The sequence below is a fragment of the Lichenostomus cassidix genome, chromosome 11 (assembly GCF_008360975.1).
Source record: "Lichenostomus cassidix isolate B80296 chromosome 11, HeHo_3.0, whole genome shotgun sequence".
NCBI classification, from domain to species: Eukaryota; Metazoa; Chordata; class Aves; order Passeriformes; family Meliphagidae; genus Lichenostomus; species Lichenostomus cassidix.
Window position 1 is genome coordinate 16,781,067 of NC_139492.1, and position 144,179 is coordinate 16,925,245.

General features: G+C 41.1%; 1 long non-coding RNA gene across 3 annotated transcripts; it reads right to left on the reverse strand.

Annotated features, from left to right (window-relative positions):
- Positions 1 to 26,910: 26,910 nt before the first annotated feature.
- Positions 26,911 to 103,790, reverse strand: LOC146432391 (uncharacterized). 3 transcript variants are annotated; one of them, XR_014854428.1, is made up of 6 exons: positions 103,682 to 103,790; positions 101,644 to 101,678; positions 61,125 to 61,344; positions 60,920 to 60,985; positions 27,839 to 27,925; positions 26,911 to 27,330 (listed from the first exon to the last, which is right to left on the reverse strand). It is a non-coding gene; the product is annotated as an uncharacterized LOC146432391 (long non-coding RNA). The 3 variants fall into 3 exon arrangements; XR_014854426.1 differs by having other exon boundaries at positions 103,630 to 103,783; XR_014854427.1 differs by lacking the exons at positions 26,911 to 27,330; positions 27,839 to 27,925 and adding an exon at positions 57,705 to 58,340 and having other exon boundaries at positions 103,630 to 103,783.
- Positions 103,791 to 144,179: the final 40,389 nt, after the last annotated feature.

The window sequence follows — 144,179 nt, forward strand, 5'->3', positions numbered from 1 at the left end:
ATAATGCCTGATGCATTGTGTGACAGAACAGCCTAAATATCATCCCGCATTTGGGCCCCAGTCTGATTCTTTATGTAATAAAGATGAATTTCAAGTACCATAAAGTTTATTAAACCAGACTGTAAGAAGTTTAGCAGACATAATCCTCTTTTTTTTTTTTTTCCCCCAAGTTTTAACAAGCATGTTTTTCATGCACAAATTCAGGAGCAAGCAGTTAACTCCCACTGGTTTCAAAGCCATGGGAATTAAGCAGGTGCTTAAAGTTAATGAGGTACTTAATTGCTTTGTAGAACCAAGATGGACTGTTGCATTGCAGGTACAATGAGAAATTGCCCCTGATTTCCTTCCCGAGAAGGAGTTTTTTAAGGATCAAGATCTCAGTTGCAGGCCATCTTTCACCATTTATGCATAATTTGATGGTGGAAAATTGTAATGTTCTGTCGCAATCTGGGTGGGGTCAGTTGCAGCATCATTAAAACCATTCAGGCTCGATACAAAGATTTTATAAATTTTCTAAATAGCATGACTGGAACCACAGAGAGCTGAGTAATGCCTGAGCATTTTGTGCTACCACTGTTTTAGCAAAATACAGTCCATGCCAAATCACACAGATCAGAAAGTCTACAGCAGTGAGGTGAATGGAATGTAGGAAAAGACTTTCATCCTGACAGATGGGGCATGTTGTCCCGGGGGAGTGCGCTGGGGAGGAGGAAAAACACTGATGGCTTGAAACATGAGTATATTTTTGTTGGAAGGAGGCATTTTTATCACAGGAGATAACTTTGCCTATGGAAATGTTACACCAGATTTTAGTTCTCAGTTGCACTGGTGAAAATCTGGTGTATTTCTGGGTAGCTCGGGGCACACTGAGCCACACTCTGGCTGGCCATGGCTCTTCCAGGTGAGACAGGATTCAAGGAACCTCACCAGCCATTTTTTAAGAGGAAATATGATCAGATAAAAAGCAGGGCGAGTGTTTATTTCTGCCAGAGAACAACGTGGCTGCAGTTGTGTGTGGTCACTGTGAAACAGCACAGCACTGAGAGGTAGTACAGAAATTCACCTTGGGTCATTCGTGTTGCATTTCTGCACTCAGTCTTACCTAATGGAAATCATTTACTCTCCTGTGCTGGGATTGGCTGGGATCGAGGTAGTTTTCTTCACAGTAGCTGTTCCAGAGCTGTGATTTGGATTCAGGATCCAAATTTTGGTAGCACAGGGAGGTGTTGGCTGCTGTTAGGCAGGGTTTACACAGGATTTTCAGCTCCTTATCCCACCAGCGAGGGGCCTGGGGGGTACAGGGAGTCAGAGGAGACACAGCCAGGACAGGTGACCCCAACTGACCCAGGGCATGTGCCACAAAATGTGACAGCATGCTCAGTATATAAACTGGGGGGGGGGAAAGGGGGAAGAGACAGATGTTTGGAGTGACTGTGTTTGTCACCCCAGGTAACCATTCCATGGGCTGTTCCCTGCTCTCCTGGAGCTGCTGACCTCCTGCCTGCGCATGGGAGTTCATTCCTTGCTCTACTCTGCTTGTGAGCACAGATTTTGCTTTACTATTAAACTGTCTTTATCTCAACCCACGAATTTTCTCACTTTGCCTCCCGTGCCTGTCTCCCCCATGCCAGTGTGGGGGAAGTGAGTGTGGCAGCAGCAGCAGGGATTTGGGTGCTGGCGAGGTTAAACCAGGACACTGCAACCACAAATGCTCTGTAATTAACATGGCCAACATCTGCTACATTTCCCCATCTCTAAAGCACAGAGTAATACTTTACCCCTGCGTGCTAATGCTTCTTGTGGCAACAAAGACCCTGCTTCAAGAGGAAAGGAAATTTTTGCTTTTGTGTCTCAGAGTAACTTTAAACCGTTTATGGTATTTCTGTTTAGAATAATTCCAGAGGTGTGTCTATTTATCTTCTGCATTAAAATTCAAGAAAAAGGTTTAGCTTTTGGCTTGCCTTGGGGGCTAAGCTGTGCAGCAGACATGCTTCTCTGAGATAATTTGTTTTCTAATTGCCATTCGTTTGCTGAAATACAATTAAAGTTATTGCTCTAATATTAACATCAACATCTTGATTGCCTTATCAGAATATGAATATGTATTTTTCTTACTCTGCTTGGAGACATCTTTCACTAACTTTCTCTGAACATGTAGCTCTTAATTAAAGAGAATTTTTAATTCAGCTCTAACAGTACTTTTCCAGCAACTGTTGCCAGTTTGTTGGAGGGTCACACCTTGAACTGGAGTCCAGACTTTCCTCAGGTATGTCATTACACCAGGGCACATCTGAGCCTTTGAATCAGCTCACACAAACCATCTCATCTTTGTGCAATTGCCAAAATTTGGTTTGCAAGCAGGCAAATGCAAGCCAAACAGAGATTTCATTAAGAGCTGCAATATGGAGAGGAGCTGGGAAGGCACTGAGCAGCCAGGTTGTCTGAAGGGAAAAGGAGCACTCAGGCCACAGGAGGAGAAGCAGAATTCTCACTCAGCTCAGGGAGCAGCAGTGTGTTCTGAGTGTTCCTGAGCAGCACAGCTCTGTTCTCCTTGCTGTGCTTCTGATCTAGAGAACCACTTAGTGCCAGAGTCAAAACAGAATCATCAAAGGGAATAAGCACAGTTTTATTTTTAAAATGGTCTTTATACAATTCTTTACCTTGGATTTTTTTTTTTTTTTACTTCTTTACAAAGATGTTTAATGAACAGGATTCTTTCAATCAGTAAAAGCAGGAGAATGTTCCAAAATAGTTACATAAATGAACAGGCCACTTGGGATGACAAAAACCAGAGATATAGTGAAGAAGCAGCCCCATTTGGTGATGAAATTGTTCTTTTTCACTCTAAGACATCCTTTTTAAAATCTTTTTTTCTCATTTAGTAATTTTCCTTTTATGATAGCATATCTATTTCCCATACCTCATTAGCTTCTGAGCACATATGAATATCCCACTGAGTTACATTGAAAATTATTTTTTTGAATATGATAGAAATGCAAAATTGAATCCTAGTTTTAAAAAAATAATAATGAAATTGACATTTATGCTCTAGCGAGTTGTTCTCGAAAATGAATTAAGTGTATAATAATCAGGAAAAAATTAATTTGTAATTTGCATTGTGTGGGGGGTAATTGATCCATGCTATAGAACTGGGTGTTTCAGAACTGAAGGGTGACCTTTAGTGGCCTTCCACAAGACCTCAGGTGGCAGACATCAGGCGTGGGTTTGATTTTTCTGGGGAAAATGTTGCTGGAATTTGTCACACTAAATGTGTCTGGCAAGGAGGGTGACCAGTTGAGTAGAACCAGTGAGTTGGTTTTCCCCAGATTCAAATTTCCTTTTTGATTTCAGACCTACACATAGGTTTGAATTCCATTTCCCACTGCCTTTTATAGCTTCATGAGCCATTAATTCAGGTCAGAGCAGAGTCACTCTGCAGATTAGGGTGTCCAGAAATTAGGAATCTGTTAAATACACCAACACAGGTTTATATGGGAGTTTATTCCACAGATAGGAAATTATCAGAATTACTATAAGTTCAATAGCTGGATCAATGATTTTGCTTTTTGGTGAGGAGTGGCTTCAATTGACAAAGAAGAATTAACCTAAAAATAAGAACATGATGTGTAAAAGATGTGCTGCCACATTAGCAGTGTGGTATGAGTTTGGATTTTCAAGATCAAAATATTGAGATCTTATATTAATAATATAAGCCTATCATAGTAGGCTTCAGCTGAGCTCTTATGAAAACAAGTCCATTTAGCAGTGATTGTTGTCTTGGAAAAAAATCCCCATGCTGATAGTCCTTGGAGAGATTTTTCAATTAAAAAACCACCAAACTGCTAGAAATATTCTGTTGTGCTGAAACTCTTAGGATCACTACATCTCCTTGTCTGTGCAGCAATTGTGGATATTTTTGATGAGTCCCACTCTGATAAAACACATTACACTTGTTTAGAAGTGCACAGAGAAGTGACTTCAAGCCTTGTGGAGCACACAAGCTCTTTCATGTTTCAAGGCTCTCTCAGTGTTTCCTGCTATGCTGTCTCATGTTTGGAATTGCCTAAAGTGCCTTTTTAGTGCAGAGATGCTGCATAAAAATCAACTTGCCTCATTGCTTTCAATGAGCAGATCCAAGGTCAAATGTTATTCAGCTGTAAAATTATCTATTAAATTTTTTTACTAAGGGAAAGCATCTGAGTATTGAAGGACAAGATAATAGTCCATTTACTGAATGCAAAGGAATGCATTTTGTTTGTTCAGCACATCGTAACAACAGGGATGTGCCTTGTTTCCCAGCTTCTATTTATAGCTTTACAAACCTTTGGATGATCACCAGTTGTGAACAACACATTGTTAGAAACACAGGGCTGTGGAAACTGAGTTCTTGATATATCACAAGGGTTTGCAGAATAATTAGAACTAGGAAATGGGAGGAGAGCTTAAGATTTCCTGAAAATTACCTAAAACAAGAAATAAAACCAACCAACCAAAAAAGAGCCATTAAAACTAATGTGGGGCCAGGAGATAAGGTTATAAGTTGTTTTTCAGAGCGTTGTCAATGCATGTGGGGGAGAGACAGTGAACTAAACTCCTTTGATTCTACCTAGAAATAACTGACATTTTCCAACAGATCCTCTGTTTCAGGGGGATGTCTGAGCTGTTGCACTTTTATTTTTGAAAGTATATTGCTTCAGAGAAGAAAGATTTTTTTTTCAAAATGCTTTAGCAAAAAGAAAGTTTTGTTTGATTTTTTCTTTAGTTGTAGCTTTATATAGGAATATTTTCCCTAGGAAAATTCAGACAGTCTTACAAGTAAAGCTGTGATCCTCCATGCCCGGGAGTTGAGGCAGTAAACCTTGGGCAGAGCATGCTCCCTCTTGAAACCAAGCACTAACAGTGTGTGTGTGCATGAAATGTTAGCAGGAGTAATGTAAGAAAGGAGTAAGTCCTTCTCCTGCTTCCTAGCTGGGAGCCATGAGAAGACTGTGCAGTTCAGAGAGTGAGACTGAGAGAGCAAAACCCCACTAGGCAGATCAGCAGGGGGGAGAGGAAGCTCCTCAAAGTCTAAAAGTATTTGCCTGTAATGTACTCCCCACTTCTTCCCGAGGCAGGAATGAGATCTTGCTTTCAGCAGGAAAAGCTCTTTGGTTTCCTGCTCTCCTGCCTTCCCTCATTAGGGGATACTTGGTTTGCCTCAGTCTCTCATTAAATCCCAGTCTTGGGCAGAAGATTATGGTAATTTAGGTTATGACTTTGAGGAATGCTGTTGGATTGGAGGTGTCCCAGCTCTGCAGTTGGTGTAGCCAGGCTCCAGCAGTCTGGCTGAGCCAGGGCTGGGCTGAAATCGCTTCAGCCTCCCCTGAGAACAGAGTGGTCAGCGCTGGATAACACAACTGAACCGCTCAGATTCAGCTGCTCACAGCATCCTTTCCTCGGGAAAACTCCCCAGCTCACTTCTGACAGCAACCTCCCTTTCCATTCCATAATTCCCTTAGTTATCCAGCTAGACTGGCCACAGATATTCAATAGCAGCTCACTTCTAACAGGAACCTCCCTTTCCATTCCTTATTTCCCTTAGTTATCCAGCCAGACTGGCCACAAAAATTCAACAGCAGCTACTGATGCTCTGTGCACACAGAGCCATCCCCCTCTTTGAGATAATGCACCGAGGTTCCCATTTTCATGTGAGCAATTACTCGCTCACCTGGTGACTGTAAAAATGCTTCCAAACAAATTGTAACATATTCCCTGCTATTGCACCACTATTTCCCACAGGACCCCACAGATAACACAGATGTGTCAGGATAACTGGCATTCTTTTATAATGTAGTAAAATAAATTGTGTTTTTATAGGATGGCCTTAATGTACAGTAACACAAAATTCTTCAGAGAGGCATGAACAGTAAACTGGAGTTAAAAGGAAAATTTTACAGAGGAGTTGCTGAGGGTGTTGAGTTTTCAGATGATGAGGTGTGTGACTGAACTACCAATACGAGTTAAGACAAGTCAAAGAGTAACTGAAAATTATGAAGCATCTTAGCTAAACTGAATGATTTTCATGCCCTTATTTCTGTGATTAAGATTTTATCCATTAGCATACAATTTGTCAGCCTAGGCAGACCTAATAGAAGAATAGTTACAGCTCTGTATGCTCAGTAAGATGTGGAGAATGGATTATATAATTTATCTAGCTCTTTCTTGACAACAGTTTAACATTTATTACAGTGGTCTGCACCACAATATTTCTGTCTTGACATTAAAGTTATGACTTCCGTAATTTTATCATAATTGTTCTTAACTCTTTCTCTGAGAAGTAATCAGCAGTACCCAATCACAGCAGAGGTGAGGTAGGGGGAGAAAGAACTTTTATCAGCTTATGTGATCATCAGCATTAGTAATTTTTTCTTTCTTTTTGTGACTTTACCACGTTCACATCCTTTGTGCATCAACTGCAGTGAGCAGGAGAGCAGCAGTGGGACAGGCAGACAGGTGAGCAGGCTGTGCACCCCTGGGCTCAGAGCTTCCCTTGGAGGCAGCTTTATTCAGGGAGGTACTTTTGTACTTTTTTTCTGGCTGAGTGTCACGGTGACACTGCCTGAGAACTGGGGTTTGAAAGGACACGAGCTGTGTCCTTGGTGCTGTTCCTCTTGTGGCTGTCTCTATAAATCTGAGAGTTTTATGCACAGAAAATCTCAGGTAATTAAAAAGTGAAGTTATTTACAAAATTTTGGTGCAATGAAGAGCGTAATTAGGCTTTTAATACAACTGTGTTACCTGCTATGCTACATGCAGTGTGTCACCTCAGCCAGAGGAAGACATCCTCTAACAGACTGAGTACTGGAAAGGCCACAGTAATTTTGCTCAGATTCCTAACCTAAAAGAATATCAGATTATAATTGTACAAAGAGAATATTTCTTAGGTTTCAGTGGAAAAGGAACTGAAAATTTGGAAGTATTTGGAAATGCTGCTCTTGATTAGTTATATAATGTTCTTACCTGCTTCTAATAGTGCTTCTTTGGAGACACCAGAGCTCTGGAGTTCCCCATTTACCTACAAGGTGTTTATTCTCATTATTAATGCCACTGTCAGGGCTGGCCCAGCACAAGGAGCAGGTGGATACCACCAGAAGGAACAACTAAATTCCTAGATAGGTAAAGGCCAGTTTGAAATGGGCTTCTGGGAGAAAGAATCTGATTTTCATAGTGGCTTACTCTTGTTTGTTCAGAGGCCTTCTGGTTTTTGATTGGTTATTTTATTCCTTTCAAGAAACCTTTTCAAGTAGTTGAGGTCTTTAGATGAAGAGCTGTCCTTCATAACTTTCAGTTAATAACTTTACTATTATCATTTGAAGAAAGGATTGTTTTTACAGTTAAATCAATATGCCAGGAAGATCAGAACATAGTGAGGACCTTAATGACTGCAAAGATTTGGAAGTGGTTTTAATGAACACTCAGCAGGCAAAGAAATGCTCTTTTATGTTCACTCCAAACAAAAATATACAAGCAGAGGAGAAAAAACAGGCTGTGGCCAACCTTATTAAATGAGAAGTGGCTGTGAAATTATTTATTTCATCTAAACTAAATAAGGCCAATTATTGGCTCTTCATATAAAACACAAGGGATGTTTTCAGAGGGCTTATGAAACAAGAACCTAGTTTGATGGAGAATTACACACAGTCAGCTTACAATTAAATCACAGAAAATTCCAAGTTGGAAGGGACCCACAAGGATCATCCAAGTCCAGCTCCTGTCCCTGCACAGGACACCCCAGCAATCCCACCCTGTTCTTAGTCATGCTTTAAAAAAGAAGCTATTCTTTTCCTCAGATATAAAGTACAAGCTGTACTCACAACCCGAGGGGCTGAGATCCTTTTCTGTGTTGGTATTTGTATTTCTATAGTGTCATATAATGCATACACATGATGTGTAATATACCTTAATACTATAGTGATCATAGAGTAGCATATTTACAGATATTTAGCCCAGTTTAGAACATTAGGAAGTGCCTTTACACTGAAAAAATGTCTCCAGCTGCCATAGTGAATCAGGTGAAAACAGAGCTGGAAACATCCACCATATTCCCAGGAATCCTTTGTTTAGCCCTGTGAAGAGTCCAAAAAGTGTGGAAAACCATCTCTGTGACACTTCTGAAATCCATTTCTGGAATTTCAGGGTTTATTTTTTCTATCCCACTCCCATGCGCCCCCCTGAGAGGCTGGTGTGTCAGGGGTGGCTCTGCTCAGAACTTGCCTCCTTCCATTTCATTTTCTGAGAAGTCCCAGATGGTTTAAATGATTTAGTGGCCTCACACACAGAGGGAGATGATCTGGAGGTCATGATGGAGCAAAGCCTGTGCTGGGCAGCTGGCTGTGGGGAGAGGCAGAGGGAAGTAAGGACTGGGAAGTACTGACTGCAGACAGAAGTTCAAGCCCTGTGATTCAAAAGGCGATTTCAAATCCCTGCTCTGCCACACACTGTGTGCTGCAGCTCTCTGCCTGTAAACTGGCTACAATAGCATTTCCCTTCCCGGGGGCTTACTGGGAAAACAGCTTCATTAAAAAGCACCAGCAACTCTCAAATATTGCAATAGGTGCACAAAGACCTGCAGCAGAAAACTGGCATCACCTCTAGGCTCGGCAAAACAAACACACAAGGGTTTCAGGTGGGATCTTGAGGTTGGTTTTCTTTTTCCCTAGCAGAAATGTGAAACTTCTCAACAAAAACAAACACATGAACACGGAAAAGAAGTTCTCAAACTAGAGTAAAAAAAAAAAAATCAGACTATTTTGCAAAGCCTAAACAAACACTGTAACATCTGTTTCCTGAGTTATTGATGGAGTCTGTCCTCAGGCTCGTGTCTGCTTTTCAACATCTTCCAAAACTTTCTGTCTTCTGTGTGATTTCAAAAGTCAGAAAACAACTGGCTTGTTGTTCGTCAGGAAAAATAAAAGTAAACTTCTTAACCTGAAGCTTGTTTGTGACTTAACTGTAAAGCAGCCAGTGAGGAAGGTGTTTGATAATATTCAAACTCTGCTAACCTAGTGGTAAAATTATTAGTCTTATTTGTTAGCACTGTAAGAACCTTCCCATACCTCCATTCTCTACAGCACAAGGAAGATTTCAAACTACTCTTATTCTAAATGGCAGAGATTGAAACTGAGCATTTAATGGTGGAGAAATAAGTGTTCAATGCTTTCAGCATTATTGCCTGTGAATAAGCAGGCAGCAAGACTTACTGCTTGTGGTCTGCTATGAACACATTCATTAAGTAATTACGCTTCTAACGTAAAGAAAATTTTATTTACAGTGATTTTTGTAATGTCTGCCTATCACTTTCTAATGTGTTTATCTCTGCCTGACAGCAGCTTGAGAGCAGCATCTTACCCACAATATTCTGCCTTGCCCAGGTGAGACCAACCTGCAGAGCTGCCCCAGGCCTGGGCAGCACAGCAAGGACAGGAGCTGCTGGAGAGAGTGCAGAGGAGGCAGCAGGATGAGCAGAGGGATGGAGCAGCTCTGCTGGGAGGAAAGGCTGGCAGAGCTGGGATTGTTCAGCCTGGAGAGGAGAAGCTTTGGGGTGACCTCAGTGTGGCCTTTTGGTGCCTGAAGGAGCTGCAGGAAAGCTGGAGAGAGACAATTGCCAAGGGCTGCAGGGCCAGGAGACAGGGAATGGCTTCCCAGTGCCAGAGGGCAGGGCTGGATGGAATCTTGGGCAGGAATTGTTCCCTGGCAGGGTGGGCAGGCCCTGGCACAGGGTGCCCAGAGAAGCTGTGGCTGCCCCTGGATCCCTGGCAGTGTCCAAGGGCAGCTTGGCCATTGGGGCTTGGAGCAGCCTGGGACAGTGCAAGGTGTCCCTGCTATGGAATGAGATGATCTTTAAGATTCCTTCCACCTCAAGTCATTCTATGATTCTGTAATTCTAATGATCTGGGTGTATTGCTGGCCCATTGCTGGATCCAGACATGGAGTTCCCCAAAGAGCAGAAAGGAGAAATGTGACCCTCAGCTTTCCTTCTCTCCAGAATCTGAGGAATTTGGATGGGAGAAGTGGATGAAGCTTGCAGAGGTGTGGATTCTTGGTCTTCCAGCCTTTCCATAGGAGACCAGACAAATCAGGCCTAAATTCAATACAGTCCAAAATTTAGACACTCAAAATTCTTAGCTAAGCTCTATGTCTGGAAGCATCTGACATCCAGTCTGTCAGGTGACGTTCTCTAGGGACATTTACATTTCTAAAATATTTAGTAAGCAAGGTTTTCAACAAACACAGTTCAGAATCTGGAAACACTTCCAAAAGGCTAATTTTGATCAGGACTGAAGTTCTGGAAAAGGTCAGAAACACCTTTTTTTCTACCCCCCAATAAAAGATGGAATTCCACGATATGTTCTAGTGTTTCCTTGTGTCTCCCAATGGCTCCTTGTATCGGATGCACAGCCCAATCTGATTATATTGAATGCTACTTATGTTATCTGTCAGCTGCTTCATGCTTCTGAGTGCACTGAGCTCGGTGACAGGATAAAAATATTTTCCTATAATGGCAAAAGAGAGAATTGCAGTCATTTGGAAGCTGCAGACTGTTCCTTCAGCAAAAGATTGGATGCTCAATTTAATTGGTTGTGCTTCACTAGAAAAAACATAGTGCACTCATTAAAACATCAAAACTCGAAGTTCCAAGATATCTGCTCCTTTTTTGAATTACAGCATGAGTAGAATATGAAATTTGATAATATTTCATCGTGATTATACTTTTGTAACCACCATTTATAATTTGCAGACAATCTGTGGGGGACAGGAAAGCTCTGGGTATTATTGATTTACACTGTTGAGATCAATGTTATAAGCATATTTGCATTTATAAAATAGATGGAATAGCTTTATTCTTCTCCCTGAAGTCCTAAATCAATGTGAAGCTTGTTTTCTCCTTTGAGTCTTTTTTTTTTTTGCTCTTTATTACAAAAATGGGGAAAAAAAAATCAAAATAAAATATTAAGAAATGCACAAAGCCTCATCTGCCACTGCTCCAGTGGTTCTGTGGGCAAGGAACACCACACAGGTATTTCATTTCATTTCATTTCAGCAGTGTAGTCACATCCTCTGTAGGACAATATCCCAGAGCGTTATATGACAAGCCATAAAATATTACAAAGACAATGACTGCAGTGGGGGAGGGAAGATTATTTCGAGAAGCAAAAGCTTCATTTTGTTTTCCAAAGCATTCTGTCATGCAGTAAATTAAATATCAGAGGTGAGAATTTCCAGTGGCAGTGCCCTCACACCCCACAGAAGGGACAAGTGCTTTTATGACAGGGACACCAGCCAAGGAGCCATTGCTGTAACGAGCATACAGAGCTTTTTCCCATTCCTTTTTCATTGTGAATATAACCCAATTTGAGTATTATGGTATCTCTGTTTGCTCTCTCTCCTTAGACTTTACAATCAACACCAAGGGGCACTGTTTGTGTGCAAAGAGCTTGGCTTTACCAAAGAGCTTGGCTTTGTCCTCCCAGGGCCCTGCTGAGGAGCTGGGAGGGCACAGAAGTTGTACCTAAGCTGCCTTTGGATAATTGTGGGTTTGGAACACTGAATATCTCCCCCCATGTCAGATTTTTTGGCTCCCAAGTACTTTATCTTCTCCATTTTTGAACCTGGACTGGAAGGTCTCTTGTGTAATTACAGATTTGGTGCAGCTCTGGGAGTTGCCATGGCTTACTGTTCTCTCTGCTTTTTGTGATTTTCCTGATTTAGTTCCTCACACCTGAGGAGTTCTCAGTTCTGAGGAATTCTTCATTGTTCAGAGAATGAAGAATAAGAAATCAGTGAGATGGTTTATCTGCCCAGATCTTTTGTTTTACTCCATCACCTTCTCCTCTTCCCATTTTCCATGCTTTTTAGCATTTAGCTGGATACAAAGTTCATCTGACCATGTATTATTAATCTCATTACAAACTAATTTGGTAAGGGAGACTGGCAATAATCACAAATACATGCACACACATGCACCACATGTCTTTACAGCTCATCTCTCTCAATGTGCAGCAATTTAGAGAAATTGTAGAATCGTTCTCTCTTCTTTGTAATAAGGTTCCATTGAAGAGCCCAAAATTAATGAGATTCTTTTTTTGCTCTTTATTGCAAGAAGTTCATTTAGAACTTAGCAATGAATAGAAGATGCTTAAGTGATTCTTCCCAGCTCTGTGTCATTTAATGTTGTGTTGTGTGATGTGACTTCATTCAGCTTCGAGTAATCATGCTCCCAGCAATTGTCCTGTCGCCTTGGATATCCTAAGAAATTGTGTCATCTCTGCAAATTTTATCTCCTTCATAGTATTTATCAGTTCTTCTAAGTTGTATTATGGGAGTTTGGGAACTCTAATTGCTAAACTTGAAATCTAAACGCTGCCAGGGCCTTACAAAGATCCTCCACACAGCAGTGAATTTCACCAGACTCTCTCCTAGAATATTGATGTTGGGCTCCTTATAATTATTTCCTCAAGTGGTTTCATCTGTGCAGCTCTCTGGGAGTCTTACCTGACCTAGTGCCATTTTATTTGGAATTCTGGGACAGCTCTCAGCTCACTCTAAAGCTGTGTCAATCTTCAGGTACTGTTATTTCTTGATCCTCTTTTATATGAAACTGATTCCCTTTGATACCTCTCTGGCATTTTTTTATACAATTTTATTTTCTTTTAGTGTCATTCCGTGGCAAAAAAAAATATTTTGTGTTCTATATCTCTTTTCCCTACTACAGTACCCCTTCCAGCACTTGTAAACCTCTTTTCTTTTCTTATACATATTCTAAAACCCATTTCAAATACAATTTCAGCCTGTTCCCTTTTCTTTCATCATTGTTACAGCCTTTTAAATTCATTTACTCTTATGTACCCCTGTGTTTGTGAGTGTTTTAGCTCCTTAACCTTTGATTGCTTTTTGCATTTAGACATTTTATTACAGTGCTTTCTGCTGGAAAGTACATAGTCCTGCTATGCACTACCCTCTAGGACATAGCATTAATGATCAGAAACAATTTGTCTTCTGCAGCTTCTTCCTTAATTTCTTTATTCCATTTCCTTTCATCCAACGCTTACATGGCTTTCTAAATCTCCAGCTCGATATCCTCACTTAGAAATCTTCCACTTTTAAGATAAAAAATGAAAATAATGGGGCCATTTTTTAGCCAGCAGCTTCATCACGTCTGGCTTTCTGCCAAATTTCATTGATTCCCTTTTAATTTTTCTTCTTTATTACATTGTGTGCAAACTGTGCTTCTACTGCTGTGCCATACTTTAGTGATTCCTTCCTCTTCAGAATTTATATCAAAGTGACTGAAAAGCAAGATCATTAACTGTACTTTCACATTTGGTCCAATCTCTTTTACAAATCATTGGTTCTTCCTGCCGATTTCCTTTCTTCATTACTTTTAATTCCGTATTGTGTTTGTATTCCCACAAAAATGCACAAAATGCTGGACATTTCCTGGTGTACATTTCCAAAAGAAACCTTCTCCCTTGCATTTAATATCTGATTTGGCAGATATTGGCATTTAAGATCTGATTTGTACAACACTGTTACCTGCAGAACACAGCACTGGACTCTTCTTTCCAGGGATGAAGACAACACTAAGGTGCATTTTTGGCTGGATCACTGTAAATAATAGATTTTTTTAGGGTCAGTAAAAGAAAAAATGCCGAAAAAAATTGACCCAGCATCTTGAAAACTTATTGATAAAAGTGTGTCATCCAGCTAAATGCATGTGCACTCAGTGCATGGCTAAATGTGCAGCCATGCAGGGATGAAATTGTGCATGTTGACTCTCTGGTCATTTTTGGATAATTTAAAGCCTTCAAGTGGTGATGTCGAGACTAAACTGTATTTCTTATGTGTTTTATAACAATTTTTGTCACCTCTGAATGCTGAATCTTGCCTTAACGTCTTTGGTCAAGGCGGATTAAAAATCGAGGAAGGATTCTCTTGGGAACCACTCTAAACAACAGTAAATCTGTACCATTGTAACAGAGCTTTGATGGCAGCTCAGAGGGGTGGAAGTGAAGGTGTTCAGGGAGAGGTTGGAGAGGCTTTGGAGCAACCTGGGATAGTGCAAGGTGTCCCTGACCACAGCAGGGAGAGATTTAAGGTCTCTCCCAATCCAACCCAACCCAACCCAACCCAAACCTACCCAATCCAACCCAACCCAGGGGTTCTGGGATTCAATCATCTAATAAACACTTCTGTATTTTGCATTTGCTCAGGGCTGCCTGCCGTCTCTCCTGCTGAACTGTTGCTCTTATTTTAGAATGTTTTTCGCCACCACTTTGAAGAGCAAATAGGCCAAGAGAATAAGCTCAATTTGCAGAGTTTTAAGAGATTACACAAGGTATGTACCTGCCTGTTCTGCAAACTGACCCCCAGGGAACTGGAGATTTACTTAACCCCTTGCCTTATAGGAAGCTTTCCAAACACAGCAGGTTATTCTAGGAGAGACACTTATATTCCATCATTATATAAAGTCTGTTCAGGAGATTACAAATTCTAAAACAAAGCCTCTTCATTAAAAAAAAATTCTCTGTGGGAAACTAATAGGGAGTAAAGAACATTTTGTAAGAAAGGAAAATAAAGGCAAATTTAAATTTGTCTGTTGTCCTAATTAAAAGTGGGTTCTGATACAATTTAGAAAAATGTTATCTTTCAAAATAAAATACTTTTGAAAAGTAAAATGACGTTAATAGGCTGGCAATACATGAAAATAAAATACCAGACATCTACCTGCATTTTGGGTTTAGGTGACATGATGCCCCATTAAAACCATAAGCAAATCATGCCTTCATTTCAAATTCTCAAGGTTAATAAATATTTCAGCAGTATAATATTCCTGCTGACTTAGGACATAAAAATTTACCTTTTATACATTAACTACTCTCAATTTCATTGACAAATTGATGAAACTCTTCAGTGAAGTTGAAGTTACAGGAATTCTGATTCCAAAAGTCAACACCTGTAAGGCATGGCAGTCTGTTACTAGTTAAATCCTGCTTTTAAATTACAGGGGGGAAATCATCTGCCTTGTTTCTTAGCTGCTGTGGAGTAATTGCTGTTAGAACACGAGAATTTGAGAGGATGGTAATTGCTCCTGCATACAGAATACATCTCCCTGCACTCTTCATCTTGCAGAAGAATGTAGGAAAGTAAAATGGGCATTTTAGTGATACCTGCAAAGGCAGTGAGATATGCTCTTGTCTGGGGAAATAATGTTTTTCAGGTGGTTGCTCACATAGAGAGGAATTGCAGCAGGATGCCACCATTCTGTGTCCTGGACTGAGCCCATGTTCAGATCTGGGTGGAAGGCCAAACTAGGGTCACAGTAGAATAATTTCTGCAAATTTGAATAGGGTCAACCCAAAGGGCTTTTTAGATTTTAATTTTTTTCTTCTTGATTTGTTTTTTTTTTCCCTTAGGATCCCATGAATGGCTGACTGGATACCTGAGACAATCAGGGACTAGCACTGCCACTGAAGAGTGACCAAATAACTCTTCCAACACTTGTCCCAAAAAGGTTTATTTTCATGGCTGTGAATTATTTTGCTCTTGATCCCAAGCTTGTTCACAGCACACCTGGCATGCAAACTTTACTTTCATGGTAGCCATATCCTGATGGAAGCACACACAATTAGCAATAATTATCAATTTCCCATGATCATCTGGGTCTAGCAGTTGAGGGGCAGATTATTAAACTGCCCATGTGCTCCTCCTCAGGACAGGCATCAAGCAACCCCTGCAAGAGAGGGAGGAAGGAGAAGAAGAAAGATCTTAACGACTGAGGAAGCTGAAGGAGCTGAGCCCTCGTGGTGGAGATGGGGAAGCTGAAGGAGAAGGGATCCCCTGGCTGGCAGAGGAGCAGCCCAAGGTGGAGGTGGGGAAGCTGAAGGAGAAGGGATCCCCTGGCTGGCAGAGGAGCAGCCCAAGGCTGGAGCTCTCCTCAGGCTGCTGCTGAAAGCAGAAAGAGCCAGCAATGTCCAATATCCCTGATCCAGGAGGTGTTGCCATAGTAATGTGCTGGAGGAAGGCTGATATGCAGATTGGAGATTTGCTGTAGGATAGAATCTATCAGTGGAGAGCCATGCAAACAAACAGACTGACAGGCCAGCCTGTGGATGCTCAGGGGCTGCTCTGGTTGTGTTTCTGGTACCCTTTGTCCACAGCAGCAGAGCAGAGGTGAGGAAGGAGGGACACAGACCCAGCTGTGGGGAATTTGCATTTCTCACATTTTCTAATTTCATTTCTCCTACTGATTGACTCCTTCTTTCCTCTCCAACTAATCTTGTTTCATTTTTTTTCCTTCTCTGTGAGGAAGACATTGCCAAAATGTCACCTCTAATCTTGTTTCCCATTTCTAGCATGTAATTTATTAATCCTCTCTCTCACTTCTTTTCCCTTTTATTGAGCAGTCTACATGCTAATACAGCTCAAGTTTTATTTTCAGATTGTCAAATAAATAATTTCCCAAGTCTTAAAAGTAGGGGGAAAAATAAGAGCTTTGAAATAATGATCAACCCTGTCTTTTGCCGAGGCATTTGCTTTTAGATCTATACAAATCACTTTATTCAGGGATAATATAGCTGTCCCATATCAGTTAAATTAATTATTGGATGGGGTAGTTAGAAGCTAAGGTGAAAATCCAGCTTTTGTCTGATTGATAAAGACCCACTATATAAAATCTTCATGTTGATATAACTCTGGTTTCCTCAATATAATATTCCTCCCCCTGTTCCTTAAATCTGTATTGTTGGGTGGCACTGGGAGAGGCGTCCCCCCTCCCCTTTCTTACTTTTATTTTGATAAGATTTTTCAGTGGCATCTTGCATTGTTACACTGGTAACCTGGTTTTGGCTCTTGTGATCACTTTCACTGGATCTGGAAGTCAAAAGGAAGGAGAGAATTGTCAGTCCTTTTTTCAGCAGAGTTGAACGACCATGAAACAGAAGCATAGCTTGGTTTTGCTGTCAGGCCTGTTTTAAAGTGCAATATTATATTTACTGATAGATTTTTTTGCCATTGATGTTCATTGGGAAAAGGCTGTTTACTCCTCAATTTATCCACCATGCTGTCCTCTCAGACACTGTGGATGCTCTTCTCACTTCCTGGGCTGCATCTTGGGACTCTCAGTCTTTTCATGGGAGGTGCTAACTTGGCTACAGGAGATCACTGTGGCTGCAGGAGATTCTGGACCCCCACAGTCCCAGGGTGGGTGAGGCTGGCATGCCCCCAGGGCTGCTCTGGTGCCACCTCCCTGCTCCAGCAGGGCAGCCCAGAGCACAGGGACAGCAGTGTCCATGTGGCTCTGCAATATCCCCAGGGAGGAGACTGCAGAGCTCTGTGCACAGTGTGCTCAGGGCTGGCACTGCCCAGGGGTTTTGCTCCTGTTTAACCCTGTTCACAGTTGGCATTTCCCGATGTACCTCACTTATATGAGCTTCACTGGACAGTGAACCTTGAGCATCAATGTATTGGCCTGACCCAGAAGATCCAAGCTGGCTGATCCCTTGCCATCCAGCCTAGACCAAGCATTGTTTTGGAGACAGTTTCTCGGATTAGGATTGAGATTGGAGGAGTGTTACCTGCCAGATTGCCTGAAACAGCAAGTATAAAACATTTTGGGGCAGAACTTCACCCCAAGCTGGTTAAACTATACTAACATGCTTGCCTTATTGCACTTACACAAGCCATAAAACCTTATTATTTAAAAATAATGGAGACAGCAAATGTGAGCTAACATTTCCCTTACTCACTAGAACCAGTCACTTAGCTGTGTTCCTTCCACTGATTCAGTGGCCAGGTAAGTACAGAACAAAGCAGCTGTGACAGGAGCCACAGAGGTGCACTTTGGTGCTCCCAGCACTCAGGAGCAGAGCAGGGGGAGCAGGGGAAGCTTTGTGTTTTGTGAACAACCTGGTAAGAGCAGAAAAGGGCTTTGAATGATGCCTCCCCTGGCTGTGCATGGGAGAGGTGAAATACCCAAATTCACCTCCCAGCTCACAGAGTTTTGTGCCTCTTTGCTTGGTGTTCACAATATTTGGGCAAACATTCTCAAAAACAGTCTGCTAAGGACTGGTTGAAAATCTACATGATTTAGATCTTCCTGATGAATGCAGGTTTTAGATTACAATTGTGTGGCTAAAATGCCAAGGTCTTTCCATGGCTCAGCTGCAGGTGTCTAACAAGGTACAGTTCGGGCCACATTTCACTCTTTGGGATTTCCAGGTGGCAGTTCCAGTTCACACCCAGGTCTGGTGGCTTAGAGCTGTCAGATCTTTGTCCTTCCAGTGGGCTGGGAGCCTCAGTGCTGCAGCTTGCACTAGACAGCAGGGCACTCGGGAATTAAGCACTAATTATTGAAGTCTTTCTGCTTTCCCAAAGTAATTTGTGTTTTTCATCCCACATGTGGGTAGAGATGCTGTGTGAAATTTGCAGACTCAACAGATTCTGCAGTAATTCCTGCTGGAGTAGGACAGCACACATGGATCTGGGAATTGACTGCAGATCATAGATATGTGATGTGCTCAGATATGAGCAGTCAGGAATTTATGAGCACTGCTGGGGATGTTCTGCTTTTGGGAACAACAGCTCTAAGGAATACTGCTACTCAAAGGAAACTGAAGCTTTCTCCAGTGCCAGAAAAACAAAAAAAACTCCCGAAAACAAAAACCACCACCAACAACAAAAAAAACCTAAACAAAACAAACAAAAAAACCCAAACATCCCCCCACAGACAAAACAAAAACCCCACAAAAACCAACAAAAAAACCCCAAAATCAAACATCCCAACCTGGTACATCTCTCTGCTGCACTACTGACATGTACAAATAACCAAGAGCTCAAAAGATCACTGCCAATATCTGTTACCTCCTTGCAAGCGAGACAGTGTTCTCTGCCAGTGTTTGTCAAGCTAACACGAGCTACGATCATATTCCATATGGATATGTGTTTTTTCTTTGTTTTCTTTTGACATTAATGCTCTGGCAGAGCTTTCTAAGTAGTAAAGCAAGGAAATTAACTTACATTTTCTAGCTTGCTAAAGTAAATTAGCTACACTTTTGACTTTCTGTGGTTTCACTCTGAATGGGAGAAGCAATAAAAATGAAATAAGGCTAATCACTGTTGTTCTATGGTTTTCTCTGTGGTGTGTTAAGAGGAGAAGAACCCATAACAAAAACTCATGAGTTCATATCTGCTTAAAACAGGTCTCTAATTAGCTTCCATAATCGATCTCCCAGCTCTAGCAGGTGAACCAGGTAATTATCTTGTTTATACTGTAGGTGAGTCACAAAATGTTAGACAGCTTTCTCTGAATCTTTAAAAGATAATGCATTGTAACAAGTGTTCCCAATATGAATGAACCACTGTCATAACCCAAACCATCTGTCTCACACACAGCTATGCAAGATCTCATTTTATTCTTTGCTGCAAAGAGCTGCAGACATCAAAGAACTGTCCCTTTGACCGCTGTCTCAATCAAAGGATTTTACTTAGACAAGTCTTTGCTTCCCATTAGGATTTCAGTGCTGTGGAATATCAGGTGTTTCCTGGCATGAAGAGGAGGAATCCAGCCACTGGTGCTTCTTTTAAAGGGCCAAATCTTGTCACTGTTCACTTCCCATGGGCCCTTTGAGTAGCACAGAGACTCCAAACTCAACAGTTAATTAGGGTTAGTTACTTAGGGCCTGAGGCTTGAGAGACAGACTGTGGTGCACTACACAATGCATGGCTTTCATTCAGTATAATGTGTCTATCTGTTCCCCTCCAGAAGGTGAAGTACAGATACGTTGGCTCAATGCATGGTTAGGATTAAGTTGATGTATAGAGAGCACTGGCTCAGTGTGTTTAATTGCTCACAGAAAAATCCCTGTCTGACACACTTTTGAGCCTTCTTTATTCTCCTGTTATTCAATCTGGGCTTTATTTACATAATACAGATATTTCTCTTTCTTGCAGGTCGTTTCATAGGAAGCTCTACAAAGGAATAATCCTTTTTGAGAACCTTTAAAGGGTCACAGTCACATTTAAAGCCCATGACCAGTAGCACTATTAACGGTGTATTTGCAAAGAGAGGACACACAGAGCAGTTCTTCCCGGGATAATGTGGAAGTGTTTCATCTCTTTTGTACTACAGAAGAGGCTTCTTGCTTGTAGTGAATGGCTGAAATATGAGACTACATGTTTTCCATAATCATTGAAACAATAATGTACCAGCTTCTCCCCAAGCTAAAAATAATCCTGTCATGGGCATGCCCCTTTTCCTCTTTGCCTTGATAACCAAATTCAAATTCCCATAAATAAGGTTCCTTTTTTTTTCATTTTTCATAGACTTGTCCCTAGCAAATTTAGTTTCAAGGTCTTTTATTTCTGTTTCTAAAGTAATTATCCTCTGGGCCTCTTCCTTTCTTCCTGGTATGATGCTAGACTAATTATTCTTCTCCTAATGAATGCCTGAAATGTATCCCATATGGTGGCATATGTGCCTTCAGATGGAAGCTTCGTTTGAATAAAATAAGAAAATTCTTCTCTTGGGGCTTTCTTAAATTTTTCATTCTGTAACAATGATGAGTGAAATCTCTGTCTTGGGGATAGATGCAGCCAACTTGCTTTCTATTACACTCCAAGCTTTCTCTGAACTGGAGATTTCCATGTCTTTCTCTCTTGCTGTGGCCATCACAGCTCTTCCTCCCCACTGTCAAAAAGACTCCTCGAATGAGGCACAGCATTGGCACATCTAAGCTGAAAAAATACTGTGTATATCCTAATTTCTCTCAGAGTTCTTTGTCACCTTTCTCTACACCTATCCCATGCAGTTCCCATTGTTTATTGCCTGTGGAAAACTGCAGACTTTCGAGGTCCTGCTCATGGAAATGTACAGGGATTTGTACAAGTCCTGCTCATGGATGTGTAAAAGCTTCTGTTGAGGGCTGTGCAATGGAGAGGATTTTCACCACCTCTGGTAAAATTAGGGTCCTGGAAGCTTTACTTATTTTCTGCAAGCTTCTGTAAGTAAAACAAGTCACACTGATACATTGGGCTCGCATCAAACAAATTAAAATAAGTGAGACATTCCAACTCTCCCATCCAAACTGTTGGCAAATTCAGGCTTTCTGTTGCCTAAAATCCATAGTTTTTCTATAGATTTAATGCTAATTCTGTCATGTTTTGTGTGTAACTTTTAGTCTTTTGTTTATGGAAGTGCTGGAGCACTGTGTCTGGACTCCTCAGCATGAAACATGGAGCTCCTGGAGACTGCAGAGATGCTGCAGGGACTGGAGCATCTCTCTGAGGAGGAATGGCTGAGGGAGCTGGGGCTGTTCAGCCTCCAGAGGAGACACAGCATGAGAGAAGCCCTCATCCCTGTCCATCAAGGCTAGAAGAGACCTCCATGACTGTCCAGTCCAGCCCGAACCCTGCAGTGAGTAAGAGTGCACCCTCCAGCTCTGGAGGTGATGCCAATGGCCTGGAGCAGCCTGGCACAGGACTTTTGATACAGCTGCAGGAAGAATGTGCCAAAATGGAAATATTTATAGACAAATGAAATTGAAATGCTCTTTTAAAAATCACTGATTCTGCATAAAGTTATTTTAGGAGTGTATCAGTTGAATCATGCTAATGGCTTGGGAAACCATAATCTTTTTATCTGCTGCAGGTATTTGTTCTTGCTTTCAGAAATGCAGTGGGGAAACAGGCCATTGATTTTTGTTGGAACATTTGATCCCAAGCTGATAAAGAAAAGGACAGTAACTAACTCTGCCACTATTGAGCTGTACTTGGATTTCAAAAACACCTTCAGCAACGTGTGAATCTGCAGTCAGGGAGAACGGTAGAATAAGCAAAAATGCCTGATTTTAGGATGTGCTGGGAGGCCTCAGTTTGTGTTTTACTGGAGAGATTGTTTGGCTCTGGGTGGTCTCAGCCTGAGAGTATCAACCCAACAGCCTTGCAAAATATATACTGTACTTTTGTGAATAAGCTTATTTCTTGCTGGCTGTTTCTTGGTTTATTTTCTCTTCTATGATAAGTAATTGCAAGCATTGCAATAACCCTACTCAAATAACAAGCCACCAGATTTTAGCTCCTCTAACAATCTCTAAACTCACATTCTTGTAAAGAGTAATCCTTGATTTGGACTTGTTCTGTTTTGCTCTATTTTGTCCTATTCTGCAGAGAATTTTCTGATGCAGTTGTGAAGATTTTTAGCAGCCCAAACCAGGGAGAGTCCCCAGTGATCTGTTCAATAGCTTGTGTCCTCTACCTGACTTTCAATCACTCACTACAAATAACCAAGGGAACATAAACCATTTTAGGGCATAATAATTTATCCTTTGCAGAACACTTGGTTTCTTTTCTTTGCTGACTCAATGCAGTGACCATCCAGAATGCCTAATTCAGCAGCTGCTTCCTGTTCAGCCTCCTTATTAAAATCACAGAGCCATTTTCTGGCAGGGCAGTATTTGTATAGATAAACTTGATGAAAGGCTAGAGGCCAGCAGGGCAAGGGGAAGGGGTCATTTCTTATTCCCATCTCAGTGCTGGTTGTTTTCCTGCTGGAAAGTGGTTCTGGACACCCTCTCTAATAAGATGTGCTGCTGAAGGTAATAAATAACTAGGAAGCTGGGCAGCACTGAAGCTTTTCTTAGAAAACCAAAGCATTCAGTGTTGGCTACTTAAAGTTAGGTCCCTCCATTCATTGCTAAGTACCAAAACAAATTGCTGCGATGATGAAAAATTCCACTTAGCCACAAATCTAATTCTGCCGACGTGAGCTGTGAGTTCTCAGAGCTTTGCAGCAGCAGAGCACTTTGATCTCTGTAATCAGATCTGGCATTCTGTCTCCTCTTACATCTCTCCAGGAGCGACGTTGCAGGACTCTCGCTCAGGCAATAGCAAGTGCAGGACTCTGGCATTTCTTGACGAGGCTAAAAACTTTCTGTTCTCTTCCCAAGTCTTTTTTTTTCTTTTTAACTCACTGAGCCCCAGGAATGGGAATTTCAGGAGTTTGCTGGATCTAGAGGACAGCTGCAAGCCCAGCAATACTAACACCCTTCACAACATCAGCTGTGACCAACATTTTTGGGCCCAGAATGAGGGAACTGGGATGGCATTCCAAGCCCATGGAGATGTCTGGTGGGATCTGTAGGATTACTGGAGTAGAATGTAAGCTGGGGAGCAGAATTCCACTCCTCAGGAACAAATCACCTCACCTGCTCTATCCATTCTGAAAATGCTGTGGGGGGAAAGAACCAGAACCTGATATTTACCCCTTTGAATGTGATGTTGCAGGAGTAATTTTCAAAAACCAACCAAGTTCTCTTGACAACCAGTTTATCCACTCACAGGAACACATGTTAGTTACTTAAATTTCTTCCTGTGGAATTGGCATGATCTTGCTGCTGGATAGAAACTTTCTACCATCCAACCTATATTTATTTCTTAGCACTTGAACAGGATCTATCTGCATCACCATGTACCTAAATCCCTTTAGGAATCTTGATTTTTGTGTTTTCTGTCATTAAAAAATAAAACCAACAGGCTGCATCCTAGGGTTTCTTTACCTGCTACAGGTGTGGCTGGAATCTGAGGGACAATTTAATCACCTGCCTCAAATAAAACTCTGACACAAGATGATAAAGAGAAAAGAAAAAATTATCATGTGTTGGGTGTTACAAACCCAGGGAGAGAATGAAAGGAAGAGGCTCCTCCTGTTGACCAATCCCACTTCTTCTAACAACAATCTAAGGCAGTGACATCCTTAATGATTGGACTGGATGGTCCTAAAGGTCTTCTCCAACCTAAATAATTCTGTGATTCTATAATTAGACCACACTAATAAGTCTGCAATGACATGAGCTTTTTCACAGCTCTGTACCTACAGTAGAGCTCTCTAAATTTTACTGCTTCTTTCCTGAACTGGTTATCTGCTGTGTGTTGGCACCTGGTAAGGAGCATAACAAGACAATAAATCCCAAAAACCAAAGGAATTTAGAAAGCTCCAAGTAATACTCTCAAGCACCCCTGAAGATTTTCTTTGTCTGACACTTTATATTTAAAAATTATCCCAGAGCACCCCCTAAAAAAATCTATTTTACTTGTTTAACAAAATGGAGTATTGATTTGCCAAAGCCTAAACAAAGCAGCCTACATGATTCATTGATCATGAATTTGGGCTCAGTCCATATGATCATTAACTTCTTTGTCAGATGCAATAATTTATTCATAAGCTTTGTTTATGGCAGGCCCTTTTCACTGGCTGATTTCAAAATAACAAAACCCAAATGCCTTCTTTACCTTCCATGTCCCTGGATACAGAAGACAAAACAGACTGTGCTATCAGCTTCAAAGATTTAATGAGCCTTGTGAAGAATCCAGGAACATTGGAGGCTTTCATATAAATCCAAGCTCCAGTACTATTTTGGAACTGTGCTTCATGAGCACAAAATTCCCCAAAGGAAGCAACCCCTTGTGCTGCCATGAGGGAACAAGGCATCTGAGATCATCAGTGGCCAAACTATGAGGAGCTCCATATGCTTTTGTAGGATTGTCAGGAAATGCTGGTTTTGGGACATAAAGCTACTTTCTGGATGACAATTGTGGCAATAAAATATACTGGTTGGGAAGTTCTGATGCACAAGTTAAAGGATTTTAAACCAAGATCTGATTAAAACCCATGGCTTAATTATAAATCAAAACCTTTTAGCTTTTGCATGGTATATCCTCTATGATTTAAAGTAAGTAAAGCAACAGGAAGCAAGAGAGTTCTGAATTCTGGTGTTTTGAACATGGTAGTGTTTTAAATTCCAGACTTTGCTGTACAGCTTAGTAGGCAGGAGATATCAACAATGAAAAATGAGTCCTCATAATCAATAGCTGAGTATTTGCTGCACTCCATTAATCCAGCATCAAGAAGTAACACTGCAGTCATGGAGTTCCTCACAGGGCAGAGCAAGGTGTGATCTTACACAGAGTCAAACAGGCTGTGATAGCAGACAGGGTTCAGCATCTTCCCCAAACACAGGGAAGCCCTCAGAGGCAGCTGGATAAGCTCTGCTGCCTTTCCCCCGAGCTGCTGGGGTTAAAGACATGCTCAGAGTCAGCTCCCTCCCACGAGCTGGATGTTCTCTCCTTATCTGTGGGAATTCCATGGCCAGCCCATCTCCTTAGCATGCAGCTGTCAACCTTTGAACATCAGCCATGGAAATACTGGGGAAAGAAGATTAAACAGTTTGTGATGCTCTTGGTCTTGTTTAGAGAAAGGGTAAAGTAGTTTTACTCTCAGTAATTGACCTGGCTGAAGTCTCATTTGCATGCTGGAAGGGCTGCAGTGGGAACTAGAAAATGCAGCCTGACTTTGGGAGCCTGGGAATGGCTGAGGGTGTGTAATGGTGTCTTCTTGCATAGCTATGAGTTCTTGCAAAGGCAGCAATGGAAATCTCTCTATATCTGTCAGGAAATTCCTGAATAAACAGCATATAATTTATATAATTTATTCCTGAATAAACACCATTCAGTACATCTGAAGCAGGAAATACAGAATGGTGAGGAGGATGGAAGTTCTTCTCCAAAATGTAGTGGATTTTGGATTATACATCAAGTCTGTACTTGCAACACAGCTGTGGTGGTACGGACAGAGAGTTAAGTACCTCAATTTTTATATATTTGGGTAGGAGCAATGACCTTTATCCTGACCAAACTTAGTGTGGATAACTTGTCCAAAACCCCTAAATAAGCAGAGAGTTGGGTGCACCTCCATGCTGGGCAGCCACCTGAAACCTCAGCAGAAAATTCTGGGTCCCACTCTTAAAACTGGTGAATTTGGAAACATCTCACACTGAACCCAAGCATTCCTTAGGAGAAACAATCTGATTTCAGACATACCTCTGATGTAACTGCTGATTTTGTGCCAATGACAGAACAGAAAACAGAATCACACCTTGCCTGAGGCAAAGTCCTCACACAGTCTGTTCTATCATCAATACAAATCACAAACCTTCTCTGCAATGAGATCTCATTACAAATATTTTTATGCTCTGCGATTCATTTGATTAAACTTTCCTTCTTAAGTTTAAACTATTTACATTTGGACAGAGACAGCCATGTATTACAAGTGATAAAAAATGAGCCATCATTGGATGTGCAGTGAATTCTCTGCACACACAGTGTGTACACCAAAAACTGCTCAAGCTGGCTCAGAGAACAGAAAAAAATAAATTTAAAATTTTGCTTAATATTATTGCTATATATGTATATATACACGTTTTTCTGTCAGCAACATATTTTCACTGTGCTTTCTTTCTGTTAAAGATTGAATATGTGCCTTAAGAAATAGACTTTAAATGGATGCACCATAGCTGGCTACAATGGGAAATTTCATTTAGGCACAGAATTACAAAGTAGCCATTTTTAACTTCAACTAGATTGCACATTTACTGAATCCTCAATAAATTCATCATTTGGCTGAGTCATGTTGAGAATTGTTTTAAATAAATCTATGGGAAAATTAAATTTAAGTTGAAAAGCAGCAGGAAAAAGATGTATAGTAAGTACTTCATTTGTTGTAATAGGACTATTTGGAAGGAATACAAATGCACTTCAAATTGTAAAGAGCATAATTATTTTTCTCCAGAAGCTGAATGAAGCAGAGCAGCTTCTGCCTATATAATATTTGATATGAATTATCTTCATAAAATTCAAGATGTGTTTTGAAAATTAAACTTTTTCTTGGTTTACGGGAAATTTCCAAATGAGTTCTCCTTTTCTTTGTTTTATTAAAGTGGCCAAAAAACCCATAGGAGTTGTCTAAGCTGGTTGGGCATGTAGTTCAGCTTCCTTTGGCAGTGGACACTAACAGATGCTTCACAGACATTCCAAAAAGCCATTTATTACTGAAACCAGGGTGGGCATGATGGGGATGGATGGGACATGAAGGGCATGGACAAAACCCTAAACCTGAAAGGACCTTAAAGAGATCATCGAGTCCCCAGTAATCCACAGAGAGGGGAAATTGCATTCTACCCCTCCAGCAAATCTTGGCTTTGAAGCCTCTTTCCCTTCCTCTCATTTCTAACAAAACTGCAAATGTGCATATTATCCATATGATGCCTAATCCTTTCCAAATGCCATATGGGGTTGGGGTATTGGAGATGACTGCGTGAGATCTGGAGGGCCATGGAGTAATTTATTGCTAATAAGTGATTGCTGGGATTTTGAGACATTTTGTATGGCTTGGATTTGGTGGGGAATGTCAGCAGGAATGAGGATATCGTTCCAGACAGCCATCCATCAAGTGGCACTTAGGAGCTGTTAAGAAACCATGTCAGAACTGTTAGATTTAATGACTCCATCCTCCTTTTCCAGACAGCCAACCAAACTTGTTCTGACAAGAAATAATTAAGGAGTCACTCCTAAAAAAAAACAACAACCAAACAAAAACCAAAACAACAACAAAAAAACCCCAAAAACAAAAACAAAAAAGAACAAAACAAACAAAAAGCCCCAAAACCCAAAAAAGCAACCAAATAACAACAAAAAACCACAAAAAACAAGAAAATAACCCCACAAAAAACCCAAATACAAACCCCCAAATACCCCCAACCCAACAAAACAAAACCAAACCACACCAAAACCCCACAAACAGCTGCCCCTACTTAATCCAGCCATTCTCTCCCTGCTTAAAATAACATTTAGAAACCTCCCCTCCAACTTTCTGCCCTTTTTTGTTTTCTTTTTTCTCTTTGAGGATTTATGCCCACAGTCAAATGCCAAGCAAAAAATACTTTTCTTCTAAAAACATTATTCTGGCACTGACCTTCCTTCGTGCACAGAATTTTTGGGGGAGTTCAACCTCCAGGGAAAGAATGATTGATATCCTGCATATCGTAGCCCAGGGCCTGGTCTAAAAATGAAAAAAAAAAATTGAAAATTGCCCTTGAAGGAGGCCTACAAGCCAGGAATATGCACTGGACAAGGGAGACACAGAGTCAGCTGTTTGACCAAGACACTGCAATGAGAATGACAATGGACAGCTAAGCTGGGCCCTGATGAGCTCTTGGCTCCTGTGGGTTTGGAGTGCCTTGTCCTTGTCCCCATTAAGAAGTTTAAGCAAGAATTTTTGATTTGCCATGTCTGTGTCGCCCATAATTTTGTACACTCCTCTCATCTGCACTTTCCTGTCTCACAATTGCTATTTACCCTTTTTGAGACGGTTCTGACGTCTGTTGTGTGAGTGGATGATGCCATTTCTCTGGTTTGATGCAGCATCAATTAGGTACTCCGAGTACTTTTCTTAAGAGAGACAACACTAAACTCTTTAGAGGCTTCGCCTAAAAATAAAATTGCGCCAGAGAAGCTGCAAGCATTAAATGCCTACTTTATAAATAAGTAACTGCCTTTGGAAAGGAAACAAATGCAAATTCTAGTTACTGTGCTCGAAAGAGGTGACAAGGAGAAGCGCCAGCATCTTGGCTCCCGTTGCTGCTTTATTGTCACAAATTGTTAGTTACATTTGAAAATTATGGATCTCTCTCATTGTGAAAGCCATGTCTGCCAGTTGGTGCCTGTACACTAGAGCGGGTTTACCCAATTAGCAGGATTTCCCATGCAGGACCCGAAGAGCTGCGTGTGAATCCCAAGCAGCTGCGCTCAGGCCGGGATGTGCTGGGCTGGGAGCAGAGCTGCAGCAGGTGAGCTCAGAGAGGGGAGCTGAGCAGGGCATGGCTGGGTGACAGCCAGCCTGGCACAGCCAACCTGTGTCTCTGGCTGGCTCTGTCCCTGTCTCTCTCCCGACGGCAACACACCGTGCAGCAGGCAGAGCGGGATTTTTAACCCCAGTGCTCTCGGGAAATGGAGCAGGTCGTGGAAACAATGGCATTGAAGTGCTGCTTGTAATCTCCATCATGGCCATCTCCAGATGTTTCTTCATCATGGCCATCTCCAGATGTTTGCATCTCTCTGCTGGGACTCAACCCAGTGAGGCTCACCCTGTGCTGAGCTGCCCAAGGCACATCTGGGGCTCACTCTGGGCTGGTGGGAGGGAGATGGGCAACTGCTTTGAGGGAAAAACATCCGAGGGATTTAAGAGATTGGATTAGTGTAAGAGCTCAGAGTAAAAGAGGAGGCGTGAGTGGAGAAATAGCAGTGCTGGGAAAACACACCCTAACTGCTGCTCTTCATCTGCCCATTGCTCTGTGCCTGTTTCGGTTCCATTAATCGGGGGAACCGAGCACAACAAAGTAATGCTGTGTGGGCACCTTGCCCTCTCTTTTTGCTTGGATATTGATTTTGGCTCTTTTTTTAGTATGGGTGAGTAGAGATGCTGCATTTCTAACTGAGCCACGGTGTACAGATCACACTGGACCTCAATTAAAAGCTGTTATAGAATAATACACAGTGATGGACTGTAAAGCATGAACCATGCATGAAGTATCTGCTGCTTTTATAAGTAGGTGGACCACAACTAATAATTTTAAAAATAAAGCAAAAAATAACTTCCCCCTAACAGTAGCTAGCAAGTCACATCTTTTCCCTTCCTTTAAAGAGTAGGTGGGGTTTGTAAGTAATTTTTTTGTTTCTCTAGTAGGCGGTGAAAATGATCACTTCTTTATACAGAAAACCAAAGTTGCTACAGCCCTCCTAATCAGTGTTTTGATGATCTGCAGATTGTGGCAGGCACTGCTTTATTAATTGGTCCCAAGTTAACAAAAGCAGCTTTGTTCATAGAGACATTCCCATAATAATAAGTGCTGGGGAAATGCAAAACTTATTTATAGCCATCACTGTTATTTTAATGGCTTGAGGAACATCCAAATATATCTAAATTACTTTGAAAAATGTGATGAATTTTATTTTACTTGATCTTAATGTCTGCAAGGCAGGCATGTTCTAAATATAATAAATATCATAAAGAAGTTTTTTTTAATACTTTGTCTTTCATTAATTTCTAGTGTATCAATGGATATGGCATGATGTAAGTCCTATCCTGTAATGATCATCTTAGTGCTAAGCAGTATGAAATGTTAACATAGTCTGCCTTGAAATCATGTATTCTGTATGTCTCCTCAAAATTCTATTTTTTTCCTGCTTTAAAAGTATATCTATCTCATTCTAATATTTGAGTTCCTAAAAACTTGAAAAATAGACATGAAAAACTCTTTTCATGGGGGTGACTACAAAATTGGATATAGAATATCTTGATTTAACTAGGTTGGACATGATTCAATTGTTATACATTAAGGTTTTCCTGGGAAGAGAGTAAAGTTTTTTCTGCTCAAAACACTCCTCTTTTCTACTTACCTAAACTGTGTCTTAATTTTCCCCCTGGAATGTTTTTGTGGTTATGATACCAGACCTAGTCATCCATTATTCATGCACGTTGAGGTACTGATGCCCTGGATGCAAGCTGAGACCCCCAGTCTAAACAGACCCTAATGGTTCTATACATTCCATTATTGATCAGTGCCATTTGCTATGATTTGAACAGTCCCTGCTAACTTTCCCATGCCCTAATCTCATTTTGTGTGTTAAAACTGGGCTCTAAAGGAACACTCCTATCTGTGGCTCCTCCCTGTCCAGCCCTGCAGGTCCCTCCTGCTGGGAGCACCTGAGCTCCACACTTGCTGCTGGCAGTGTCACTGTCTGCTTTTCATCCAGAAAAATGAGTTCTGGGTCTGAAACACCCCGAAGGAGGCTGAGCTGGATGCTCTGTGTCATTCTGCATTTTTCTCAAGCAGCAAAGGTTGCTCCTGCTCTGTTCCCTCCACTCCAGCATTTGGGACTGCAATGGAGTTTCAGAAAGGCTCTGGTGGGAAACAGGGTGAATGGGATCAGGGGAAAACTGCAAACTGTGGGACCCAGCATCCCACAGGCATGGATTTGACCAGGAAAAGCTGTGAGCTGAGTTACCTTTCAGCATCAGGGATTCTCTTTCCTCTTGTAAATGTTCTCATTTCAAGGATGTCAGATAAAAATGGGGTTCTGAAGGCATTTGGGTGTAACAGAAAACAAGGCATATTTAACAACAGACCTCAGCAAAACAATGATTATCTGCATTTCTTGGAGATTTGTAAACCTTTATGGTGGTCAGACAGTGCTGACAAAACCCAAAATTAAAAAAAAAAAAAAAACTCCTCGTGTTGGAAATCTGTGTCTTACTTATTTTGGAAACCTGCTTTCCCCTCAACAAAAATAAATCCTAGCTACCCAAAACAAATTAAAGAAACTTTCAAGTTTTACAAACCCATTAAATGCTGTTGTTCTCAGTCTATTCAAATTAATGTGAGGCAGCTTGGCTCATTTAAAGGGAATAAAATGAAGTTGGAGGTTTGAGCTCTGATACACTTGACATACTTTGCTATGATAGGGAGGTTTTGCTTCACAGAAGATTAATTGCCCCTCATGCAACAGTGAGGATAGACTTTCCAGGTCAAGGTCAAGACTCACAGGTGGCAAATAAAGAGCCTTTCCCTGAATTAGTTCTTGCCCTAAAGACAATCAAATATATTTCCAGAGTCCATGTGGGACTGCTACTTGCAAAGACCTGATGCTATCCTCTCCATTATTACTAAGGTACAAAATTTTTCCAGCACAAAATGCTCATTTTTAATTTCTTGAGAACTTTCAAATTGCATGAGAACTTTAAAATGTGCAATTAGAAGAATGCAGGAGTGATAATCAGATAATTCCTTCCATCCAGCTTGCAGAACACAGCAGAGTGCAGGAGGTCTGTTTGGAATGACTTCCCGTGTTTTAGGGAATCTGAACCTACATTATTCCTCCTTCCTAACCATAAGGTTAGACTGTAAAAGAATGCATCTGCTTCCTAATTAGTTCATCATGCAAAATAAACTGCTTCCCTCAAAAAGCGGAGGAGAACACTCCTTCCCATGCTTACAGAGATGAGCAGGGTGCAGCACATGGCGGTGATGAAGCACTCTCCAGAAAGACTGATAAGCATTCAAATTGGAATTTCAGTTCCCTGGATTGAAGAAGCTGTGATCTGAAGTACCCTACCTCTTCAGTGAGCAGTTTAGCTGCTGAGGTAAATGAGGGTAGAAGAGGAAACATCTCTGTCTTAGCCATCTGTCTCAAAGAAGGAAATGTTCCTTATTTTTTCAAGAGAAGCTGTGAATGAAGGTTAGCATTTCTCCCTGGCTCAAGTCCCCAGAAGGAGGTGATATTTAAGGTATTTCTGATGCCCCAGGTTTCCAGATGGATATGTTAAATAGCCCTCTGCCCATGCTTGTGAACTCTAGTTCTTTATTCCCCCAACAAAGGCTCGAGTGAAAAACAAAAGAAAAAATGTCTTAAGATCTCCTTGCTCAAAATTCTTCATGACAAAAATGTTGAGGTTGACCAATGCTAATGGGGAATATAGGGAGGTGTGTGGGGAGGAGGCAGCTAGAGACCTCTGAACATGATGTGCCAGCACTGCTGATAGGAGCTCAGACATTCTGGCTGATTCAGGAGGAAAGTTCATTTTCCATAAAGGATTACATTCTAAAATTGCATAAATTTTAATGTTGCTCTGCACCTGCACAGAGCCCCAGTCCCAGGGTCTCTGTGTGTATGAAATTGCCCACAGAAGTCTATGTAACATATTTTTTCATCATATTTCCTCTTGCACAGCAAATTCATGTGACACTTGAGACCAAATAAGACTTTTTTCCTTTTCTCACGGCAATTCCCTAAAAGATCATCATTCGCAATATTAACTATTTATTATATTCGTGTGAGAGATTGTATCATTATTGTCACAGAACAAAAACATCAACTAAAGTAATTGCACAGCCTTGAAATAAACACACAATTGATGTTTTCTCATGTCCCTTAGTGTCACCCACTGCTCGTTCTCCTCAGAAAGAAGTAGAAGGGAACTGTTTGTGAATGACTAACACACTCTTACTGAAAAAAGCACTTCCTGTCAGGTTGACAGTGTTAATTTAAAAAAAAAATAAACAATGAAAAGGTCACATAAATCTGCAAAAAGAACTTGTGTGGTGTCTGGATTTGCCAAAAGTGTTTTCCTGAAAGATCCAAAAGAATGTCTCCTTCCTAAGCACCCTCAGTGCAATCTGGATTATAGAGATGGAAGAGGTGTTTCAGTTTAATGGCTTATCTGTGGCATGTTGAACTCTCCAAAATCATCTAACCATTTAGTAGTCACGCTTTGTGTCAGGTTCAAGACGAAAAGTTGTAATGGTTTAAAATTAAAGGACAAAAATCAAGTTAATATTGATAGTTTCTTGGCACCATAAGGTCTCTACCATTGAAGAAACATTTGGAATGTGCTCTAGAGAGTGAGTGATGTATGGGGCAGCTGAGGGAGCTGGGAAAGGAGCTGAGCCTGGAGCAAAGGAGGCTCAGGGGAACCTTGTGGCTCTGCACAGCTGCTGCCAGGAGGGGACAGCCGGGGGGTCAGGCTGTGCTCCAGGGAACAGGGACAGCAGGAGAGGGAACAGCCTCAGGCTGGCCAGGGGAGGCTCAGCTTGGCCAGCAGCAGGAATTTCTCCATGGAAAGGGTGCTCAGCCTTGGCAGGAGCTGCCCAGGGAGGTTTGCAGTCCCCATCCCTGCAGGTGTCCCAGGAAGGCCTGGCTGTGGCACTCAGGGCTCTGGGCTGGGGACAAGGTGGCCATTGGGCACAGCTGGCACTGGGTGGCCTTGGAGAGCTTTCTCAGCTTAATTGATTCTGTGAATTTCAGTGGAATCTCAATAACTTGCTGTAATGGTTGGAAGATTCACAGAAAATTTGAATTCTAAATATGACTGAGGAAAAGCTGTTCAGTTAGGATACCAAGCTGCAGCTTGGCAAACTGGTATCTCTTTTCTTCTCTTTCCCATTGTCTCCCTGTTCAGATAATGTCGATTGGATTTTGTGTGATAGTGTTTCAGCCACAGTGATCATTATTGACATATGCTGGGAAAGCATCGAGTCTGCACTGGGCTCTGTTCTGAGGGGAGGCTGAGCAGCACAGGCTTTCTCTGAGCATGTTCACAGGATTATGCAAAAACCATATTAGCAGAATTCATCTCAGTGTTACAGAAAATGCTGTACAGCAGCTCCTGGAATCCTCAAACCAGAGCAGATGTCATAACGCTGAGCTCTCATCCCAGCAGAGCACAACATTAAAAAAATTGTTACTTCTGGTTTTAATTTACAACTCTATGGATGAGAGAAGTCCCATCTGCTTACTTTATATTTAAATGAAAACATAAATGTTGTCCTTTGCTGACATTAGGCTCGATCTTGCACAGAGATAGAGACCCCAAGCAGCTAAAATTTACATCTAACAAATATGTTTTCTTACATGCAACCATCTGCATGAGAAAAGCAACGAACAACTTTGCAAAGCTAGTGTAAACAGGATTCAAAGTGTGACCCATTTTTGTGCCACTCTGGGAATAAGAATTACAGAATTTTAGGAAAGCCAGAACCATAATTCCTCCCGTGGGAGAAGTTTGGTCACAGAGGATAAAGGGAAAATCAATTGCTGGAAAGATTAGATCTGAAGACAGTAGTGATTCAGCCCAGCTAAAAGCACACTGCTTTTGAAGGGCTCCTCAGGACTTCAGAACCACCTCTAAAATCTTAAGCCTGTCTCTGATCCTGTGTCAGTGGGAGTTCTGGTTTCACAACCCACTGTTGTAAAAGAGTGGCTCAACACAACAGAAAAATGAGGAGATGTGCTCTGTTCGGTTTGAAAGGAAAGAGGAAAAGATGATGGGGATATTAGAATGTTCTCTCCCTCACGAGCTCAGTCCTTTGATGGAAGAAAATAAAAATCAGCATGTCAGAATGGTTGTCTGGGATTACTATTAATGAAAGCATTCACTCTTTTTCTGTGGGGAAGTCGTCCAGCATGGACAGTTTTGATAACATGCTAATCACTTTGAAACTTTCCAGCAAAATGTGCTCACATCTCAAAGAATAGAATTTCAGACAACAATTTGATTTTTGCTTTTTTTTTTTTTTCCCCCCCACAGGATCTACCTTTCTAATACTGAACTTCAGGTCTTCAAGCCTACAACCTCCTCTGAATGAAGCCTGGTGAGATTTGGGGTAAGAACTGGCAAATTCTGCCCAGTTTTCAGGGGTTTTCAGGGGTTTCAGGGGTTGAGTTGCTGTTGCCCCTACAGAAACATGGAGAGAATTTCAGTGTTCCATTTGCCACGTTGAACACTGACAAGGTCAACAGTGAGATCCCAGCAGCAGGGAGAACCTGTTGGAAAGAGAGGATTGTCTCCTGAAAGGAGAGCTCTCCAATTACACTGTACTAGAGCAAGCCATATTAAAAACTTGGGAATTCAGGAGACTTAGTGCAATTCCAAGGCAGTCAAATGATATCTCACCAAGGAATAAATTAACAAATCATTTCATCAATCTCCATCAATATTTCTACAACCTTTCCCACATGTATGAACAACAGATTACACAGAGAACCCAGAAAAGCAGAAAACAGTGAATGAATGTACTACTCCTACAGTCTGGGCAGAAGAAAAAGAGAATTATTCTCTTTCTTCACATAGTTTAATGAAAGGAATGGGCTGATTCCTGTTCAAGGTAAAGATTAATAAAATTTAAAATAGAAAGTGCTCAATAGGTTCTTGTTTGGGTTTTTTTCTGGCTTTTCAGAGAGTGAGAGCACCACTGACTGTCACACAAGATCTATCAGCCCCAACCTGAGTCAGCGTTTTTGTCTTCAGTGGGCTTTTAGCAGATGGGGACTCAAATTTTCAACATCAACTCTGGCTATGACTAGTTCTAGCTGGGGTTTTAGCAGGTCTTCTCAACTTTTTGATTCAGCAAAACAGAGATTCTGCTATTTACCTTCTGGACATACTGTGAAAATTAATTCCTTGATGCCCTTGTAGATGGACTGAACTGTAACTGCTGATTATTAATATCCTCAGATTCAGCAAATATTCACAGACTGCCTTTCATGGAGCTATAGATTTCAAGGCCAGGAGGGCCTTGATCTTGTCTCTGATTAGCTCAATTAGTCTGCTTCCTTTAATACTATTTTCAGACCTTTTAATTGCAGTTATACATTGTTGTGGAGCACAACAGTTAGAGATGCTTATGGAAATATTGTAAAATAACCCACATCAGCATACATGCATGCATATTCATGTGTATTTATGTATATATGGGCAAACAAGTGAAACCACCAGGTCACTGATTTAGCAACAAATTAGTGAAATCAGAAGTATTTTTTGTGGGATTGAAAGTCTGCAATGCAAGATGAAGATTAAAGGAGTTGGCAGAACTCTTGCTCTCCCAAATCCTTTCACTTTCCATTTCCTCTGTCCTTGGAGAGTGTCATAATGCAGCTCTGTGCATTTTCAGCTAGACTTTGCCAGATGTCTACTTCTTGCATATATTTGGAAGAAGCTAAGCTTAATTTAATTGTGCCCCAATTCAAGAGAGTATCCCTATGCTGGCAAGTTGATTAAGCATGGTGGTAATTTTAATTATCTCCTTATCTCTCACTGGAGTGTAGTTAGTGGAGCAGATGAAGTTAACCCCATGGATAAATACACTTTTAAAACTGGGGTCTGAGACAAGAAGGATAAAGCTTTTTTCCAACATCAAAAATTAGCCTTTACCTGTGGAAGCCATTGCTTCTCTACTTCTCTACCCATCTGTGGGTCACTTCCTCAAGAGAGCCTCACATTACCCTTCAATCACCTTTATTCCAGGATTTTTTTTCTCCCCTGATAGTTCTGCTCTTGACTGATTCATTGCTCTCTTTTTCCCATGACAATGCTAAGTTAGCTGCTCATGCTTTTTTTTTTTTTAGTTTTGGGGGTTTTTTGTTTTTTTTTTCTTTTTTGCCAGCTGTTCCACTCTCCACATGACAAATTCTTTTGTGTGGGTTCAACAGCCATGGCACCAGGCCAGCATTTAAGGATGCCAGTTAGTGCAGTGAAGATCTGAGGAGTTGAAGTGTTGGCTTTCCCTGTCACAGTCAGGGTGGAATTGTGGAGATTCGCAGGGCTCACTTCTCATTTAAGAACCAAACACATTAAGATATTATTTTCAAGCATTGCATTTAAGTACATTTAATTTTCTTTCAGAAAACACCCTGTCAGAAGCCTGTAGGAGGAACAGCAGCATAATTTAAATGTCACTTTGCCTCCCACTAATGAGTTTCCTATCCAGTCACTCTACTCCAGTGACAAAGCTCACATGTCCACTACCTTGTTTCTGGCCATTTGGCTCTGTTTTCAGCTGGGTGTGCTCAGCAAGAGTGCACGTTTGTATACTTAATTGTCTGGGTTTTAATTAACCCAGAAGAACAATAGCTTGGAGAGGACAGAGAGGGATTCCATAAATGAGAAGGTCATTCACGACACAAAGGCAAAAGGTCCTCACTGTAAGAGAGCTGTAACATCCCAGCAGGCAGCATCTGAACTTTTCTCCTGTTTCATGAATATCAAGCTATTCTCAGACTTTCTGTGCATCTCAGGTCATTAATAAACACAACAGGATTCCTGCTTGCCTTATAAATACTCCCACCCAGCATTTGGCTGCAGACACATTCAGCTTGTCCTGGATCTCCAACTTGGCCAAACAGCTGAGAACAGTTGCCTTTGAGATGGTACAAAAAACAGGCCACCTATAAACACATATCTATTCAAATATTTAGAGCCCCTCATGCCCTGGGGACAAAAAGCTGGCTGTGTATATCCAGCAGCATAATCCTGACTCATTTTCATATGAGGATTTCCAATGGACACAAGAAAGCTCAGCTTGTTCACATACAGAACAGTGTTTAGGAGAGAAAAACACTCTGCCCACATCTGCAGGGCTTGAGAGAGCTCATTTCACCCCAAAATGCTGTATAAAAATTGTTCACTTTAATCCATCTTATAACTCAGGTCCCTGGGGTGACACAGCCTCTGCTTAAGCAGGAAAAGGAAACAACACATCCCAGCTCAGAGGGGTGACTCTGTGAGTGCTTCATCCAGTGGTGATTTAGGAGGGAAGGATATCATTGCTGACAGCAAAACCCAACCTCTGGGATCAAACCTAGTCCTGTCCAGCACTGAAACTGCCACAGGAATTTCCTGAATCCCTCCATTTTGCATCTCATTTGCAGAAAACTTCCTCCAGTTGCAGCAAGACAAAAGCAGATGGTGAGAGGCTGCACAGGGCTGTGAGAGATTGTTCTGGTTATTGATTCTTCATCACAATTTCTGCAGCCCTCGAGATCCAACATCAGAGTCCTGGCCAGGCCAGATCTTGCTGTACATGTAAGAGCTGCTGAGTTTACATCTTAAGGGAATATTGATCTACTGCAAATAATCTTTTTTTTTTGTTTCTTTCAAGCAAGCTGTAACTCCAGAGAGAGGACAGCAAAACCCTTTGCCAGTGCCTAGGAAAAACATCAGAATAAAACAGTACCACTTTGAAAACTTGCAAAGTGTATCCAAACCTTGACTGCAAATGTAATATGGAGATGAAGAATGTAATATATATATATATATATATATGGCACCTCTTCTTAGCTGAGCTTGAGCAATGTCTGGCACAACTAACCCTTTAAAATATCACTGCTGTTTATTTGTTTACAAAGGATTCAGGAGGCTGGAAATGAAAGGGGAGATGCTAAAGGATAAACCCACTCAAAAGCATCTTCCCCTTTTGCTGGTAAAGAATTCAGAGCAGGTGTTGCCAGCCTGTTCCTGGTGCTATCAGCCAGCATCAAAAGCAGTTGGCAATGCTCTCATCATGCAGAAATTCCAATCAGATTTCTCAGTATATTCTAATTACTGCAGTGACACTTGTTGTGGGCCTAAATGACTGCCTCATCACGGCAGACAGGTCTGCCTTCTATTTAGGGTTTATTGGCTCCTCAATTTCTGCCTCCTCTAATTGCTTATCCATCTCAGCAAACACGTGAGGAAGTTCACATGTATTGCCCTCATGCTGTACCCCTCTGCACACTGAGGGCTGTGATGCCATCTCTCACCCACACCAAGGTTATATCCACCCCAACTTCACCCCAAGGAAGCAAATTTGCTCTTCCTTTCTGCACAAACTCTGGCTGTTCCAAGGGATACAGCCAAATAATGGCTTGTTCTGCTGGTGGTATCCAGGCACAGGGACTGAGCAGGAGCTTTGGCACAGAAATGGCACTTTCTAGCCCCCTGATCCTCTGCTGTTGTAGTCCTTTTGAAAAATAAGATTTTTCATTAAAAATATCGAAGGATTTTCATATAAAACATCTAAGGATTGTACTTTTCCACCCCAAAGGCCCTAATTTCATTCATACCTACCAAAAGCAACTGGCAATTACTCTGCACAGACAGTGCCAGGAGCCAGCTGTGGCACCATTAATTGACGTGTGTTCCTTCACTCAGCAACACAGAACATATCACTTGTTTCCCTGGTCTGGACCTGGTTCAAATAAGCTGGAGATCAATACAAACTTCTCTTTTGATTTCAGCAGATATTGGATCCAATCCCTGAAATGCATATTATTCCTACTGAGAAACAAGCATTTATATACAGCAAGGTATGCACAAAGGAAAACTGCATTTTGCTTTCACAAGCACCATGGTCAAGACGAGGAAATAAATAAATGAATAAACTATGAAAAGTGGGAGCATATTCCTGTAATTTCCACCCCTTATTTTGCTGTGCCCTAGTTGGCTTTTACTCCAAATATTTTAATCTTTTGCTGATCAGGCCATGGATTACCTTTCCAGATTAATCCCCATGTACCTCTGTGCTCTCATGTTGCAGAACTGCTCCGTGCAGCAGCAGCAGCATCAACTTAACACAAACATCTTTTCACGCTCTGAACCTGAAATCTGCAAGTTTTCCCTGCTGCATGACCATGATAGAAATCTGATGCTCTGGTAGACTTGGTGCCTCGAGCTTTAGCTAATCCAAGTTTCATGCAATTACCCTGCATGCTGATTTTGTATAGACTCAGTTAAATGCTGGAAGTGTGAAGCCAAGACTCGATATGCCTTGAAAGTTACCAAAAAGTCACTATGAAATTATGGGAGTTCCAGAAGGGCAGTTGTGCAGCAACAAAAAAACAGATGCCAGGCAAAAAAGAAACCCTTTTGAAAAAATCTGAGAGCAGTGGGAGCATTGATTTTTGTCCTCTGTAAATAGAGCACTCTGCCAGAGTATGGAACCTCTGCCTGCAAATTCCCATAGCTTAAACATGAGATTGACTATTAGCAAACATAAATGTTGGATCAGTGTCATCATCCAAGATGAGAAAACTGCAAAAACCAAGAAAGCAAGCAGCATAAAGGATTTATAAATTTATCTCACAAGTACAACTATTATTATTACTACTATGATTATGATTATGATTATGATCATTATTATGCTTGGAAAAAAATTGTTCCCACTCTGATTTCAAAGTTTACTTTATTCCTTCAGTCATTTCTCTGTTATCTAATTAAGCATTTAGACTTTTTAAAAAAAAGAAACTGGTAAGTTCTGCATTCTTCCTTGTTCCTAGAGATAAATCTACACTCATCACATGTGACCACTTCTGATGGAAAACAACTTCTGTTTTTGACCACAGATGGAGAAAGCATTAATTGCCTAGTGATAATTGACATGGTTAAATGAATGTATCCATTTTCTCTCTCTTTATTCTCAAAACAAACTGTTCTGTCACAATATTTAAAATATTTTCTGCTCATGGTACCCGTTGTGGCACTGAGTGAACTCTCTTTGTATGAATACTCTTCTAAATGCTCAGCTCATTCTGACTTAATGCCAACCCCAATATTCATGTTGCAGTTGAGCTCATGGGCCAAAGATTTTTCTATGAATTATAAGTTCAAACAAGTGCAGGTCTCAATTTGTGTACCACCAGCTCTGCACAGCAAAATGATACAGAAATATCTGATGTATCCTGCAGCTCCTGTGCTCTGGGATCATGTAACTGTGAGCACAAAAGGGAGCAGTAATCCGGATAATTACTGCTGCTAATTGAGAGAGGGGAGCAGAGGAGAAAGTGGGAATCCATTCACATGGTGTAAGTTGCAGATGAGTCACTAAATTTGGGCTTGACTCCTTGGTTAGCAATCATATCCTTGCTGAACATCCCTCAAGTTGCTGGTTTATTTTGGATTGTTAGGATTTTTCTCCTGTGCCAATTTTTTATTCCTTTATCACGATGGCCAAGCAATGACAGTTCCTGTTGTGGAAAGTGCCATGAATACACTGAATAAGAGGGACCCAAGATTGGTTTCCAGAGCAGTTATCCAGCTCTGGCTTCATCAACTGAGCCCAAACCAGACCCAGGGCACTTCACCCTGGCCAGCTGCCACTGGCAGGAAAGCACCAGGCAGGGGAGGAGATGAAGATCCAGCAGATCCCTTGGTCTGCATAAATTGTATTTGCAAAACAAATAAAGAGGTTTTGCATCAAACCTCTGCCAACCAAGAATAAGATTAAGTTAAAAAAAAATAGTGTTATCAAACATGGAACAGCTTGGAAGAAAGACAAGCTTCTGTAGCAGGAGTAAGACTACACTTCTGTCTATTATCAATTTATTTTTAGATGTCCAGACTGAATTTAATTGAAGCTGTCTAAGCTCTCAAAGTAAAGAAATTAGAGGAGGTTTTTTATAGATTCATACACAAAAGTACAATTGCTCCCCTGAAGCAGGATTTTTTTCTTTTTTTTCCTTTTTTTTTCTTTTTTTTTTTCCTCAATCTTAGGATTTCCCCAGCTCTTTAAATCATTCCAGGCTTGTTTCTCATCAGTTGTGACTCGTTTTGATGCTGCCCCTGAATTGAGCACTGCATTCTGGGGATCATCAGCATGGAGTGCTATTGTTGTGCCCTGGGATAGAGGCTGGAATTCCTGCTGGAAGAAGGGCCATGGCACTTCCCACCTGCTCCAAAACACACTCACATGCACACACAACACACAGCAGCCCAAAGAAAGAGAAAAAAATACCTCCTTAAGCACATAAAGAACTGATGTCTATAAAATTACTGTGTTGCACAAGAGGCCAGTTGTTTAAATTACTGCATCAGATGAGGTACAAACAGACATCTCTTCTTCATACCAGAATTTTTCATTTGTAGCTTTAGCATTACTCTTTTTTTCATTATTATTATAATTTCACTTTTGTTTTGGCCAATTAAACAGCTGTGGGCTTGGGGTTTTTTTAATTTTTATTTTTCTTACTGTTGACTATGTTTGATACATGCCACAGGTTTGATATGATTGTATAATGCTTTCTCTCTCTAATTTATTTTGTTACCTGTGTGGATCAAATGAATAGTGAATGCTGTCTTATTTCATAAACTTTATGAAGCCTTTGGGGAAAATTCAATGTGCTTATATGGAGAGGCAATATAGAATGTATCCAGTGTATCATGGCAAAGAAATTACAATTCTAAGCTAGAAATAAATGACATTCCAGAAAAAGCAGAGGGAACAACATTTAAGGAGTTAATAATGAACCACTTGTCTTCATTTCCAGGTCCTTTAATCCTGCTATTGTGCAGTTTTCACACAGTGCTAAATTGAATTACTGCATCATTTTTTACAATTTCTTTGTACAGTTGACCCAGTTTATAGCAGGTTTGGAAGCATTATCATTGCTTAAGGTTCAAAGATGCTGCAGTGTATTGCATTACAAGTCAATCAGAGCGGAAGGATTTTGATGTAATTTTGCTTTTGGATACAGAAGAACAGATATCCAAATGAAGGCTGGTGTTTCATTTTGTCACAACAATGGCACATAAGACAGCATGCCTTTTTTATCCTCATTTTATTGTATTTCTTTGTGCTTTTGGTCCTAGTAAAGTGAATTCGCAAGTTTATGTCTTCCAATGTTTTGATTAACTCGTGCAAGAAGAAAATTGAAAAAAACTTTAACGTATAGATTTTCACTGTTTTGTAGCAGCTGATCTATTTTGCTGTATAACACAAAAAAAAAAAAAAAGAGCCTAAAAATGAATGCAGAGTTTCTCAACATTGTACTTCTTCTGGAATGCTCCAGGTGAGAAATTCTTTATCAGAAATGTTCCTGTTCTGAGGGGCAATGCTTCCTACAGCTGTTTTAGCACACAAACATGGTGCTCAGCTTAAATACACTCTAAGAAATGTGTTTTACATAAAGCATTTCATTCTCTCAAGGTCATTCTTTATGCTTCAGGTGTTAATTTGTGTTGTTCTTCAAGTATTCCTATTATTGATAGTAGAGCCCTTGGTATATGTTATATTGAAATATTGCTAATGTATGAACTGTAACATTAAATTTTTAATCTAATCAATCAAGTGGCATGCATATGCAGTAGAAGCTTGGCTTTTACTAAGATTAATTACCATGTGCTGGGAAAGGGAACTGTGTAAGGTGAAATATTGCATGCACACAGACACACGCACCGAGGAGAGGAGAAAAGAAAGCAAATTGTGCAAAGGGATGAGCACTGTAATAAGTTAATGACTACTTCTGTCATTCAAAACATATGCATAGCCTTTAAGACAACACAAAACAAAGATTAAACGCATGTTAAATCAACTATCTATTAAAGCATTTAGAGCTTTTCTCCAGATTCTACATGGAAATTATGCAATCTGTTGCAAAACTAAACACTTGTCTCCCAGATGGTGCTCGGAGTCTGTCTGAGCAAACACCCCTTCCATGCTCTGTGTAACAAATTGTGCATATTTTTTGTTCCCTGTGCTTCACTTGATGCATTTGAGGACATTTACACTGAACAGCTATGTAGAGACAACCCCATTTGCATTGCAAAAGCCAGAGATGCTGTATTGGTACACCTGATTGCAGGGGGAAGCAGCAGATACTTCATCATGGACAATGTCTTCCCTGCCTGGAAGGTGCAAATTTGTTGTGCTTCCTGTTGATCTGGGCTTTAATTCTCACAGGGCATTGACAACTGCCCATTAAATAATAAGTAGCTGATTGAGTTGGGTTTTGTTTTTAACTGTGCTGCAAAGTTAAGCTTCTATGACCATGCTTTGGGGGAGTGTTTCACCACGCCAAATACCGGCTGTGATTGACGTGCAAATAAGATTAAAGCAGCACTAAGACTTTTATAATGTTATTAAAAGGTACATTATTCATGCACTAGACACATAGGGATTACCCTTCTGGCTGAGACTATGGTACAGCAAAAAACCTGTGAAAATCACGAAAGCACAAGATAGTCATATGCAGTTGAGGAGGCTGCTGTTCCGCATTTTTGTTCTTGCCACATGTTTTTAATGTTTTCTGTGCTTTGTTTTCTACTTGTGCTGTGGAGACAACAGCAGCTCCCAGTTTCACAAGAGGGAAGATCAGGATGTTGCTGATAGTGAATCATTCAAACACCTGGTAGGGCACTAGATATGTACCTGAGCTTAGCAAAGTTTGATTTTGAGGAGAAAACCCATCTGATTATCATTTCTGAGCGATTTCTCCAATCTTAGCCTGCAGACACCCCACAGTAGTTCTCCTTTGGAGGTTTAGTCAGCTATCTTGTTTACAAAAATCAAAACCAGAGGAATATTCACTTAGAATCATTAGATGTCACGTGTAACTCTCCTCCAAAAAGCAAAGGTACTCATGAGCATAAACTGAATCTAAAACTTAAGCAATGAGAGAACTTGAAACATATTTCCCTGATGAAGTGCTCTGCAATATGTCTTTCTCTGCCTTGTTCATTGTTTTAGCTCCTGTCATAGAAGAAGCCATTGTATTAAGTGAAAGAACTAAGAAACTGAATTGAAATAATATAGTTTTAGTTCGTTTCTGGAACTTTTTAATAGAGAAGTAATTGTCTCCATTAATCAGCACAACTTTTGTTAAATCCATCGGGGTTTAGAGACATTTTAATATTGCTTCCATATTTTGGAAGAATGAAAGTGATAAAGTTCAAAAGATGGATGCATGGAAATGAGATATATAATGCAGCGAAACTGCAGGGGAAGAATTGAGCTGGCAAGTCCTTCAAAGCTTAATTTGTCATGTCTTCAAACTGCCGAGGGAGACACCCAGCAGGCCAGGGAGTAAAACTTCATGGGATTCATCAGAGCAGGGTCAGCTTGGATGTTAGATCAGAGCTATGTCCAGTCAGACTGAAGTACCCCAAGGGAAGTCATCCTACAACCTCTCTGCACAGCCTGTTCTCTGCTTTTACCACCTGCACTGGGGGAATCCTTTGCATGGAATTCCTCTTGCTGCCTCTTGGATTTGCTGCTTCTCATATATTTTAAGAATAATATGGATCCATCTTGTCTACAGTTCTTTCAGAAGTTGAAGACAGCAGTTAGAACCACCCTCAGTCATCTCTTTCCCACAACGAACAAACTTCAGTGTCCCTTCAGTGTCTGTCCCTGGCTGGGAATGGCAATGGCACCAGAGGAAGGGCAGGGACTGAGCCCAGGGAGCTCCCCGTGCACAGGAGGCACAACTCCTTCCCTGGGCAGTGCCAGCCCTGAGCACATTGTGCACAGAGCTCTGCAGTCTCTTCCCTGGGGACATTGCAGAGCCACATGGACACTGCTGTCCCTGTGCTCTGGGCTGCCCTGCTGGAGCAGGGTGATGGCACCAGAGGAGCCCTGGGGGCATGCCAGCCTCACCCACCCTGGGACTGTGTGATTCAGCCTGTGCTCAAATGTCAGGTGCCTCAGTTCCCAAACCATGCTCCAGCTTTCTCCTGGACTTGCTGCAGTGTCCTCTCTCTTGCCCATGGTTCTGCCAGCAATGCTTCATCAGTGCCAAGTAGAAAAGTGTCAGCCCTTCTCTGGCTGTGCTCTCCCCAGCAGCCCTGTGCTCCCTCTGTCACTGCCACCACCCTGCCATGGCCACAGGGCTGCAATTCCTTTTCAGAGCTGAGTCAGCCTCTTGCCTCTATCAGCAATTCTTCCAAGCTCACAATTACACTTCTGCTCACTTTGTGTTTGGTTGACTCTCATGCAGATGCCATCTCTTGGAATGACTCTGCCCAGGGTGCCCTGTAATCTGGTTTGGTGTCACCCAGTCTGGTGTCAGCCATGGCTGGGGGTGAATTCCATGCCACTGGCCAGGCTGCCCATGAAATCAGTGACAGTGGCAGTCCCAGCACCAATCTCCAACACACATCACTGGTAACTGAGGTTTGGCTTTGGACACCACTGTCCCTTCAAGTCCAGCAGTGTGTTTGTCCTACCCAGTCCATGTCTGCTCCCTCTGCCTACAGAGCTGCTCAAGGATCCCTTCTGGCTGAAGGCTGAGTTCAGAGACACCCACTCTGCCCTGAGCCACCAGCCAGTGCTTGCCTGCTCAGATTGCACAGCTGGGCTCTGGTAAATCCCTGCTCACTGATGCCAACCACCTTCTTGGTCCTTGGTCCTTTCTGTGCCTGGAAGTGCTTTCCAGGAGGCCTTTCTTGGGGCTGAACTGAGCCTTTAGGGCCAGCAGCTCCTCAGACCATTCTCTTTTGAAGACAAGCATGACTTTTCCTAGTCACTGCTTGCCACGCCTTTCAAAGATGAGCTCAACCTTCCAATGACATCAGTGTCCTTGGATGCACTTATTCAGCACCATGGGCTTTAAATAAGTCTGGACAAGGCTCTGAGCACCTGCTTTTGATGCTGCTGCTTTGGGGGTAGCAGGCCAGGCTAGGAGCTCCAGAGGCTCCCTTCAGCCTCAACTATTCCATGATTCTCTCTACGTCCAGCTTATTCAAGCAGTCCCCAATTTTCTATTAAATCCACACCATGCTTGTATGTTTTGCATTGCAAACCAGATTGTCCAGTTTCTTGAATAGCAGTCTAACACTTCATAATCTGTTCAATGTGATATGCCTGTTTTAAATTTATGAAGCTGTAAAGCAATTTCCTGTACTAATAAACACCTCTGTTTTCATTCCTCTTTATCCTCCTCCGAAAATGACTGCACTCCCTTGTTGTCTTTCTCTTGTCCTTGTCTTGTAAGATGGGAAAAAGAAATGGGGGCAGGGGAGACAGAGAAAGAAGAAAAAACCATCACAACAGCAACACAAAAAAAAACCCCAAACCCAAAACCCAGCAGCTCATAAAAAAAAAGGATACTTGGTGAGAATCCAAGATCAACAGACCAGCAAGCCCACTCATTGTTCTTTATCGTTTTGGCTCTCTTCCAGCCCCTCTAGGTTCCTCTCTCTTTCCAAACTGCTTTCTGCATTCTCACATATGTTATAGAAAGTACAATGATTTCAGAGAAGTGCTTTAATTTATAACAGCTTGATCTGAAAAAGAACTTGTCCAGTTTGTAAAGGAGATGAGGCAATCTTGTTGCTCTGGCTCTCCTTAACCTATGAGTTCAAACTCTTATTCTTAGCAGAAGATCCATGTGTGCATAGTATCACTGAAGGAGAAATGGGTGCTGTTTGCATCTAATTAGTAGGCATAATTATCTGTAAAACTGTTTGGGTTTGGAATTGCTCTGGCAGCACAATAAATATTTCAAATCCAGCACACATCAGACCTGCCAACATCTTTACAGTGAGCACAACAATTCAACTTTGCTTTTTGTCACAAAAATGATCCATTTTTCTAATGCAGCAGAAAAACAGTAAGGTGATGTGGTATAAAAAAGACATTGATGTGAATGATTTTATCTTTAGTTTTAATAGATTCTTTCCAAATGTAATAAATTTTGAAAATTACTGATAGGATCTGCAGAGTTACTAGAACACTTCAACCCCTCTGATCTATGGGGCTGCAGGTTGGAAACAAGTTCATAACTTAAGAACTGAAGCCATAAAAGCTTAATTAATTTAATCATTATAGGAGTAACTGTCCCAGGTTAAAACAAAAAGGCCAAACTCTATTTATGACATCCAATCATGGCTCTTTGCACAGCACTGCTCGCTGTGCCTCCTGCAGGCACGAGGAGCTCCAAGGCTTGGCACAGACTGAGCTCTGCCAGGCTGCCTGCCCTGCTGCTGGATGTGCCATGCATTGCCATTAACCCACCAGGACCTTCCCAAGGGGAAGCTGCAGCCAGTCTGCACCTCCTCAGGCCCACTGAGAGCAGGGATTTCACACTCAGGAAACATTACCAGAGGTGAGAGTAGCACAGGAGCATCCTCAGCCTGCCAAGGAGCTGCCCTGGTTGCTGCTGCTTCACCTCCTCCTGACCCATTCCCTCGGAATTACAGTCAGGCTTTGTGGGAATCACACTTCAGAGCTGGGAAAGGACCTGGGCATCACAGATATAAACTGGTGTGTCATTCTCAGAGAACTGCAAGCAACCAGTAAATGCAGGTTGGGACTGCTGGGGAAAGCAGGTACCACTGCATCCAGGGGTTTTTATTCCTACCAAAGGTGAGAACAACAGCAGGTGGTGTTTGGGTCAGCAGCCTCACAGTGACATTGTCCAGGAGAGCCTGTTATGTTTGGATTATTCAGGGACACTCCACTTTTAGGCTCTGAGAGAATGCAGACATCCACTATGCTGTGAATGTAGAGATAGAAACATGGATTTTTCAAGACTGTTGTTTTCCTTTTTTCTTTACTAATTATTCTGAAGTAAACTGTCCATTTAAACAAAAAAAAAAATCCATAGTCCAAGAGATTATCTAATGTTTAAAGAGAGATGGAAATGTGTGTGTTGAAAAACATTTTTCAAAATCTGAATCTTCAAACTTCTCTGGGTATTGTACTTCAAATTATTAAACCTTTTTTAGTTCTTACTGATAACATCGTTCACACATGTAAATATGAGAGATAAGCCCTGGTTATTCTTAAATGTGTGGCAAGATATTTATCTTCAGTTGAAGAGGGAATTTTGTTATCAAACCCTGTCTGTGAATCCAGGGACTGTGAATGGGGGAAAGGAACCCAAAAGCACTCTGAGATGAGACAGGCTGATTTAACCAGCTCCAAGCTGAGACAAACCAAGTCAGCTGAGTATAGAAATCTGACAGCTAAATAAATAAGTAATGTTTAAAGCTTCTGCACATCCCAGCTAGCCCCATGCCTACTCTTACAGGAGATACCCATCTGTAGATGCAGGAAGCTTTCAGAGAGACATCTATTCAAATTCTCACTTTGACTCTTACTTTTCATTGCTTTTACTGCATCCCCAATAACAACAACAACCAGAGAAAGCTGCTTGTTTGCCTTTCAGAGCTGGGAATGAGCAAGTTTGGGGTACAGTCTGCCTTTCAGTGCCAGAAAATGCTGTCACCATTATGAATTATGACATTTTCTCTCCTCACTGGTTCTAACCATGCCCACCACAATCTCCATGGCACATAAACATTGCAGTTACAGCTGGGAGAAGGGCAGATTTACAGGTTTGAGATTTATATTGCCAGCAGTTGCTCAGTGAAGATTCAGGCTTTTGGAGAGGGGGTTCTTTTGGGATTACTGATTTGTTCTGTGAAAAAGAAAATCTGCCTGATGAGAAGTTCTAACACACAGCTCCAGAGCTGGGCAGGGGAGCCTAGCAAAATAACCACCACTTCACCTGGAATGCTCAGCAGGTTCTGGTTAAGTGCTGCTGTTTCAGGTGACTAAAAACAATTTCCTCTACTCTGAGTCTTTGTTATTACTGCTGTAATAATTTGGTTACACAAGCCCATAAATTTATATATATATAAAATATAATATAAATTTATATATATAAATATAATATAAATAGATATATATTTAAATATAAATATAAATATAAATATAAATATAAATATAATATAAATATAAATATATATATATATATATATATATATATATATATAAAAAATACTGTGGAAAGATGAGATGTTTGCAAAATCAGACCACCAATATGTTGTCTTGCTTGTTAATTAAATGGATCCTAATTTGCCAGGCCTGGGAATGATGTGAACTCCAGAGAGGCCAAGGGAATCTGCTGGCTGTTTGGTAGCTAAGGTTAAAGAGAAGATAAAATGTGAAGCAAGTAGCTTGGGGGACTTTCAAAAGGGAGGGATTTGTAAAGCCTGATTGCTGGTACAGATCCAGCTACATGTGATAAGCCCAGTTTTATGTCTGTATTTACATATTAATTGTAATTCATCTATAGCATAATTAAAGAGGCTCGACACAGGGTTTTATCCAAACATCACTTGCATCAACAATAAGCTGAAGACTTTGGAGTATTGGCAGTGGATTCACTTAAAATGCTGTGATGGCACTGATTGCCTGGGGTTTGTGGCAGGCAACTTTCTTGTTTAAGGACTCTCACTGCAGCTTTTCAGAGATTCATGTACAGAGATTTATTAAACAGAAATGCCAATTTAAATGAGCATAAAGTGAACAACCTAGAAACCCACATTATTATTACTTATTCTTACTACTTCTGTAATCACTATCAAGCATCTGTAATGCCACAAATATGTCTCCTGAAGCTGTGTAAAAGGAGAGGAGCATATAATGAAGGAAAGGCAAAGAGACAGACTCTAAAAGCTCATTAAGCTGCTGGGTATATGTTGTATTTCAGGCATGTAAATAATTTCACTGGCTTCACTGAGATTTCTGGAGTAGATCCACAGAGCGAGGCTGGATAAATGCTATTTCCTACCCAGTTAATAGTCATGGGGGAAACAAAAGGAGGACAAAAGGAAACTGTGTAAATAGGGCATCAGAGATGGCAAAAGAGGGAGTTTAGGGAGAGGTGAATGGCATGGGCAGTGGGGCAGAGCTTGTGACAGGAGTCAGGAAGGAAGGACACACCAGGACCCCAAAGAGCACAAAAAAGGAGCACAAAACCAGATTGATCTCAGCTACAGCATCACCCAAATCACAACTGAGGCCAATTGTGCCCATGGTGCAATAACCTGGCAGGGCTGAGCCCACACATCTGCACATGGCCATGGTCCTTTCTACTCCAGGTAGAATTTGTTCAGGCTGTTTCTAATCTGATCCTGAAACAAATTATGGGTCTGGTTTTGAGCAAATATCTCTTTCTGTATCCCATCTGCTTCAGACATTTATCTTAATAGAACAGTATAGAGCAGAATAGAGTAGGATAGAACAGCATGATCACCCTGTGATCTATGATCTCTTTATCTTGGGCAGTGGCATCTTTTCTTTCCATTACTTCAAGAGGCTACTACGGGTTATGATGGATTGTATGAATTCCCTTAATTAATATTCAAAAAATATATTTAGATTCAGTTCCACATCAAAATCAAACTGAATTTTCTGTGGCAGAGTAAGGTTAGCAGAGCCAGAGTATCCATGTGCTACTTTTCCCACTTCCAACTCACTCCATGTTTTAGGAGTATAAACTCGGACACCTTAAACTTTTTATTTCTCTTGCTCCCATGGCATTATCTTTCTCTAGATCGACGTATTTTAGTCTCCTTCTCAGTCCTTTAGTCAATGAGGCATTAAGAGCTTTAAGAACCAGTCTTGCTCATTCACTGTTGCACATGAATCATCCAACCTTGTTGTCAGTTCCTGGTTCAATGGTAATAAATATAAATTAGAAATTTTGTTATTGTTTACAAATCAGCAACATGGGTACAAAGCTGTGTGCATGAACAGATGGATCCCTGTTATATCCAGAGGTGGTCTAAATTCAAAGCTTCCTTATCTGTGGGGGTTTTGGGTTTGGTTTTGTTTGTTTGTTTGTGGGGTTTTGTTTGCTTGTGTGGGTTTTTTACTGTTGTTTTTGTGGTTGTGTTTTTTTCTTTTTCTTTTTGCCTTTTTTTTTAACAAGGGAGATTGAGCTACACATAATAAAATAATGGTACAGTAACAAAGGTTAAATAATTAATATAAAAAAATCTATTCAGAAGCACACTATGATTTACATTCAAACCCTGAATATTTAAAAATTAATAGAAAATATTAGCATGTTAATAATTGAAATCACAGGAATGCATAATGAGATTGCACTTACTGCAGTATATTAACCATTATCTGCAGCCTGATAGGAAAATGTTTAACCTCAGAATAAATGGGATGTGCATTCTCTGAGCCCCTAAGGCTTTGTTACTATTAAACCAACGTGATCCTTGAAAACACATACACGTGCACATCTTGTGGAATCAGAAACACAACATGTACTCTCATTGCAATTTCCTTTGTCTGAAAACAGTCCTTTTATCCATAAATCTGGGAGGGAAAAATGAAAGCACCGAAGAGTGACTTAACTACAAAAGAATGCAATAAAATTAGCACTACATGAATGTCATTTTTCTGACTTTTTCACTGTTTCACATACTGTTTCCTTTATCTTTCAGGAAATTCTGGTGTATCAGCTCAGCAAGCTGGCAGCAGAAACAACATAATGACTTTTTTTGGTCAAATGGTTTATGACTTCACACCTACACTGAGAGCTTTAACCTCTATCCATATTTATATTTGTCCTCTATTTCTTCAATTCAAATGTCCTTTCAGAGAAGATTGGTTTCATGCAGAGAGGAGATAAAAATCACAACCCATACCTCACATGCAATAAATTCGTCATATTTATTACAACCCCAACACTGGTGACTTGGAGGAAATAAAATCTCAGCTTTCAGTGCCTAACATTTAATTCATATTCCTACAGCTCAAATTATAAAAAGGAGCTGGGAGGAAGAAAGGGATGTTTTGTTTGGTTGTTTTTTTATTCAGAGCTACAAACATTGAAATATTCATATTAGGAAGGTTGCTAAGTTGCTATGGCCCAGAATGATGAGAAAAAGGATGACAGGATGATTACGATGGCTGTGCTTGTCACATAGGGAATGGAGCTAAAAAATCCAACATTTCAGAGGTACAACCACTGCCCAGGCATGGCCATGAGGGGTTTGGAGAGTCAGGTTATTGCTGCTGCAGCTGGAGAACTCCTTGAACAGCTGGATGTGGGTGCTGGATTGCTCTGTGGGACAGGGCTGGTGCTGCCCTTGAGGGGAAAACAGCCTGCTCTGGCCCTCAGGAGACAACTACATCCTCACAGCAAATAACAGGCAAAGGAACAAATGCAGTTAGAGAATGGAAAGGATGTTTTTCATAATAAAGGTAGACATGTAATAACAGGTTTAGGAGTTTACAGAGAGAAACAAAAATTTCTCACTCACTTGAGCTTAAAGAAGTCCAAAAGACAGCACTGCCAGGTGTTGTTGAGTCAAAGATGTCACTGTACCTCATATGGTACCTAAGAATATTTAATAATAACAACAACAACAACAAACAACAGCAACAACAATAACAAAGCCATGTTATTTGGTTGCTCTGAATCATTTGCCCTTATCTTTCCCAAGCACAGTAATGCCTGCACATGTTTTTCAAGTCCTGAGTAAACTTCATAGAGGGAAATACAGGGCAAAAATGGTCTATAGACCACAAGGGATATAAATCCTTTATGGGTTCAGTATGGATTTATTCTATTTGAACATCTGACCCTGTTATGAAAGATTTACATGGAGGAGTAAGTCAAGTATAATCATTTTCAATGATCTGGAATTACTCAGCCTACGTGAAATACTTGTTTATTGCTCTGTTGATGTTTATGTGAGAAACTAATAGATTTTTCTTGAAATATTAATGTGGAACAATAGAGAGGAGTGAAACAATATCAGTTTCGTGGTGTTCTGTGTTAAAATTAAATGCTGCATAAAAGGCTAGTGTGTTTTGTCAGTGCTGGGAGTGAAATGCCTCTGCCTTTCATTCCCCCCACACCCAGCCCTGTGACAGGAGGTCACTGCTGTTTGCAGCTCAGTTTGTTGGCTTCTGAAGGCACAGAGGAATTCTTGGAGGTTTAGAGAATCTGATTCCTCCCACCCATGAATCCCTCTTAATTTCTGATCAGCATGGCTGAAATTCACATCCTCCCCTGATTTATGTCCACTGCTGTATTTCTCTGCTGTGCCAAACTCATTGTTGTGCTTTGAGATGAAAGCAGACTAGACTTTGCTGTCATTAGACATCACTGCCATTACTTAAGACACAGAGCCTTTTCTTTCATCCTGTTACACCTCATGTGCTCTGGTGTGTGTGACCAGAGGAAAAACACCCCATGCTGAAGCTGTCTAAGGAACAGAGTCAGTGATGCTCCTCAGTCCCTGCACTTCAGGGAAGTGCAGTGCTGGTAAATCAAAATATTGAGCTGAGCTGAGCCATTTTGTTTACCAAAGGTGCACATTCTCCTCTTGTCCTCTGTCAATTGACTGAAGCTGTACTTGGCAGTACTTGTAGTACTTTGTCTGTTACTAACCTCTGGGCTTTCTCTTTTTAATGTTTTTTTATCTGTTGAGGTGGTGTTAGTGAAAGGCACAGAATCCCAGGATCATCCAGGTTGGAAAATCCCTCAAAGGTCACAGAGTCCCAGCTGTGCCCAATGGCCACCTTGTCCCCAGCCCAGAGCCCTGAGTGCCACAGCCAGGCCTTCCTGGGACACCTGCAGGGATGGGGACTGCAAACCTCCCTGGGCAGCTCCTGCCAAGGCTGAGCACCCTTTCCATGGAGAAATTCCTGCTGCTGGCCAAGCTGAGCCTCCCCTGACACGGCTCAAGGCTGTTTCCCCTTGACCTGAAGAGAAGACAGAAAATAAGGAGTGCTGCTCTCATTTGTATCCTCCCTGCCTGAGGATTTACACTCCCTAGAACCCCTATTCCATCCAAAAAGGGGAATCTATCCCAAAAGGGTTTAAAATAAACCCTTAAAGTAAAAGGGTAAAATTAAACCAGTTAGAGGTCAAGATACAAGGAAAAGATATTAATATAGAGGAAAAGTACAATATCCCCTGCACCTACATGAAGGACCAAACACATGTGGGGGAACAGATGTGAATCCTGAGGGCAGCTGGATGTGCAGACAGGATTCCTGCAGCTAAGTGAGGGCAGTGCTGGAGGTTCTCTAAATGTGCCTGTGCTGACCAATGGAGGAGTCAGGATAACCAGCAGTGGGTGCCTGGAGTTAACCTGAGACAATCAGCTCAGAGATATATCTGAAAGGTTTCCAAATGCCAGAGCACCAGCACAAGGACATTAGCTTCCTAAAAAGCCAGATATTCAATGAATTACAATTTAAAGACTGGAATCAGACTTTATGCAGGAAAACCATTGTAGAGAAGTAAATGATATTTAAAGGGCAAGTGGTAAAGAAATACCACTAAATAAAAATGTGAATTCCTGCAATAAACCTGAAACTGCTGTGATTATTAATAATCAGAGGAATAAGAAGGAACAGGTACATGAGCAACTGGGAGGACAGGCTGGTGGCTGGGTGATTTTTGGTGAGTTAAATTGTGGAGAAAAATTGTTAGGGAGAAAAGCACCTGGTAGCCAATCTGCATCTTACATCCACAGCAAGTGTAAAAGAATTGGGGAAAACATTTGCACACAGTAGGACAATACAATGGGAGAAATGTCAAGGAAAATTAGTCATGATTCTATGATGCAAAGAGCTCTTTTATTGTACACCAGTTAATTTATATGTACTGAATTTTCAGTTTATATAGACTGTATTTTCAGTTTATATATACTGTATTTTCCAAGCCATACAATCATCCCACTTGTTTCATTGCACTGCTTTAATTAAAAGCAGCACATAAACATCTACTTCTGTGCAAATCCCTCTAAAAACACCCTCAGATTTAAATGCTTATCTTCTATCAGATTATTGATAAGTTTTGCTAAATTGATATAAATGGATCAGGAGGATTTACAGAGAGATTATAGTGATTCAGTTGATACAGCCCAGGTAGTTTATGCTTAAATAGTTATATGTGTGCTTATCAATAATGTGTGCATATATCCATGTATAGAGACCTTACAGTATGAGACACCTGCCAGTGTTAGTTATGATTTTACTATGAAGTACTCCTTGTTTTAATTTTGCACTGTTCAGAGATTTTTCATTTGAGAAAAACAGCCAAAAAAGAAAAAAGTATTTGTGTCAAAAATTTATTTTGCTCTATTATGAGCTATCAGGTAATTTTAATCTTCATCCATTTGATCACACTTCTACATCAGGCAAAGAAACATTAAAATGTTCCTTAACATTTTCCTATTTTGTTTCTTTCAAGCAAAACTTCAGGTTTCCAAGGCAAGGTTAGCTCATATTTGAAAGTATTACTATTTCAAATATTTCAGATAGGAACGTGACCACCTTTCAGCCTTGTGATTCAGAATCTGTGATTTTATTCCAATCTCATGGTTTCAATTATATTGAATTATGAATGTTATGTCCTTAATGCAGATATGCTTCAAGTATCTTGATCCTCCACCCCTTCTCCTCTGCAAAATGACTGGAAATTGTAGAAGTCATGGGCTTAATTGTAGTACCTTACCTAGATCATCGAAGACCTGAATTATGGAAAATTCCAAACCCTGATGCTCCAAAAATTAACTTTTCTTTGAGAGTCTACATCAGAATTAGAGCAAGTGAGGCATCCATGAGCACGAGTTCCTTTGGAAATGGCAGCCTGTGTCGGAGAAGCTGTGAGGATTTCTGCTGAGAGTCACAGGCACAGCCAGCCAGCACATATGCCAGCACTAACAGCTCACTATTAATGAAGTGTCTTTTTTTCTGCTCGTAATGAAATTAATTCTTGGCGTTAGAGCTCTGCCTTACATCGGGAAAGTAAATAGAAAATGCACAGAAACTGCATTTATTCATTAAAATTGCAAAATAGCAATTAAATCCTTTTCGCCTTTCTTTCGGAATCATCTGTTCCAAAGCATCTAAAGCAGAGGCCAGCTGTGGGTCAGGCTGATCAGGCAATGACAGCCCCATTTGGGACCAGCCTCTGGCATCTGGGGACTTGGTCATATCTGAGCACATTTGTTTTCAAGAAACAAACCCCCTCAAAGGAATCCATGCTAAAGAATTAAGTAGAGAAGTCAGGAAGTCTCAGCATGGGCAGATGAAGTCTCTGCAGCTCAGCAGAGGAGGTTTAATTGTTATTTTGTCCCAGAGGACAGAGCTTTTCTCTCAGTCAGCACAAACCAGGACAGATGCTGACCTGGGGATCCACCTGCCTCCTCAGTGCATCCCAGATCCAACCCCAAACTGCTCCTCGAGAGATTTTAAGGAACCTGTGAGGTCTCAAGGATGGATTCCTTGGATTCCAGCCCCTCGGAAGTCAGCATGAGCTCTGAGCAACTGTGGGCTGAGGAAGGAGAGCAGTTTGCTCACAGTCCTCATCCCTCTGATATTTAATGTTACTGTAACACTTCAGCCCAAAGTGCCTGTCAATGGGAGTTAAGTATCATCATCCTCATAAAACACTTCTGAACACGAGTGCAAAACAGGGAAGGCATTTGTGAGCTCAGCTCTGTGAAGCTCTGCCAGGACACAGACCTGTCACAGCGAATGTTTCATTAGCAACATCTGTTCTTTTTGACATCCCATTTTCTACACTTCCTTCCACTTTTCTGCCAGTGACATGGAGCTGGCACAGCCACTTTGGTCTGCCCTTTAAACCTTCCTCGTGCTAAGGAATGTCTTTTTTATTCCCTAATAGCACTCAGATGGTGAAAGGGGCACACAGGACACCAGCAACAAATTGGTTCCATAAGTAGCTGCTGGGATCCTGCAGTGACTCTGTCTGAGCTGGACAAATTAAGAAGTCCAAGGTGATACACCTCTATCTCTCCCCCCACATCATTTGCTATCATTCCATATGGTCCATCCTCTGCAGAAGAGGTACATGTCAGCCTAAAATAATTAAGAATTTATCTCCTTTCTGGGAAAGACAAACACGCCCTAAGAAGATGAGGAGCTCACAATGTGACAAGGATTATTTGTCTCATTACTCAAGTATCAATCATACAGCAGGATAAAGCAAAGGCATGAACGACAGACCACAGGTGAGGAGTTCAATGGGATACTAGCACAATTCAGTATCTCCCCTATTAGTACAAAGCCAGCTTCCACTGCAGCCACATGGGCAACAACTCGAAAAAAAACCCAAACAAACAGCAGAACTGAATGATTTTACTGCTGCCCAGTAAATCATTATAAGCTACACTGCTCATAACATCCTGGAGTCTTTCTGCCGTGTGATATTTTACCTGAATAATAAGTCTGAGATTAGTTTAATAGTTTATTGCTGAAACACTAATTTAATTAAAATATTCTCGGAGCTCTACTGCAGTAATGCAGTGTGGATTTATATCTACATTCTGCCTGGGGTCTCAGTGAAATTGCATCAGACTTGCCATGTGTGTGGCAATCTAAATCCACAAATGTAAATGCTGAAGCTTCTTGCCTTACCAATTTTTCATCACATCCATCAAAACGTTGCACGATAGCATCAGCCTTTTGAAATGGGAGATCTGAAAACTTCAATTTGGTTTTTTAAACAAGAAATTTGTTGAGAGCCACTTCTCCTCGTATAACGCTTTGATACTGATGGATTTTGACGACTTCTTTTTGTTTCTCTCTTTTTTCCTAGTTAAATAAATTTTACCAAGAGATCCCCAATCAGTCTTCCGTCTCTAATGTCCATTTTCTCAGTGTTGAAGCATACAGAAAAGCACAGCAGATGTGTATGGAAAGCATATGGAGTCAGGGAAATACCAGTTATAATTCAACATCAGAGGAAGCCACCAGAATGCTTAAATGGGAGCTGGGAACTCAGAATTCAGAAGATCTGCCTATAAGCAGCTACCCAAAACCCCTGACTTTCTGTCATATTTGTTAGTGGGTGTTAAATGATGGTACAGGCAGGGAAGAACTACTTTTGCCTTTCTTGGCACCCATAAAGGCTCAGCAGCAGCACTCATCTGTATTAATGGCCAATACAAAACCTACTGAATTACCCAAAGGCTTTGGATCAGGCCCTGGTATTAAGAGTGCTTTATATTTTTGAAATCGCTAGTTAATAAATAAAGGGACCAGCAGATGCTACAAGAAAACAAAGCAGTATAGTTCCTGGGATTTATTAACCAATAAAACTTGTTGTTATTGTGAACTGCAAATGGTTTCCTCTGTGCAGCTCTTTACATCAGTTTTTAACAGCTCCTATAGAGAAGAAATCCTTTTTCATTACATTATTGGTGTACCTGGGCCCAGATAAGTGGACAGAGAAATGTGGGACAATCGGGGAACATCTAAAACACTGAGCCCCAGAGGGCAAAGGAGTGTGCACGGGGAGGTGCAAACAACCAGAACACAGCCTGGAGAGGAGCAGATTTAGCACTTCTTACAGGAACAGACCTGGAAAGCTTTTCAACTTCCCCTGCTGGTGACTGAGATCACTGGCTGGGGAGGTGAGCTGGGGACAGAGAGTGACCAGAGCTGGTGTGTCCCTGCTCTGCCATGCAGGGCTCAGACCTCACACGGCTTTGTCACCACTCCCAAGATAAGATATGATTGCTCTTGGAGGAATGTAGAATGGAGCAACTCAAACAGTGCTGAACTTCAGAGATTTAAAATGTGAAGAAGGATTGAGAAATGTTGATGCGCAGCCAGCCCGGTAAAAATAAAGATGATAAATTTCTCTTCAGATTGCTAGAGATTTAGGAATTAGAATTATGTCTCTCAGTCATTTTTTCCTGCTTTGCTTTTCTCATTCTTTTTATTACCACATTAAATTATGCCACTTGGCAAATGGCACAGTGGCAAAAGTTCTAGAAGGGTGATTTTGGGTAGTAAAATTGTATCCAAAACAGTCATCATGCATGCATGGGCATTTATGTGCAAAATATTCTTCCCCAAAATTGGGATTAAAAGGCAAAATTGTGTTCCCAGAAGAGAAGTGAAACACTGTTTCAATTATTTAAAGAATGTATTGGGTTGTTTTGTCTTTTAAATGTTTCACCTGTATGTTATTTATATTTCAAACCACAGTGTATTTTGTTTTCATTAGAAAAAGTTGACACATCAGCAGCTTGAAACCATTTTTTTCAGTATTTTTCCTGAAGCAAGAAGTTCAAAAATGCTATTTTTTTTCCAAACGTTAACATTTTCCAGAGGAGAAAAAAAATTCTCCAAAGGTCTATTTCAGCACCATCCTGTGCAGCCTGACACAGCTGGATCCAAAAGCCACTGAAGGTAATGAAATTCCTTTGGTTGGTTTAGGTGGTTTGGGAGTCAAGCTTTTCACTGACCAGAAAGAGGCAAAAATCCTCCAGTGGTAACCTGCACTGGACACTGACCATTGGCCAAAGAGGAGTAGAGATGTCCACAGCTCAGAACATCTCTGAGCACAGAGCAAAGGCAGCTTTGCAGACAGAGTGTGGACAGAGTTCGGGAATTGCTTCTCTGAGAGCTGCACCCAGAGCTGGGTCCAGAGAGCCCTGGAGGGGCTGCAGAGTGTCCAGGGAAGGGAACAGAGCTGGGAAGGGGCTGGAGAATTGCTGAGGGAGCTGGAAAGGAGCTGAGGCTGGAGCAAAGGAGGCTCAGGGGAACCTTGTGGCTCTGCACAGCTGCTGCCAGGAGGGGACAGCCAGGGGGTCAGGCTGTGCTCCAGGGAACAGGGACAGCAGGAGAGGGAACAGCCTCAGGCTGGCCAGGGGAGGCTCAGCTTGGCCAGCAGCAGGAAATTCTCCATGGAAAGGGTGCTCAGCCTTGGCAGGAGCTGCCCAGGGAGGTTTGCAGTCCCCATCCCTGCAGGTGTCCCAGGAAGGCCTGGCTGTGGCACTCAGGGCTCTGGGCTGGGGACAAGGTGGCCATTGGGCACAGCTGGGACTCCAGGGGCTGGCAGGGATTTTCCAACCCAAATCATTCTATGTTCCTGAGCTTTATGTTCCAATTTAACAGAATCCACATAATCTTTGCAGTTCTGCTGATTTTCAGGGGCAAATTTTCAGAGCCTCCAGGTAGAATTTCCCTGTGCTGCTGATTGGTACCCAAGCATAAAATTCCCAGGGGAGGGTGGAGGGAAAGCTTAAGGATGAGAGTTAGGATTATAATATATGTGAATGAGAAGACCTAGAAATCTTGAAAAATTAAGCATTTAGCATCTCTTGACTGATGCTTTTAAGTTATGGCATGGAAATTTTTTGAGACCATTTGTCTTCTCACACCTTAAAATGTGGGGAATGCTCAGAGTAAGCAGCAGTTAAACATCTGTTTTCTTGTCCCTGCATGTCCTGAGACAAAAATCACACTGAATAGCCTCAGCAAATATACAACTCAAATTATCCCAAAACCACAGTTGTATGAAAATTCACTAGGAAAATTCATTATTTGGCCAAACTGCCCAGCTTGCAATTTTGCCACAAGACTTACACTTAGACCAGACCTCCAAAGCTTAGATCAGCTTTCAGGTTTTCTGGGAAACCAAATAAAATCAGGAGAAAATACTGTGGTGATTTTCAGTTGCTTTGTGCTTCACAGTTCCAGGTATTAGATTGTCAGCTCGTAGAAAACTGTACAGCTCAGCTTCGCTGGGTTTGGTGAAATGATACTTATTTACACCAGGTGAAAACCAGGCCTGGGATGTACAAACCTACATGAGCGAAAACAAAAGGGTTTCCTAATCCAGAGTCTGCAAAACAAAAATCCCTTCTGCCTTGCACAAAGAACGTTGGATTTGAATTATCACATGCAGAGTGAGCATAGTTGGCTGCATAGACACTGAAGCCTGTTCTTTTGGCTTGCCAAACTCACAAGGCTTAAAGACCTTTGGAGTGAAAGGAATCACTCCCAATAATTCTTAGAATAGATTCAAAACTAGGACTGGGAGAAAGGCAAGCAAAACCCAGCTGTGGCTCATTCATTACTCGTATTCATAGAATCATTAAAGCATAAACCAAGAAAAAAAAATCATCCCTCAACAGACCAGTGGGGAATTGTTATCATCTTACTAGAGGCCTCTAGAATAGCAGGATTTAAGGAATAAATAGGGCTTTTTAAAATTGAAAATTGCATGTCTGGTAAGCAGATGGCTTTCAAGGCAATGAACAAAGGCAGCTAGAGGATGTTACAGCCCTGTAGGATGGTGGATGCAGTGCACAGGCTGAACAAAACAAAAAACTGCCAACCAAAAAGGCAGCAGCCATTAGCAAATGTGAGGACCAGGTACATCTAGCTGGAGTCTTGGCACAGGGGCTCAAACAGGAACAGAAGTGTTCCATCCTTTTTGTTCCCTTCCTCTTCCGAATCCAATTGGCTTTGGAATTCTTTGTTGCCAATTTTCTTTGAGGTGCTATTTTCCAAAGAGAGAGAGGGAGAGGATCTTCCCAGTCAAAAACCAAACCAGAGTCCAGCTATGTCACCCTCCATTGGATATTGTGTCCCCTTTGTTCCCAGGTGCTCAGTCAGAGACATTCTGTCTCTCTCAGGGCATCCCTCAGGCTGATCCTGCTCCTCGTCCTGCCACAAACTTCACTTCTCATGGCACAGCATGATCCAAACTGAGAATTTCAGAATGCACATGGAAAATGGACTTTGCTGACTTCGAAGCTGCTGTGTTAGTGAAATTCAGGCACCAGAGACCCACAGTCACAGACTGCACGAGCTGATTTTCATGCGAGCGCCTGCATGGGCAAACACTTGTATTATGAAAATCAAAGCCCCAGGTGGCAGGCTCTCCAAGGCCTGTGCAACCAGGGAAATGCATTAAAAATGCATCTAGTAAGGACTGTGCATATTGGAATGATATGCCAAATATACAGGCCTTTTGAAAACCCAGTTTCATGTGTCAAAATTCAAGCTCTTTTAATCTGCCTTAAAAAAGGGTTGGATTTCCTGAAATGGGGCTCAGAAGCCTGTGATTTCTGGCTGGAGAGGCAGCAGCATTCTCCCAGCAATTGAGTCAATTCTCGTTAAGAGTCATGACTGTTTGCATAAATAGAAATGACAGTTTATAGGTAAATCCTACCCAGTGTGGAGTCCATTCATTTTAAACGTTATGCTCAAAAGGCCACAGCAGCATAATAATGGGAAGGCAGGCATGGAGCCTCCAATAAAACTGCCCCCACTGGGTCAGTGCCACTGCATGGTGTGCTCTGGGCAGTTACAGAGCCATTAGACACTGGGAGGTCAATCAGAGCTCAGCCTGTCCGTCATAAATACCAGACCTAAAGGCCACAGGTGGGAATTTGACAGAACTGCTCTGGTCTCCACTCTGATAGAGTATAATACCTATGTGCCTTGATAAGGAATCGGTTCTCATCCATCCAAGCATTTCTTAAAGTGACTCTTCTGCACACAGCATCTCATATGTTGGTTATTTATTAAGGTACTCCCCTGGTGCTCATACCTCAAGGCAGAACTGTATTGGCATTTTTTCCCCTTCTCTCCTGTGGTTGTGGAGACAATGCAGTAGGAACTCTGCTGCTCACATTTTTCCATCTACACTGTCTTATCACTTGATGGCAGATGGTTTGGGGGAATCTTAGGGAGAAAAGAGCTCTGCTAATGTCACCATCATATCTTGAACTTTAGTCTTTCCCCACTGCATGGTATTTGTTAGCAAACATGGACACCAGAGCAGCAGAGCAGCCTGTCTGAACTGTGAGAGCAGCTTTCCTCACCCAGGGAGACAAACCACAAATAACTGTGTTCTGTATATCAGATGGAGGAAAAAAAAAAAAGACAAAACAATCACCCAGCTACCCAGAATCTCTCCCTTATAGTTATTCTGCAAATCAGTAAGTTTGGAAAAGACCTGTAAGATTACTGAGTCCAAGCATTAACCCAGCACTACCATGTTCATTGCTAAAACACATTCCCAAAAACTTCCAAATGAGCTCCCCAGCTCTGTTCCACAGCTCTGCTGAAACCCAGACACCAGTTCAGCCCCAGGTAGGGCATTATGGAGAAGTTAAGGCTTTTCCTTTGTGGGCAGCCGGGTTTTTTGGGTTGGGTTTTTCATACATGGCAATATCTTCAACAAGACCCATTAATGGCAAGGAACTGCCTCAAACAATATCTCTCATCTATGCTACAAAAGCTTCTGAACTTAATTACAGTATTTTTGTGTTTCCCTGCAATTTCAAACTCATTTTAATGGTTTAGGAATGGTGCTGAAGGCTTCACAAACCTAGGGGTTTTGCATAATTCTGGAGTGTATTTAAACCACATCGCTAAAGCAAGCAAAGTCCTATTTAAATATGTAGGAGCACAACTGAATTGCACTGGGGTCCCAGCAGAGAACTTGAAAGAGACACAAACACCAATCCCATTAAGAAATAAAACTCTGCCACGTGTCCAATCCGATTTTATGAACTCTGACTGCTCCTTTCAAAATGATTTTAGCCCAGACAAAGTCAACCCTATCCACCATAACAACTCATGGTTTCATACGTGCAGAGGACAGGCTACTTTCAGTATTGCTCCACTTTTTTTTGTTTTTAAATTATTTCCTGGAGCTTGGGGGAATTTGTCCTGACTGGAGTCAAATGACCTGCAGTGGCTTCTATCCTGAGCAGAAATTGGTTGTGTAGTAAAATAATGAATTTGAGTTGGGAAATTCTCTGGTCCAGTTACTGAAAAAAAACTGTAGTTTGTGTTTTAGGCAGAGCTGATTTAGCAAAGTTTGGACTCACTGAACATGTCCAGGCAATCCAAACCATTTTCTAAGGATCACTGAAGGGCTGCAGGGATTCTTCCCAGTGTTGTGGCAGGACACCAGAACCAATCCTATATGGTCATTTTTCTACATGAAAGCTGCAGCTGAATTTTCCCTGTGACATTCAGGGAACAAATCACAACCTGTTTGCTTTTGTGCTGGAACAAAAGTCTATTTTCACATAGAACTGGCCAATTGTCAAATTCTACTTAGAGGCTCAGAGGAGATTTTTTTACCTGACCAGGAGGAGGTTATTGCTGCAGTCAATTTTTCATGAAATTGTGAAACATGTATCATCAATATTTAATGTTAATAAAATTATAGCTGTTTTGTGCTAAAATTCAGGTACACAAATTAGCACTACAGGAGACTCTTCTGCCTTCTGAAAGATTTTAAAAACATGATATTAGAGTACAAGTCACTTCCTTGTCTGAGGGTCTTAAAACTGGTAGCAAATATTTACTGCAGAATAGTAATAATCTGTTTTCCCACAGTAAGTGTTTCAAAGAACTGTCAGATACTTGTCTTTCTCTCCAGAAAAGGCATTTTCCATCCATAAATAAGCAGGAAGTGTTGACAAAATTGGGTGTGCATTGCTATGACTTCAGATTAAGCATATTCCTGTTAAAATGCATAATTTTGAGGCAAATCTCACATTCCTTACCAAAGGAAACAAATCTCATAGAAATGAAAGTGTGCCCACTTAGGAGATCTCCAGAGCTCTCTTCCAACACAACTATTTTGTGATTTTATGATTTTGTTAATATGAGGAAGAGAAACTCTTTTCTATACTGTCAAGAAAGCCAAGATATTTATTTGTTTCCACAGACTCATAATGTCTGGGCTTTTTTATTGTCTCAAATCAGAATAAAAACAAAGTTATGAAATATTTCATTTTGATCATCAAAATGTTTCAGACTGACAAAATATACTCTTATAGAGTAACACAATCCATTGATCTTAATAAATATTTCAATACACTGTAAACCCTGATGAAGGCAGCATATCCCATGCAGATTTTTTATTTATCTTCCTGCATAAACCTTTCCATTAGAAATTGTTCATCCCCACAGTTTGCAATGAGTTTTTGTTGAGAAATACATTTTGTGCTGGTAGTTTGATTTGCACTGTGGTGTGAGTGGCTCCTGGATGGACAGACAGCAAAGGTCCTTTAATAGTTTTATGTGTTATCCCTTTTTGCCCTTGCTTTGTAGTTTTGGAGCTTTTTGTTACTTTGTTTTTGTTTCTTTGGGGGCTTTGTTGGTTTTTGTTTGTGTGACTGGGTTTTGGGGGGGGATTGGTTTTGTTGGGTTTTTTTGTTTGGTTGGTTTGGGTTTTTGTTTGTTGGGGGTTTTAATTTGTTTTTTGTTTTCCTTGGTTTTGCTTGTTTGGAGGTTTTGTTGGTTTTTGTTTGTGTGGCAGGGCATTTTGGTTTTTTGTTTGTTTGTTTGGGGGGTTTGTTGTATTGGTTTGTTTGGTTTTGGTTTGTTTCTGGTTTGGTTTTGTTTGATTAGAGTTTTTTGTTGGTTTTTCTTTGGGTGGCTGGGGTCTTTGGTTGGTTTGGTTTTGTTTGTTTGCTTGTGGTTTGTTTCTTTTTGGTTTGTTTGGTTTGGTTTGTTTATGGTTTGTTTCTTTTTGTTTTGTTCGTTTGGTTTGGTTTATTTGTTTATGGTTTGTTTCTTTTTGTTTTGTTCGTTTGGTTTGGTTTATTTGTTTATGGTTTGTTTCTTTTTGTTTTGTTTATTTTGGTTTTGTTTGTTTGGTTTTTTATGGTTTGTTTCTTTCTGGGTTTTTTTGTTTGTTTTTTGTTGTAGGGGTCTTTTGGTGGTTGGTTGGTTGGTTAGTTGGAGTTTTTTATGTCTTGAAGATATTCACATAATTCTTCCTTCAACATAGAGACAACAAAAGAGAGCAGAAACTGCTGGCAGAACAGCAGGAAATGGGTGGCAGAGCAGGTAGCACAGGTCTCCCAGGTAAGTTTACTATCCTAACCAAACCCTCTTTCCCTGCAGCTTTCAGCACCAAGGACAAGGACCATGCTGGGCAGCAGCAGCTCTGAGCCCTGGCTGCAGCACTGTCACACAAAGGGTCACTGCAAACTGACAATTTCCTGGGCCAGAAGAGCTCGTGGCTGATGGAATTTGATAACACACGCTGTTCCGTCATGCTGGGGGACACAGCATCACCCCGGAGCTGCTGGAGCAGTGGGAACAGCTCTGTGGATCTGCCCCTCCAGGGTGGATCAGCCACATGGCAAAGCCAAACAAAGTGCCCATCCACTGCACACATCCCTATTCTGTTACAGAAGAGCTTCAAATAGCCTGCAGCAAAGCCTGGGTTTATTTGTCTTTCTCAATTATCATAGACCACTGCATGCAATAATCCTTTTATACATTCTTTTAATTAGGTCACAAAATATGAACGGTTCCTTGCTGAAATGTATATTTATCCAATTAAGAAATAGATAACTACTAGTATTTATCATTAATTACTATCTTCCAGACACAAGGTAAGCATTTGCATTTTATGACATTGTGCCATCAACGAGTAAAGGCAGAGCCAAGTTCATCTCCTGCAATCACTAAAGGTGCAACTCACCTAAAATGTGCCTCACTCTTGGCACCCATATTGAATAAATGTGTGGTAAATCATACCTTGGTGCAGCATTAAACACACTATCTCCACGATGGGATGGTGCAGACACTTTATTGCAAAAATCCAGGGTTCTTAATAAACTGTTAGCTTGTTCTGAGTTTCCATACTTCTGAGGCACAACAAATGTGCTAAACCAACACCACAGACCAGACAGGAACAGCATCAGGTGTGACCAAACACAGCCCCACTGTGAGCACTGATTGGGTCTGTAACTGTTTTACAATTATGGAACTTGTTTGTCACCTCCAGTTTAGCTGAGCCATTCCCAGAATGCTTTTCTAGTTAGCCAAAGGAGCAGAAGTGAGCAAGGATTTTACAAGGGCAGCAAGGCATCACTTTGCAAAGCCTCTCTGCTCCACAACACCCTGGTGGTGTGGGACAAGGGTGGTACAGGAAAATGCCATCAAATCACCCCACTCACTGGGGCTGTGACACTGCTGACTGTGCACAGCCCTGCTCCTTCCCCCTTCCATCTGGACCTACAGGGAGCTCTCCTATTTCCTAAACCCCAGCTAGACTAAAGCTAGATAGAGATGTTTTCCTCAGAACAACGTCAGCCAGGAGTATTTCTGCAGCAGCCAAAGCCTGGGGTGGGCAGAGTCCTGCTGAGCACAACCAGCTCATTTCGTTCCAGGAAGTGGCAGAAGCAGTTCTGACACCAGCTCTCTTCTGCTGCTAAAAGTTGCACCCAAACCTGGAGCATTTCTCAGCAGAGCAGCCTGTCTTCTTGGTGAATAGTGAAAGGCTGGGATGTAGTGAATTCTGTCTGCTGCTTTGATTATCAATTTTCCCAGTAAAGACCAGGTACTGACAGAGGACATGATAAGAGCACTGATTTATTGCTCCCCTCTACAGCTCTCCCAATATCTATCACAGCAAGCCTTTGCTAAAGGGACTAACTCAGGGACTAAATAAACCCAGTGTTACTAAGTTAAGGCTTTGTCTGCACACAACTTCAATTTCTTTAATTATATCGTAAACTGTATTGATAAAAATGTTCCTTTGCTGCTATAATATACTCTCAAATATTTAATATGCTCAGCTGGTCTGAGGCACTTTCACAGTGGTAGAACTGAAAACATACTGAATGAAAAATGGTATCATTGCATTGTACAAGTGGATCACACTAAATTAACGTCTTGCAGAGAAGGTGCAAGAGCTAAAACAAACAGGGAAAAAGAAATTCTCCTGCAGAAGAGAGTGCAAGTAGATAAAAATTAATTTTTAATGTCCAAGATGGAGTGACAGGTAGGAGAGCAAGTGCTCCAACACAGAAAATATAACCTAGCTTTTCCTTCCTAAACAATGGATCACCATGGGCAAAGAATTTTCTCTTTGGAAAGACAGACAAACCCACAAAAGCACTGGAAAGTTTTTATCTTGTTCTTTGGAAAGTGAAGAAACCACCCTGCTTTTTGGGCTCAGATTGAAGTCAGCGATAGTCAGAGCTGTCTGAGACTCAGCTTCTTCCCAGTGCCAGACAAGAAGAGAAAAGAGGCCTGGCAGGGTAAGCTGTGGCTGCTGGAAGTGGCAAGATAATGCAGGAGAAGATGGAATATGTGACATAACTCTGTTCTCTTGCTGTAATTTAGCCAAACAGGCTATGCACCTTGCTTGAGAACTCAGTCAAATGCCAGAGGATGATAATGAATTTGTAATCCAGCCATGCAAAATCTTTTCTTCCTTTTTCAGTTTTTTAATTAAAAGTACTTCATTATAAGAACGTGGTTTATCAACATCTCACAGAAAAAAATGCAGTCAAAACTGCAGGGCAAACAGACTGTCAGCAAACATAAGGTTGTATGTGCCAATCTGGACAGAGTCCTATTATCACTGGGGAAAAAAAACCCAATTTCCCTCCAAGACTTAGTATTTGGTATGCATGGATTCAGGGGAACAAGAAATGGGACCAAACTCTGACACTTCCACCTTAATTATGATATTTTGCTATACCAGAAATCAAAATAAAATTAACAGAAACAGTGTTTGATATCAAGGCTATTTACCAAAAACTCAATCACAGGAAACAGTGACTCTAAAGAGGAGGAATTTAGTTGATCCAAGTGTCCTGATTTGTACTGGATAAGGACCCTAGAGGTATTTAAACATAGCAGACACTCTCTGGTATGAGAAAGGAGTGCCTGACTCAGCCTAAGCAACGTTGTGAGTTAGAGATTATTTCTGCCTGTGTTTTTGGATGAATTGAGCATGGTATATGTACAGCTGGCATGCAGAGACTGAGCCTCCTGAGGCAGGGAGCCACTGAGCAGCCACAGCTGAAGAAGCAGAAGGACCCATTAAAAGCATTGCTCTTCTGTTTATTGGCTGAAGAGCTGCAGAATGCTGATATTCTCTTTTTCAGGGTGTTTCATGCATTGTAATAGATTCAAATACTCCATAGCACTGACTAACTTAACATCCTTTGACTTTCTGGCTGCACGGTGGTCCAGTTTCAAAAAGAATATTTTAGATTCTGTTGGTTAGAATCTCCAAGGTATCTGCTACTTTCTTGTCTCTTTCACTGCCTCCTTCCCCACCTCCCTTACCCTGATGCTCCTGAGTGCACAGCTGAGTCTTTAGACCTTGGAGCTACATCTTCAAAGAGCAGGAGAGGGGAGAGGAAGAGTGCAGAAGGGAAGCAGGATGGGAATTGCACCTCACTCAACTGTTCCAGCTTATTTTCAGAGATTTTTCCTTGCCTCAGTTGCCTTCTCATTGGAATCACATTCCCAGGCATCAAACCTTTATCTCTTAATACAGAATTCAATCACCTGTATTTAGCTATGAATTCTACTCCTAAATAGTAGGTGATCTACCCGAGGTCTTTTTATTTTTGGCACTTCTGGCATGTCTGTGATGGGACTGGTGATGCCACACTTGCTCCATAAGCAAAAATACTTGCAGGGTTTTCTGTCCTCAGATTTATCCCCCAGTCACTGCTGTGTATTCCAGCACTCACACTGAATTCAATCCTATTCCACTTTGAGCTAAGGCTCTCAGTGTTAATGCCCTACCAGGACTTACTATCAATGAAAGAAAAAGCCTCAAGAAGGGTGGGCACAGCAGTAAGAATTACACAGAGAAAAGCATGCTGAGAGCATTTTTGTGTACAACAATCCAAAAACTGGGGACTGTGGCCTTACTTGTCAAATAAGAAACAGCTCAGGTCAGCTTGTAGTCAGGAGAGAGATCTCTGATAAAGCAATCTGTGGTTTTGCAAAGCTCAGTGTTGCTGGTACACAAAATGCTGCTCTCCCTTTCCATTCATCTCCAAATCAGTGTTCCAGGGCTCTCAACACAGGTATCGGAAGCAAAGTGGTTTTGTGAAGTGATCCTTTGGCTGAGAGCCCAAATCTCCTGTGTGCTATTCTTAGAAATACATTATGGCAATCTGGGCTTTTAGGCAAATCACAAATCCCAACCACATCACTCTCCTTATTTGCAAAACTGGGAAATAAAAGACACTTCCAGATCTTTGCAGAGTTCTTTGAAATCCGTGCTTTGAAAGGTTTGTAAGAGCATTTGTTAGTAATGATTACTATTGTTAGTTAACTCGTAGGAAAACTGAGAACAGCCACTAGTTAATATTTAAAAGGCAGCATGAATTGTGTTTATCTCCAGGGCATGAGCTAAAGGGTGCCTTTGACCTCCTGTCAGCACTTGTTATGGAGGAGAATATCTCAAATAATATGTGGCAGATAATAGCTGTGTCTTGGCCATTTTCCAGTATAAACACTCACATTTTGCTTCTTTCAAATTCAGTGAATTATGTTATTCTTCAGTACATGCTTCATATTATTGTAGGACGGTTTTGAAAAATACAGCTGCTGTTCTTGATATCTCCTATTTACATTTGATAGTGGTGTAGGATCAAAATCTGCTCTCAGTGGCCACACAGCCCCAGGAATATGCACATCAAAAACAGTGGAGCTTCCTGCTTGTAATCAACCCATGATTTGTTAAATAGAAATGGAATTACAAACAAGAATAAAAGGGGGAAGGGAGCACAGACTGAGAGTGACCAAAAACACCTTCTGAAGGGCAGGTGGCTGCAGAGTGCCTGGAGTTTTATGGCCCCAGTCCTACATCCAGGGTTCAGCTCCTAGAGTACCCCAGGAAGGGGATGGTGCTCATTCTGGAGCCTCTCCTTTCATAGAATGGAATTGTTTACCTTGGAAAAGACCTCCATGATCATCAAGTCCAACAATCAACCCAGCACCACCACCATGCCCCCAATAAACCATGGCCTCAAGTGCCAAATCCACTTGTGTTTTTGAAAACATGGTGACTCCAAACCGCCCTGGGCAACTCCTTCCCAATCTTGACAGCCCTTTCATGAAAAATATTTTCCCAATATCCCTGTTCCCTAGAGCACAGCCTGACCCCCCGGCTGTCCCCTCCTGGCAGCAGCTGTGCAGAGCCACAAGGTTCCCCTGAGCCTCCTTTGCTCCAGGCTCAGCTCCTTTCCCAGCTCCCTCAGGAATCCTCCAGCCCTTCCCAGCTCTGTTCCCTGCTCTGGACACACTCCAGACCCTCCAGGGCTCTCTGGCCATGCGGGGCCAGAACTGGACACAGCCCTGGAGATGCCCCAGCAGGGACAGCACAGGGGGCAATCACTGTCCTGGCCCTGCTGCCACCCCATGGCTGGCACAGCCCAGGTGCCTTTGGCCTCTTGCCCATCTGGCCACATGCTGGCTCATGTCCAGCCTCTAGACTTTCCCACTGGACACTTTCCAGCCCCTCTGCCCCAGCCTGTATTTAAGCACTGCCCAGTCTCACTACATCCTCAAACCTTATCAGACTGACCTGAACATGCTGACAGTTTAGCTCACATTGTCAGGGACAGCAAGCAACTTGTGTGCAAAATGTAATAGCGTGACTCTTCTTAAAAAAACCCTGCTGTCTGATCATCTCTGAAAACTCTGATTTTAGCAATAATACCACATCCTGCCTTTAAAAGGGAATGTCCAGAGGTAAGCAGGGTTTACCTACTCGCTTTCCCACTGCAGTGGGGAGGCTGCAGTGGGAGCAGCAGAGCACACAGAGATGTGTTTGATCACCCGGGAAGCCATCAAGGAACTCCTCTAGAAGAGACCATATGTGAACGAGGACAGTGTGATGTATGAGTCACATTGCTGAAACCAACTCTTGGATTCCACAGCGCCATTTGAAGGGACAAAACCATTATTTTCTTAGCCATTCAAGCAAGGGAAACACACGAACTCAATTGCCAGCACAGCTACCAGAAGGAAATTATGTATTCCTTTCACTATTCAAGACATTGCTCTATTGCCTTATTCATAGGAAATTCAGCATCTCTTTTGAAAACAGCAAAACAATGACTTTGTCTCCATTTTAATTTGGAAGGAGTCCAAATTAAGCTATTATGAGAGATAAATGATATAATGAGAGCTGCATGCAATTTACTGTAAAAAAAGAAGGAACAAGCAGAATGACCTCTCAAATGTTTGCATTTTTCTTTTTTGAACTTACTGAAATTTTAATGTTCTAGGTAGCGAAGTCAAGTTTCATATTCAGCTTTCCTGTTAATGTCAACATGCACATGACAGGTTCCAACTAAGCAGAAAAATAGGACATTAGGATGCCAACCTAGCGTTCCATTATTATCAAGAATAAATGAACTCAAGTTACACAGAGGTTCAATATTAACTGTTTCCAGAATACACTTCTATGTACAGTTCTGCCTCACAGGAATGTCTCTGTCTGGCAAATATTAGATGTTCTGGCAGTGAAAAAAAATGAAGTCTGGGAGCCTTTGCTTTTTCAGAATAATAATTTTGATATTATAATTGTGAACAAAGATATATTCAAGGTACAGATGTCAACACAGGATCCTGGACCTACAATCCCAAACCTTGGAGCACTAAAGTCCTCGAGCTCCCAGCAAAGGTCATCCTCAGCTTTGCAGCTTCAGGCTTTTAGTCCCAAGTAAGCCAATCAGATTCATACTAAGTGAGGAACACATTATGTTAATGAGTATAATTATGCTAATGAGCATTCCTTCAAGGAATCCTCATTCTTGATTTATTACTCAGATAGTATCATCTGAAACCAACAGAAAGGTTTTGAAAGACTCAATTAACCCCTCTGAGGCAGTCCCAGGCCTCAAAAAATTCACTTTAATGCCACCTTACCCGTGGATTCCCAAACATGGTCTTTGGTCATTGTTTCACTGGGAATTCTGTGCCTTTTTATGATTCTTAATTTTCTTTCTGACAGGACTTCAGCCTTGACTGGGAAAAGACAAAACAAAATAGAACAAAATAAAACAAAATAAAACAAAATAAAACAAAACCCAAAAACACCTAAGCCCCCCAAAAAACCCCAGCCCCACAAAACAAAACAAAAAAAAACCCAAAACCAACAAAAAAACCCCAAATCCTCCCAAAACAAAAAAAAACCCCAAACAAAAAAAAACACAAATCACCACAAAAAAGCTAACCAACTAACCAGCCAAAAGTCCAAAAACCAAACCACAGCAGCAGAAAACCCCACCAAAACCCCAGAAAACCCAAAAAACCCAACCACCCACAGAAAAACCCTATAATAATATTTTTTTCAGAAGCCCCCTGGATTCCTTTGCAAGAACCAATGTCTTGACCTCTGCTGTAAGGTTTGTCTTCCTTGCTCTCTGCAATCAGCCCTGCCCCAGCAGTGGTGTTTAATGTGCTTTATGAGCTCAATGTGCTGAACAGTAGAGTGCAGGAAGGCTGAGGTGTCAGACAGGCTCAGAGAGAGCACAGCTCTGCAGCCCTGAGTCCCATGGTTTAGGGTGCCCACATGGCATCTGTGTGGCCATGGCAATCCCAATCACAGCATCATTGGGTTGGAAAGGACCTGCAAGCCCCACCTTTGACTGAACACTGTCACAAAGTGCCAGTTCTGCTCATCTTTTGAACACCTCCAGGGATGGTGGAGTTACACTCTCCTAGACAGCCCATTCCAATGCTTAACCACTCCTTCAATGAAGAAAATTTTCCTCATATCCAACCTGAACTTCCCCTGGCACAGCTTGAGGCCATTTTCCCTTTTTCCTGTCTCTAGCTGCCCAGGAGAGGCTGACTCCCAGCTGACTCCCAGCTGACTCCACCTTCCTTTCAAGGAGCTGTAGAGAACAAAAATGTCCCTCCTGAGCCTCCTTTTCTCCAGGCTGCACAACCCCAGCTCCCCCAGCTGCTCCTCACAGGACTCATATTCCAGAAGTCACAGCTCTCGTCACTCTCCTCTCACCACTGTGTCATTACTTCATCAAAACTGGGAATGACACACTGCAGCTCTCTGCAGTGACCTGTGACATCCCTCAGAGGCCACAGCACTGCCTGATTGATAACTGACAACTGCCAATGATTAGGAAATTGGTAGCCAGTACAGCATGTGTTACTCTTGCCTGCAGAGCAGGGCATGGAGAAATCATTTCCTTTTTAGCATTCCTAAAGGTTTACTGTTCTTAGCTTTGTTCAAAGGAACTGAAGGCCCTGGGAAAATGATGCAGTTGTATAAACAGGGCAGACATCATGTCAAGCTGCTTTAAAAATGTCACTCTCTCCGTTGCCGCAAGGTTCTGACTTAATACGTAAGAGAAAACAAATGAGTCTGAAAATCTGTTTAGTAGTTTAGAAAATGGGATCTGGGATTGCTTTAAACAAGGTCATAAAGACCTCTCAACCTTTCCCTTCTTTTTTTTTTTTTGCAAATATATTGACTGGCTCGCTGGTGCACTGCAGACAAATATCTACATGCTGCACATAATGAAACCGTGTCGTTACTTCATCTGGGCAAACTCCCAGTGCGATTGCAACCAGAGTAAAACATCTCTGAGCCTGCGAAGAAGTGTCAAAACGAGAAATAGAACAGCACAGACCTGAGATGTTTTCCATTTGCAGACCTTCATATAGGTGTCTTTTTTCATACCCTTAGCCGTATATTGCAAAGCATAATTTGATGATAGACGTGAAACTGTGTATTAGTTTTTATTTTGACAAATTCATTAAACATCACAGAGCTTGAAAAATGAACCAGGAGGCACTAAGCCAGCCTGGGAAGATTGTACTTCATAAACTGAATTGCTCACATGGGCAACATTTTGGTGGAAGTTATAGATTTTCTAGCATATCCCTGATAGATAGCACTAATATAACTTCAATAAAAACTCCGGATATGTCAATATAAAATTTTTTCTAGCATAGAAAGATGTAAGATACTTCAGTTAATAAATTGGAAGACTCCCTATTCCTCATGGAACTCTAACTCACACATGGATTAGGGCAGGAATTGAAGGCATCCAAGGTGCAGCAGGCAGCTGCAGGTATGTGGCTTATAAAAGTAGCCCTAAATTAAGTTATCAATGTACTATGGGCAGTAATTGGAATTTGAGATCTAGAACAAGCATTTCTGCACAACATTAGTATTCTTTTATTTTTAACTCCTAGATAATACCTGAGTTCTCAAAACTGACAACTGAATGAAGAAGATAAACTGTCTCTGCTGCAGACAATTGATGTTCCTTCTCTTTGTTCCCAATATACAACTTCTCACTTACTTCCCTAAGATTTACTGGCTCTTTTTGAAATCCCTACCACTTCCAAATTGATCTGAGGTATGAGGAGTGCAAACAGGTTTCTTGTTTTGAAAGAAAACCAGACAAAGGACTCAGAGGACTGCCAGAGCACAAGGTAAAGGTCTACATTTACACACCTAGCATGTGTAAATGAAAATGCACGTGCATGAAAATAAACACAGAGCATTACTTTGTGTGGAATTTTAAATTCTACACCCATTTCTGCACCTTCCAAACCATGACCTACCCCAACAGGATGTACAAAAGGGACTGGAAAGAGCTGCCTGGTTGTTTTTGAACATTCAATCACCAGTAATCTCAAATAGGAAGAAGACAGGGAAATTCACAACTGTTTGAATGTTTGAACTGTTTGAATGATGACATTTTGGAAAACTGAAATAAAAGTTACTTTTAAAGCCCAAAACACTGCAATGCATGTGACTGAGAGAAAGCAGTGTTCACTGCCAGCTTTCTTATCCTTTAATCACAGATTCCTGTATTTCAATGTTAGCACCAGCACAGGGTATTTATTTTTCTATTGGGGCACCTTTTTGTACTTCTGCCTGCTATTTGCCTCTACTCCAGCACAGTACAGGATAACAGAACATGAAACAATTTTTCATTTGAGTTAAAACCAGAAGAAAGCACATTTAAACTCTTCAGCTGAAGAAATCAATGAATTTTCAGTGATCTGAGACAGTTGTTCTATGCTCAGTGCAGGTAGTGCTCCATAGTCATATGAGAGTCAACAAGATAATAAGCCTGATAAATTATTATTATATTGGCATGACCCAAAATTCAATCATTTGACTCTCAAAACCTACATTGCATAACTTGGGGAAACTATTTATTCTTTCAGTTAGGACAATGGATGGTTTTCTTCTTCCTGATAAAAAACCCCACAAACTGCCCCTCCTTTGATGAAGTTGGAAAAAAAAATGCACAGATGTAAAATCTTTTGGGTTTGTTGATGGCCAAGTACAAAAGAAGGAGAGGAGAGTGTTATACCCACAACATGGTTGAATGCAGTACTGGTAAATATTTGAGGAAGATTTTCTCTTCTGTGAACAAGTGCAATAATTTTCATCATTAATTCATTGGAATATAGGGCTTAAATTCCTTTATGTTTTTTTCTTGCAACCAATATGTGATTAATCTAATATCCATGCTGCATATTCTTCCAGAATGATGATTTCACTTCTGAAAAGTGATGAACTCAGTGGCCAAAAAGCAGGAGATAATACTATCACTGAACTGTTTTCTAGAGAAATACCTGTGGTTAGAGCAGAATTCCCACATTGGGGATCAAATCCAGAACTTAAGCTAAATTACTAAAGTACCTATAGACATTTTGTCCCTAGGAAGATTAGACTGGAAGAAATGCCATCCTGTACAAAAGTACTAACTTGCACCCCAAGTTAGGGGTGCAGAAATCTCACCACAAGCTGGAAAAGCAAAACCGTTTCAATCCCAAAATTTTTAGTCCAATAAAGCATGTTTTCACATGCTCTGTATGTTTATTTGTTTACAAGCAAAGATGTCATTTGGAAGCTCTCCTGGAGCTGAAGCACTCACCCAAACCAGAGCACTACAGTCAGGAAAGTTGAGAAGGAGATTCTAATTCCAAGTTGCTAAATCCACTCAGCAGTTCGCCTTGGTTTTTCGACCTGAGCAGACAAGAAAGTGTCATCCCTCTTTCCTGACATCAGTGCTGTCTCTACAGCAAAGCCACTTACCAAGGGTCCACCCTCACTGTTTGCACTACATCAGATCATTGAAGGTTAATAAAATCTGAGCTGCTTCGAGATCTGACTAGGCGGAGAAGAGCTCTTCAAGTCCCTGAACCTCCTTTCATTTCTGTTTCACACCGGCACAGCATCCCCCTCGTGTCAGAGGAAGCAATTTTGGCAGGTGAACAGGCTGCAGGGATGACCTGAACCTTGTCCACAACAGATGAGAAAATATGACATCGTGCTCAAATGTCTGAAAGGTTTGTAAGGCTGGTGGAGAGGAAATATCAGTGGAAATGGGGAGATTGGAGGCTGGGCAGAGGGTAGGTCTGAGAGATCAGAAAACACTGAGTAGGACTTACTGTATAGACACACCAGAGAGGGCATTCCATAAGAACAGCAACTGAAAATAAGATATACAATTTATATTAGAGATGTGTGTATATATCACACAGATGTATCTCACATCCCCAGTGGAGGCAGGAGAAGCAGACACTCCTGTCTGTGAGCATTTCCATGGTGGCAAAGCTGTGTCTCACACAACAGGCACAAGTTTCTGGGGTACGTCTTACCAGGCTAAAAGTTTGTCTCTTGTAATGTGAAGGAAGCTGACACCAACTTAAAATTTTATTTCCAATTGATTCCAAAACAGTCCAATTCAGACTCTAAGAGCAGTGCTCTGAAATTAAATTTATTGGCCTGACTAGCAAAGGCATAATATGATTGAATATACTCCCTAGCTTTAAAACTTATACAAATTATTTTGGACACTGCAAGAGTTAAAAATTTATGCAGACATAGAAAAGGAATAATGTTGCTGAATGTTTAATGTTATTCATTTCCCAGCACTGCCGAGGAGTAAACAGGAGTGACAAGTTCTTTCCTGATGATGGGCTGGGAGGAAGATGAGCTCCTTAATTCTGGTGTCTCCATTCTGGGGCTTCTCTCCCAGCCCTTCTCATGTGCCTGAGTGTGGCTGTTCCACAGCACATGGTGCACTTGGGTGGGAATGCAAAACCTTGTGCAAAACAGGAATAAACTGAGGGTTTATGTCATGAGTTTCCTCTAGCAGAAGTGGAAGCTGTGTTGTACTAGACAGGTATGATCTCTGAATACATTAATTGCCTAAAAGTCTTTCCTTCTTGATTTTAGCTCTGGTGTGATTTCTTTATCATCGTATCTCTTGTTCTCATCACAATAAAAATATCTAAGAACAAAGCATCAAAAAGAGGAGATTTCAATTTTCATCTATACAGAAATATGGTTTTTTGGGTTCTGTCAATATCATCTTTGGATTGCTTTACCACTGTGTCTTGATTTACACAGAACCTAATTGGTTTAAGTGGGATCTTGGGCAGGAATTGTTCCCTGGCAGGGTGGGCAGGCCCTGGCACAGGGTGCCCAGAGAAGCTGTGGCTGCCCCTGGATCCCTGGCAGTGTCCAAGGGCAGCTTGGCCATTGGGGCTTGGAGCAGCCTGGGACAGTGCAAGGTGTCCCTGCCAGGGCTGGGGTGGCACTGGGTGGGATTTCAGGTCCCTTCCAACCCAGACTACTCTACAATTGTTATTTAATTTTCCAATCCAATGCAAAATAAACCACACTATATTTTAGCTTCACAGAAAAACAAAGCTGAGTATATGAATAGGGCCTCTGCTGTTGTGTTTAAAGTTTACTCAGGCATTCTTCAAAATGATGGTCAGCATGTTGATTCTGACTAAATGGAGCTGAAAATCAGATTTTCTCCATATACCCCATCAGTATACACATCTGCTGATCAGTGTTAATTAGTCCTATATTTTCCAATTTGTAATCTGTGTATGTTTTATGGGGATGTAAGTAGCAACACATTAACATATATAATGTCTCTTTGGAAAGCTTCTGCTGAGCAAGTGACCAATAAATTGCTGTTAATGCAAACATTAATCAAATTGAATGCCAGTATGGAAAAAGTATCCAGTTTAGAGGGAAAATTACCTTTCTACTGTGTATCTTGCTGTTGAGATGCAGCTAAATAACACCATATTTTCTGAAATTCAATAACAAAAAATATACTTGGTTTAGCATATTTTTTGCCACCTTGAAGAGCTAACCATTTCACCATTAGTATGAATGCAAACCAGTCTGTCTACAATCCTGAGTTAAATGTCTGTCCCTTTGACTGAGGGAATTAAAAACATGGGAGGAAAAATTTGTATAAATTAGTATGAAATTATTTAATCTGAGAATGAAGAGGTCAGCATAGAATGCCACAAAGTGATGAGTACTTCACAGAAGTGTAATGACCTATATTTGGCTTTAAAAAGCTCTTGCAGGAGCATAAATGTTCCATTACTGTGAACAAATGAGAGACTGCAGTTACAGTGTGTAAATGGTAATAAATATGTAACATACAGTCTGTTGTCATGAGCAGAGAAAACATTTAAATGATAGTGCTCCTGTGCACTTCAACAACAACTTTTTTGTTTCCCACCATTAAAAATTTCTCTTATAGGACTTGACTTTCCTCCCAAAAAATTCCAGCTATTGAAAGAAGTGAGGCTAAAACAGAGTTTTTTATGAACTTCCTAAGGTATGATTATGCAGCTGTAGAAACTGAACATTTCCTCAGAAGAAATGTTTGTTTGGCCAAGAAAAGAAAGCATTGGTGAGAAATCCCAGAGAGGCCAGTAGGAACACTGTGATTTCTCAGATTGCAAATACAGATAGGACCTAAAATAAGAGAAAGCCTTGAGTCAAATGAGACTGAAGGAGTGAGATGACTTAAAACTTTGTTATTGGTGAACCCTAAACATATTCCTTTCTCTAACAATGCTGAGGGGTCTGTACAGAAATGTGCTCATTCCAAACAAAATGGGTCATCTGGGGTTTGGCTGCTTTTCCTGCTCTTTGCTTTCTAGATACTGAGCACTGGGGAGACTGGGCAGTGAGGATTGCTTTATGCTGTTACATTTATTTCCTTTTCCAAAAGGGCCATTACTCCAGCAGATCCTGCACTACAGAAAACAAGTCAAGTTTTTGCAGGAGCACACAAACATATGTGGAACTTTTTCTCACTGCTAAGGGGAGAAGGAAATGCTTTATGAGGGAGGTGAATGTCAAAAAAGGGTGTCTGACTTTTGTAAGAAAAGTGGTGCCTCATTTCTCAACTGAGATTCTAGTTAGGTTGGTCTCCTGATCAAAATAGCCATTAGTTTTCTATACTACTTCTTCTATACTATTTCCTTTTAGACTTTCTTAAATAATTTATTTTGACTGATATTGGTTTAATTCTACTTATAACCACCACAGGAAAACTAAAACACAATGACCTTTTAAATTAGCATTATTTACTGAAAAGAAAGAAGAAACATTATTTCTCTCTGCAGCAAAGCCAGCAAAAACTCAGGAGGTTTCAGTATTGCTTTTAGTACAATTGCAAAGATTTCATGAGAAGGGAACTATAATTACCATCAACTACAGCTTTGACCTTAAAAAATACCTCAAAGGACAATTAGGTTCAGTCCTGAAGGGTTTTATCTCTAACTGTGGTGCTGAATAAAACCATTTTCTTTCCCCAGTCCAAACTTCATTACGAGCCAAACATCACCATGGTATTTTTGGCTGCAGTGAAGCACCAGAATATTCTGCCTGGTTTGACTTGTGCACAATCACCTACAGACCATGCAACCCTCATCACTTTTCCCCTGCTGACTCCCTTCTGGTGGATCTTTAAAGACATTTGTTGATCATTCCTTACTTCTTTTACAAAGGGCTTGAACCTATTGTGGATGAATAAACCTTCCAGAGGTTAGCAGAACTGCTCTCTCGGTGGAGATTTGGTTGTTTTCAGTAATACACATTATGCTTGCTGCCAGACATTAAAGTAATGGAGCTTTGATGAGGTAAAAATAGGTCTGAGCAAAGTAAAATTAAACCTTAGCAAAAAATGTCAGTGAAACAACTTAAAACTGAAGCAGTATTATGGTATTTGACCACATTTTGTAAGCAAGACAGAGGAATCATTTCTCTACATCTGTTACAGCAAGGAACAGATAGGTCTAGTTCAAATATCTGAAAAAAATCTCCCCAAAAATATTGGTTTGGAAATTCTTTGGGGTTTGTTTTTAGTTTGTGGGGTTTTTTTTAATTATTAAAAAAAAAAACCAAAAAACCCTTTCCCAGTATATTTTCCCCTCAAAAATCTTTCCCTCTGTCAGTGAATAAAGCACTTTTTTTTTAAGATTTCTTTTCACTCTTTCCATACTTTCTGAAACTCTTATTGTCCAGAAAAAAAAACAAAACCAAAACAACAGAAGATGACTATTTTCGAAACAAAACTCAAGTTGTTTTCATTGCACTGTGAATGAAGTCCTTGACCTACAGAACTTTCTTCATGTCTATGAAAATCTTTTCCTTTCCTTATGCTCAAAATACACTGATTTCCTTTTGTTGCCTACAGAACCTGCCACAAGGAAAGTCTTCATAATTCCTTGTGTTCTGAGCCTTGTTCCATGAGAAACTTTAATAGGTAGAGAAATGTGGGATCTGCTAAAAAATTAATAGCAGGAATCTGAAACGCTGATCAAAAGATTTTTCTTAATGGATTTTAAAAAAACTGTTTTGTTTCAGGGAGGTAAAGCAGTGTTTTATTAACCAAAAATCAAGGCATATAGATACCTAATTCCCTTCTGCAGGAATGAGATTTAAGTGCCTAAATATTTCTGCAAAGCTAGGCCTTAGACAAAGATGAACGATCACATCATGTGAATGGAGGCGGATTTTCTCCCCTATAATTTAATATTTCCCTTGTTATACTTTATTCTCTCCCTTCACTATTTTCACAATTCTTTTGCTAGCAAACAAACAAACAGTTCACTCTTCTAATTCCTTGACTTCAGGGTGCTCCAAGTCAGCCTAAGGATTAAAGTTTCTCAGCTCTAAAGCAGAGGATGGGCTGACAGAAGCAGCTCCTGCTGAGGACTCCATGCTCCTGCCACACCACTTCAGGAGGATTTATTCTGGGCTGACCTCAGGCAGGTTCATTTGGGTTGGGAAGAGATCAGCTGGTTGAAGTTGGACTCAGTGGAACGCAGCTCAAGTGGCCTGAGGTGACACACAGGAAATAAAGCAGTTTATTTGTCATGCTCCAGAGTGGAGGGACAGGAGGAGCATGGGTGGGAGGGATGCTGCAGGTTAGAACGCCCAGAAAAGTAAAGGTTAAAAAACTCTACAGCAAGACCACTTGAAATTTAAATTGCTGCTTCTGAAAGCCACGTTTGAACTTTTAGGAACAACCAAAATTATAGTTAACCCATTTAAGGATGATGAAAGTTGTCTGAAATAGAAAAGTAATGAGTTTTTGGGGGTTTTCCCCCTGCAAAGGTGGAACATGCTCAGGTGAAGCTGCAACTGAATTCCCAGCTAGAACTCTGCTGCAGATTGCAAAGCCACCTAAATCCAGGTGACAGTGCAGCCAGGAACTGGGAAGTGTGTCACAACTCCTTTATATACAAAATAATTTCCCATGCTCTCCAGGTCATTACTGCTTTGTAACTGTAAAGAGAGATGACGACTTTACAAGGATATTCCAGGTGCTCTTTACTCTCATCCATACCCACACTTTTAGTTATTGCAACTTTTTCTATATTTTTGCTGTGTTTATTAAAAAGCTGTTTCATGTAGAACATCTTCTTGACCTATAATCTTAACTAAATCTTTCCTTACATTGTACCATTTGCATTTTTTCATTATTTTGTATTATGAGTAACCTGTGTAATTCATTCCATGAAAAGGTTTTTTTTTCTTTAAAGAAATTAGACCTACTTTTTGGATCATTAAGTAGTGCATAATCTTCAAATGGGACATTAAAAACTGTAATCAGTGACATCACCATGACAACCGATTAAGAAATGTCTAGAGAAGCCTCTGAAAATGTAATTTTTTTAATATAATACATTTAAATGAGTTCATTAGAACAAAGCACCCTAAGTAGATTTATTGTGCACTGAATATCTAGAAATAATTTGACTGTATAGCTAACACCAAAAATCCTCTCAATGTGACTTCAACAGATGGGGGGCATTAAAATTCTCCCTGGGATGACAATAGTGAGGGGAGGAAGTATCAGAATGAAAAAAAAATGTTTTCTTGCACCAACAGACAAACCTTCACTTCTTTCATAAGTTTTTTGGTCTTGCCATATCATGAGTTATTGGGTTTTTGTGTGTTCTTCTTCCTATTTAATTTACAAAGTCCACTAATGTGTAGGTACAGATTATACCAGGTGAGGGCCTCTACAAATTAAGCACTGCTGAAAATTCCTACTGTGTTTTCAGCCCTTGGTTATGCTGATTTTTTGCCCATTGTCCTGCCTGCTCTAATGAATGAAACTGGAAACAGCAGAAACCTCGTTATTGCACACAGCAACAGTAAAATATAAATAAATTATGCCATAAAATGCCTACCTGCAATATATGGTGTTACAAGGCTACATAAATTATATGCTCAGTAGTTGAGGAAAAGGCACTCATGAGAGCAAAACCCAAACAAAATAATGCATTTCAATGTATTCCAAAAGCCTCAAAAGAGAAAAAAACCTGTACCTTTACAGATAATCTGTTTGAGGAGATTAGTTATACTTCACAAGGGTAAACTAACCAGCACACTCACTGTAAAACCCCTTGGTCATCCTCCAAATAGCTAAAATAATATCAGAATTCCTTCCTGGTGTCTTCCATTTTCCAAGCTGTCCATTGAAGTTATGGCTTGTTCTTGTCTTTTATGGTTCTGTCTGCTGCTCCTGCCAGCTGGTTTATGATGCCCTTTTCCAGATGAGATCCTGAGTTAGTTATGGCTGTTGCAAGCAAGAAATAAAACATTTGCAGAATCCTGCCTTGTGGTGAGTGGGGTGGTTACCTGACTGAGGCAGGGTGGGTGTTTGTAGCTTTGCCCAGAGCACAGAGCTTTTCCTTACACTGATTTGTCCTTTTCCTCCTGCAGGGAGTTCATGGTTGGGGAAGATCTCCCCTGCCCTAAACTGGCACTGATCTGCCTGCACAGTCTGGGTCTGGGATATTTCACATCAGCTGCAAATCTGCCTCATGAACCATGCTGCTGTCTCCTGGAAATTGTAAATCTAGGTGGTTTTAGGGAAAAATATTTCCAGGGATGGATAAAACAGTCTATTGACTTTGGGGTGCTCACCCTCAAAATGCTTTAAAGCAGAGGCAGGCAAAGGTTTTAAGCTGCTCCTGAAAATGAGGTGATTGGAATTGATATCAGAACTAAGGCATTCCCAAATCACCAATACCTTCTGAAAACCCAGACCATTATCCTTACAAAACACTGGCTCTCTATTAAACTCCTTGTTATTCTTTTCCTAATGAGACACTTTACCAGCCTGTCATCACCCGCTGTGATTAATTCTCTACTTGTAAAATTTTAGCTCTCTCTCTGCTGCTGCTGTTAATGTGCTTTGTACCAAATAAAAATGAAGTTGATGTTTACAAATCCTGTCTGGGGGTTGCTTTAAAAAAGCTCTGCTTTGCCTTACATTAATGAGGCCAAGTGTACTGATTTTTGTTCTAAATTGTTCTGGATAATTAAACACTGTAACAGACTAGCATGGAAGGTGTGAAACTCATCATTGCTTAAAGAGCTTTAAAATATAGTATTTATGAAAATATGGGCTTTATTATTACCTGCCTGTGGTTCACACACAAGGCTGCACGTGTTCTTTTAATCTCAGCAACGTTAGTGAATTGGGGAATAAGCAGGAGAAAACATTTCCAAAAGGCAGGATCTGTGAATCCTGCAGTTATCTCTGATAAAAACTGACATGTAAAAGCTGAAATGAAGGAGATGTTTCTAGTGCTACATAGATCTTTGTTGATTTTCCTTTTTTTCATTGCTAAGTAGATCTTCTGGATGGTTGAGGATATTAATAGACAACATGAATGAAAAATTGTTCTGAATTACACTTTCACCGTTCCATAGTAATGCACTTGCAATTCAAGACTGGATGCCTGAGCATCCTCCTGTATTAAAAGGAACTTCAGAAGCTATTCTGCCCCACAATTTATAAGGAATGAAGGAAGACAATATCTAATTCATCTAAAAAGCACAGTGGCAGTGTTCAGATTGCAGGCCTCTCAGGAACTAATGCATTTAAAGAGCTTTTATGCTGGAGACAGTTAGCTTTCTCCCTTTTTCATACTAAATAAATTTAATTTAATTAAATAGGATGAAGCCATCTGCTTTCTTTAAGTCTTCTAATCTTAAAATCTTCTAATGCCTTCCAAATCTCAAATATCCCAACTTCAGACAGCAGATGGGTCTTGCAAGAATGCAGATTTCTAATCATATTCTTTCTTCAGTTTACTCAGATACACATATTTACTAAAAGAATACCCACAATTTTGTGTTTTAGTGCTGTGATTGTATGTGTTTGTGTCTACTGTTTTCCCACTGGTGGGAGGCTATCCATGGGAAACCAAACTGAGCTCAGCTATTTCCCAGGAGCTCCTCAACAGGGAGATTCCTCCTTTATTTCTTTCCTAAGCTCCAGGCTGAAAATTCAGGGTGTGTCTGCTTGGATAGGGACAGACCAACAGGAGTTCTGTGCCAGCTCCCACCTCTAGGAATTCAGGTCATTCCCACTCAAAATACCCTGTGGGTTTAATCCCCAGACTGGCCTCACCCTGCCCTGTAGCCAGTAAAGCTTTACAAGTCCAAACCCCTGAGTTCCACTGTGCCCACAGCCACTCACACCCAGCCTAAAAGTACAATTTTTGCATTGCATCACTTGGAGAAATCTGTGGGATGCATTTGGAGGTGTATCTTTGTGTTTCATAGGTTACAAACTGCATCCCAGACCTGAAAGGAGGGCAGAGAAACACCATTGGGATCAGCACTGCTCCAGTGCCTGGGATGCTCCCCAGGGTCACTGCAGGGCTGCTGAACTCCTCTGCAGCTGTACTGAGGCCAGCAGCAGAGCACAGCTCCTGGACTGCCCATATTCTGTGTGAAGACAGCTTAAAAGAGCCCATGAAGTGCCAGGAGAGCAGCCAGACATTCAAATGTCCATTGTTCAATTGTTTGCTTCTTTTTCTGTCACTGCATTTTCATTAAAATAAATTCCCATTCCTTGCTAAGAAGCCTGCCACTTTGTTACTAATGAATTATCAGTGTGAATCCTCCACCAGTTGCTTTTAACTTGTATTTAGAAAATGAAGCCAAATGCTTCTGTGGTTTTGTTTGTTTAACAAAACCAAAATTATTATTTACTACAAGGGCATGGTTTAAGTGATTTGATGTACTCAGACTGTTCCAAGACTGCAACAAATAAACAAATGCTCTGAGGAAGCTCTGAACTCTGAGATGTGACCCCTTGGAGTGCACTGAGAACAATGCATTTTGTGCCCAAACAAGAGGAGCATGGCAGTCAGAGTTCTCACTGGCCCAGGCAGTGATGCAGTAAACAGCATTAATGTTTGACAAAGGGGAACAGCAAATATCAGTAGCACTGTAAACTGAGATGACAATTTTGGACAAATGCAAGATGAGCTTAGGCATTGCTTTTCTTAAGTGAAAATATTGCAAGTGACTCCACTGTGTAACACATGAGAGAGACATGTATAAATAATATTAAAATACATTACAGGATGGTATCCATTATTTCGTAGCACTTACATATGATAATGTGCATTAGTTCTCACTGTCCTACTCCATACTGCCCTAAATAACTAAGGAGGAAAATGTGTGTTAATCATTTACTGATTACTAATATATTATTTTTAAGTGGCCATGAGTCAAAAGTGTTTTTACAACTGATCTTACAAGTGAATTTTACAATGCAACTGTGTTCCTTAAGGCACAGACACAATGAACTTAATTTAAATTCTATATATTTATACGTTTAACAAAATTTATATATAGTTCAAGGTTAAGAATGTGGGGAACCATGTAAGAGTAAAAATCATATATAATAAAACAAAGGGTGCTGCCCTAACAGGACCTGTACAATGTATTGTGCTATTCAATAGCAGAGATAAAGGTTTATTTTCCTCCCTGTTTTCCTAGTTAGGTTTCCTCCCATGTCCAAACAACAGACACCACTAAAGTCAACAGCAAAAAAGTTTCAAATTACTTCAGCCACAGCTGATTGGGACATTTAATACATCCAAACCCATATTCAGTGTAGAAATATCTCCTGCCTTCTCACCGAAGATATACACAGGAATAAAATATGTTAGCAAAGATATAAATGTCAGGACTGTCAATAGGACCTAGAGATAGATTATATGTGCTGTAATTGTCAAGATATCCAAAATGGTTTGGGACCATCTCTAATGACAGGCAACATGCAGAGCTTATCTGAGCAATGACAGGGACATTGGCTCTCCTGTGATTTACCTGGAGGTTATGAGCTGAAAGTTGTATTTCTGCCACTGCAGAATCATATCAGGAACCTGGTTAAGAGTTGCCCCATATGTGCTCCTGGTATGGAAAACCCTGCATGCAGGAAATTGCAATCTTGCCCTCTCCCCATGGGACAGATTGTCCACGTGGGATAATAAGATGTTGACATAAAATAAATTTAGGTTTTGTGGACTTTTAAATTTCTAAAAGGATATGTCTTTGCTACAACAATTTGGAGAAGGATGATGCAACCAGGCCCAGGGGATTGTCCTGCTCTGCTCTGGGACAGGGACAGCACCAGGGATGGCTGGAGCTGGGCAGGGCAGGGCAGGCTGGAGATCAGGAAAGGTGCTTCCCCAGAGGGTGCTGGCACTGCCCAGGCTCCCCAGGGAATGGTGACATTCCCAAATCTGCCAGAGCTCCAGGAGCCTTTGGACAGCACTGCCAGGGATGCACAGGCTGGGATTGCTGGGTGTCTGGGCAGGGACAGCAGCTGATCCATGAGCCTTGGGGGAACCTTCCAGTTCAGGATGTTCTACCATGTTTTGAATTGGCACCAATTACCATCAGCAGTACTTTTTTATTAACTGCAGAACCAAATATTAAATTGTTCCCACACCCCCCCATCACTCTCACCCATGGAGATCCTCCCTGGAGTGCCTGTAGAGCTGTCTGATAAAGCAGATGAAGCTCCAAGGTATTTATTCTACAGCCACTTCAGACAAGGCAGCTTGTGGTGTTAATTAAGAACTTTCTAATGACCACACAAAGCCTTTCCACAGAAAATCTGTGCACACAGTAACAGTCCTCTTAGACACAGAACTCCTGGAATGCTAGAAACAATTAATTTTGTGTTTTAGACCAAATATGGGTTTCTTTTTCAGAGCTCAGTTTTCTACAATTCTTTCTTCATTTTCTTTTTCTGTATGTTCAAAATGATCTCCAGACAAAAGCACCCTTTGGAGAGCAGCATCTGTTCACCATACTAGTTCAGTTAAATATTGCCTGATAAGTAATGAAGCTCATATGTTTTCTACAGATTTTTCTTGAAACAAACTTTGCTGCTACTTGCATTTGAATTTCCTAAGAATATTTAGAGTATTTCTGAATTCTGAAATTAAGAAGACAGGAAATTATCTACACCACATTTCATTGGCCTGAAAGCCTTATTGAAACAAAAAATCTAAAAGATATTCCTTTTTTTTTAATCTACTGATGGACTACCAAATTAGGTGGCAATAATACTTAGCATTTTGCCTGCCTCAGGAAATACCAAAATATAAATTGATCAGTTTTCAAAGTCATCTCCATGTTCTACTGGGGGACACTGAGGCAGGAAGCACACTGAATTTTCTGGGGGTACCCCATTGGACTTGGGGCTCTTTAGGCTGTTGCAACCCCTCTGGTGACATGAGCAGGGGGCAGAACTGAGATTAAAGCCCTGCAGCTCATTTAACAGCAAGCAATACCTGCAGCAGCAGCAGACTGTGCAGTTTTTCATATCCACAATCTCTGAGCATCCTTATTCACGTGCCTCACAATCCTAGAAACTGTCTCTTTCTGATAGAAAGCTCCTGCAAACAAGAAAGACCTCATACATGAAAAGGAACCTGTTAAAAAACATGAACAAGTTTCTCAAGTAAGTGGAGGGACTGTCTGGCTCAGGGGAAGGTGATTGAATTTCAGAAAGGTTTAAATCTAAGACACCTCCTGAATCCACGGCAGATTCCCCGTGAGTGAAAGCCATTACCATGGTATTTGTGCTGAGGTGTGTGAGATGAATTTGGTGTCTCAATCCAGCGTGTTTGGAGCAGTCACTCGCATCACAAAGTCCCTGTGACATCCCTCAGTAACTGGCATTCTTATTGATGGAATCAACAGGATTTAATGGCCATGGAGACTGAACTATCTTTGCTCACACCCCAGGCATATAGATGAGGCAGGGGGGATGTTTGTGCTGTCACTGACTGTACTATCACAGCCCCAAGATAAACAGAGGGATTTCAGCTTTCAGGGCTGTCAATCTGGCATTTGCCACAAGTAGGAGATGCACTAAAGTAAAGAAGGGAGCAGTGCAGCTCCAAACCACACTAATACTGATGAGTGGCTGGGAAGACCATGCTTAATATCCCTCAGCTTTGTTAAAAATAAAAAGCACATGCCAAGTTTTCAGCATCCTGGTTCTCAGCCTGTTTTAACAGAGCCACCTGCATGTGCAGAGAGAGGGAAAAGACACACAGGTGTACATTGCTATCACTGCACTGAAATTGAAATACAGCAGCTCAAAACCCAGAAACAGATTGCTACATTTCAAGCAGCTCAGGCACAACCAGCATCTAAGCCAGAAGGAGTGGGGAGTAACAGCACTTCCATGGGGTAATGGCTTCAGTAAAATTCATCATTACAGAAAGGAAACACATTATTTCTTTGTTTCCCCATGACAATAAGACTTCTAACTGTTAAAAAGCTGATCAGGAAACTTTATCATGACATTTCCTAATTCCTCCACTTAAAAAGAAAAATTCAACTGGCTGGCAACATTTTGTGGAAAAAAAAGAAAAGGAAAAAGGAAAAGTTTTATAGTAACAATTACCATGTGAATCAAAATTTGGAGATTTCTGCTCTTCTATTGCATAAGCATCTGAAAGTGAGGGCTGTACTTTGACAGGAGAAGAACTTAGGCAGCCTAGTTTAATAATTGAAGTGGAAAGAGAAGATCATTCTTTAAGTGCTTGCTTTGCAGCAAGAATATACTGAAGATTTTTCTCTGGAAGTAAAGAGGAGACTGACCTCTGGAAAAGAGGTTTCGTAGAAAACTTGCAAGAAAATTTCTGCAGTCCCAACACTTGAATTGAGATACACAACAGGAATTTCTTAGGAAGTTATGAGATGGAAGGGGAAAGAGCTACCAATCACTTCATTTTCTTCACAGCCCATTGGGACAGTCAGCCAAGAAATATATTTCTTTGCAATGCTAGTGCAAGCACTGAAAACAACCATGAAGTGTTTTAAGGGACTCTTTTTCCTGTTATTATGATCTTACTTAAACATCAACACACCAGGAATACCAAAGGACAGCATTCATGCAGATTGATACTAAACCCCTCTTGTTTGTAGGATGGAGGAAGCCTAAGAGAAGAAATTTCATAAGTGGAAAAACACCATTGATAAAGAGGCACTTGTGAACACATTGGCTTGTCTGCCTCATCTTTTCACTGCTCAGCCTTTGATTCTTTGCTTTTCCTTGAACTTATTTTTGCATCTTCTTGAATTGTAACACTAATTTCAGACACTGATTGTGACTTACCTGTAGGAAACACTAAGTAATTTTTTAAAAACAATCTAAAATTTACCAGATTTTAATCAGAGTCAATGCAATTAATAAAGCCTCCTGTTCTTCTGAGTTTCTGTTGTTTCCACAATAACCAGCATGATTTCTGAGTGAGGAAAGATACTTTGCCCTTATTAAGCAGGAATTATTAGCACACCTGTGTGAGTTGCAGGATGGAATTCCACAGAGTTTTCATGGTGCTCTAAAGGATAAAAAGACATTAGTAGAAATCAATGGATACTACAGTGCCAAATGATGCACTTTTAAAAAGGTCATTTTATAGTAGGGAGTAAAACCTGGATTTGATCACTTGGTTATCCTGTGATATATGGATATATGGAGCTCCTCCTTCTGGAGCTCTTATCAGAGGAAAACAAACAGAAAAAAGCTCATAGTTGTCACTGGCAGTAAGAAACTGCACAGGTTAAAAGTTCAGACTTGGATTCGAGTCCATGCCCTAAAGTCAAACAAAAATCAAAATGTTCATTGCCACTGTGGTCACCTTGTTTGAGCCACACTAGTGAGAAAACTTCTCCCTTTGGTGGAGGTTACTGCATAAGGCATTAGATACGTGTGTGTATATTTTTTCTTTTTTTTTCTCATTGCTTCCTTGCGGCTCACAAGTCATTGCTGTGGGACAGCCATTGGCACAATTCCATATTTTTAAATATCACATTATTCCAATTTATCTGCTCCCTAATAAATATCATCTCTCAAGTATTTCTTGAATCCAGTATAGAGTTTGAAGCTGGACTGACTGGGGCATCCTTGATAATATACAATTAAAATACCCACAAAGAGAGTTACAAATAATCCTGGTTTTCAGTGACAAATTTATCATATCTGAAGCAACAAAGCAAAACCTGTATTTCAGTTGGCTGCCTTCATAAACTACTACAAAAATTGCAGGTAAGTAAATTAGGGTTTCTGATGTAAACATTGCTAAAATCCATACCATCCTCGTGCTGACAAAGTGCAGCAACAGAACACAATATCCACCTTTCCAGATTGCCAGCATCAAAAAACTGATAACAAGATGTTCCCCTGCTTGGCTGCTCTCTAGAGATAAAATTAAGAAATAATTCTTGTAACATTGCAGAGGGTTGAAAATACTTCTGTTTCATGAGGAATATCTATACCTTCTCATCTGAAGAGAGTAAACCAACCCAAAGCAGTGTACAGACATGTACCACATCCATGAAAGTGGAGGTTAGACCTATATTTAAACAGGACACAAAAAATGAGCAGAATATTCCCATACAAAATACTGCACCCACATAGAAAACTCTTCAAAAGGATCATATTGAGAGAAAAAAATGGGGCAAAAGAAGAAAAGCAGGCAGAGTTACTTAAAAATTCAAACCCAACATCCTTTAATTTACTGTATGATGCTTGCATAACTCCAGTTCTTACTCCAGCTCTACAAATAAGTACACAGGTTTGTGCCAAATCCAGAGAACTGAGCATTTAACATTCCAGAAACATCAGCTGTGCCTTGGTAATCTCTGACCCCTGTTTCCTGCTAAAGGGTCATGGGATTAAAGGCTTTTATCTCAAGTTTATTGGCTCTTTAGTTTAGCATTTTGCTTTATTGGATTATACTTGTGTAAGTTTTCTACTACAGCACTGTGAGGCTATTAGATATGGGACGCCAAGAAATGGAAGTCCATCACCAAGAAAAGCTGTGTCATTTGAATTTTTTTTTGCCTAAGTTTAGAACACATTTTATATTGAATGTATGCTCAATATACACAGAATATATTTCTTCAGTACTTATCTCTGACATTATTTTGTCTCTACTTTTGTCTGAGCTTCCAAGCTGGCTCAACAATATTCAAACACAGAGTAAAAAAAAAAAAAACCTAAAAAAAACCCCCAAAAAAACCCCACAGTAAATCACTTCCTAGCACCTAGTCTCACCCTTTGCTTCCTTTGCTTCAGTATTCCATCTATATTTTCACTGTATATTTTCTGTGTTCACAGATATTCTCTGTAGCTGCACAAGTTCCCTTGTAAACTGCACAGCAAACCCAGTGCTGCACAAGGCCTGGGAGTGTTCTCTATTTTAGTGCACATTATTGGCACATTCTGTAGTAGCTGGGAAACCTTAGGCAGTGAATTGTCCCCATGCAGATTCAATGCTGAATTCTAAATTTAAATCACCAAAACACTATAGGGTGCAGTTTCATATCTATGCTTCCTATGTGGGAACCACAAAGAATATTCTGTCTGAAAATATCCAGCAGAGATTTTTATTGAAATTAATATGATCCTTATGGGTACAAGCATTCCAGCTTTGTACTTCCTTGCCTTCATTCTTCAGCCCATGGATGTGACCAATTAAGCACATAACAGAGCCCAATACTATCCCAATATAGTTATTCTTTTTTATAGAGAGCCCATTAAGCACACAGATCCTGGCGCAGTCAGAGCTGACTGATATTAAATGAGTTTCTCAGGGACTCTGGGATTACAGATCAAGAACTTTCACTAAAGTACCTGATTTGCCACAGACAGTGTTGGACCTGAGAGAAAAATCCATTGCCAAGTATTCCATGGAAGCAAACCAAACTCCAGAAGGGAGTTCATCCCTACCATGGCCACTGCTCCAGATGTCTTCAGTCCCACACTGACCTTCCCCTTCAAAACTAATCAATACCTGAGGACTTAAAGGAACTTCAGTAATCCACTGTCTGCAGTATTAACCAATAATAATCACTACATCTTCCCCACCAAAAAAAAAAAAAAAAAAAAAAATTAAAAATTAGGTATATAGGGTGGTTTAAACTCACACTCCTCCCATATGCTTTTGATCTGACTGCTCCCAACTGGACAGTTACACAGCCTGAGGAGAAATTGGTTCTTTCCCCCCACATATAGGAAAGCTCTAACACTTTTCCCTCACCACAGAGGAGGCAGCACACCCACAGGTGATGGGATTCACACGGAATCATTGTTTGCTTGCTGAATGCAGTGGCACCAGCACTGGTGTGTAACTCCCACACAGCCACTGCTTCTCAGTGTGCTCAGATCAGGAATTAAGGTTCAAGTCAACACAAACCCCACGTTCTTAATGGATGTGAAATAACATATAACTCCAATGCTGGATCTGGGCTGAATTTAACCATTACTGATGGCAGTGTCATGAGAAGCCAACCCCAAAGATGCTTTGCAAGGCTGTCCATGTTGCTCTGAGTTTGATCCTAAACACATATCCATTTTTGTTTGCCTGTTTTGATGCTATAAAACACTGAAAATTAGAAAACTGGGCAAAAGAGAAAAAAATTGCAAGCCTTTCATTTGCATAAATTGGAAAATGATCTGAATTAAACAGACATGGTTTTTCTTTATAGTTGCTAACATTCTGCATGGCTTAAAACTTTCTGCTTGAAGTGGTTTATCATAACTAGACATTTCTGAAAGTCCCCCAAGGCAGACAAGTGCACTTCTAGAGAATTAGACACAGCTTTGTTTGAAAGTGGCCTAAATTTCTTTAATTTCAATGAGAGAAAAATTGTCGAGTGACATGTAACATCATCTGTGCCCTGATCATCTCTGATGGAGTCTGTCAGTAATATCCATTCTTAGTTCAAAGCAAACTCATTCTGTTTTCCATTTTATAACCAGAATATCCATCTCAGTTTCAGTGCCTGCAGAGATGATACAATAGGTAGCAAAGGAACCAGGTAGGCTCTGTTTATCCACAGGCAATCTCAGAGTGCTGCAAAATGCTGCTGCCAGTGTCTCTGCAGACACTCCTCTCCAACAGGAACACAGATTGCATCTCCAAGGCTAAATGTGAGCAGATTTCCTCACCTGCAATTCCATCTCCTCTGACCTGCTCATTCACTGCTCCCTCCAGAGTGCAAGGGCTACATGTCCACCCTTTGTTTAATTAATTACCACTGCAAGAAACGGATTTAAAGTTTTTAAATGGATGGTGAGGATACTGGAATGCAGCTCCCAGAGAAACTCCTGCTCTCACAGCAGAATATAATGGAGGAGCTGCACTGATATCAGCCAAGGGCTGGAGAAATTCATCATTGTAGCATAGGTCAGGCAGTGGTCCCTGGGCCCTGTGAGATGCTGACCTATTCACAAAAAGGTCAGTTTGCTGCAGAAGACAGTTTATAAGTGGAAAAGAGCCCAACATAGACTGAGGCTGAAGGCTTTTGATCTGACCAGGAGCATTTTGCACACACTTGAACTAACAGGAATACAGGTATATTTTGAAGTACCTAAAAGCTGATTTTGAGAGAGGTTTTACAACTTCAGACACATAAATTTCATTTACCTTTCTCCTCATTACCCTTGACCAGTAATTTCTGCTCCCCAACATATTGTTTCCTCAGTCAGTAGTTTACAAGGTGAATTTTGAAAGCATGATATGGACTCGCAGCATTAACCTAAATTCTAAAAAGACCCCAAACACCAAAAAATCCAAACAGAAAAAAAAAACCTGTGATGAGAAACCAGGAAAACCATAATGCTAATTGACTCCTCTACACAAAGCCCTGTGCACACAGAATTGTCCAAAGCCCTGAGCTCTGTTGTTCTCAGCCTTGCAGCAATTTCATATGCAAAATAAGTCGCTGAGATTCTTTCTGCTTCGGCTAAACCATTGTGAAATTTGGAGATTTCCTTCCCATTTTTATGAAGCTGAAATGAACAGGCTGACAGCATAACTCACACTATATTGATTCCATGCCAGGGCTCGTTAATGGAGAAGCCGATTCTCACTGAATGGATGACCTACTGATATCCCAAGGCAGTTTTTGTCTCAAATTCCTCCAAACACACTGAATTATTTAGAGCACAAAAACGTTACAAATGCTCAGTACAGCTGCAGCAGCCATACCTGGGTGTACAGGTATAAATATCCATCAAAACTTTTGTGAACAGACACACACACTGAAATTTGGCTGAATGCACCACCAGGTCCTTCAGCCTCTCACAAAACATCACCTTCAGGTTCCCTGGGGCAAAATCATCTAATCTGTAATTTGTTTAACTGTAATGGATCTATAGTGACAAATCTGGTCATTGTCAATCTGTTGCTCCAAAGTTGCAATTTGCTGACCCTTTTTGTGTCATTAACCACTGCTTTGGAAAGAGCATATGGTGATATAGAGCATTTGTCTGTGGATAAACACTCTATGTTTTTTGTAAAGCATGAAACCTCAGTCTTCCTTAGATATCCAAACAAAGCTTTAAAAGCAGCAGCTATGATATTTTGTATAAATATTTTCCAACTGCCCCGTGGATTTTGGCACGCCTGTGTTCCAACATTAAGAAATGATAAGAGACTTAAGAACAGATATACTCTGAGCAGATATCTTCTTAAATTCTTTATTCAATCAGCTGTGAAACAGTATAATATCTTAAAAGGACACATTTGGTAGCATGAAAGACAAGTGCAGTGAGGCTTGAGCTTGCTAAATTCATTGCATTCTTCAACCTTAGAGCTGCAAATAGATTATTTTTTAACCTATCAAGAGGATGGCAGGTGTTCTGCAAGCAGCTGGCATTGTGGAGCAATTTAAATTGTCTCCATTTGTTAGCTCGTAGGTTTAGTGACTGCTAAACTGGATGGGCTAAGTTTCTTACAGGTTTTTTGATTGCACTCAGTAACTTCTAGGCTAACAGCTTGCATTGCCAAGCCCGACACAGACTATGAATCCACTGCTCCAAATGGATTCAAGGCACAGCTTTAGCAGAGCTGGGGACTTGACTTCTGAAGCAGAGTTTGCAGGGAAGGTTAAAATGTGTCTGTGCTAAAATACAGACATAGCTTTTGCTCTGCAAACTCCAGAGCTGCCAAAATCTTCGAAATACTTCGAAATTATTTGTGTAGTCTCTGGGAAATCACTGCAGTTATCTCTCAACTCCATCCCAGGCTGTTGTGACACCAAAATGCCTTTTGCCTCTCTCTTGTGTTTTCCTGATCTCTTTGAACAAGGAGGGCTGGAAGCATTATTTATTCAGCCTCCTAGGTTAGTATTAATTACATTGATGAAATGGATTTCATTTACTTGGAAAACTGTGTGAACTTGTTGAGCATTTCAATCTGGCAACACCTTACTTTTCAAAACTTACTGAAATTTGCTGGAGTCCTAAATTTTGCCTGCACTTTTAATTGATGCATATCACTTATCTTCCTTTGAAAATTGCACCTAGCACGCAGACAGATGGGGGCACTGAAGCATGATATTAATCAAAAAGAAATCCAAAAATATGCTGTAGCATACGGGCATCTCAGGCCATCCACAGAGCTGAGGGTGCTTTGCCAATCTGGGCAGAGAGCTAGGAATCCCCTCGGTTTTGCACAGAAAACTACACACACTTTCATGCAGATAGAACACTTTACATGATATTGATCAACAAGGAAGCAGCCTTCATCTAGCCTGGTTCTGATGCTGGGCCTTGTGCTGCCCAAAAGGCTGTGCCTCCATATGCTCCTCTGCAACTGCCATGACAAACCCTCTGCTGGGAGGAGGAAAAGGGAGCACAGCCCAGGCTGCACACAGGAAAAAGAGAAAACTAACTTGTCACTGCAGAAAGGATGGAAGGATTGGTTCAAAAGGTCACTGTCAGACACTGCCAAGCAACCTTCAGCTCTGGTAATACAATGGGATTTCTAAAGATGCACAGAATACATAGCCTGGGACATATTCGGTGTCATAATATGCTGTACATAGTATTTAACAACAGTATTACAAAGTCCTTGGCATTGCTTGGAATGCAATTCTCCCTGTAGTTTCTTTCTTCATTACATCTCTTCAGTACAAAGCATGTACTGAATATATACATATGTGCTTTCACACACCTTTTAAAGCAGTTGAATTGCAGATTCCCACACTCGTAAAGACACTTTTTTCTAGGCAGTTAATAAAATGGAATCTGCATGAGCCAATCAGTGTGGTATAAAATGCAATTAATAACCCAGTCTAATGTGTGCATTAGCAGGAGGGTAAGGCTGTTCTTTTCCTTCTCAATGTCTTCAGATCAACCCCACCAGACACAGACAAAAAGGAAATTATATTCCCTAGGAAAATAGGTGCTCCTGATCAGCCAGATCTTTCTAGGTGAGAAGAGAAAGTTCAGTTCTTTGCTTTACTGAGACGCAATTTATACAACTGTTCCCTATGTCTGGTTTTGGTTTAAACCCATCTCTTCAAAGCACTTCTAAAGCCATGGATGTTTCAAGAGACCCTTTTTCTGATGGCCATGGGGGTATGAACAGGCAAACAACTGCAATTGGATGTTTCTTTTTGAAAACATCTCTCTCAACCCTGGAATTTGGAGCCCAGCTCCCTCTCCATCCTGGGAGAAGCAGGTTCTGTGCTATGAATGGTTGTGTAAGAAAAAGATTATGAAAATTAACTATGGAAACCCCCAGCATCACCTCCATCCATCCTCCTGGGCTCTGGACCCAGCTCAGGGAGCAAAATGTCTGCAGTGTGGGCAGGGACTGATGGGAGAGCAGGACTGTGCCAAACAGAATCCAAAAACGTTCTGCAGTTCTGTAACCAGATGGTTGCCCAGCAGCTTAACACAGAAAGTGAAATCCTTTCTTATTATTGCCCACCACACAGAGACAGATAAAGATAACAGGCCTGGTAGTACCACGCTGAAAACTCAGTATGGGCTCCTTCCCACATTGCACTTTCATGACTGTTTTCAAATTCCTCTCCTCTCTTCAAAACAAAAGTGTGCTTAAAGTTTGATGCTCAAGCATCCTATTTGTGTTTCAGTCTATTATTATACATGACCAAGGATTTTAAATGTGCATTTCTCTGACAGTATGAGTTGTGATAGGTTTTAGCATTCCCATCTTACAGTCTAGCTTCAAGCTCTTCTCACACTTGATTTGTATCTCGTGTCTTAGTGGATAACAAAAAAGCACTTTTATATGAGCTATGAATTTTATGCACATGCTTTTTTTTACACTCAACCCCGTACTCAAAATCAAAATTGCACGTAAACAGTACTTGCCAAGCAGTCAAATCAATATCCAAATAATAACTAAAATGTGCTATATTTTCAAGAATATAAGATAAATTAATATAAAGAGCATAACGAATCCTTTGAAGCACAACAAAAGGAGCCATGGTTAAAATTTTAACAAGTTAGAATCATTAGCTAAACAAATCCTGACAGCCTAGCTTTGCACTTCCAGTCACACATGCTCAGAACAAAGGCTTGATATGTGAGGCAACTTTAATAGGTCCCTCTGCATATGACTAATTTTTCCTCAAACAGTCATTTTTTTATTTCATATTTTACTCTGGATCCTGAAATGTCACATTTTATTAATCTGTGTCACTCATGTGGATTGTTAAAAGAACAGACTGGCACTGGAGGAAGTGCCTCTCATCATTACCATACGTATGTGGGATGACAAAGGAATGTGCTAAAATTTGGAAGAGTAACAATTATTAAAAGTAGAACAAGCAAGAATAGACTATAACCTGTTTTCCTGTAAACCACGTTCCAAACTGCACTTAGAGGAATGGCAACAGCAAGAATTGGTCCAGAAAAGTCCTGTTTTGCATTTTCCCCCTCAGTAAAACACAAAATGGGGACAAACTCACTGGTCCTTGCAGCAGCTGTTGTAGAGCTGAGTCCATCTCAACGAAGGACCAAAGATGATAAAACTAGGTATTTGTTTTTATTCCTTTTAGGTCATGTTCCCTGATTGAGTGAAAACATTTCCCTGCATTCACAGGTTTAGCCAAAAGCAGAAACAATGCATTTTGAATAAACTGACTCTCCCCTCGCACAGCACTGACTGAGGTCACCTCCAAGACTAAAAATACCAATGCAGAATTCAACATAACTGTATTGCATCTTAATGAAAGTACAGCATACATTTGGGGCAGGAAGGGGGCTGAGAAAGGTGCTAAGTATTCTGAGCACAGAAATCTGTTCTAAAGTTCATGAACATGCAATAAAATTCTTGTAAGGATACATTTTAATGGCATATCCTTTCTCTTAAAAACAAGGAGCAATTGTAAATAATTTCTATTAAAAGAAACATGAAGGAGTGCGAAGAAGAAGAAGTAGAGAAAAAATACAGAAATGCGAAGAATTAAATAAGCAAAAACTTCATAAAAGTTGTGTAGAAGATATTATCTCCAATTCCAAAACATTTGCCTAAGGAACAGGCAGTACAAACACAGTTCCACAGACTATCCCAAAGAGGAAATAAAACCAAACAAACTACTGAAATAATTATCACAGCTCACTTGTTTACCAACCTGCTCCAACCAAAACAAAATATTGTCACAAAAATAAAATAAATACACTGCACTGGCAGAACCACTAGGTGATGGGGGTGGGTACCTAAGCTGTAGAAAGATACTTAACAGTTTACATTCACTAGGTGTAAATATATATTTATATTTCTATTTGATACCACAAATTAGTTTATCAGTAAGGATCTCAGTTAACTGCCCACATCTCTATGCAGTTTTTCTGTCTGTGTTTCACAGAATTATCTCTTCCTAAATCCTATTTTAGTGAATTTTGAGGACCAGATTAAATCTGAGGAGTAGCTGGATTGACTAAAACAGAAATCCTCTTCCTCTCATAGAGTGCAAAGTTGCAGATGGACGCTGAAAATGCAACTGAGAGCTTTCTTTGGAATTGATTTAAAAGTCTCTCCAACATTTCAATGGTTTCCCAATGAAGTGCTCTATGAATTGTGGCCCTAAATGAAGGTGTTTAGAAGCTGAACATTTCAAGACAGTAATGTAGCAGAAAAATAATGGCATTTTATAAAAAAATACTTTGCTATATATGGTGATACAGCTACCATAGAGCATAAATAGCATTTGACTCTAACTCTATTATATTTGCTTCCCTGACCATTAATTTGGTTATCTGCCTAAGGAGAAAATACAACAGATGGATAGAGACAGAGATGGAGATCTACCAAAAAATAAGCAGACCGTGTTTGACTTGGTACCACCTCACCAGGATTAAACAATTTAGCCTTGAAAGATGAAGACATAATTCCACCAGCATGCCTGTTTTGCTGGCCATCACATCAGACAAAAAAGACTGAGTGCTGTACAGCTATCAGTGTCAGATCTCAAAACCTGTTCTCACCTTCCTTTGAAGGAGACAGAAGAAAAAAAAAAAAAAAAAAGGAGGCTTGTAAGCCAACCTAAGACTTGATTATTTTTTCCCTGTCAAAAAAAACTTACTGCAGCAATTGAAATGTATTCAAAGCAGAGTAGCTTCCCACCAAGGTTTGTGTGGTAGAGAGTCTGAGATGAAATTGAAGGTTACATAAAAGAGGCAGAACCAGCCCAGTTCCTGGCCTTGGCGAGTATGTGCAGAGCCATTTGGCAATTATTCAGCTGCATCTGCGTTGGTGTCACACCCTGCAATACCCCAGGGCTCACCTGCTAGAGGCTCTGATTAATGACATATTGTTTCCAAGCTCCTTGCGAGGAGCACTGGGAGGAAAGCTGTGCTTCTCCCACACACACATATGGTTACAGAGACAGCAAGGAAGAAAATATCTCTCTTACCTTTCTCTGGCTCTCCACATGGCAAGCAAGGCTTCCTAGAGAGGAGGAGCAAAGAAAATAATTAGACATTCATAAATGAATACACTGACTTCTGTCCTCACAGACTGGATGATAAACAAGGAGAGTCATCTCCATATTTTGAAACATTTTTACTGACAAGTTCTGCACAAATCAAGCAGTGCCATTATGCTTAAACAATCCTTATAAATGGTGCATTAACCCATCAATCTCACCTGGGAAGATGATTTCCCAGCCCCAAATCTGGCAAATAATATAATGCTGAGATTGAGAGCAGACCATAAAAACCAGGCCTCTCAGAAATGAGATATTACAACAAGTATAAAGGCTGTTAAACTGATGAGCAGCAAATCCCTTGAGACCCATGACTTCTAAACTAGAACTGGAGTTATTTTCAGTTCAAGTAGTATTTGGGACTGGCAGACAGTTCAGTCTGACCCACTTCATGTTTATTCCTATGCCAGGACTGGAGATGGGAAAATGACATTTGAACCAGGCTCTATTGCTTGCTTAGGAATCTTTCATTTATTAAGAAATATAGAATTTATTTTTTTAAATTTAATTTTCTGTGAAAAGTTAGATTTTAATTTAAAGTCCAGTCTTCCTGCTCTCACCTTGGAGGCTCTACATAAATCTACTCCTTGCTTTTCACTTGATTTAGTCTCTTCTCTCATCACACATCCCCTGTATCACCCCAAAAGCAATTTACTCACACTATTGTCCCCTCCACATTCAACCTGAAGGCTCAGTACTTTGCATTCACTCTCCAGACCTACTACACAATTTGTTTGGAATCCTCAATTTCATCTATTTATCTAATTTCTTCTAGATTTCATTAAGCCAGGCATTGCTTTCACTCCTAAACAGCCAGGTTGCTTTGATCATAGTAAAATTTCCTCAGGGAAGCAATTCCTGCTTTCACTTACTGTTATATCTTGCCTTTAAAAACAACAAGAAGATAGATGGGGGCTTAAGATAAATGATTGAGTGGCTCATATTTTATAAAAGCCAGTTTACTTAACACTAATAGTGAAGAGGTGTTGACAATTTAGGCAACAATTTATAAGAGTGAAATGAAATCACTGTGATTTATTCTAGTGCTGCTCTGTGCCTATATTTCTGGAAGTTACAGGTAAGGAGTCTGTACTAGAGAAAAAGAAAATACAACCTGGATGTGTCAGCATTTCCAGGACTAAAATATTGCTTGTAGGTCTGCTGTTATCTGGAGATAATAGTGCACTGCTGGGACTGGAAGAGTCCCACAGACATTGCCAAACACATGCTGGCAAATCTTCCCCACGCAGGGCTCAGTGAGGAGTCACCCCAGTCTGAGATAATTCACCTTCTCAGGGTACTTGAAACATCAGCTCTAGCTGGAGTTTGAGGAAATCCATAGAACAGATTCTACATGTTTTAATCAAAACCTAATGTTTACCATTTTGCTCAGAATAAACCACTGCCCTTCCACTGCTTGATGAAAAATGTTTTCAGGTTGTTGTACCAGATAACTGAGAGTGATTACATTTGCACCAATTTCTTTATTCCATTTTCTCACTGTAGGCATCTCTGTGCCATGCAGCTTCAAGAGGCAAACAGAAAAAAGCTTTGCAACCTCTCTGACAAAAAATATTTTTGGCAAACACACTGTGCTAACGAGAAGTGTCAGGAAATCAAAGACTTCCTGAGCAGTGCAGCAAACATATCTAAAGAACTCCAAAGGAGTGAGTACAAATCCTTTACAAGATGGGAAGACCCTTCTCTAAAAACCTGCAGTCTGAATGAAGTCACTTGCTTATACTGAATGCCCTTTCTGAGAAACATGAAAAGCAGAATAGGAAGTAGAAGATGTTGAAGTTAAAAATAATTCTGTCTAATCTGTGATAATATTTTCAATTAATGTTTGAATAGATAGCAGTTTCTTAAAAGGCTTAACTAATTCATATATACACTTAAGAAACAGAAATGTACCTTCATGACCCAGGCAGAGGTGTGGTAGGAAGAATGAAAATCAAATGAGTACCTTGATGTTAAGGTTCCTCCAGGAAGATAAATCTAGGTGTTTTTAAATTCATATAATTATATGGAATTGCTAAACCACTGCTAACCTCAGCACCTCTAAAATATATACATGACCTCTTCAAAAACTCTCTGATTCTGCCTTATATTGAGTGGCACCTGAATTGGTTTGGGTTAATTGGGATTAATTAGCACAACCTGGAGACCAAAACCACAGAGTGCTGACACCTGATACCTTTTTGATGCTTTCTACTGTAAAACTGCAAATGAGTTCTCACTGCACATCCACAGGCTGTGAATCCTGGCCATGAGCTGAGTGACAACTGCTCTGTTTCATGGAGTTTCTGCACAGGAAAGTGAACAAAGCTCTCCTGATCTTGGTCAGTCCTGACTTCTCCCTCCAGATCCAGCATATCCTCCCACCTACAAACAGTTTCTTCTCAGAAGTCCCTCCTCACTGACAAAATTCAACCATTTGTAAGTTCTGGAGGTCCATTTTCACCTTTCATTCCCCATGCTGGTTACTTCCCAGGTGACATGAGACTTTTCCCAGAGAGCTTAGCTTCTTTTAAGACCTTAAAAAAAAAGCTTGGTGTGTTGTTTTCAATTTATCTGCAGAATGCCAGGTTTTAGGAAGGCTAATTTTAGTAGGGAGTCAACCCAAGCTCACTCCCTCAAGAGCTGAGAGTGTATATCTACAATGGACATAACTTTGGGAAGCAAATTTACATCATTCACTCCACTTTGATGCAGATGTTAGAACTTCTCCTGGAATTGCACTGCTGCTCTTGAACCTCCAGTCACAGATTGATTTTAACCTTATGAAGACTGAAATATTCTTTCACTAGGGCTGAGAAAGCTATTTTTTCCTACTTTTTAACAAGCGAAATTGTATTTAAACTACAATATGTGAAGCAAGCCTACCCATTTAACAGCAACAGAAGATTCAGGCAAACAAAATTATTAAACTAAGGAAAAAGTCTCTTTTAATTTTTCAGCAATTACCAGTCGGCGAGAGGAAAAAACCTCCCAGTACTTCATCTATTAAAGAATGTGCCAGCTAAATATACCCCAAAAAAACCCTCCTCAGTGTATTGAGGGAGACGAGCTGCCACCATGTCATTTAGCAGGAGGGCACAGCCTCAGCTCCTTCTAATTACACATCACTCAGTGAGCCCCTGTGCAGCCCAGCCTGTGCTGTGTGACAGCAGTAAACACGGCCTGATGGAAGCTGCTAATTTAGAAATTAGGCACCAAAAATAGAATCTTAATCTGCCACTCCAGCGAGTCTGACAACAGAAGGGATCCATTAATCTGAGGTTTCTCAGAGCAGCCGATCTGGTCTCCACTGGCAGGTTATGGATGAGGATTTCAATGCTCCACCATTCACCACCTACTTCTGGTGATATCCTACACTTTATTCTGTTTCAACTAACTTGAGAAGCAAAAATTTCCCTTCAATCTGATGCATTTTAGCTGAATATTTCTTCTCTTTTAGTGCCAATCTGTTTCCTGTCTATCCCTTAAGTCAGATATTTCCATCACCAGTGATAGAAACACACCTTTGTGGCACTTCCTACTGCCTGAGCTCAGCAACAGGAAGAGAAAACAAAGATTGTCTCTTCATTGCCAAATTTAACACTGAAAGAGTTCTGCAGTTTTGGATTTCTGCAGTGTAATAATTTTGACAGGAGTGGACTCCAGCCCATGGACAGGGCTGCATAAAAATCACCTTTCTACTGTGGCAGAGCCTCACGGTAATAATTCCAGACAATCAATTCAGAGAATACCAGGAATGAGTGACTCTAAAGCAGATGTGTTGGTTTGCTCAAACATGTCTTTGTTTGCTGAGGTGATGCTGTGTTTTAGTGACAGTGAATGCTTACTCCAAGAAAAATAAGCACACATCCTCTTTGGGTAAAACTGAGAACACACTGCTGCAGGAAGCAATCACTAACATTTAACTGTATCAATTTTATGGTTCAATTAATATTAAAACCATAATTAATATTATAATCCTAATGTTGAAGACACTGGTCAATAAAAGTAATAAGTTCTTTTGCTGTTAATTAACATACCAGCACATATTGTCCATGTATTAAAAAAAAGTGTACATATATGTGTGTACATAATTGTTATATATAAAAATGGGGGTTGAGAGATAAATATATTTAAGAATATATATAACAGTGAAGGGTATTTCAAAGTGATGACTCCATTATATTCCTACCTGCTTTTCTGAGGAAGCATGAAGGAGCAGTCTTCTTCCTCACCTGGGGATGAATAATTCTCCTCTTACTCACCTGCACTTTCATATTGTTTCCCCTCTACAGCAAGAAAACCTTGCACAGAAATAATTCTTTGTGATGCCTGAGCCAGACAGCTTCCTGAGACACAGAAAACTGATTCACAAGGAGATGCATTCACCCCAAACCCATAACAATCTCTTGTTCCTGCACACCCTGAGCCCCAAACCGTGGCTGCTGCACACACCCAAAGTGATCCCTAAAGTGATCCCCAAAGTGATCCCCAAAGTGCTCCCCAAAGTGCTTCCCATCCCATCCTCTCTGCCCCTCCAGCACAGCCACACAGCTCATAAAACTTACAACAGCCTTAATTGCAGCCCAACACCACACACAGCGTTTTTCTTTCAATCCCTTTGCAAGTTTAGCCTAAATTCAATATGTTTCCACTGTAGGCTATGTTTACTGAAATAAAGCTACATTCAACTATGGGCAACCTGTCTTTGAACATATGCTGTAGGCAGCAATCTAGCAGAGAAATGGGCGACAAGCTGTGAGACTAAACTTTTATCATCGGCTCCATAAATCAAGATGAAAGCTATAGACTTCCTCCTGTGGACCTCATACAGCCTTGAGAAAGAAAGTTAAAATATTTAGATTGAAAGAACAAAATAATAAAAAGGAGAAAAGAAAAACAACTACAAAGCAAGAATTAGTTGAAGCATTTGTCCAGTACTAAATAGAAGTCCAGTTCCCAAGACAGTACATTTTTATATATATTTTTTAAGATATACTTGACATCAATTACTAATTAGTGAGATTAATGATGTCTGTGCCATTCAAAAGTGTTCTTTCTTCAGTCCCATTCATGTTGCTAGCACAGAATTCCCACTAATCCAACAGAAGTTGTACCAGCACAGCTTTCCTGCAGCAAGTAAGAGAATCTGCTTGGTAATTCTCACCTGTCAGCTAATTAAGCAAATTGGAGCATGTCACATAGGCAGATGATGGCACCTGAAGCCCCTGAAATAATAAATCCATATAGACTCCATTGAGTTTGCAGCACATATAAAATTACTGTAGAGAATGGGGTTTGCAGTGATGCTTTTGTACTAATAATGAAATACAAAACCACTGTCCTTTGTGCTTTCTTGGGAGGATTTCAAAATTCCTCAATAACTGGTTAAAAGAGACTACAATTCTATTGAGAGCAAAGCTGCAGAGCTGCCCCAGGCCTGGGCAGCACAGCAAGGAGATGGAGCTGCTGGAGAGAGTGCAGAGGAGGCAGCAGGATGAGCAGAGGGATGGAGCAGCTCTGCTGGGAGGAAAGGCTGGCAGAGCTGGGATTGTTCAGCCTGGAGAGGAGAAGCTTTGGGGTGACCTCAGTGTGGCCTTTTGGTGCCTGAAGGAGCTGCAGGAAAGCTGGAGAGAGACAATTGCCAAGGGCTGCAGGGCCAGGAGACAGGGAATGGCTTCCCAGTGCCAGAGGGCAGGGCTGGATGGGATCTTGGGCAGGAATTGTTCCCTGGCAGGGTGGGCAGGCCCTGGCACAGGGTGCCCAGAGAAGCTGTGGCTGCCCCTGGATCCCTGGCAGTGTCCAAGGGCAGCTTGGCCATTGGGGCTTGGAGCAGCCTGGGACAGTGCAAGGTGTCCCTGCCAGGGCAGTGGATGATCTTCCAAACCCAAACCATTCTATGATTCTATACATTTTTTCCTCCCGTTTAAGCTGTACCTCCCTCTGTGGCATTACTCCTTTCATAGCATGAGGATAAAAGCAATAACTTTACACCAAGCACGAGCATCACGTGTAGGAGCTGCATGTAAAGATAGGCCTTACACTTCAAAATAAATAAATACATAAATAAATAATTCATAGCCAGGACAGAGATGTTCTCTGAAATCCACAGAGCAAAGCTCACCTCTAATAACTCCTCTTGCCCTGCATGCTCAAGTCCCATTGATCTCACCAGGGGATCCTCTCAAAGGGAGAGCTGCTTATTAGAGCTGAGCTCCAGTGTGCACATCTAAGAGGGAGATTTTGTCCTTCAGACAGAACTGTGATCAAGACATAAATTTAGACAAAAAGGAAACAGCAATATGTGAACAACTACTGTATTTGCACTAGCAAAGTGGGTAACAAGCCAGGCAATGTGAGTGCCTGGAAACGACTTTTACATCTCTGCACAGGCAAAACTGGGCACAGAAATGGGAAAAAACATTCCTGTTGTGCTAAAGGAAACACCAAATCATGGAGTTCATTACACCAAGCAGTAAGAAGAGAAAATACTACAGCAATTTTGCCCTTATTTTTTATCTGCTAGTTGTCATGTCCTCTCCTACTCTCTCTCAACTATTATATGCATTCCAGTTTTTATTTAATCCTCCCAGTCTTGAAAATATTGAACCACAAAAAGTCAACAGGAACTTTCATACTTACCACGTTGTCTTGTAATGGCATCACATAAAGAAGAGCTGTAATATCTTTCTGACTTCCATTTGTGCACATTTCAGAGACCTCCTGTATATTTCTTTGTTCTTTGAGCTTGAGCTTTCTTATTCAAAGCTACTTAACATAACCATCTCAGACTAATAGTAAAGTGCTCAAGAGCTAAGTACAAAGTAACACAGTTTTAATATTTCTGCCCTTTCAGAGCATTATGTAAGATTTTTTCATCCCCTGATATGACACCTGATATGGACAGGACATGCCAAAATTATTTCTATTATATAAAAAGACAAATTTTCCTTATTTCATTTAAGGACAAGACATTTTCCAAATTCAAATTAATATGCATGCACATTGTATCCTCTCTGACACAAATCTACGTAAGATGCTATTCAGGGTGTGCCTTTTTACCTACCTACAAATTCTTCTACCAGCAGATAAAAGAGATTTATTGTCATATTCCCATTTTATCTTCTAACTTTTGCCTAGTGGGGAAGCATAAAAGAGACAGGTGACTCCACCTTTGGGGGTTTGGATCAGTGCTTAGTAATTCCCTGAGACAAATCCTACTTAAGAAGCAACATTTTTGTTTCTTTTTTAAAATCGAAATATTTGACACTATGTTTGGAGGTACAGAAGGTCACTTTATCTGTCAAAAACTTTACGGGTACAAGCAAGTGTTCCCAAAGCTCACTCCAGATCTATGAGTTTAATTAAAAACCTTTGTATTGAAATAAAACAGACAGATATCTCACTAATTCTGGTGTGTCAGGGCATGGCATTGCTGAGGTGAGGAATGCAGAGATTCCAGGCCATGGGCATGTGGGAGAAGGATAACACAGAATCAGAATAGTTAACACTACAGCATTTGCAGACACAGAATTTCAAACCTAAATCTTCAAGCAGCCAGACTGTAATCCCTGGGAATGCAGAGAGAGGATGCTCTGTCCCAGAGCCCCTGTGCCACCCACCCCGGGATGGTGCTGGTTCTGTCCCAGGGTGACCACAGCAGCACTGGGAGATCGAGTGACAGTGCCTGGAGTGTCCCCAGCACTCCTCAGCTGGGCACTGCAGATACAGCCTCTGCCTCACCTCAGACAAGGACTTTGGAGGAAACTTCACGGGGAGCCAAAGGACTCCAAGGATAAGTGCAGGATGAGGTCACAGAGCTCTGAAGGATGTTCTGCTGTTCTTCCTTTCATCACCATGAACCTGGCACCCTTGGCAGCTACAGCTCTATCCTATCTTTGCCAGCTGACAGCAAAAAAAAAGGAAAAAAATAGACCTTATCTCCTACTGATGTTTCCCAGCTGTCATCCAGCAGGAAAAATCCTGCCTTCGCACAATAAATTCAGTAAAACAGTGTTTTTGGTGGCCTTGATAAAATGCCTGTGCTGGCTGTGCTTCTCCTCGGGCCACTGCCTGTGGGAGATGGAAATGCAGGGCTCTGCTGGCCCCATGCTCCCAGAGCAGCTCCAGATCTATTGCTGCAGAGCAGGAATCCATCTGAAGAGAGGAGCAAACGGTGGCCAGGGCCTGCCTGGATGTCACTGCCTCAGGAGGAAGGGGTGGTGGCACTGCAGGGACACAGAGCACTGAACACACACAGGGAAGGCTGAATGATCCAGGCTAAACCATCCAAATCCCACAGCAGATCTGGGATCTCGGCTTTTCCACGCAGATCTCAGTAAATCTCTGAGAGAGCACTGCACATACAAACAGCAAATCTCCGCCAGAGCCACGCAGGAAAAGGTAAAGAGTAAATGATATAGTCAAATGTCATCATGGAGCATTTTGGAGAAGTATTTTCAGCTTTCAGTTCTGGAAATCACAAACTTCAGCCCTTTGTGTTCTAAGGGAGAGAACTAAAACCAGATTCAAATGCATATAAAGCAAAGGTAACACCTGCTATTACATCCTCAATTACTCAAGAGAAAGGTGATGCCTGCATGAGACACAAAGAAACATTGACTGTACAGTTCTGTAACTGCTATGGGTGCACAAGAATTACACAGCCCAACAGCAGCAGCAGGAGGGGAAAACCTGCTATTTTAGTCAATAAAAACCTTAATGTTTATTGAAACTATATAGATCTTTATTTTAATTATTTATTATTTCCTTCAAATTGTCTTCATCCTGGACTTGCAATTTTACCTTTCTCTAAGCCATTTGAAATGGATGATTTACAAAACAAGGTGTCTCGGGCAAAGGAAAAGAAAGTAAAACAAAACAGTTGTGGACAGAACAAGAGATACAAAACCTGAAAGCAGTAACATGATTGATCTGAACCAAGCTCTGGTATCCTCCACTCTGGTTTATGACTCCAGATGTTGCATTGATCACCTGCCCTCCTCATTTGTTTTCTTTGGGCCTTAACTGGATATATCAACATTTTGCTTGTGATGATATTAAACCTTGATATTTGAATGTTTTTCAGCTGGGCTCTCATCCCAACTGAAATGTGCACCACAAAGCATTCTCTCAGGATAATTTCTATTCTAAAAGACATGGTTTTGGTTGTGACTGTAATTTTGAATAATTATAGCAATTCTTGTATATTATGATACACCCAGGCACTGGAAGCCATGCTGTGCTTGGTCTGAATTTTTGTTGTGGTTCCTATCACAGCTTTTTGGAATTGTAACCCATGTGACACATTAAAGGTATGGCTTATTCGTGCCAGGACCACCTCACCAGAGACCTGCACCACCCGAGGCTGTCAGGGAGGTTCTAAAGTGGAGTAGGAGGGATTAAATGCTGCTTCCAACAGCTCTTCCTGCTTCCCCCACGGCCACTGCCCTCTCTTTACAAGGATTCTGTCCCTGCCAGGGTGTCTCAGCATTGCTGGGGACAGCTCAGCTGGGCTTTTTGTGCTCTCCTGAGACATCCCACAGATGGAGTTTAATTCTCTTGCTGTTTTGATAACTTTTGAAACTTTCCTTTGGCAGCCATTGAACCCAGTAAGAAGCAGTCAGTGTGTTTATCAAATATTGGTCTGCACAAAATCAGCAAGACAAAGGCAGCCTCTCTGCTGAACATGGCACTGCAAGTGACAAATCTCTTTAAAAATTAAACTCTTCACACAAACCACACTGAAAACCCAGATCAACAATAAATACTTTAAAGTCAAATGCAGAGCCAACATGAATAATCCACTGTGCACTGCACAAATGAAGCCAGGATAGCAAATAGAAACAGTCCTTCAAATTACCACAAAGAGGAGAATTTGGGTTTTTTTGTAGTAGAAAATTATGTGTGTTAGCCACACTCCCTAGGGATAGTAAGAACATTTTAATAATGCAGAAAGGACCCTCCTACTCATTATATAATTAAAGAAGTACAGATATAAAACCTCTTGAGCATGCAGGTAATGGACACAACTATCCCCACCCCATCCTACCAGCTCGTGGTTCTCTTTCTCCTCTTCTTCCCTCATTCATGGGAATAAAAAATACACTTAAACATGCAAACAGTATCATTCACTCTGAGTGGGCAACCAAAAAGTGCCAAAGAGCATCCAAAACAACCTCATTCCTCCCCACAACTACTGAGCCCTGGGCTGTGGAAAAAAATATTTGTGAGTGCATTCTGTCCTGCTCTCCTCCTCAGGCACAAATAGCTCCCCATCAACACACAGTGCACTTATTACATCTTATCTCAGAAGAAAAGCCAGCTTATCTACAGGCAATCCTGGGTGGGTTATTTCATTATATTCATATTTCTGCACTTTAAAGCTCCGTGCAGTGCACAGGTCAGGCTCAGGGAAGTCTTGGCTGCAGAGTGACAACAGCAGGACCCTCACTGGGACTCTAATTGCTGGCAGAACTCTCAGCTCTCTTCCATACGTGCAATGTGGGGATATTTTCTTAGTTAAATGCTGCCTTGCCTTTTGATCCTGTTCCTGCTGATGTGGCTGAGTGATAATGATCTGTGCATCTGGACTATTGATAGGTATAAAAATTAATAGCACAGTTCAAGCTGGTTGGGAACTTTTATTTACTGTGACCTAAATTACCAGAACAACGGAAATTTCAATGTGACTAAAAGGCAAGAAATTTAAAGGCAGTTTTAAAAATTACCGACAGTTAGACTTTCAAGCCTCAAAAATCTATTGAAACAAACAGACTGATAAGATTTAAAATAATGCCAGACATACAGCTCACTTCTGATAACAGCTTTTCCAATTATACCCACTATGGTGCTGCTAGAAATATTTTCTATTGCAGCATGACTGTCTCTCCCCTTGTATGAGGCAAATACTTGGATTTTTGCTGAATTTTTTCTTAGATCTCTACTGAAACCAACAAAAAAGCCACCACATGGGTCATTATTTTTCTGCAATGAATTTTCTCTATTCACTCAGATAATCACAAAATGAATAACTAACAGGAATTTAAATAAAACACTAAATTTGGGCCACTGTAGAAAATATGAAAAGAGACAATCCCTGAGACACACCAGCTGTACATGAGACAGAAAAAAAGGAGCATAAAGGTCACTTTCACATTTGATTATGCATTTTCTTATATTCTCTATGCATCTAGAAAGTTTTCCCATCAGGATTCAATTCTGTCACTCCCAGCCATGCCCTTGCACCACCCCCAAGATAAATAGAGGCTTAGGAAGGACTGACATTATATTAGAGGGCATACTACATCATCACATAACTATTTATCTGCAAATCAATTGCAATAAACTCAATAAATGTAATTACAGGAAATCCCACAATATCTATCTCCTCACAGCACAGTATTATTTTGCAATCAAAAAAGTCCTGATAAAATCAGGTTTGTACAAGTATAATCTGCACTGACAAAATGGTGTGAATTGTACAAGCATGAAATCCGTGGGAGAAATGAATGCTGACCTGGAGAATCTAATGTTGGCAAAAGAAGGAGGTCCTTGCAGAAGGAGAATTTTATGAATCCCAAGTAAGCAAGGAACAGATAACAATCTGATTACTTCAGTTTCACACTTAGAGGCTACTGGAAAGTGGAAAGATAATGATTTTTTTCCGAGACATCTCGATTTAAGTACAAATCAATGAAAACAGAAAAGGAATATTTAAAATGCACATAATCACATCACTTTATTAAGTGAAATGTTCCATTGGTTAAAAGTTTGATGGCATTATCTACCAAGACTGATATTATTACAACAGATTATTCTTTCCAGCGAGACTGCAGACAGAAAAGTGATGCTGTAGAAGTATAATATTGCATTTAATCAAATTTCTTAGAAATAATAGTTCCATTATATTAGCATTTGAACAGCTTTTCAATGAACCAACGAGCAGTTGAGTCTTCATCTTTTATTTCTAATCAGCCAATAAATCTCGGAGTTGCCCAAGCCCTGCCCAGATGTTGTCATGCATTCTCATTCCTCATCATCTGACTGCAGGAATGTTCATTGCACTTTATGACTTCTGCACACAATGGCTACAGGAAAATAAACCACATTTTCACAATCACCTTTCTGGAGTTGCTCCATCAAGCTGCCACCCTGGTCTTTTATTTATTGACTGAGCATTTTGGTCTAGAGCCTCTTACAGACTAAATCACAGTGGGGGAATTAGAAATGAAAGCACAGAGGTCTGTTGGGATTTCTGAGGGGCAGGATGGGGGTGGGGGGAAGCATTGCAAAGTTAGAACAAACTATTCAGGAAAAGAGTGCAAGCAGTTTAAATCTAAAAAGAAAAGTGTTAGTAGGCAAAGAAAATGACAAGTTTAAGACTAATTGTTTGCATAGTTTAGAGACAAATAGAGAAGTGAAGTTAAAATAATGCCAGAAATGAAATATGGAAAATAATAAACGAATACACTTGGAAAATTGGGGTGGGGGAAGGTCTTAGGAAGAGTTTAGCAGTTCAAACCATAGAATATTTATTCTGGGAAAGTTAAGCGGAGCCTTAATTATGTGACTTTGAAGATGAGGGCTTATTTTTCTGTTTGTTTCTTTGTTTAATTTGAGGTTCTTTTTGTTCTTATGTGGAATTTTTTTGTGTGGCTTTTTTTTTTTTTTTTTTTTTTTAGTCCCATGCTTCCCCAGGTTTCATTTAGCTCTGCTCTGGAAAAGATAGAAAATAAACATCCCAAATTCACTTTTTACATATCACTCACAACTGAGCAGATCTCTACCATACCCCCTAAAGTCATCCCTTTCCCAGGCTGAAAAATCCTGTTGGATTTAATGTCCCATATACAGAACATGTCCCATAGCTGACTATCCCTGGTGTGCTTCTTGGGAAAACTTCAATTATTTGGACATGCAGACATAAAATCCCTGGAATGACATTATTATCTGTCAACTGAATGTATGTTAAATGAGACCTGAGCTTTTTTAAGCCAAATGAGTTGGGTGTGGAGAGTAAAGTCACCAAACATCCTGGACAGGAGGAGTGGAAATGTGCTCAGATTCTTCCCCCAGGTTTTCCAGAGCACACTGCAGCCTCTCCAGCCCACCTGGAATGCCAAGCCACTGCTATCAAACTGTGCAGGAGATAAATCCTCCCAGCTCAGCACAGAAATAAATGACATATCAGAAGTGTTAAGCTGCACAGCCATGAGAGTGGTGCTTTAAAAATGAAGCCCATAAAGCATGCTGGAGAGGTGTTTGATAATGATCCCACAGTTACAGTCCAAAAGGCTGCCTGCTCAACACAACCTTCCAGGCACTTGCAGAATGCTTTCCCCAGCTTTAGGGTTCCTCTCAGGCTCAGGATTACAGCTGCTCAGGCCAGGGCATGAGGAGAAAGCAGAGCAGCTTAAGAATCTGTGTGTTAAAGCTGAAGGTTGCTAGCAGCAGACAAATTTTTAGGTAAAAATCCACTTGAAATTTTAATTTCAGGTTTAAGCATCTGAGCCCTACTTGTGTCTGGTGAAAAGCCACCCGTGCTGGTTTGTAATCATTGCTAGTCACTGCTCTGCTGGGCTGACCTGAGCATGCAAACCATGGGAATCCATTTGGAAGGATGATTGGTGCCAGTCTGTCAAACAGAGCACTCATCCTCATAGGAATTGAAAGTAAATGGAATATAAGCTTGATGGTGAGCTGCCTATTCAGCTCCCCATGCTTGTTTTTTTTCCTGAAAGGTCAGATAATTGAAAATTTCAATTTACTTTGCTTGGGGGGGGAAAAGAAAAAAAAACCAACCAGAAGAAAGCAGGAGCTGTGATACAGACTTACAAATAGCACAGTCCAGACACGTAGTTACACTGTGCTTACCTCATCTGCATTGTTTTCATTTACTTAATTTCAATTAGATTGCAAATTATACAGGGATTAAGGTGTTTCTGCTGTGTGACCTATTCAATTTTGCAGTCAATTGATTTCTACTTATTTAGTAAGTGTTTGGACATTAGCTGCCATGGCTGTTAGATTTGCACTTGAAGTCAACTCTCCAGCATGGCAAGATGCTCACAAGTTTTGTTCCTCAAGAATATGATGGAGAAAATAATAAAAAGAGGAAAGAACTGGATGAAGATCACCTATAAGAGGATTTAAGGCAACAATGGAATAATTAGGCAAAAGCAAATACTACATATATAGTAGGACATGTCAACAAAAGCACTTTGCAAAACTCACAGTCATCCTTCCACTCCATCAGGGTCTTAAGATGAAAATACATCTTCAGTTTCAGCAGCTTTTTTCAAAAATACTGATGGGAAGACACTACTGAGTCTTCCAGAAAGTTTCAAACCAGAACAAGGAGAAGTGTTAACTGCTCAAGCAAAGGGGAGCAGAAAGGGAGAAGGCTGGACCAGAGTTGTCCAGGCTGCAGAAGGAAATGGTAGGGGGAGATGGGTGGGCATGACAACAGCCTTCAAATATAGTGCTCTGCTGCAGACAAGAGCAGTGATTATTTCTGTCTCTGGTCAATATAGCAGCAAGAGCATCAAGCTGCAGCAAGGAAGGTCTGGGTTAGACATCAAGAAAAATGCTCAAGTTACTGAAGTACTGAAGAAGTTAACCGAAGCAGTTTAGTCTCTGTCAGTAGGTCTTTAGCAGCTAGACATGCAACTGTCAGAAGTGACAGAGAGTTCATCTTGATTTTCACAAGGGACAGAAATAATGAATGGCCTTCTGAGGTTTTTTCTAATCATATGAGAAGCTAAACTATATTAATGTTCTCTGCAGTACATTCCTGAAAACGCCGGGGGCAATTTCTTTCTTAGGCAAGGGGATTTTAAGAAAGGGACCTAGAAAGATTCTAACCTTTTAAAACACTTTAAAAACATTTAAAACATTTAAAATATTAACTTTTTTGTTTTAAAGTAGGATTTTCTTCTATTTTGTGAGGACTTCAATGCTTCCAACCCAGCCCAACTGTCCAACTCAGCTATCATGAAATCCTTTGCCAAAGCCCATCAGGAAAACCTTTGCTGGCAACTGCAAGAGGCATTTTTTAAGTTAACCTTTCTGCTTGCTGAACATGGCTGATGTTAACTCAATTTGCATTGCTCTTGTTTAGCCTTGCTGTTTTGGGGGTTGTTCTAACCTGCTCTGTGCATTGAGGGGATATGTTTGCCACAAAGTATTCCAAGAAAAAATTGCTCCAAATTAGGATTCTGGGCCACAGCTTTAGTTGTATTTATTTTTTTGCTTACTGAGTTTGCAAAGCATAGAAATAGCAATCCCCCACTGTTTCCATCATGTTTACTTTCTTGTTATATGTGTTTGCTCTGTTTTAGGGCTTTTTCTTTAGATTCTTGTCTTATTTTTAAGAGTCAGGGCACAGTTCCTTAAAAGAAAAGCAATCAAACAGGGACACAGATACTGCTCTGCAGATTAACAGATAATAAAGTGTATGTTTGTGTAAAGGACATGTTTTTATGTTCTCCATCCTAAAAAACACTGCTGTCAATAAGAGTGTGTTCAGCTTATCCATGGAAATCAGTACTTGACAGGAAAGGGATCTGAAAGGGAGCAGATGATTCCACTGTTCTTGTTAAGTGCCTTAAAAGTGATCTAAAGGAATTATGAGCAATTTAGTCATGAAATAACAGAATGCAGCAATAGGGCTACTAAGTGAGTATTTATGAAGAAAAACAAAGCAGAATGATTTAACAGGAAGGCCTTTGAGAAGAGCATTGAAAGGAAAAGCATAACTAAATCAAGAAGCTCCCTTATAACAAGCAGCAAAGAAAGAAAACAAGGCAGTGAAGAAATGAAAGTAAAAATATTCCAGAAATATATTCAAATATTCAAGTTGATACCCTTTTCTCCCCCAAGCCTTGTTCCATGATGAATATCCCCACCATCCTTCCAGCTAGGAAATCAGTCTTTGGATGCAGACCAGGAGGTGCAATGAGTCAAACAGAAAGAGTCAGGAAGGAGAAAAAAAACCACTGAAAAATACAGTAGCTTTGCATAATGCATATCCACAGTCAGCAATGTGGTCATTGATTTCTAACCCAAAGGGTAAATATAAATAATTAAAGATCTAAAGTAGTTGCTCTTACTCAAAGACAAGTTAAATATAAATAGAACAAATATATTATTACTATTATTATTATTATTATTATTACTACTACTCTGACTCTGAGTACCAGAAATAATACAGTGACTTCCATGAGTTTTCCCCACTATAAATAGAACTTGAAAATAGCAATGAACCACAAAACTCTAGATCTGCTGGTCCTCTCTGCCCAGTAAGATCAGCAATACTAGTTAGTTACAATAATACAGCAATACAGTTAGTGCCCAGTAATCCAGGTTTTTTGGGTGGTAAGTGAGGCCCATTATCCAGGCTGGATTCCCAGCACTGCCACATCCACGTCCTCTCCATACAAGATATCAGCCCAGGCCCAGCGCCAGGCTCACCACCAAAGCATGGCCTCAAGTGTCCCTGTGCTTTATGAACACTGCAGGGATGGGGACTGCAAACCTCCCTGGGCAGCTCCTGCCAAGGCTGAGCACCCTTTCCATGGACAAATTCCTGCTGCTGGCCAAGCTGAGCCTCCCCTGGCCAGCCTGAGGCTGTTCCCTCTCCTGCTGTCCCTGTTCCCTGGAGCACAGCCTGACCCCCCGGCTGTCCCCTCCTGGCAGCAGCTGTGCAGAGCCACAAGGTTCCCCTGAGCCTCCTTTGCTCCAGCCTCAGCTCCTTTCCCAGCTCCCTCAGGAATTCTCCAGCCCTTCCCAACTCCATTCCCTTCCCTGGGCACTCTGCAGGTCATTCTTGTCATGAGGGACTCCAGACTGACCCCAGGGTGTGAGGTGTGGCTCAGCAGGGCCAGCACAGGGGACAGGCACTGCTCCTGCTCACCTAAGCTAAGAACAGAGCCGTGAAACACTCTTAACTCCAGGAAGAACAGAAAATAGAAATGAAAGGCAATAGGAAGTGAAAGCCAATCCTTCAGCAGAAGTTCCTGCTCCACCTGCTCTTTGCAGGCTGGTTTTCCAACCTGCACAGAGCAGACCACTGCTGCCAGCAGGCTCTGGCCTTCCCCAGCAAACCACGAGAATGGTTTGTTGAACCAGAAATTTTCTGCAATTTAACAAAATCGGTGGAGTGAGGAGGGCAGGATGAGTCCTTCCCAGGTGGCCCCACAGCTGGAAGAACCAGAGCTGGATGAAAGCAAAGAGCTGAACAGCCCCTGGAGAATTCCCAGCACTTCAAAAGGCAGGAGCTCTGGGTGTGCATCAGAATTCACCATGAGCCATTGAGTGCTGAGCGATCCCAGCGAGACAGACCCACTGCAGCCAGTGTGCATCTTTGCTTCAAACGACACAGGAATTCTACACAACCTGAATCCTCAGAATTTCACACAATTTCCCAGCAGTTTTATCAGAATTCCATACAATTTCCCAGCAGTTTTATCAGAATTTCACACAATTTCCCGGTTGTTTTATCAGTTTGGGTTACATTCTATATATGTGCTTTTATTATTAATCCTATCCTATTTGTCATTATGTGTGATTTTGTTTGCCTAATGATTTCCTATAATCCAAGCAAAAAATTGCAATAAAACATGAGCTCTTTTCACATTCTGCTTTCATTTCATAATTTGTATTAATAAAACTGTGCAAATATAACTCATTTTGCATAGCACCAAGTCTATGGGTAGCCTCCCACTAGGAAAAAAACCCAAAAGCTTCCCAAAATCAGAGGATTGTTTCAAAGTATAAAGGAGACTGAGTTAATTTAAAAAACACATTAGCTATATGCAAAACATAACAAGTAAGATGCTCAGATCTGACAATATAGATCTAATATAAAACATGCAATGCCTGAAAAAAAATCAGCACATCATCCAATTTTGCCCATATGAACATTTCATAACTAAACCTGGCTTGATAAATATTAATATTCAATTTTCTTTCTCTTACTCAAATGTCAAAAACCCACAAGATAGCAATTCTGTGTAAAGTGCAAGTAGATAATATTCCCTCATAGAGGGAAATCAGAAAATTATATTGAGTGAGGCTTATTTAAACAAAAAGATAAATTTAAAGTATTGTAACTAGTGATTTATTTGTTATTTTTATATTGAAAGGATTAATAAATCTTCCAAAACCTTAAGATGTGTAAGTATATAGTCAGGTTAAAATATCAAATAATCCATTTTGATAATGATTATGTATTCCCATCCTGTGAGTAAGAAAAGGATTTCTCTTTCCATGAAGTAGATCCATCCCTTCTGCTTGGAAAATCCCTTGGTAAAAGGAAAATTTCCCAGCTCTGATGGGAGGTGAATTCTGACTCTCAGGTTTGTTTGTTAAAGCTCAGCTGCCAGGAGCCCCAAACGATAGGTTTATGTGAAGACACAGCAGTTTCACTGACATCAGTGGATCATTGTTTCTCCCAACCCTCATCCTCACACACTGTTGAAAGGCAGCAGCAGAAAGCTGTAAATGCTATTTTCCAAAGTCCAGATCTCTGTGAATGCCAGTTGTTGACCCTTAGGGCTTCTCTCCCCACCAGCCCTGCTGCTCCTCAGACCCACTACTGGCTTTGTTGCTGTGGGCATGACAAGCCCCTCAGCCAGGGTGTGGATTTTTAAACCCCATAAATGCCTAGTATTCTCCAGGAGTGACTGCAGAGCACACACAGCCTTCAGCTCTGCAGCCACCTCAGTGATCTAGCACTTAGCAGTTTTATTTTTCTTGTTTAACAAAAACGATCCCTGGCTAGTGTAGCATGAATAACCTTCCTCAGGATGGTTTAAAGGCACTCTGTAATAAAGCATGCATCCCACTGCAATGATTACAATGTCATCCACTCCATTTCTGCATGAACGGCCTAAATTGTAACTTATTACAGCATCGCTTGCAATGTGCAATTTTATTTTTTTTAACTAAGAACACTCACATACTTAGGGGGTAGATAAAGGAAAAGACTGCATTGTAGAGGTCAAGTAAGACAAGCCCAGGTGGCAACTGCAGTTTTAACATTTCAGCATTTCAGTGTTTCCATCTTGGTGTACAGTCTGCTGCTCCAAAAAGCTTGGGGACAGCTTTCCATCAATCAATTGCTTTTGTGGTTTTGTTCTAGTAGTTTTTATATTTTTTAATATTCTGAGCCTAGTCCAGGAGGTGGAATTTGATAATCCTTATGGGTCCCTTCCAACTCAGGATATTCTATGATTCTATGATTTACATTCTAAATTTAAACTTAACACGTACTATTACCCATTCAATACAAAAAGTGACGTTGAACGAAATATCACAGAATCACAGAATAATAGAATGGGTTGGGCTGGGAGGGACCGTAAATCCCATCCAGTGCTACCCCAGCCCTGGCAGGGACACCTTGCACTGTCCCAGGCTGCTCCAAGCCCCAATGGCCAAGCTGCCCTTGGACACTGCCAGGGATCCAGGGGCAGCCACAGCTTCTCTGGGCACCCTGTGCCAGGGCCTGCCCACCCTGCCAGGGGAGAATCCAGGGCTTTGACCAAAGGCTTTTAAAAATTGAGTGCTATAAAATACTGGGATAATTCTCTTCTTTTCTTCTGGAAGACATTCTTGCAAAAATTCTTGCTCAGCACCCCCTGCAATGTTTTCATGGCCATATGCAAAAGGCAAAGGGTTTGCTCCAAACAGAATTCTGTGAGAGGGCTCTGAGCTGATCCGAGTGCTCTCAGCACAGCCCATGCACATTCCCAGAGTTCCTCTCCTCCTGCTGCATTCTGCCTGCATCCCTGGCATGTCAGTCCTCGTCACTTAATGCCCAAGAATTACATGGTCCCCTGCTGTGCAACCTTTTCAGTGTTCAATGCCTAACAACAGCAGATTTTTTTCACTTTAAGTCCACAGAATTCCATGATGTGCGTTCATGGAAATGAGGAGAAGCACTTGATGAATGCAATCTCTTACAGAATGTACTGATGAAAATCAACCCCCAAATCATAATTTAACACTAACTAAAACTGTTCAGAATTAGAGAATATCAAGCTACAGAGAACGATGTTCACTGTTGGTTTTAAATAAGTATTTCCTAGTCCAGTTCTCTTTGGATATTCAATGCCCAGTTTAAGACCAGGCCTGCATATTTCCCTTTGCATGCAGGACATTATCAGCATGTGCACATAACTCCTAATTTAGGCTCAGACATATTTAGGTACCAACATCTGGATAGGAGAGCAGTAATATTAGGCAATTCCTTTCATTTTGCACACAAATGTGTCTAAACTGCATGTTTGTTAAGAAAGGCAGCATTTTATGCAGCTCAAAGTATGTTTGCATGATTTAACATTTGTTATCTCCTCATTCTGCAATTAAACTGCCAGGACAATGTCTCTAATAAGTCCATGGCAATGCTCACAGCTCAGTGCCAATGGGTCAAATATAGAAAATTTCTTCTGATGGGGATACTCTGGGCAATGATACTATCATTTTTTTTCTATATTAGTATTTTCACAATTGGCAGGTGAGCCTAGTATTCCCTCAAAGCCCCTGCTGCACATTGGGCACAAAGTAAGCATTAAAATTGTATCTATGAGATAAGTGAGATGCAGCACTCAGAATATCCATTATTCCATGCTGTTCTAGGCCAATTGTTTTCTGAAGGACTCCAAGGTGAAAGGACCACAACGACATAACAGCCTTCAATTTACAGGGCTTTGAACATTCAACAATTTCTGTGTTCCTGCATTTTTCAGCAGTGGTAAGAAACATTAAAAAAAATTATTAAATTCTAGGTCAGCATTTATTTCTTGGAAAGATTGAACAACTTTCAGCTATTTCAGCACTTAAAATGCAGCACTTGCTCCATTTAAATTTGGGTTTGAGGGTCTGCCACATTATCATGAAAGGGGTGAAATAGTCCTGAATTGACCAAGGGACATTTGTAAAGGCTTTTCACAGACGATCCAGGGAGATGATCATTAGCTGTGGCATTGTGACATCTCTGTCACAGGTGGGAATGTCATCCACTTGGAAATCACCCTTCAGCTGGCAGTGGATTTGCCCTAAATTTTCAGTAGTGCCGTGGAAATGAAGAGATATAGCTATCCAAAGGAGAGGTGGTGAAGATATTCTTTAGAGAATTAAAAATCAAAGGGAAATTTGCAAGGGCAATAAAAAGGCACATCAGTGAGGATGTGTATGAAGGAATAATACAAGCAAATTTCAGTGCAATGCTACCTACAACCAAGAATAAGGAAGTTGAGAAGGAATACAAATATTGTACAGATTCACCTCCCATCCAACAAGCAGAAAGAGAGTTACAATTAGCAGCCAACCCAACTTCAAGTGCTTGAAAGGTTCTGGAAAAAACTATTAGATAATCAATTAATAATCACCTACAGGATAATAAAGTGATGGAAATAGTCAACACAGATTTGTCAAGAGCAACCAATTAAATTTCCTTGCTTTACAGGTAACTGGTGTAAGTGGTAAGGCAGAAGCAGTAGATATAACACAGCCCCACATCTATAAAGCTTTAAATACTGCAGACGTGGAATCTCCATTGGCAAGCTAGGGAAATATTACCTGGATGAAAAAACCCCTGGAGCTAAATCCTTAATTAATTTAAAAGATATGTTCAAGGAGCAATTACCAATATTCTTATTTTGAACTGGAAGAGGCATTAAGATGGAAATTCACAGGAGTCCACTCAAGAAATATCTAAATTATCCTCTGGTGAAGAGGGCCAGGGAAAAAGTGCAGGGAAAAGAAGGCAGGAGAACATGCAAGTGTGGATCTTTGGGATCCAAAATGATCTTTACGAGCTGGAAACAAAGTCAATAAAGAGCTCTAGGATGAAATTTGGAAAAGGAAGATTCAAGTCATTGAATGAGGGAGAAAGTCATGAAATGCACCAAGAAAAATCTAATGAGTAAAGGGCCAGATGGTCAAAATGAAGAAAAAAATAGAGGACCTAGAATTTAAAGAATAGTAAAAACCCCAAAGCCCCAAAGTCACTCTTGAGGCACCAGCAGGACTGCAAAACCCAGGACAGGAATTCCTGACCGTGTTAGCATGAGCCAGGTTCTGAGAGCCCAGAATAGAGGATGTCAAATTGCAAGAGGGAAACAATAAAGACAATAGATTTTAGAACATGACAGATAAAGAGGAGCTGAAGGAACTTGATGTATTTGATTTACAAAAGAAAATATTAAAGCGAGATTCATGAGAGACTTACAATGCAAAAATCTGCAAAATGACAGTCATCCTAAGCAGGGCAGGAAAAAAAAAACAAATGACAGGCATTATAATTTGGTTCAAAGATTTACTTTAGATATTAGGAAAAGTTTTCTGACTAAAAGAGGTACTAAGTCTTCAGAGATTTCTAGAAAGGCTGCAGAAACCCTTTTGATTTGTTGTTGCTATAAACACATTAGACAAACAGCTATTTTGGTGCAAAGGGAGGCATAAGATGATTGCTTTCAGACCTCCTAGCCTTAATTTTCTATAGTTAATGGATTATTTTGCTAGAGCCAGAGCAACTCTAGACCAGCAAAAGCCTAAGCAAACTGAAGAAATTATTTCTGATTACTTAAGGAAAATTAATCTTAGCAATTTTTAGTGAAAGTCACTAAAAGACATACAGTAAAATAGATATCCAATTCTAAAAGTGATTGGAACTCATTAGAAGTGGCAAACACTAATACATTGCATATTTTTATTGATTTTGCTTTATTTAGAGAAAGCTTTTTTTCCCCAATAATAATTTGTTACTACAGATCAGGTTAGGTAATGGCAAGGTCAGCTGAGCTTTGTTCACTGGGATTCATCCCTTGCATTCAAAGCCTAATTGTAATTGTAATGAACAAAAATGGGAGAACTTAGTACTGTCAAAGCACCTCCAAAACTTCCTTCAGATGGAAAAAATGAGCCCCTTTGACATTCAGGACAAGAACTAAATGGACTGTAAATCATCACATATGGTGGCAGCATCCCTGCTGTGGGAGGGAGCAGAGAGGGACAGAGAAATCCATGGGAGAAAACCACTTCTTTCCAGTCAGTCCATGGAATGACTGTAATTAAACCACTGAATCCAATCCAAGTGCCAGCCTCAGGGGCAGAAATGTTCACCTCATGAGTACAGCTGGGCATTTCCACCTGGTTTGATCATCAAAGAAAGATATCCAGTGTTTGTTTGGTACAAATGATTCACCATCCATCCACATCCTGTCCTTTCCTAACCACCAAAGTGCTGGATTAGCCCAGCTCAAATGCTCAGGAGGATTTGCAGCCCTGTGGGGAGGATCTCAGAACATCTCTCACTCAGTCACCCCATCCCTTTCCCTGCCTGATTTATTCCTGGTTGCCAGGAAATCCCACTGCTCGTCTATATGGAATATCTGGGGTTCTATCTGTTGGGTTTTACTACGGGAGTTTAATGAATACCTTTTGTTTCTTAAGATAATTAGTGGTTTTTGGAAGTATGAATAAAGCACCAAGCAGTCAATAGGAACTTCAGGTAGTATGAAAGGTGGAATGTTAGCACGAGGATAGAAATAACCTCAAGCTCTGTGTAACAGAGAACTGACTGCTTGGTTTAAACTGGCACTTTTCCCCTTTCTATTTTGCAGCCTATCAGCAGAAATTTCAAGGTTTTTCTCCTGAAACTTGGATTTCTTAGGTAAAACTTGCCCCAATGTTATTATTTCCTGACAAAGTGCTGACCAATTTTTGGGCTGCTGTGGTGTCCTGTTGACAGAGCTGAATGCTTTGATACAAAATCAGAAACAAAACAAATTCTCTTGCTTTTCTGGCTCATGGACCAGCAGGCACAGAACAAATAAGTAACATAATGAACACACAATGTGGTAGTCCTACTTATTGATAATTATCTTTTACATATCTTAGTAAGCTTATGTTCCTGAAGGTGTAGGGATACCCTGGAGGAATAACAGCAAGAATTAACACTCTAGTGCACATGCTAATTAGGATTTAATTAGGGAATTTAAAAAATGCAGAGTGCATGTTTTGAGCAAGTGCAAATTACCAACTTACTGCTTGTAGGGTTTCTATTTTTTTTTTAATTGCAAATATTATAATTGTCACTTTACGTAAAATTCAAGAAATTTAAATTCTATTTCAGTTTTTAGGAAGAAATACTTTTTCCTCTGGCACATTTTCATCCATTAAAATTCTTATAACATTCCATCCCAATTTATAATTTTTTCTACATTACTAATTCAGCGTGAAAGATATTAAATTGCTTTTCTTTATGCCATTACAATGTACACAGGATGTTCCCTACAAATTGCACTATAACATTTTTCCTTCAGCCTTTGCTGTTCATCTGAATAACAGTTATAAGCTGTGGGTCAATAAAACCATTTCCTCAAAAAAAAAAAAAAAAAAAAAGAAAGAAAAAAAAAAAGGGAAAAAGAATGCCTTTCTGGAATTATTTTTTCTCCAGGAAGAAAGCAAAATTAAAATTAAAATGCCAAGCTTTATTCCAACACAACAGTACTTTCCCTTCCTGCTCCCACCTTTCTCTCCCAGCTAAGTTTTGCACATCATTTGGAGGCTGGTGGGATCCCGACATCAGCAATCTGGGAATTTTGACCCTGATCTAAAACTCTACAGTGCTAATGGGAATTCTTCTTCCAATCCTTTCTCTGCATCTGGCCATTCTCTGTGTCTGCTGACTGGAAAATCCACACAGGAGAGAAATAAACATGCAATAAAAGCAAATTTTAAAGATCTCTCTAGCTGGGCTTTGAGAGAAACTTCTGACTGGGGACTTTCTAATGAAAGGGAATTAACAAGATGATCAAGGAGTTAAGAAAATTCGATTTGCATCAGTATTTTAATTCTTTCAAAACAGAGCCTTTAAACAAAAGGTAATCTTGTCAAATACCTTTCCCAATAAATTATTAATGCTGTTCTTCATTGTTTTCTTCCCAAAACCAACACTTTCCCAATGAACTCGCTTTGCTGTTTCTGGGAGTGTTTTGCAGCCCAGTGCTGGATGAACCCTCAGCCTGTGCACAGTGTATGATTTGTGTCATGGGAATGTAATCACACTAACACCTGAGACTTCCCACTTGCCACTTTAATTTTTGGACATCTAGAACCTACTAATTAGACTGCAGCTCAGTTAACACCCTTGCAAGTGACTCCACCCTCTCATTGAGTGAGGGTGTGACTGAACGGGGAGAAAGGAAATAATAATTGACTTTTTAACAATGTCTGGGGTTGAGCACCAGGGAGGGCAGTGCTGTCAGAAGCACCAGAAAACCACAGCAGGATTGTACAGAACTCAGAAAACACCTATGGACCACCAGTCCAAACCTCATTCGGGTCAGCAGTCCCCACCAACACCAAGGAGCAGCATCAGTTTAGGGACTGGAATGGCCACATTTACTTTCTTTGTTTTCAAAGGCTGCATTTTTATTTATTTGCTGAACCAAAATAAGAAGAAATTAAAATTAAATGAAAACCAAGGGGAAAAACCAACCAACCAAGGACAGACCAAAGAAGTGAAAGATCCTCCAATATGACAGAGCCCTGATGCTGCATTTCATTGCTTGAGGGATCTTTTTCTGCTGATATTTAGGCAGCTAATTTGGGTTCTGTATCACTGAAGTCACCAGGTTATTACTGGTGGGGTGGGGAGAGAGCAGCTGAACACCCAAGCACTCAGAACAACTGGGCCAGCCAAAAAGGAAAGAGCCCCTGACAAATGCTGATGATATATCTTTGTGGTAAAAATCAATTCATCTAGCATCAGACACAAATCCTGTTTCTTAAAAAAAAAAAAAAATTAAAACCTCAATTCCTCTCTTGGAATTCACTTCCTTCAGTGCTTTTACTGAAACTTATTAGGAGCAATCAAAATCCAGAAAACACATCAGAAGGGAAGATTTCTGACCTTTAGTAGTCACCAGTTCCAAGAATAAAATTTGTTGTTTCTGAAGATCATGCCCCATGTGAGAAATAAGTGAAGTACATTCTTAAACACTGTGTGTTTGATTGTCTCAGTGAAGCTACAATTTAAAAAAATAACAGAAGCTTAAGCAATTGTATTGCAGTGTGTGTGTTGTTGGGACTTCAGACTTTGTTCAGACTTCTCTTTGCTTTCATTCAGCACTCAGGTTCACCCTCACTCAGACTTGATTATAACATAATAACAGGCAAGAGCTAATAAATTTGTGCTCTCAGTACATCACTCAGCTGTCTCTGATATCACAATATTTAAAGGATCTATCACAGCATGAAACATTTCAGCAAAGTCTTTGTAACGATTGCAAATTAAATCATTTAAAAACAGTTTTCTAACCCATTTTGTTCCAAACAGTTTTCCTTGCCAATAGCTGGACTGAATTTCAAGACAACATATAGGAATGTGATAAAAGCAGCACAAAAGGGCAACGTTTTTACTAAAACACAATTTTTTCAAAGAATTTAAACAAGATTAAATTTAGCAGATGTTTGTAGTTAATTAGTAGGTCATGAAGTTTCATGAGAGGTTTCAAACCACATGAAATGTAGCAGTTGTTTTGTAGATAATTACTAGGTCACCCAAAGAAATATTTACTTTTTGACTACTCATCGTGTGCACAGTAAAACAGGTGTTTTCCTATTAGCACTTCAAAGCAAGATCAGGGATAGACTTTATCTTGTACAAATTGAGTTTGTCCTGCTGAAATGCTGAATGCTGTCAATTGAAATACTTCAGAAATTTTTCCAGGATGCAACTTTTTGCAGAAATGCTGTCAAACCCTAGAGAAGATCAGACCAAGAGCTTGAGCAGCTGCTAACCCATCCTGCTGTATTTCCAGTGACATCCCCATGGAGCACAGCACTGGATTTATTCATGGCACAGTTTCATCTGCAGCCAAACCAGTGCAGAGCAGCAAGTTCAGGAAATAAGTAGGGTCGGGTCTCTATTTCTTCCTGGAGAAACTCCTCTCTCCCCAGTAACTCCTCCAGTAAGCCTGACAAGACCAGTTTTATGTTTAATTTGTAGGCTATGGCAGAAAGATGGCATTTCTCAGGACCAGAGGCACTTTCTCTCCACCTCCAAGGAAGAAAATCAGGGATTCAGATGGGGGAGAAATTCAGGCACATTCCAGGCAGAGCCCTGGTCTGGGTGAAGAAGAGCCTGGCAGTAAAATCAGTTTTGTTTAGAGATCTCTAATTAACACTGTAAAAATCCTGGAATACCACACTGGTTATCACAGCCCAACTCAGGAACCACTGCCTGACAGAAGCAGAGCTTTCTCAAGTGACCACCCTGGACAAAGAGAGGGAATCCTAGGAAAACTGTCCTGCTCTGCACAGCTTGACATGCCCAATATCTGCATTCAGAGATTCAAATTTATTACAAATAAATTTGGAATTTATTATTACAAATAATAATTTGGAATATTATTATTATTAGAAATACAGGGCATCTGCTTGGAACAGACACCAGTTCTGTAGAAAAATTCATATAAATGATGGGATCACAATTTAAGGGGTTTTGTGCAAAGTTTTGCCTTGGAGCATTGCTGTAGAATTCCAGCCGCCTAGGGCAAGTGTGCAGCCTGAAGTACGGCAGAGATACTGAGGGTGTTTTACATACAATGGAATTTTGGGTATTGGATTTTGTTCTTTCTCACTGCAGCCACAGCAACACATTTTCTGCTCTGGAGGTGAAGCTGTTAAAATAAGATATATTTGGCTCAACAGGACTGGCTGTACCATCCAAGTCATCTCCCCATGGCACATCTATGTCACATTATCAGCTGGATTCTGCCTTAAACAACACCAAGGAGCAGGAATAACTGCTAGGAGACTCCATGAGCTCTGGCAATTTGTGTTGACATTTGTCTTTATCCCACAGCATAGTTAACACGGATTAACCCCTAACCCAAACACTCCAGCCTCGTCTATTACCTGGCAATTCTGCAAACAGCTGCAGTGACTGATTTTGCAGCATTCCAACAAAGGGTTCAGTGAAATTCAAGGTTTTATAAATCATAAATTCTAATGTGGTTCTGCAAAACGAATTTTAAATGCAGTAGGGAATTTTCCGCAATTGATTTTTTTTCTTGAACAATATAAATATGTGGAATTTAAGTACTTTGTAAAAGATACAAAGTTCCTGATGGAGATTCCATTTAAAAAAGGAAGTGCTGTTTCATTCATTTAATTTAAAGCTATTAAAAATTAAAATATACAGAATGTTTAAATATAGAGTTTGGAAAGGCAAAAGAGGCAGTATTTATGCTGTTTGTCATACCTGATTGACTGTTACCAACCTAACAGGACATAAGGATGAGAGAATGATGAAGAAAACTCTGAGAACTGAGACCACACTTGGGGCATCCCAAGGTGCTCCATGGACCAATATGGCAAAAGAAGTTTTCATACTGACCTGGGTGCAGCTGGGCTTCTGTGAAGAGGATGGAAGTTTGTTCACATCTGACTGTAGAGATTCCCAGCACCTTTTGGGGAGGCATTTTTCTAGGGCAGTTTGCTGTATTGTGTTCCCCCAGCACAGGGGTTGTTGGAACAGGACAGGGAACCTCTGTGAGCCTTCAGTGCTCACCTGAGTGGCCCCAGGCAGAGGCAGGAGGTGACCCAGGTGTCCTGACCAAGAAATGGCTGCTGGAAATCAGAGAGGCTGCCCACAAACAAACCAGGGAAAGGCCCCTGCTCCAGTTCACCCATTCCAGTTTGAGCACTGAACAAGGAAATGAAAACATTTTCTGTTTTAGTCATGTGCCTTGTACTTAAATAGGAAAGATTGGAGTCCCAGTAAAGATAAGGGAAATTCCTTATTCACAGTGCAGCCTAATGAGAGCTCACATCCATTCCCAATAATTTATGCAGGAGGCCTTTTAAATCAATCCTTTTCCTCATCACTGCCTTTTCCATCTCTTTTTTCTTCATTACTTATTGTGCAATTAAATCATAATAATGTTGATTGTGGGATATATCAACATCCTGGCTTTCCAAAACATAAAGCCCACTTGAGTGGATGAGCTCCCCACTTAGGAAGCTTTAATGTGCAATGTGGCTTTGGCTAAAGGTGGAGGGAACAGCACGTGGTGCTTCCCTTGCTGGGTTTTGATGCATTGTTATAACCCAGCCAAAGGATGCTGATGGACAGCTCACAACAGCCCCACATACAGGATTGAAGTTTGCCAAGAGACTCAAAAGGAGAGGCTGTCAGAGTTGCTGGGAGCTCACAGGACAACTAAACAGAGCTCTGTCACTAAATATGCAGCAGCAGAGTGTATGGAAAATACTCTGATTCTCATTTGGTTGAAATTCTTATGCATTTGCTTATGATATGTCTGAAGCGTGACAGACCCAGAATGTGCCTTACAGCTTCAGCATGGCCTGGTTTGGTGTGCATTGATCACACAAACCCCAACTGGCACAGGGCAACCCTCCTGATAGTGATAAACACACCTTGTGACAACCAACCTGCACACCATTCCACACATTGGAGCTTCAGGTAACACCTTTTGGATTTAACTTTCTTCCTGTTGCCTCTATCCTGGGCTAACATCTTCGTCGTAACAACAAGGATTACTCTCACTAAAATAATTCCATATTATTATTATTTTTTTTTAAACCAGCAATGATAACAAAAAATTCAAATCTAAATTCCTCATATTTCTATGAGTGCCATGGAGCTTAACTTTGCACCCACCATTCCACACCTGTAACTTTTCACATAAAAGTCTGAAAAAATTGTGCTCCTTCCTGTCACTACTTTGAAAATAAAAGTTAACTTAGAAGAAAGGAGATAATTTCATTTGAGTGCATTTCAGGTGGTTGTGTGTCTGAGCAGCAGATTGCACTGCACAAATACTGACCACTGAATAAAAAATGAACAGGACAGGGTATAAGCTTTCTGGATCTGCAAATTAAAGATTTATTTGTAATATTCGGAATCATAGAATATCCTGAGTTTGGAGGGGACCATCAGTCCAGCTGCTATCCCTGCAAAGACACCCAGCAATCCCAGCCTGTGCATCCCTGGCAGTGCTGTCCAAAGGCTCCTGGAGCTCTGGCAGCCTCTGCCCAGAACACTCTGGGGGAAACACAACCTTTCCTGATCTCCAACCTAACCCTCGGGACTTTGGACCTTTACTGCAGTTCGAATTCATATTCTTCTGACCCAGTTTAACCACGTTTCAAACCATTTCCACCCATCACTGCAATTCCATTTTGTGTGCAGTTTGCACAGCCTTCTTTGAGCTCCCTTGCTCATCATCACCCACTGCAAACTCTCTTTACTCCATCACTGCTCTCAGCTCTCAGAGCTTTCCCACCCACAGAGCTGCAGGGAGTTTCACAGGGTCCCTCAGCCTTCCCACAGGCCGGCAGGCTGGGCTGGAGCTGCAGGGAGTGCAGGCAGCACTGAGCTGTGTCAGAGCAGTGGCACCTTCCTGCCCAGCCTGGCTGGGTGATCTCACACACCGAGTTTGGAACAGGACAAGACATTGCCTGGGAAAAACATCACCTCAGTAGTTCTGCTGTAAAAGGAAATAAGTAATATTCCTAGAGGTCTTCAACTCCTGCCTCTCTCCTTCTCTGTTTCAAAAGCACCTGTGAAACATTCCCTCACGTTTTTGAGTCTATTTATGTTAAGCCTGCTTGTGGGAGATCCATTTCAAGGGGCACATTACACATAGAATGATATCAAACAAACACACAAAATTCTCCCTTCTATTGTGACATTAAGTCTGTGCAAAAGTTCTTTTTTTTCCCCTTATTGCCTCCTGTTTCACCCCCTCTGAAGACATATAGCCAGTAACTGAGCTGTGTTGGTGCTGCTATGCTAACGTGGGTTTGTGTAAGTGCAAAGTGCAGGCAGATTTCTTACACTTCAAACAGGTTTATAACTCCACAAACTAATTATTTGTTCAAAATGAATGATGGTAAAGATTCTATGGAAGCAAAAGAAGGTGAGGGGAAGCTGGCAAGCTACTAGGTCAAGAGAAAGGTGAAAGATTTGAAAGACTCATAAAAAAAATAAAAAGACTTTGCAAACTTCTAATGGCATTTCTTCCAGTACAGCAGGGAGCAACAAATGCCACTGAAGCATTTGTTGAATCAGATGTGTATGGGGGTGACAGAAATATTGTTGGTTCTCAGGAAAAAACCACCTCAGGTTATGTAAGAACAAAGCAATGGTAGATCACCCCTTTAATTTGCATCACTCTCTTGCTGTGGGTTGCTTTTTTCTGCTGCAGCAAGGCTCTGTCTTCTGCCAGAGAATTGCTTTAATTGTAAGGCCAGCAAAGAACTTCACCAAAGCTTCCCACTCAGAGTTCTCCAAAGTCAACGGTAGCAATCCAATTTGGCCCTGGACATTTTTTTTAATTAAAATTAATTTGCTAGGATTGATTTATATTCAGTAATTCCAGCTGAAAGTGCCATCCATAAACCTGTTCTTCTATTCCTCCCAGATCCTTTAGCAGTTTTCAGAGTTGTCTCAGATTACACAGAGATTTAAAAGGCATAAATCACAGGATAAGAAGTATCTCACATTTGTTTCTGCTTTTAGTTGCATTCATATTTAACTGCGCTGTGCTTGTCTGATTTGGCTCCACTTACGAGCTAAAATGTGAATTTCACCATGGATGATAAAGTCCTCCTCCATTTGTAAACTAGGAATTAACACAGTTTGCTGTAACACCGCAAAATCTTGCAAACAAACAGATCATGAGAAGCAGCAGCTCCTCTCATTTGAAGTGACACATTCACACCTTTGCTGATAGCATCGTTTGGCTGCAGAGAGCTGCTGCAAGGTTGGGTTAACAATGCAGCAGAGTTTCTGTTTACAGGGTGAGACTTGTATCCTGGAAACAGAGCGACAGTTTCTGGGGGAATTCGAGAATATAATGGCATCTTGGATATTCCAGCTTCTTTCTCATCTTTTTTTCCTCTAGGATTTGTTTGGAGTATTTGTTTGGGGTTTTTTGGGGGTTTTTTCCTCTTACTTTTTTTCTTTTGTTTGGTTGGTTTTTGGTTCTTTTTTGTTTTGTTTTTTGGGGTTTTTTTGTTTGGTTGGTTTTTTTGTTTTGGTTTTTGGGGTTTCTTTTGTTCCATTTCTTTGGTTTTGGTTTTTTGTTGCTGCTTTTTTGTTTTGGTGATTTTTTGGGATTTTTGTGGGTTTTGTTTGTTTGGGTTTTTTGTTTGTTTGGGGGTTTTTTGCCTTTTCCTTGTTTTTTTGCTTGTTTGTTTTGATTGTGGTTTTTATGTTGCTTTTCATACTGTCCTAGGTTGCAATATTGATGTAGTTAAGTATTCTATTACCACCAGCTGTGGGCCATTAGCTGCTATCACCCACTCCGGATGACAGGCAATGGGCCATCCGTTAGCTATTATCACTTGCTAATGACCCACCCCGCATGACAGGCAATGGGCCATCAGGGACCCACCGTGTGACTCATGGACTTATCTCATCCCATTGTGAGATGCTCTGCCGAGGAGGGAGGAGCCAGGTGTTCCCACCTGGATATAACCTGGCCTTGGAACTGCCTGAGCGAGCCCTGTCTACTGGGTTCCCAGAGGACCAGAGCTACTACTGGATCTTCAGCTGGAGACTAGACCTTCACAGGATCACCGCTTCAACTGGACTACTTCAGTTGGACTGCTACTACCACCCTAACAGGGTGTTAGGTTGTATCTGACTTTGTCAGTGCTTTTCCTTGTTTATTTCACTTATTTTTTAATTTCAGTCTTGACTTGTGATCTCTCACTGGTTTGTTTTCAAACCAACACATATTTTGGCGCCCAACGTAGGGCACGACCAGGGGAAACTCAGAAATCCTATCACCATGATGCTCAGCTTATCTATATGGGTGCTTTATCTCGCTCTCTATATTTTTCCTCAAATGGGATACTATCTGCCCGTTGTATTGCTCCTGTTGCGACCAGGGAACGGCATGAGAATTGCTCTATTGGTTTATTATGCCTATGGCATGGTTACCTGTGAGGCAATGAACACCATTCGTTATATATACTCGACTTTGTCTGCCTGGCCTAACCTGAGCTGCTTCGTCTGGGACCTCCTCAGCAATCGCACCCAGCCTCTGGGGCTAGGAGGAGAGAGCGGTTTCTTCCAACATTTCAGGTCAGGCACAGCCATCCTTGACAATATTGAGTTCTCTCTGGATGCTAGGGATGGCATAATGTTTTTGTCAGTTCTGTTCTCTTTGACCAGCACCGTGTACCTCATGCTGAAGATCAGAACATTAGTTTGTCTTCTTGAGGAGAAACAAAGCAAATCAGAACAGCCGAAGCCTGTAGCAGTTGCCCCCGTCCAGAAAAAGAAATCAAAGAGCAAATCAGTCCGCATAGCGACTGATGAGGATGCAGCAGGACCATCTCACCCAGCAGAAGAGACAGAGCCGGAGATCATCACTCGCTCTCTATCCCTGGGGGAGCTGCGTGACCTACGGAGGGAATTCACCCGGCAGGCGAATGAGTCCATCTTAACCTGGCTGCTCCGCATCTGGGATGCCGCCGCTAATGACACCATTCTGGACGGAAGTGAGGCCAGGCAACGGGGATCCCTGTCCCAGGATGTGGTTATTGACCAGGGGATTGGGAAAACCCAGGAAACTCTCAGCCTCTGGCGGCGATTGCTGGCGAGTGTACGGGACAGATACCTCTGCAAAGAAGACCTCCAGATGCACCAAAGAAAATGGAACACAATAGAACAAGGTATCCGATGCCTGAGGGAATTGGCCGTACTAGAGATCATTTTCTCGGACAACGAGAGATTCCCCAAGAGCCCAGATAATGTCCAGTGCACTTCACAAATGTGGCTAAGATTCGCACGGCTCGGACCAGAGATATACTCTCGTTACCTGGCAACACTGCAGTGGAGGGAAGGCGAAGACCAGGTGGGCGTGTTAGCAAACAAACTGAGAATTTATGAGGACACTGTCACCGCCCCACTACGCACCCAGGTCTCATCAGTGGAAACAAACCTGGCCGAGCAAGTCCGGAGCTTGATTGAAGAGAATCAGAAACTAAGGAAAGAGCTCAAAGAAGGATTTTTCCATGCCACACCGAAACCAACCCGAGTCTCTGCCATCAGGAGCAGACATCCCCCAGCCAAGGAAAGAAGACAAACTCCACGACGTGACCTCTGGTTTTTCCTTCAAGAGCATGGGGAAGACATGAGGAAGTGGGATAGAAAACCCACCTCCACCTTAGCAGCCCGGGTACGTGAATTGAAAAAGGAAACATCCACTTCAGGAGGCTCATCTAGGTACAACACTGCCCCAGTCTCTTGTGGACAGAACTCCAGACAGAATGGAAGTGATAATATGACTGATCCGCTTGAAGGGACCTCAGGAACACATTTACAGGAGAAGAACATCGTGCACCAAAAACAGGATTAGAGGAGCCCTGCCTCTAGCCAGGTAGAGGAAAGGGACAATCGGATCTATTGGACTGTGTGGATCCGATGGCCTGGCACGTCTGACCCACAAAGATACACGGCTTTGGTTGATACCGGTGCTCAGTGCACCCTGATGCCATCTAGGTATGTGGGGACCGAATCCATTTCCATTTCTGGGGTGACAGGAGGATCCCAGCAGCTGACTGTACTGGAAGCTGAAGTGAGTTTAACTGGGAATGAGTGGCAGAAACACCCCATTGTGACTGGTCCAGACGCCCCATGCATCCTCGGCATAGATTATCTCAGGAGTGGATATTTCAAAGACCCAAAGGGACATCGCTGGGCTTTTGGGATTGCAGCTGTAGAGACGGAAGACATAAGACAACTGAATACCCTGCCCGGTCTCTCAGATAACCCGTCTGCTGTAGGACTGCTGAGAATTGAAGAACAGCAGGTACCAATTGCTACAGCAACAGTGCACCGCTGGCAATACCGCACTGACAGAGACTCTGTGGCCCCCATCCATAAGATGATTCGGGAACTGGAGAGCCAAGGGGTGGTCAGCAAGGCCCACTCACCCTTTAACAGCCCTATATGGCCGGTGCGTAAGTCCAGTGAAGAATGGAGACTGACGGTGGATTACCGTGGCCTGAATGAAGTCACACCACCACTGAGTGCTGCTGTACCGGACATGTTGGAACTTCAGTATGAGCTGGAATCCAAGGCAGCAAAGTGGTATGCGACCATTGATATTGCCAATGCCTTTTTCTCCATTCCTCTGGCAGCAGAGTGCAGGCCTCAGTTTGCTTTCACCTGGAGAGGTGTGCAGTACACGTGAAACCGACTGCCCCAGGGGTGGAAGCACAGTCCCACCATCTGCCATGGACTGATCCAGGCTGCTCTGGAAAAGGGTGAGGCTCCAGAACATCTGCAGTATATTGATGACATCATTGTGTGGGGGGACACAGCAACGGAAGTATTTGGGAAAGGAGAGAAAATCATCAGAATTCTCCTGGAAGCCAGTTTCGCCATCAAGAAGAGCAAAGTCAAGGGACCTGCCTGAGAGATCCAGTTCCTGGGAGTAAAGTGGCAAGACGGACGGCGTCAAATTCCTTCTGAGGTCATCAATAAGATCATCGCGATGTCTCCACCAACCAACAAGAAGGAGACACAAGCCTTCCTAGGCGCCATAGGCTTTTGGAGAATGCACATCCCTGAGTACAGCCAGATCGTGAGTCCTCTCTACCTCATAACCCACAAGAAGAACGATTTCCACTGGGGCCCTGAACAGCAGCAAGCCTTCACCCAGATCAAACAGGAGATCGCTCATGCGGTAGCCCTGGGACCAGTCAGGACAGGACCAGAGGTAAAGAATGTGCTTTACTCTGCAGCTGGGAGCCATGGTCTGTCCTGGAGCCTGTGGCAGAAGGTGCCTGGTGAGACCCGAGGTCGACCACTGGGATTCTGGAGCCGAAGTTACAGAGGGTCTGAAGTCAACTACACTCCCACCGAGAAAGAAATCTTGGCAGCTTACGAAGGAGTCCAAGCCGCCTCAGAGGTGATCGGCACAGAAACACAACTTCTCCTTGCACCCTGACTGCCAGTGCTGGGGTGGATGTTCAAGGGAAGGGTTCCCTCTACTCACCATGCCACTGATGCCACGTGGAGCAAATGGATTGCCCTCATCACACAGCGCGCCCGTATTGGAAACCCAAATCGCCCTGGGATTCTGGAAATTATAACAAACTGGCCTGAAGGTGAGACTTTTAAATTATCTTCAGAAGAAGTAGAGGAGCAAGTAGCACGTGCCGAGGAAGCACCCCCGTATAACGAGCTGCCGGAGAGTGAAAGACGCTATGCCCTCTTCACCGATGGCTCCTGCCGAATTGTAGGCGCAGATCAGAAATGGAAAGCTGCAGTATGGAGCCCCACACGACAAGCTGTACAGGCTACCGAGGGACAAGGTGGATCGAGTCAGGTCGCAGAGCTTAAAGCCATCCAACTGGCTTTGGATATTGCCGAACAAGAGAAATGGCCAAGGCTCTATCTCTACACTGACTCCTGGATGGTAGCCAACGCGCTATGGGGATGGTTAGATCGCTGGAGAAAGGCTAACTGGCAGCGCAGAGGAAAACCCATCTGGGCCGCTGAGATTTGGCAGGACATCGCCGCCCGGGCAGAAAAGCTGACTGTGAAAGTTCGACATGTGGATGCACATGTACCCAAGAGTCGGGCTAATGAAGAGCATCGTAACAACGAGCAGGTGGACCAAGCTGCCAAGGTGGAAGTGTCACAGGTGGATCTGGACTGGCAGCACAAAGGAGAATTATTTCTAGCTCGTTGGGCCCATGATGCCTCTGGTCATCAAGAGAGAGATGCGACATACAGGTGGGCTCGTGACCGAGGGGTGGACTTGACCATGGACAACATCTCACAGGTCATCCACAGCTGTGAGACTTGCGCTGCAATCAAACAGGCCAAGCGGGTGAAGCCTCTGTGGTATGGTGGACGATGGTCAAAGTACAGGTAAGGGGAAGTATGGCAAGTTGACTACATCACACTTCCCCAAACCCGCCAAGGAAAGCGCTACGTGCTGACCATGGTGGAAGCAACCACGGGATGGTTAGAGACCGACCCTGTGCCTCATGCTACTGCCCGGAACACCATCTTGGGTCTGGAAAAGCAAGTCCTGTGGAGACATGGTACCCCTGAGAGAATCGAGTCTGACAATGGAACCCATTTCAAGAATGGCCTCATAAGCACCTGGGCTAGAGAGCACGGAATTGAACGGATATACCACATCCCCTATCATGCACCAGCTGCCGGGAAAGTTGAACGGTGCAATGGACTACTGAAGACAACTTTGAAGGCACTTGGCGGGGGAACCTTCAAAAATTGGGAACTGAACTTAGCAAAGGCCACCTGGATGGTTAACACAAGGGGTTCTATCAATCGAGCCGGTCCTTCCGAGTCCGAACCTTTGCACACAGTGGATGGAGATAAAGTCCCTGTGGTACACGTAAGAGGTTTTTTAGGAAAGACTGTTTGGATTAGTCCCACCTCAGGGAAAGGCAAACCCATCCGTGGAGTGGTTTTTGCCCAAGGACCTGGTTATACTTGGTGGGTGATGCAGGCAGATGGGGAAACTCGTTGTGTCCCACAAGGAGACCTTATCTTAAGTGAGAACTGTGTAGATGGTAATAGAATAAGGGGTGGATAATGTCCTAGGTTGCAATATTGATGTAGTTAAGTATTCTATTACCACCAGCTGTGGGCCATTAGCTGCTATCACCCACTCCGGATGACAGGCAATGGGCCATCCGTTAGCTATTATCACTTGCTAATGACCCACCCCCGCATGACAGGCAATGGGCCATCAGGGACCCACCGTGTGACTCATGGACTTATCTCATCCCATTGTGAGATGCTCTGCCGAGGAGGGAGGAGCCAGGTGTTCCCACCTGGATATAACCTGGCCTTGGAACTGCCTGAGCTAGCCCTGTCTACTGGGTTCCCAGAGGACCAGAGCTACCACTGGATCTTCAGCCGGAGACTAGACCTTCACAGGATCACCGCTTCAACTGGACTACTTCAGTTGGACTGCTACTACCACCCTAACAGGGTGTTAGGTTGTATCTGACTTTGTCAGTGCTTTTCCTTGTATTATTTCACTTATTTTTAATTTCAGTCTTGACTTGTGATCTCTCACTGGTTTGTTTTCAAACCAACACACATACCAAAACGATGGCCATTGAAAAAGTTTCTGGGAATTCCCTTGAATTAACTCTGGCATAAGCCAGAAGTGATCTGACCAAAGCTCTGCCTGTAGGCAGGCAGGGAAAAAATATGACACAAATTCTACTGATTTCCTTAGCAAACAAGATCAGGCTTATGCTGCAACCTCCTGAATTTCAGTCTAACCCATTTCAAATTCAGGGGGCATCATTCTGTTAGACATTTGAGCATTCCAAACAGAGCCCATGCTTACAGCTTTTAAGAATGACCACTATAACCATAAATGCATATACACTAGAAAAAAAGGGAAGAGAGCAATTCTTATACACCTAATCAGGGGTTTTCATTGAGCTTTACCATAAAGTCATTAATATCCTCAAAAGCAAATTTAATTTTTTTTAATTTGCCAAGAAACACTTTAGCACACTCACCCCCAGACACAGCTCTGTAGCATCAAATACATCATTCCCACCCCAACATCTAAATATTATTTTGGGGTTTCCTCTAGGCCACAGCAACCTCTTCAGCCAAAGCCCAGTTATTCCCAGCAAGGCTGGGGATCTTTTGTTCATATCCTCACAACCCAAGGAGCAGCACATTTTCCTCAGGGAATATCACACAAAAAAAGCTTAAATTATCAGCATCTTGCAAACTCCTAAATGGCAAAGGTGTATAAACTCCTATTTAAAGAAAAAGCAAAACCACTGTGTCCCCATCTTGAGCCTTACAAACAACTGCTTAAAAAGGATCTACTTGCTGAAAAGAAATATCCTTGCATCTTGCAGTTCATTTGTTTCCCCTTTTTTTTCTTTTTGACCTTTAAGTGCCATCACAGGAACGAGCACAGAACACAGAGCACTAATTAGGACACTCCAACCACTCTTAATAAGCCTTAATAAACATCTGCCTGTGCTGGATGAATCAGCACCACTGGAGGAGAAACTCCTGCAGTTTGCAGGCAAAATTCCACCACTGCCTCACATTCCTCTGCCAGCAGAAAAACTCACCAGCACCTCTGCCAAAACTCAACACACTTTGCTTCTAGTTCCTTAAAATAAGATTAATGAGGTACTCACTTTAGCTTATTTTTTACTTATTAAGAGTTTATTCAATTTTAATGTAGCCTAAATCAACAATTATGGGACCTCTGTTGTTGTTTGCTTTTAATGCTTGAGGCACTTTCAGGATTTACTGTTCGCATCTGAAAAAACTGCAAAGGTGTTCTGGGTAATTTTTCCTCTGGAAATGTACATTTACAATTAAAATTAATTGCAATTATTAAACACCAACACTTTGCCTCAATTATCTGAGCACTCACATTAGAAGAGAGAAACCTTAAAATATTTATTTGCAAGAATTGCAGAACATTACTTTGGGCCTTAGTGAAGTCTAAAATGCCCATTAAATGTCTGAGTGAGCTTTGGAATACTCAAATTCCCATTAAAGCTAAAATATTGACCACAGCACACACATTTCTTCTTCTGAACTCACCTACCAGCCTAAATCAATTCCTCAGTTGTCTGATACTTTGAAGCAAGTGGCTTTTTGAAAATACCAGGGTACAAAGAAACCATGAGCATCAATCCCTTGAATAAAAGTATTTCCCTCTTTTGCCCTCTCTTAGAATCAGAAGAATTATTTAGGTTGGAAAGAACCTTTCAAACCACTGAGTCCAACCATTTCCTTGATTCATAATACTTTTTTAAAGAGGAAAAAAACAGAAAAAAAACCCAAAAACATCCTCATCTGTTAAGGTTCTATGTAGCCCACATCATTGTAACACCTCATTGCTTTGAAGAACAGCTTTTTTAAAATTTATGAGGGTCCAATTCTGTGAAATTCCATCACATTTCTCAATTATTTGCAGAAGTATTCTGCATGATCTCATCCAACTTCGACACATGCTGTTCATTAACAAACACATCACTTGGTTCTAACTCTGGGTTTTGAAATGTTCTCCCTGAAAGGTGTTGCAATATTTCCAGGAGGTTCTGCAAAGTGCTCCTCCCTGTTCTCCAGCCTGAACTGAACCAAGGGGGTCTGCTGGAGCTGACCTGAGACTTTCCACATTCCTGAGACTTCTTTAAATTGTCAGAGACACAGTCAGATCCCAAGATCACCTGGGAGATAAAAAGTGAGTCCAAAATTGTGTCACAAGTTGAGATGTTTGCTGTTCAACCCCTGCAGAACCAGACAAGGCTGGGAGGTTTCCCTGGCATTCCTACCTCCAATCTGAATCCAATCTGGCTGATGCCAACACATCTTTTTCTTTGATTTATATTAATAACCCAACAGTAACATTAACTGTAATTTCACTTATGTAAAAACACACTACTCCAATGGACTAAACATAAGTAAATAATTAACTTTGCAACCTAAACCAATTCCTTAATCTTGGCTGTGCCCATTTGTTCTGTCTCAAATGGAGTACAAAATGCAATTAATCTACAGAGTCTTCAAGAAGCAAGTTAAAGTGAGAAATATCTCTATTTTGTAATCCTAGTAATACTTTATTTAATTGTCATGACCCTGAATTAATTAAACTTTTCCCAACATAACATTATTTTCTATTGACCAGACACAAGTAACCAACCTAAATCAGTGGGTTCAGTGATTTCACATCTCCTGATGAATGCAACTTATTTCTCTAATTCATAAATGCCAAATGAGCAAACTTTTTTTGTACTGAAATAATTAGATCCATACAAACACTGCTATGCAACAAACAGTACCACCCACTAATACTGGGAAGTTCTTAAATATTCAGATTGGTCATTTATACAGGTTGGTGTAGAATTAATTGACAAAAATTGCTACAACTCACATCAAAACTATTTGGTCATGATGAGGTAAAAGGCTAAATTGTATGCAAAATTATATTCTTAAATAAGCATGAATCAGCCTGGCAGTTAGGCTGTTAACAGTTTAATCCTCTTGGTTGACAGAGTTAAGAAACATTATATATTATTAATATGGCTGACTAATTTCTAATTAGGAACCCATTAGCAGTTCTAACAGCCATAGATTTTGATGGATTTGCAGTCAACCTGGCCAAAAAAAAAAAAGTTAAATAAATTACTGGGTGACCTCTTGCATGGGATTCTTCCATCTGTCCATTATCATTTAATGCCAGTCAAATCTGGATTAAAAATAGAAAAAATGTGGGTTTGTTATGACCTAATTTCCTCATTGCACAATGACCTCTTACCTGCTTCTGTGGGCTTTCCCCCAGGGGATTGTTGTAGTTTGTCTCAATTCAAACTGGTTTTTCTTAATTAAGGACTAAAACCCCAAATTATTTCCTGGCTCACTCATTCACCTAAGTTTGAACGTGTACCCTAAGAGAAATGCATGCATTAAATCACATCTCTATAGCCTCTTTGCAAAATGGAAGAATAATAATTGACATTAGTGGGACTGAGTTGAGTCAGGACAGTCCCACTGGCTCTGCAATGAAGCTCCCAAAGAGGAAAAGCACTGCTTGAGGGGGTGTGAGGCTCTGCAAGGGCAGGAAAACGAACAGGAAAAATGAAGAAGCTGCTCACAGCTCACTGGGATGTCCAGTAACAGCATCACTCTTCCACAGAGAGGGAATATTGAGTTAAACACTAATCAGCTTTTTTTTTTCCTTTTGTTTCTTGGGGCTCATAAAAGCCAAGTTAGGCTGGAAGAGTTTTGAAAAAGCTTTATTGGAATTGTTGCTATCATGAAGTCAACTCACAACTTCAGCCCAGGCAGTAGCTCCTCTTCTGGAGAAGGTTTAACAGCACCAGTGCAGCATTTGAATAAAAAAGGTTGTGAATGTTAAAAGGTTCAGTTTGCCCTGAACTGAAGGGACTGCACACAGTTAAGGAAAAGAAAATACAGAAGCTTAAAAACCACCCAAATGCATTCTGTGTAATACCTGGAAAGACTCTGCAATTAATAAGGCTAAAGAGATCTTTGCCATGTCCAGCTACTGCTGGAGCAGACAGCCTCAAGTATTAGGGCACATTTATAAGGAATGTCTGAATGTGTTAAAAAACTGCTCATCAGTTAACTGCTGCTTTGTAAATCTTATTGCAGATGCTCTGGCTCCTGAGCACACTGAGAGGCAATTGCCATCATTTTCCTGTTGTCACTGCTGGGGACTGATGGGAAATTCAGTTGTGGAGCAGAATGAAGCAAGCACAGGAAGTTCCAGATTTCACAGAGCAGGACGCAACAGATGAGCAGCATCTTAGATCCCTAAATTCATAAAGTAAATGTCAATACCAAGGCACACTGGGAAGAGCAAAGCCAACCTGGCCAAGAACAGCTGCCTACAAACATTGATCTG